At 41.8% G+C, this 143,319-nt stretch overlaps 7 protein-coding genes across 15 annotated transcripts in view; 2 read left to right on the top strand and 5 right to left on the bottom strand.

The window, feature by feature from the left end:
- tiam2a (TIAM Rac1 associated GEF 2a) overlaps window positions 1–13,634 on the bottom strand; it is a 93,037-nt gene extending 79,403 nt beyond the window's left edge. The window contains exon 1 of the mRNA XM_051390746.1: window positions 13,616–13,634. The gene's annotated coding sequence lies outside the window, so the exon portion shown is untranslated. The remainder of the gene's footprint in view (window positions 1–13,615) is intronic.
- Window positions 12,242–37,207, bottom strand: scaf8 (SR-related CTD-associated factor 8). 3 transcript variants are annotated; one of them, XM_051390780.1, is made up of 20 exons: window positions 37,058–37,207; window positions 36,002–36,085; window positions 21,723–21,767; window positions 21,239–21,400; window positions 20,763–20,919; window positions 20,511–20,638; window positions 20,169–20,345; window positions 20,001–20,080; window positions 19,755–19,875; window positions 19,226–19,357; window positions 18,951–19,060; window positions 18,118–18,311; window positions 17,908–18,008; window positions 17,449–17,562; window positions 17,101–17,257; window positions 16,651–16,781; window positions 16,224–16,365; window positions 16,090–16,137; window positions 15,736–15,960; window positions 12,242–15,644 (listed from the first exon to the last, which is right to left on the bottom strand). In XM_051390780.1, exons 1-20 carry the CDS (start codon window positions 37,085–37,087, stop codon window positions 13,630–13,632), a joined length of 4,353 nt encoding a protein of 1,450 aa, XP_051246740.1. In that variant the 5' UTR covers window positions 37,088–37,207; the 3' UTR covers window positions 12,242–13,629. The 3 variants fall into 3 exon arrangements, with proteins under 3 accessions (XP_051246740.1, XP_051246751.1, XP_051246760.1); XM_051390791.1 differs by having other exon boundaries at window positions 15,769–15,960; XM_051390800.1 differs by lacking the exon at window positions 37,058–37,207 and adding an exon at window positions 33,445–33,538.
- A 190-nt stretch (window positions 37,208–37,397) lies between these two features.
- LOC127358029 (interactor protein for cytohesin exchange factors 1) lies at window positions 37,398–47,318 on the bottom strand. 5 transcript variants are annotated; one of them, XM_051390880.1, is made up of 11 exons: window positions 47,177–47,318; window positions 45,175–45,228; window positions 44,620–44,659; window positions 43,927–44,096; window positions 40,858–40,931; window positions 40,482–40,553; window positions 40,297–40,361; window positions 40,058–40,182; window positions 39,542–39,893; window positions 38,974–39,164; window positions 37,398–38,827 (listed from the first exon to the last, which is right to left on the bottom strand). In XM_051390880.1, the coding sequence occupies exons 1-11, from the start codon at window positions 47,249–47,251 to the stop codon at window positions 38,627–38,629; spliced, it is 1,419 nt and encodes a 472-aa protein (XP_051246840.1). In that variant the 5' UTR covers window positions 47,252–47,318; the 3' UTR covers window positions 37,398–38,626. The 5 variants fall into 5 exon arrangements, with proteins under 5 accessions (XP_051246840.1, XP_051246849.1, XP_051246859.1 ...); XM_051390889.1 differs by lacking the exon at window positions 47,177–47,318 and adding an exon at window positions 46,200–46,353; XM_051390899.1 differs by lacking the exon at window positions 47,177–47,318 and adding an exon at window positions 46,050–46,189.
- Window positions 47,319–53,379: 6,061 nt separating this feature from the next.
- Window positions 53,380–84,781, bottom strand: LOC127358026 (connector enhancer of kinase suppressor of ras 3). The gene is made up of 13 exons (XM_051390865.1): window positions 84,553–84,781; window positions 69,200–69,363; window positions 65,015–65,217; window positions 63,730–63,817; window positions 59,991–60,032; window positions 58,907–59,026; window positions 58,667–58,726; window positions 57,824–57,892; window positions 57,574–57,720; window positions 56,100–56,221; window positions 55,258–55,445; window positions 55,077–55,163; window positions 53,380–54,683 (listed from the first exon to the last, which is right to left on the bottom strand). Exons 1-13 carry the CDS (start codon window positions 84,602–84,604, stop codon window positions 54,394–54,396), a joined length of 1,632 nt encoding a protein of 543 aa, XP_051246825.1. The 5' UTR covers window positions 84,605–84,781; the 3' UTR covers window positions 53,380–54,393.
- Window positions 84,782–87,223: 2,442 nt separating this feature from the next.
- On the bottom strand, window positions 87,224–95,288 carry qpct (glutaminyl-peptide cyclotransferase). 2 transcript variants are annotated; one of them, XM_051390961.1, is made up of 8 exons: window positions 95,125–95,283; window positions 93,152–93,306; window positions 92,888–93,034; window positions 92,351–92,632; window positions 90,288–90,455; window positions 89,528–89,627; window positions 88,602–88,718; window positions 87,224–88,514 (listed from the first exon to the last, which is right to left on the bottom strand). In XM_051390961.1, exons 3-8 carry the CDS (start codon window positions 92,960–92,962, stop codon window positions 88,333–88,335), a joined length of 924 nt encoding a protein of 307 aa, XP_051246921.1. In that variant the 5' UTR covers window positions 92,963–93,034; window positions 93,152–93,306; window positions 95,125–95,283; the 3' UTR covers window positions 87,224–88,332. The 2 variants fall into 2 exon arrangements, with proteins under 2 accessions (XP_051246921.1, XP_051246912.1); XM_051390952.1 differs by lacking the exon at window positions 93,152–93,306 and having other exon boundaries at window positions 95,125–95,288.
- A 472-nt stretch (window positions 95,289–95,760) lies between these two features.
- mocs3 (molybdenum cofactor synthesis 3) lies at window positions 95,761–102,268 on the top strand. The gene is made up of 13 exons (XM_051390929.1): window positions 95,761–96,001; window positions 96,846–96,978; window positions 97,088–97,180; window positions 98,052–98,172; window positions 99,007–99,081; window positions 99,268–99,385; window positions 99,471–99,579; window positions 99,681–99,743; window positions 100,241–100,404; window positions 100,579–100,626; window positions 101,203–101,299; window positions 101,422–101,529; window positions 102,065–102,268. Exons 1-13 carry the CDS (start codon window positions 95,909–95,911, stop codon window positions 102,220–102,222), a joined length of 1,380 nt encoding a protein of 459 aa, XP_051246889.1. The 5' UTR covers window positions 95,761–95,908; the 3' UTR covers window positions 102,223–102,268.
- Window positions 102,269–102,959: 691 nt separating this feature from the next.
- Window positions 102,960–138,911, top strand: prkd3 (protein kinase D3). Of its 2 annotated transcripts, none has more exons than XM_051390851.1 (19): window positions 102,960–103,319; window positions 104,241–104,869; window positions 121,710–121,848; window positions 125,482–125,613; window positions 126,220–126,377; window positions 127,292–127,481; window positions 127,583–127,660; window positions 127,749–127,935; window positions 128,453–128,576; window positions 128,807–128,884; window positions 131,732–132,008; window positions 133,258–133,310; window positions 133,733–133,805; window positions 133,902–134,008; window positions 134,205–134,366; window positions 135,236–135,334; window positions 135,425–135,692; window positions 136,172–136,257; window positions 137,263–138,911. In XM_051390851.1, the coding sequence occupies exons 2-19, from the start codon at window positions 104,609–104,611 to the stop codon at window positions 137,434–137,436; spliced, it is 2,646 nt and encodes an 881-aa protein (XP_051246811.1). In that variant the 5' UTR covers window positions 102,960–103,319; window positions 104,241–104,608; the 3' UTR covers window positions 137,437–138,911. The 2 variants fall into 2 exon arrangements, with proteins under 2 accessions (XP_051246811.1, XP_051246801.1); XM_051390841.1 differs by having other exon boundaries at window positions 102,961–103,319; window positions 127,289–127,481.
- The last annotated feature ends 4,408 nt before the right edge of the window (window positions 138,912–143,319 follow it).

Genomic DNA, 143,319 nt, shown 5'->3' with positions numbered 1-143,319 from the left:
AGAAAGAGAGAAAACACACTGATATGAAGGCAGTTATCTGGTTACAATAATGTGATGGTATTAACATATTACATGTACTGTAACAAGCATCAGATTCTTGTCCTTAGTTTTGTACTACAGTTCTAAATTTAATCACACAGTAGTTCTGGTTTCTGTGTTATTTCATATAAAAACTATACAAATTACACACAGAGTGGGAGGAATGGGGGGTTTACGGGGGCCCAACAGCTCATTATTTTGCCTTGAGGACCCCTAGCAGGTTAACAGCACTCTTTTTTTCTTGTTAAGACTCAAGCCCTGGCCTACCTTTGTTCAGAACTAATAATAATTCTAATTATTCTCAAGCACAGAGTTCCATTTTTTTTCAATTCATTTATTCCTGTTTGACTTGTGTCAGTGGATCTTTTTTAGCAGTTCAGCCGAAGGTTAACTGACCAGTCAAATTATACGTTTCTAAGACTCCAGTGCTCCATGTTAACACTGTGTCAGTTGAATGTGCCTAAGAGGATTCATGAAATAATAAGAATTTCTAACCGCTCTGATACGAAAAGGAAATATTAAAAAATTCCATGCTGACAAATCTGGTAGTTTTGTGTAGATGCAAATAATGTAGCTTTTGGAACAATCTATGTCCTGTTTTAGCAGACGAGTTTAGTTACTCAGCTGTACCAGTTCCAAATATAAACACTGGCTACATCAGCTATATTAGGCTAACGTCAAATTTTAAAAACGTATGAATCCACATCCCACACAGTATAAACCACAAAGCATTCATTAAAACGCGATTGTCAGACCTCTTTTACAGCTGACACACACCACTAATTGGTACATTGCTTCCTTTGAGTAGCTGATCTTGTAATTACAATGATAAAAGTTGTTTCATATGAAATGTTTCTCATATTAAGTCCACTTCCTGTGTTTTAGATTTATACCCGCTCCTACCTGCTCACTGTTGGCCTGGCACAAAAACTAAAATAAGATCCAAGTTGTAATAAAGTGGAATTATCCTTTAACTGGTGCTTATGAAAGTCAGTTCATCAGATCTACCACTTCTTCTGCCCTCTCCCACTTGTTTCCCCTTCCCCCTCCTCTGTCCACTGTCTCCATCACTTTACCCCCCCCATCCTGGCTCAGAATGGTCTGGTCTGACCAGGTTTCTTCCCTAACCCAGTAACTCTTACACTCAAAATGAGTGCCAAGTTCATGTTTCTCATTTTCTCCCTGGTGTCCCATGTGACACTCAGGGCGTGGGGGGAAGCAATAAGATGGGGGAGTAAGAAAAGACCGAGAAAGGGTGGAGGCCAAACGGGTTGGCAGAGGAGCTGACAGTCTGCTAACTAAATCTCCCTCCTATACCCTGTCAAGTGTCAAACCCTCTGCACCGATGTCCTGACCCTCCTCTCTTTTCCCCACCGAGATCATTACTGGCTCTGAATTTAGCTTCCATTTCAAGTTTCTGAATCAGAATCAGAATCAGAATCAGAATCAGGTAGTTTTCACATACGAGGAGTTTGCTGGTACACTGGTGCATGAGAATCACAATCAAGCGTAGAAAAATATAAATATATAAAAAGATAAAAAATAGAGGCAATAAAAAGGAGCCACTACATACAAGTATAAAGAGTGCGAGAATATGTACAAAATTTGATTCGCAATGATTAAATGAATAATGAACTCAAACCGAACAGAAACAGCTTCACAGAGGTAGCGTTCGTTGCAGGGATGTTGTTCTGAATTATCATTATCTGACATCCGTGCAGACTCCAGACGAATGTTTCTCTGATATATTGTTACCTCTGGCATTCTCGTTCTCTTTAGCATACACTGTGCTGAAAAAGCAGTAAGTAAGTAAGAAGACGGACATTTTAGCAGCAAAAGGATATTTTGTGTAATTTTTAATACAGATTCAATTAAATGTAATTAAAACGCAATTTTGTATATGCATTAGGGTTGCAAGGGTATCTCAGATGCAACCACACATTTAGAAGTAGTCCCAATATGTTAGCAGATTTTCTACACAAAACGGATAAAATGACTGAGATTTTTCTTTACAGGTACCAAAGCTTCTGTTTGTCACTTTTCGACTTTTTACACATGACATAGAAAATGTAGAAAGTGCTACGAGTTGTTTAAACCAAGGACTATAAGTTCTCATCTTAACACAGCTAAAAGGAACAGCTAACTGGTGATTTCCCTCTAAAATGATGAATTTGTTTAAGGTGTGTTCCCTCCAGTTAGACGGGTAATTTAGTGCTCTTTAGCCTCTATGCACATGATGGAAATTAGACCCAAAAATAACCTTCAAGCTTTTTTTTTTTTTTTTTTTTAAATCAACCAGATCGTTAGTTTAGTTCCATGAACCAGGCTGTAGCTCCCAATGAGAGGCTCAGTTAACAGGGAATGTGAGCAGACTGCGACACGCCTCGCTGGGGAGTTAAAAAAAAACAAACGAGGAGAGGGCGGAGAACAAGAGATAGAGGAGAGGAGAGGTGTGAGGCGAATGGTCAGAGGAATAAGAGAGGATAAGGGGAGGAAGCAGAGCGGAAGAATAATGAGGGGAAAGCATGGGGAAGGGGGAAAGTCCAATCACGGAGAGACGGAGGGAAGGGAGAATAGATGTAGAGTCAGATGGGACGATGTCAGGAGTGCAGCATCAGCGCTCCTCTGCTCATCACTCATTTGTCATTTAATTTGCAGTGGCTGCGGGGCAAAGCATGTAGTTTTTATATCACATCAAAAGAGGACAAATGGTCCCTGACTGTGGAGGGGAAAAGGGGGACGAAGGAGGAAAAGCAAAAGGTTGGAAAGATCTGATTTTATAATAATATTTATTAGATGATCAGCTATTGTTGGTCATGTTTACCCACCTGCTTATTTACCACTACATCAGCACAGGAAAGGAGACTAATGAAAAGAGAGACAGGAAGGAAGTGAGAGCATTTCCTCAACATCTTCTCTGGGTCATGGACTTCTCAACCCTGACACAAACACACACACACACTCTCTCCCTCTCTCACATACACACACTGTGATGTGACATCTGGTGTGAATAGGCCCTGTCACACTGCAGTCTCTGCTGGGGCCGGCCGTCACAGATGTTCCCAGCGAGGTTCTCAGTCCATCCCTCTACCCCTGGGAGAGTTCAGAACGGAGAGACATGGAGACAGGAAATCTGTTCCTTTTCTATTTAACTGGCCGGTGGATCCATAGTACACACACGGATACGCACACAAACACTTCAGGCCGTACTACCGAATTAATCAACAGGAAGACAGACAAGAGAGATTTATTCAGGAGTGTGTTTTCTTCCCGAGTGTGCGCCAGAGAGTGTGTAGGTGTACGAGATCAAAAGAGAGAGTGTGTCTGCGAATCTGATATGTGTGGGTGGGATAATAGGAAGAGGCTGTGTGAGAGTGAGAAGGAGAGGAAGATTGCGTAGGTGTACGAGAGAAAGTGCAAATGTGTGTGGTTGAAAAAAGAACGTTTGTATTTGCTTATATCTGTGTGTGTGTGTGTGTGTGTGTGTGTGTGTGTGTGTGTGTGTGTGTGTGTGTGTGGCCCGGAGATCCCTGATGCCTGCTGGTCATTAATAAACATGATCATGAATGTTTAATCCCCATCAGCGGGGTGGCAGGGGAACCCTCATGGGTGATATTGACAAAGTCTCACACACACACACACACACACACACACAGTCGACAGATTGGAGGAGCGGCGGGAGGGAGGTTTGAAGCGCTCAACACGTGGTTAACCACTCGTGAGCACGACATTGGCTCTGTTCTCTCAGTGTTAAGATGAGATTTTTTTCTCTACAAATTGTTTTTTACACACAAACTTTTCAAACTCGATATAAAGGACTTCCTGTGTGTCTAAATAAAGTACCGTCCAACTATATCCAACTATAAAGAACCAATTCATAACAAAAAAAAGAACGTTAAACAATCAAATTTAGCCACTGGGGCTCTTTTTTTGATGAGGAAACAAGAATACAGTGTGTAAATGGGCCTGGGGGTGGAAAAAAAGTTTCCCTGTACTTCAGGAATATTCTTGAAACAAGACGGAATAAAGTAGATCTCTGAATATGAATTCAGAAAATTGTTGAAGAAACATTATGAAACGAGTTGATTTGTATTGGAAACACGCTGCATTAATCTCAATCCATTCTTTTGTTGTTTTTTTTCTATTGAAAGAAAATCAGATTTCTGGTCCTCAATAGTAAGTGACTTATTAAGATAAAGATGTTTGCCAGTGCAGTTATTTTATCTTAAATTACGGGATTAAAGCTCTGAAGGCTCACAAAATATAAATTTTCTAGCATTTGTATTTTAAAACGTTGCTATTAGCCACTGATATAATGGAGGTTTCTGCATGAATTGTGTTTTCTTGAATGAGGAAACAAAAGTTTGATGATGCCTCCCTTCTGTAAGTTGACGCATGGCCTCTTGAGATAAGAACCAACAGGAAGAAAAAAGGTAAAACAAAAAAATAACAATGATGTACTGTGCTTTACCCTTACACAAAATCAATACATTTCAGTTCTCAGGATCAAAACCGGCATGTCTTTAGAAAGGGCTCTTCAAAAAGTTGTTGTTTCAACTCCTGAAACTACAGCACTGTGGCAAGATGCCACTCTTTTTGTGTTGGTTTCACTATTATACATTTAAAGGGTGATTTAATATAAAAACACAATAAAAAGTATTTTATTTTTATTCAAACAGGTGAATGGTATGATATGGGAGAATTAGTGAACACAGCAAAAAAAGGTCCTGGTTAATGTGATTAAAGCTATTTCTTTAGTCAATTCTGCTCCAGGGGCTTTTGAATTATGCAGACTAATATTTTGGGCTCTTTTGCCTTATTTATTTCTCATTTCCCGTTAAATAGTCTAAGAAAACTATGTCAGTGTGTTCTGTGGATAACCCCAAATAAATTGGACGTAGATGGATGCCGTTGAATTTTCTAAGAGTCATTTTTCTGAGTCTATTTCAAACATCTGATTCCATTTGGATGTATGTGATAAACACGGTTCAAGAACATCAGTAGTAAAACTCCGCCACCAGGTTTGATCGCAGTACCTTGATCCTTACAAATCTGTCGACTCCCTCCCACCCTCCACCTCCCCTGCACGATTCTGGTGAGTCAGGAATTTCCTATCTTTTTAAGATTTGACACCGTCTGCTCAGTCTCCTGTGCACACTTCTGAGTGACGCCTCCGACTCTCAGGAGGGAATCTGCTCCTAACCATCGTAAACAAACAGCAGACAACGAGGAGGGCTTCAGGCCTAATTACCAGATAGCTGCAGTGCCTTGCTAACAAACAGCTCTAACAGGGGTTCACATGTGTGGGCAGGTAGACGCACAACTCACACACACACACAAACACACACACACACACACACACACACACACACACACACACACACACACACACACACTCACTGCTACTTAATGGAAACAATGAGGCCTGTTTTGCCGGTTGATGAACCAGGTGTCACATCTGCAGGAAGAAGCTGAGTCAGCCTTTAATAACACACTTTTATAAGGTCTTCTTTCCGATCGATGACAGACGTGTGAATGGAGGCGACAGCACGAAGTGAATATAAAATGTCTGTGACGTATTAAGGTTGTGTGAATGTGTGTGTTTTATTATCACACACACTCCGTAGCTGCAGTGTGCAAGAATGAGAGGCTACATAATCAGAAAATTGATGTAAGCGCTGTGGTGTAATGACAATGTATGACTGCAATATGTGCATGCGCCCACTCTAATGAGAGCAGTGCTGATGTAAGACTGACTGCGGGGGAGGGGGGGGCATACCTGCCTGTCTTTACTGATACACTTCATGTTTCCACATTCACCCCCATTTCCGCGCACAATGTGCTGCGCTGTCAATCGCTCCCACAGCTTGCTCAGCATCTCAGCACACTTCTCTCTCCCTGCGTACCTCCCCCCTTCTCCCCATAACACACGCACATACCTCGTTTGTGTTGGCAGATTTAATAAGCTCCCCTGTCACCCAGATCACACACAAACACGCAACACTCCGCCTGCTGTGAATCATGACTGGATCCTCTCTGAGAATCAAGAAAGGTGTTGCTCATCGTTGTCTCCCTGACAACCCTCTCCTGCATTTTTTCCCAGACCCCTCCCCGGGTCTACATCTGACCTTTAACCTCCTATGACCCCACCCCCACCCCACAATAAGACAGTTTGAGATGAGAAGCAGAAGCGCTAACGGAGCTTTTCTAATTAGACTGAGACAGACACTTTGGGAAAACAGACATTTTTGGGCAGATTAGTCACATGTAAACAGAAGATGCATGTTTACTGATATTTGTGTTTTGAAATGGGGCCACGAACAGGAAAGATTAGGGACTAACAATGTTAACAGAGACAAGAGTTGTACACATCAATCCTAAAATGCGAACGCGCTGTCACTGCCTGTGTAAACTATGTCTGCACTAATGGCTTTAATTCCAGTTGCATTGTGGCATCGCTGACACACACAGTTAGTTATGTGTGTAGGAAAAGGTATTCAGTGACAGGCATGTACACCACTGATAACACACACACACACACACACACACACACACACACACACACACACACACACACACACAGAGCTCAGTATGCAAATACACACTGACTTGGCAAAGCCCGGCTTTCTCTCCTCCTGCTCCTGGCATGGCGTAAAAAAGAAAACACTTGCCATCCAATTTTTCTTTTCCCCCCCAAGAGAGGATGGAATGAAATATGCTCATGAAAGTTGAGGGAAAAATGAGACAAGTTGCTACCTTCAAAAAAACGAAAGTGGAGCAACACTCAACAGTATTATCTAGAAATGAGTCTGGATTTGATGAACCTTTCTGCCTGTCACTGGGGGGCACCTCAGAAAGAAACATCTACACTAGTCTAAACAAGACTAGACTACTACAAGAGTCTGCAGCCACGCTAGCGGAATGCTGTAATGCTCATTGTAGAGAAATATAGAGTTGAGGTTCCAAATGTGTTTTTTTTTTAAAGTTTTTTTCTTAGATTTTGCATATTGTGAGCAAAAGATGAGCTACATAGAAACACTTTTTAATTTCGGCGAGCATGATGTCTCTAAGCATGGTGATATCAGTCTTTCAGTCAGTCGGTGTCCACCACTTTGGTACATCACAACAACTATCTGATAGATCAGCATGAAACGTGTATGTTTGAAACATGACATTAATGGTCCCCAGAGGATGAATCCTAAAGACTTTGTTGATGCCTTGACTCTTTATTTCCTTTCTGGTCAAAGTTTTCATTTGTCCAGTGAAATATCTAAATATCCACTGGATGGATTGGCCCAACATTTAGTACAGACATTCATGGTTCTCAGACAGTGTATTCTAATGACTCTCCCTGTAGCTCTGCTGTAAGGCTCACACATTTGTGTTGCTGTCAAGATGAATTATAATCGCTTTAGCACCACCACCAGGTCAACTATTTAATTTGTTCAAGACTTTGTTTTGTGACTAAATCCTCGCATAACTGATGACATTCCCATGAGTCCCAGCTGTACTTCGTGTTTAGTGCTTAATAGCAAATGTTACCATGCTAAGATGCTAAAATAAGATGGTGTTCATGGAATAACATCAGGATGTTAGTATTGAGCTTGAAGTCCCGCTGTGCAGCCTCACAGTCACTAGCATGGCTGCAGACAGTTTCTGAACATCTAGGCATGAGCTATATATAGTATATATGGTACAACTTCTCATTTCTGTACAAAATCATCAGCGCAAAGTAGTACTAAACACTGAGTATTGTTAAGACCGAAGGGAATGTAATAAAGTTTTGAATGCCTGCACCCAAATTGCATAGTAATCCAGCCAGCATTTTTTGAGACAGTTCACTGAAATCCAAAAATGTCGACCATCATGGAGATGCTAGAGGAAACGTCAGGGGATCACAGCCACTAGAATTCATCCTCTGAGCACCACAGATACCTTTACCAAACTGTATGGCAATCCTTCCAACAGATGTTAAAAAGGCGTGTAGACCAAACATGTGGACTGACTGACGGACAGACCACTAGTCTGCTTCAAGAGAGCTTACATCACCAGTATAAACAGGGTTGGGTAGTAACAGATTAACAGACTAATTACATTAGGAGAGTAAGAAAATGTCAATACACTTGAGTATTCCAGTATTTTGTTATAATACACTGTATTGATTTATGTGTATAAAGTGATGATGTTGGATCTTACAAAGACTGTGATGAATACAAATGAAGATCCGACTGTTCTGGTTGCATAAAAAAAGAAACTTTATAAGCATATGGTGGTGTGTTCTTTATACTATAAGACTGAATTACTGCCTTGCTTACAGTATCGCAGTAGATTTAATGGTAACCCCATGTATCCTGACACCCAGGGTGCGAACTACACGGGAGCCAGGAGGAGCTGGGCTCTTAATAAGACATGAGCCCCACCTGCACCCGAAAAGATGATTCATAAAACTTTGGGGGATTGAGTCTCTAAAATATTGCATACATACAAAAAACACATACATGCATTTCTATTTTTCTGTATCTTTATCATCATGGATTATGTGTATACTATTGATTTATGATTTGTGCATGAGGGTGATTCATCACTTATTCACTTTAATAAAGATACTGCTGTTCTTGCCATCACCATTGAAGCGTGGCAGAACAATATCATTAACTTCAGATAGGAAATATACATAAAATAAACGTTCCTGGTCCCAGACTGTCTGCGAGCCGAATCGCCATTATTCATTCCTCTGTTTTGTAGTCAGCATACTGTGCGTCACGGTCAGTCCAGTCTCCCCCCCCAAAGCAGTAGAAAAAGGGAGCTCCCTCGAAAGCCATGGTATATATTTCTACACTGGTGATACTTATCAAATTGCCAGATTCTCGCCAATACGCAGCCCTAATTCCCATGTAATTTGTTTTAGTAGTAACTTACTACATTTCAAAGTAATCTGACTCAACCCCAATTATAGAGTTAGTGTATTAGAGTTACAAAATCCATCTTACAGTAGAAAACTGTAAAAAAAAAAAAAAAAAAAAAAAATATATATATATATAGGCTTCTCTACCAAGAAAACAGCATTACAAATACCAAACAAGAACACTGAATAATCATTCAATACATCTAACTGACTGAATGACACCCATTAATATTCATTTCCTGTGTTTTGTATCTCTTTTAAGTGATGAAGGCCATCATCAGCTTTATATTTTTCTGCAGGGAGAGTGTTGTGCCATTTTCTTCTCTTATTTTAAAAAGTAAGAAATAAACTCCCTCTGGCTGCATGAATTCAAACTCCTAGCAGAACTTAAAAGGAGCAGCAAGTGAGAACCAAACTTGTGTTTAAGCCTGAGTGTTGGCAAGTACACACCCTGCCTCAAGTGCCCTCGAGCAAGCCACTGAACCCCGCCCCCCCCACAGACGACCCGCTACTCTAACTTACAACACTCACACTTCCCTGTTGTGTGTGTGTGTGTGGGGGGGGGGCAACTCTGTGACCTTCCTGCCTCTCTCGGGCCAATTTGCAGCAGGGTGCGGCCCGCAGCGGGGGTGAACTCATGACAAGGCTGAGTTCCTGGGTGAAGGGAAGTTTGGACACCACGGCCCAGTCTGGAAGAAATCTGCAGGCTCTGATAAAGGGGGAGCCGGGCAGGCAGCGGCTTCTTGAAGGCAGAGAAAACTTTGCACACACACTCCCGCAGTGGTGAGTAATTACTGTGGCTGCCGAGTGTGAGCCGAGATAGGGGATTCCTCTCCTGCATAGCTAGGTGGACGGGAGATAAATGGCTCTGTGTTTTTTTGCTCTAAGTCAATCTCTCATTTATTTGTGTGAGCGGCCACACCAACACAGATGCCAGTCCCTCTCCACTTGGCACAGACTCCACCATTTGCGAATATGATATCTGGGTATCTGGCCACGGCAGATAGAGGCTGACTTTAGTCTGGAGGCTTTGGGAGGCCTAATCAATAGCTTTAATCAATTAAGAATGCAGCAACTGAAAAGCTGCAGAAAGGGGGCCAAGTCTCACACTAAAAGGACCTCATTCCATTTATCACAGCACTCCTGCATCGATCTGAAAAAGGTATAGAAAGAGGTATCTGATGAATTCATTTCAGCAAGGCGGCAGTGTGAAGATTCTGCATGGCAGCAATTTTCTATGCCCTCATCTTTCCGCTGAGCCTGTTGTTGTTTTAAAGGAGGTAGGTATACCTTGCCGTGGCACTGGTGGGCTTTCATTTGTCTCGGTGAGAGTGAAGCACAGATGGTAAGAGAGGTGAGCACTGCAGATTCTGAGGTGTCGCACCCTCCAAGAAACCGAGACTGCCATAATGATGAAAGCTGCAGTACCACACTGACCTCAAATGGTCAGACATGGTACTGGCACTACATAGACACAGACTGTGGTCCTTTTAATGGCAACAGGAGAATCGTATCTGTAGTGGAAATGAACCACTAGTCTTAAATATAACCAAAAATAATTTAAAAATGATGCCTTATAGAGTAAATTATGCTTTTAAGTTAATCTTTTAGTCCATATCAGACTAGGAGATTTATGATATCCCCACATTCACAGGCTGAATCGTAACCCCCATCACTCTAATTGACTTCCTATCAGCAGGGAGCGTTCGTCTCTGACCTACAGTAAAAACCACACATTAGCACTACCACCTGGGCACGAACTAGCAGTGCGTTATTATTCCATTCCATTATGGTTAACGTCCTCTAATTAGTTGGCCATCCTTGGGTAATCCTAAATTAAAGGTCAGGGCCACTTGGTTCCCATGAGTTTGGGTAAAGGGTTTATATGGAGTATAACATGGCAATGATGTGCAGAGTCAGGACCGTGCCTGTGGGTTATACTGGCTTTAATGTAAGGCTTGCAGAGAAAGAAATGCACCAAATCAGACCCTAATCCATCCCTGAGTGCAACCTGAAAGCCAGATCCAAATGTAGATAGTTCATTTTATCATGATTCCTAACATCATTCCAACAAACATGGCCTTTATCCTGCTACAGATAGATAAGTGAAGGGTGCTGGCCCTCCGTGGAGTGAGGATTTATTTTTATTGCCGTCCAAGGGAGAGCTAGCCAACTGCTGTGTACATGTACGTCTGTTTCAGGGCAGATAGTGGTTGATTCAAAGTCTCAGCCTGTCAAATCTTTCTGTGGGGAGGTCAGCAGGAGGCTGGACCTGGCTGACTGCCCGAGTCTTTGGAAGCCAGGTGGGAGCTAGAAATTTACAGTCACACTAGGAGACGTACAACTGGGGAATTTTCAGATCGGCTTTACCCCCTAACAGGTCACTAGATGCTAAATCCAGAGCCAAACTGTAGTTTTTTTTCTGTGTATTAATGTTTGGATTAGCAGTCGAAGCTCAGATGTAATTGAAGGCATTATTGAGCACACCGGGCTGCCCATTGTTTTTCCTCTATAAAAATAAAAAGCGCTGAAACGGCACGAGTAGACACCATAATATAAATGCCTGTTTAAATAAATCCTCCAGCTTGTGTTTTCTGACACTAGCTGGGCTATAAATGAGTATAGCTCTGTGCTAGTGCGTGCTGAGTAAGCACTACCTCCAGCTGTAGCAGCCGGGTCTCTGGCAGTGCGGGGGGGGTAAAGCGGTGGCCAGCATCCTCTACTACTTCCTCCACACCTCCATCATTTGTATAATCCCTCCTTACCCCTTTGTTCTGTTGAAGTAGTGCCAGATGGCTGCTTTTTATATATATAGGAACTGTCCCATGAGAATTGTGTCCTTTGCTTGGATTCAGCAAATTATTTACTTTAGTGGGAGGGCATTTGGTAAATATCTACACCTTTATTGCTAGGTGTGACATACAGTATATTGCAGTGTTTGACAGTGTGGAATTGACCTTTGTTCAGCATCTCAGGTCTCATGGGAGTTTTCATCTGGATATAAGTATGTCATGGCCTCTACGCCTGAAACTAAAAAAAGTATCTAAGAAAGTCAGTGTCTACAGATTACAGTTATTTTTCTTCTTAAAAAGCAAGGATATGTGATACTCTCAATATAGAACCTAGTATAGTAGATAGTTATGTCTCAGTCTTTTTACATTTGAATTGGTTTAAACTACTAACGTGTCTGGTTAAAGTATTGAAGTTATCTCAGTTTGAAGCAGCAGTGATGAGGTGTGTGCAAGAGTTCATCTGATCGGCCTGAGTCAGGATTCACGACAGTAAGAGTGGTAAAAATCTGATGCACCTTCAACTTTTATTCAACATCACAACTCCTGTAGTAGACATTTGGTCTGAGAGAACAGCAAACTATGGATTTCTAGTACGTCTCAACAGAAAAGCACTACAAGTATGAATTGAACAAGAGAGACAGTAAGGTTAAAACATGGCTACAGGCCTGCATGCACAGAACGATGGAGTATATAGACTTGTTCTAGGTGAGTGCTGTACAAACTGCCCAGCTACCATTCAAACGGTAGGCCGGTCAATTCTGTGCAGGTAGCATTGTGTTCATAGAGCTGTCTGAAACTGAGTTGCACGCACAGTCTGGTGTACATCACGCAGTAGTGTTGGGTAGCATCATGAACGACAAATCCATTCAAAAAAGGCACAATCCCATCCTCAACAGTCACCCAGCAAAAGCTTAGGGAAACATACAGGCTGAAGTCATCAGAAACTAAAAACTACAAGTCCCACGGTTGCATCCAACAAAGTGCTCTGTGGATGGATGTTATAGCAGCAACTTGAGTTACGAGAACATCAAATCGACTGATGTGACAGCACACAATGTGTACGAGTCTGTAAAGCAGTCTTAGTTTCCACTGGTCCTGGGTCAGAAAACAGTCCTAAAGCATGTGTTTTAAACAGACAAAGCATGTTTATTTCAAACTAAAACAATATGTACCCAACATCAGAACATCCCTGTTTTTTTCTTCCCCCTGGCATGTAATTTTCTGTTTGTGTTCACTGTATAATTGGAAACAAATTACAGACATTTATTTTGGGGATACAACATTTTCATGTTTTCATATTAAAAATGTTCATTTTTCCCAATTATAAGCAGCTGTACTGGTCTCACTGTATGCAGGCTATTTGTTCTGCTTAGAAACAGAAAGCATTGTAGGACACCACAAAAGCATTCATTGAAAACTTTGCAGCAGCATTTTAAAAGAAGAGGAGACAGAAATGGAGCCAGCAACTGCTGTTTTCAAGTATTGTGTGTAACTGTATTCAATCCTTTGTCGAACAGACAGGATTTCTTACTCTCTTCCATAGGAAGGTCAAAGCTCATTTCCCCCATATACAATTGAAACATTTTGGTAGGCAATTCAATAAAATCCGCCAAGCTTAGATTAATTAAAATGGGTGGGTTGGCATTACAACTTAAAAAAGGAAAAAGGAAATAAAACACAAACAAAATTGTCTATCAATATATCAGCTAACGAGCCTTCTATTTAAGTACACTGGTATTTGTGAGAGATAAAATCATTTGTTGTTGGTTATCAGACAATAACTGATGTGAGTCAGTATTCGCCATGTCCCGTGTGGTGGTGGTGGTTTGCTGACATGAGTACAGAGAAGAAGAGACAACTTTACAAAATGATCTTTTACCTACTGAGTGATGATTATGTCCCCTCAGTGTCTGTGACAGTGTCTACCACTGGCTGACTCGCAGCTTCCTCCATGGGCTCACTCTGTTCATTGTCTACGTCCTTAGGAGAGGCAAGCTCCTCCTGCTGCTGCTCCGGTTCACTTTCAGGGAGCACAGAACTGGGGGAGGGTTCTTGAGAGGGCTCAGGAGAGGGCTCTGAGGAGGGCTCAGGGGAGGGCTCAAGGGAAGGCTCAGGGGAGGGCTCAGGGGAAGGCTCAGGGGAAGGCTCAGGGGAAGGCTCAGGGGAAGGCTCAGGGGAGGCTTCAGGGCAGGGCTCAGGAGAGGCCTCAGGTGTGGGTTCAGCCCCAGTGCTATTGTCCATCCCAGGTCCATTGACCCACTGGGGTTGGGGTGAGGAGGCTCGCTCTTGTGACTCCTCCTCATCCTTCTGTGGGCTTTCCTGCTCCTCCAGAGAGTGAGTTGTCTCTTCAGGGGGGCTGGCAGCTTGTGTAAAGGCCACAGGTGAGTCCTGGGATGAGGCGTCAACCAGCGGTGAGGCTTGGCTTGGGGTGTCACTGTCTGGGGAAACAGTCGTTCTGGAGGGGGATTGAGCTATGGGCTGGGATGGCGATTCTGTTTGTGGTGATGACTCTGCCTCGGTGGGAGCCTCAGTCAATGGGCTCTGACCCTTGCTGTCAGATGAGGGGTCGGGAGATTGGGCTGAGGGTGGTGACTGTGCCTGAGGAGTTGAGGATTCTGACTGGGGTTCAGGCACAGCTGCTTGGCTCTGTGATGGAGGTGGAGACTTAATCTGAACCTGAGGCAGCGGCTGACCCAGGAGAGAGGGCTTGGACTGAGCTTGAGGCAGGAGTGGGGACTGGAATCGTGGCTGAATCTGAGGGTTCAATTTGAGTGGTGAAAGGAGTTTACCTTGGTTCAGGGTCAGGTTGGGATTAAGAGGTGGAGTTGGAAGTAGAGGTGTAGGTAGAGGGAGAAGAGGTGTCCAGCCCCCACGTTCACGTTCCCGCTCACGGTCTCTCTCTTTGTCGCGTTCTCGGTCACGTTCATGCTCTCTGGTGCGGTCTCGGCCTCGCTCCCTGTCTCTATCCCTCTCACGTTCCCTCTCTCTCTCACGGCTGTGGCGGTTACCGTTCATCTCCCTCCTGAAGTCAAAATCTCTTTCATCTCTGTCTCTCTGCCTGTCCCACGGACGTCTTCGCTCATCTAGGTCTTGATGCAGTTCACTGTCAAAAGGTGCTGTGGAACCACCACTACGGTTCCAGGCCTGTGGCCCCCCAACAGCTCCAGCATTTCCTGAAACTCCACTTGCTCCTCCTGTTGTCCCAGGACGGCTGTCAAAGCGGGTGGGGAAGTTCTGCCCTGGAGTGGGGCGCTCCTCCTGGAAGCCTTTTGGACCGACTGGGGCCTGTAGGCCTCCTCGCATGCCATCTCGTTCATCAAAGTCCCCTCTGGTCTGGTTCCAGCGGCTATCAGGAGTGAAGCCTGCAAGAGCCTGTAGACGTCCCACTAGGCTGGTTCTGGCTGGCTGAGTCCCTGGGGTCTGGAGCAAAGGAGGCCTGCCTCCTCCACCACCTCCTGCTCCACCACCTCCAAGTGGCTCCCTATGCTCTAGTGGAGGGGTTCGCAGCAGGCCTGTGCTCTGCTTTTCCATTGGAGGGAAGCGGTAGTCCTGGTCTTTGCCCTCATCAGCGCCAGAGGAAGACTCGTCTTCTGTCTTGGAAACATTTTCATTGGTAAGATTGGCGGCCCTGTTGAAGGGGTCCAGCTGAGAGAAGGGAGCCCTGGCACGGGCTTGAGCCTGGAGGGCACTGTCGAGGAGGCCAGCAGCCTGCTGTGCAGGGCTCTGCTGCATGAGGAGTGGGAAGCGGGCAGCAGCCCCCGGTTGGAGGAGGTTAGGTCGCACATCAAGAGGCAGCAGTCCAGGCATCCTCTGTCCAGCCAGACCAGACTGATGCAGCGGGTGGGTGAGGGAGGCTGTGGGGTGCATACCAAGGAGACCCATCCCACTGCGGACTGCATTCTGCATGCCTGGGGACAAAACACAATGACAGAAATAAATTGAAATTCTTCCAAATACAAGTTACTTTACTAAACACAAAACACGTTAGCAGTGCTTCACCTTGCAGTGTAAGCTCTGCAGCAGCATCCATACCCTCTGCAGACTGTGCTGCTTTCTCGTTGGTGGCTTGCTGAGTTTGGACTCCCACTGGGTTGAACATACCAGCTCCAGGGATGGCTGAAGCCATGAAGCTGCCAGGGATAGTGCTGGTTGGAGGGATCATTGCGCCGAATGGTGAATCTTTAACAGCTTCTTGGCTGGTTGCCACCGAAGGCTGCACTAGAGCTAAAGGTGGGTACAGGAGAAACAACATATTTAATCTAAGGTGATAAATTGCAACTAAATGCCTTGAAAGGACAAATCACTTTCAAAACTATACGCATGTATTATAAGGGTAGTGTGTCAAATACTCACAAGAAGTTACTGAGGCCATGCCTGCTGTCTGTGCTGCCTGCATAAAACCTGCACAACAGAAAATAATTTTGTGTAAGCTTGTAAATTTCTGTATATTTTTAGTTTTATTTATATTAACAATTTGCATCAATTACCTGGCGGAGGCTGTGACGTATTAAAACCAGCTCTTATGAAGGGTGGTGGCGGCCCGTAGCCTGGTGGGGGTATGCCCATGCTGACAGGGAAGGTAGGAGGCACTAAACCTACTGCACTGGGAACAGCCTGGGCCACTGGCAGCTGGATGAGAGAGATATGAGAGAACACATTTAAAATATGGCTAAGTTAATAGTGCAATGGTACACAAGTTCCAGACCATGTCCCAGTGGCTTCTATCAAAGTCTTTGCAAAAACCAGCTAGTCTCTGGATCTTTGATGAGATAGTTCTACTTATTGAAAACAAAGATGCACTGTCACCACTGTCATCAAGAAAACAAGGGTTAAATATGTTAAACCCTTTAGCTCCTGCAAATATACACGGTCTTTACATTATATCCAAAGATCGAGACAGACCCTCTTCAATACCTGTACAGGCATCATGGTGACCTGCTGGTTGTACGTCTCAGTCTGGGTGTTAGATGCTGCTGTAGTCTCAACGCTTACTGGCTGACTTGTAACTTCCTTGGCTGGCTCGGCATTCTTGGCTGCTTCCCACTCTGCAGAAACAGACAAAAATATGAAAACAAAGTTATAAACTTATCCAATTCTTTGTTTGGATTTGGGAGTTTAGCAGGGGCGGTGGGGGGGTTCACGATGGGATTTCTAAAAGGATTTTGGGTATTACCACCGCAAAACAAACAACTGAAAGAATGAGGTAGAAAACAAATCCAATTGGATGATCACAGTGCAAGAAGCGCCTGTGTTTGGATATCTGCGTTATGTTTTAATCATGTGTGTACAAACTGGCTTGCGTGCCCTACTTAAACAAGTAATGCTACTGATTTAAAAGAAAGAAGTTAATGTGTTTCTTTTCACCATCGTTAACGGTCTCCTGGTCAATGATTCCTCCTTCAGCAAAACCATCCAAGTCATCCAGCTTCACCTTCTCCCAAGGTATGTAGGTGACACCTAGGTCCACATCCCAAAACTGCTTGTACTCCTGCTTTACTCCCTTGTTCAGAGCCCATGCAATCTGCATCAGATACACACACAGCCAAGGTCAAGAAACAGACATTTTCAAAGTAATTTCTGGGTGCATACATGGATCTGTGTGCCTAGAAAGCTTGTCTCTGAGATTTCACCAATGGAGGTCAATGAAAAATTACATTAGAAGAAACCACAAGGAGAATGGGAACACAATCAAATTATAAAGGTTATGCGTACCTTGATTATTTTGGAGCCAATCTTAAAGGAGCCGGTACTGAGTTTCTGGCGGGCGCGGTATGCATCCTGTCTATGGACCATACAAATGTAGGCACAGCCTCTGGGAGGGATCATCTGCAGAGACACATGCACAGAGACACATTTACATTATATTACACAAGACATCCACCATACAGTGGACAATAACAAGAGACTTAGATGAGACAAGAGATGTGTGTTTGATGAGAAATTTGGAAAAGAGAAAAGGTGAGAGTGTGAATGTATAGCATAGAGGAATGAAAAAGAAAAAAAGGTGGGGACTGTAATAGAAATGTGGCATTTAGTTAATGGCAGCTTTAGGTCACTATATCATAATGACAAACTGAAGTTCATATGACAGATATTTTTCAAATTTTGGATATCAAAGAACTGGCTAACATGCTGTAATTACAGGGTTAGTAGGGGGAGAGGTCTACTTACGTTGATGGACTCAATCTGGCCAAACTCTTCAAATAAGTTGGTGAGGTCTTGCTGAGTGGCCTTTTTGTCCACCTGGCCCACCCACAGAGTTGTGCTGCAAACTAGGTAAAGGTAGAGGGAAAGGCAATGATTACTCAGCAGAAAAGCATTGACAGCAATCAGCTATGAAATTATTCTGAAACAAAGACTTTCACAATGACGTCCACTTACCACTTAGAGTCTTGGATCGTATGGGAGGCAGTCCTTTCTTCTGTCGCTCCTTCTCACGCTCTCGTGCGCGTCTTTCACTCGAGTAAGACCGCGATGACTTCCTCTTGCGATCTCTGGAGCGTGAACGTGAACGCTTGCGATGTTTACGTTTCCGTGAGCCAGAGCGGGATCTGGACCTTCTCCTCTTGGGAGACCTACAGAGAGAAAACATCAAAACATTTGGAAATTCTTTCGAGACTGGCTTTTTGTGATACGTTTACTGTAATATCACAGACCTACTCCTTTTGAGCATCAACAACTGTTCGTTATTGCACTGAACATTTATCCACTTGCAAGTGCAACACTGTAAGCCAGTACTTAGTGTTTGATATTAAAGGACTACAGCAACCTCATATTACAAGCTTGTATAAGCAATTAATTACTTCTTAATCCAGATTTGGTACACATATTGCTGATATAAATGTGATGAATAAAAACAATCCATTCTAATGCGAGAGAAAGTAGTTCTACAAATGTAACGGTCTCCCTCAGAAGAGATTTCAATCTCAAGGGACTTCCTGGTTAAATAAAGGTTAAATACAAAAATATACACAGTAAGCTAGAAAGAGACATAAGGTGTATATTTTATTATCCTTTATACATAAACATCTTACAGTCAGAACCACTTCCATGCAGATATCTTGTCAAAGTACTGCATCAGGGCACAGTCAGCAATTTTCTAGCAAGGTTAAAAGATCAAAGCTTCTTCACTCAAGAGACAATTCAGCAGTATACCAGGCACATTTATAAAACTCTGGCATAAAGACGAGATTTTAGAAATAAGCGGGACTGACCTAGAGCGTGACCTTGACCGTGTTCTGGAGCGTGTGCTGACAATCTTCTTCTCCTCTGCTTCAAAGATCTCCTCCTCCATACCATCGGGACCCTCATCCAGATCCATATCCTAAAAGAACAGAGGATCATTTCAACACATCTCTACACAGAAATAAAGTCATATAGTCACATAGAATACAGCAGTAATTACTATCTGATCTAGGCCTACGGGTAAATAAATAAAACCAAGGTCAATGACTATGATTTCTGGTACTGGCCCACTGTCCAGGCATACCTGCTGTTGGTTGTCTATGGTGTCATCCAACTTGTTATCTGGTTCAGGAAGCTGTGCCTGGCTGCTGCTCTGTGCAGTTGCAACGGAGTTCTCTTGGCCAAAGATTGAGTCCTGCCCTTCTATGCTCATTGCCTGAAGAAAAAATTTGTCTTTTAATAACAATGCATCTAAGCAGGTAAGTCTAAGCATGTTTACCATGACCGAGATGAGAACATAACCATTTCATTTTCTTTGAAACAATGTGTGAGGGACATTCATAGTGTGGTGTCTGGGGATGAAGAGTTGTTACTTATAGGTCAATGGATGCTGGGGTATATGTGTGCAGTCCCTCTGGGCGAGTACCAGAGACTACTGAATTCAGTTAGCATTTCTAAAGCAACTTAAGGCTATTTACTATACAATATGGCTAACATAAAGCAACTTGGGAAGGAAAATTATTTATCTGTTAAACCAAAGCAAGCTTGAGCAAACAGTCATAAAAAAAAACAGTGGTAACAGTGATCTGTGTGTTTACAGTGTGTCTACCTACCTTCTGTTGGTGCTGCTGGTGCTCCAAAAGCTGCTTCTGAAACTGCTCCAAGTTCTGCTGTTGTAGCTGCTCAGCCAGCTGATGGAAGAGGGAGCTGTTGATGGGCTCCGACACCATGGGCCTGAAAGTGGTCAGCAGCTCGGTTAGATCAGTGGAGGTGGTTAACACATTAAAAGGACTCCGGGTCACTATTAAGTTAGTTTTAGTTAGAAATAACAGTCAGACCATGAAACACAAAAAACTCACAGTTGAGATGATGAGCTGTCCTTTTTAGATTCTTCACCACGTTCAGAATCATTCCCAAAATCAAAAGGACCCAGAAGCTTCTGCAAGTAACAAACAGCATACTTACATTAGGAGGAATCAGATGAAGCAAGTAATAAGAAACTTTCAGTTTGCAGATTGCATCATCACCTTATTAAAAGAGGAGACCCTCTGCTCCAGGGGATTGAGACTGTTGGCAGTAGCAGCGGCAGTGAGTTGAGCTGTCAGAGCTTGCAACTGCACCACCAGGCCAGCATCCAAGGCCTGCAGCAGGGACGGCTGGGGCTTCTGCTGCTGCATCTGTAGACTCTGTACCAGCTGCTGCAACTGCAACAGGGAATAATATAGGGCATTTGACACATTTCTAACAGCAACAGCTACACAAACTGCAGACCCTACTCATGCAAAAGGACACAGTATTGTTTTATTGGAGATAAAGGATTATTATTTACCTATAACCAAACATTTCAGTTTAATTGAGTGTTTTCTAACCTGTTGTCCTTGGGGACTCTGTAGGATCTGTGCCACAGCAGCCACAGTGTCTGTGTTGGTAATCTGGGAAGCCCAGTCAGGCAGACCCTGGACAATGTTGGCTGGGGTGGCCGGGGTAGCTGGGGTGCCTGGACACACAGAGACAGAGGTGTTGTAATATGAACCATGAAGTGATTGATTCAACAGTAGTGTCAAACACGTTATCTGACCGCAGTTATCAGAGTGTATGGCTATCTACTTGTGTGTACTGACCAGGTGTAGTGTTATTGACTGGGGCAGCACTGCTGGGCATGACTGGTGTGACACTGGGAGGGGGAATCCCTGCTGCCATGTCCAACAGAGGCTGGATGATGTCACTCTTGAAGACCGCATTCTTCTGCCACAGGTTCAGGACTCGCACTATCTTACTCTGGAGACAACAATAAAGACGAAATCTGTGACATAACGGCAAAAAGAAACGTTTTGGGACAGGTGCAGCCTAAAAGTTTATGATAAAAGAAAACTGTCAAGGCCAAAAACAAGGGCATGATGCTTCAGACACCCGATTTCTTTTATTATTTCCTTTTCACTAGTTTATTAACAGTTCCTCATACATCCATGATGATATGGGACAAAAACAATCGTGAGTGAGCCGCACATCAAGGGGTTTAACATCAACTCATGAAACCATGACGAGAAAAATTAAAAACCACATCTAGAAACACAAAGCCTATTAAAAACTGTCTGACCTTATCATCTGAAGGGCAGCGGTAGAGGTGCTGGAACGTTGGAATGATATTCTTGCTGAAGCGTGGGGCAAAAACATCCTTCTCCGTCCCAAACTGGTGTCGCGACTGTCTGACAATTGAGTCGATGACGTACAGCCCTGGAACTTTGTATTCTGGTTTGCACTGTTAATACAGGAACAAAGCTGGTGTTAGGATATTTTAATAACAGTGAAACAGTCTATGTTACTGTCTGGGTGCTTTTATGCATTTTTAAGCGATGAATGTATGTAGTTCCAGTGCTATAATACAATTCAATAGATCACAAACCATTTTTTTTAATTGTTAAGAGAACACACTAAGATTGTTGCATTTATGCTGGAAATATAAACTATTAGGATCATCTTTCATGTCCTTAGTGGCCGAATTAATTAGTAAATCAGTATGGTTTTACTCTCAACATTTTATTACGCTTAGCTGATAATCCTCTTTTTAAAATATGACTCACCTTTTGTATGAACTTCTCCACACTCTGGACAACATGTTTGTAGAACTGAAAGAGAAGCAAAGGAAAGGAAAGATTTTGAGTAATTTTGAACAGCAGTATTTTAGAGCAGATAAAACTAAACCAGCAGGAGCTTTGGTCAATTTATTTAAAACCTGAAAAAGGAACCGAAAATACATGACTGGGGTGAACGGTCATTCTTTTTTTAAAACTCCAGTTGCTCCACCCACCCCTCTTAACACCACCGCCACCCAATACTGACGATAAAGACACGGGGGTTAAGTGATGACAACTGCAGTTTTGGCTGCAATGTAATATTTACTGTAATATCATTTCATCTTCCATGTTCTATCCTCGTTTAGAGAGGCTTGCAAAGGACAAGTCATTATTGCTAAAAAGTAATTTATCAATTCTGGAGGGTATAACAGAAAGATGCAAAGAATTTCAGTCCAATTTAGAAAAACCAATAACTTTTCAAATAAGTTGTATAGTAGATATTTATCTACACATATATAAGAATATATTTTTTATTATTATTTAAATATTTGGAATCTACATTGGACACTAACATGGGTAACATTGGGCTTAGTAGGGGGCTTCTGCAGCTTTCAGAAAAACGTTAAAGAATGAGAACCAAGAAGAAAACATTACTAAAAAATATCCAGTAGCCAGTTGCAAAAGAAACAAAGTTTGCTTAGTGAGCTTTACTTACACAAGACCATTCTGACCATTGTGAATTAATATGGCTGAACAATACAAATCATTATGCATCACAATTTTAACTAATTTATTCACTGAAGAACCTATTAAGAGATAATGTGACATTTGTTGGGGTCTGTACCAAAAAAATGTTTTTGTTAAATCTGGAGAACAAGATCGGAAGGACAGGGCATCTCTGCACCACTACAGTACTATTCTGACACACATTTTACCTTTATTAAAAACGGCATCTGTGATTTGAATATTGCACTTGGCAATATTGTGATTTTGAATAATTGTGCAACTCTACTAATTAAAAAACAAACAAACACTCACCTGTATTTATGTAAGCTAACTGAACGACCAAAAATAACCAATAAACTTGGATGCATAATTCATGAGTAGTCATTAGGATTGGGCGGATTTATATATTTTCCCAACCGGCCTATTCAAGCATGCGTGTGCTGTGCCAGCGCCTCTGGCGACGGCCGACCAATTGCCCAACCGTAGCAGTCATACTCAAAAAGATTTAAGTTGTGTGCAGTAACGAAGGGTTAAAGTTTCATTATGTTGTTCAGTCTACAGTCTTGCAAGATTCAGTCCACATACTCTTTAGTCAAACAGGGCACTTATCAAGCTGTTTTTGCCAAATCATGTTTCCTTGTAGGGCTGGAAACCTCTACTTTAATCTATACATGTGTACAATCTGCTGTACTTGTTGAGTATGTTTGTGCTGAAATTCAGAATAAATAAATCGAAGGGATAATACACATTTATGTACTTCAAAGTGAGGCTTACTTAGAAGTGATAAGTGACTACTATACTAAAACTCCATTGTTGCACCTTTTTTTACTACCAACACCTATGATGGATCTCAAAGACGAGGCTTGATGTATCTCCACCTTAGAGTGTTTACTTATAAAAAACTCATATCTTGTGCGTGTGGAGGAAACCTGTTACTGATGTAGCATATCGATATGATCGAAACTAACGTGGTCCCGAAAGCAGGTGCATTCACTGTCTTAACATATTCACCGTATACTATAATATTCTTAGCGCAATACCAGAGAATGTCCCTAGCGATTGTCAGTAGACAGTAAAGGAGGGGGAGAGTTAATTGATCGGAAAAATATAAACTAAATAGCTGCTGAGGTCTCTGCACTCACACCTTTTTCCTGAGTTCACAAATGTACTAATTGTATGTAATGTAATTAATTAAATGAATTTAGCGTCAATGGTAGATGAGAAAAGTCTTTGCTGAAGCTTCATACATAAATACATAAGCACTGAGACAACTGAAAGATTAGACATTTACCCTTTTCATTAATACAACAAAAACTAATGGTTGTGCAGCCTTCTTTTAAAATCCATATCTGATACCTAGAAGAACTTTGACCAAAATGGCTGACACTATGTATTTAGATTTAAGCAAATTCAATGATAATCACACCAATTTATGTGGACTGGTGTGGAACAAATCGAGTTCTACAATCAGCCAGTAGATGGAGTCAAAGTACAGGAGATTGAGCAGCTAGACTTCATGGATCATCACAGGGACCAAATAGAGGTAAATGGTAATTTCAGTTAAATACATTTAAAAAGCGAGAGATGAAACGTCTGTCAACCAACTGTAGGCATGCTCACAATATATTGTGTAAGCCCATATAAGGCAATGAGGTGTTAGTAATAATAACCTTGAACTAACATGGATAACAGATGAGCTTGACCTAGATCATGACAAATGTTCAGGAAACCCAACACTGGTGGCAGAATACAACCGCAAAAATAGACCACTGAATCAAATATAAAGTGTACAAACAATGAAAGCATTGCCATAAACTGCGTGTGTATGTTTGTGTGTGTATATAGTAAGGCTTGTAGTGGATTAAAATGAACAGTGTTAAATTGATTTATGTCAAGACCCTATTTGCAATATAACATTGGGAATAAAAGGGGTCCACTGGACCCGCAAACTTGCCAGTAAGAAGTAGTCCTGAGAAGAGATTAATAACTCAAGAAAAGACAGATGCCTTTTTTAAAGAACCTAACTCAAAGACAACATAAGCAACATGTGCCTCAAATAAGTAGGAAGTAAACCCATCTAAACACAAAGGAGACAAAGGTAAATAGGATTGAAGACTATCAGTAGTCCCAGTTAGCCTATTACGATTCAATATTCAACAATGACCAATATTTACAGGCAAAACATGTCAGCATGACAATGAAAACTGGGGTTTGAAATGTTGTGACACGTGTTAACCATCTAAAACAAGCAAATCAAACACACACACACACACACACACACACACACACACACACAGTTAGAATGTATAGCTTCTTTCAGCTAAATAAAAGGAGAGATAAGCTGCTGCGACTGTGTATTATAATTATTTACAGGCAGGGCGCATGAAATTGGCTGAGAGGTAAAGAGGCGGTGACTAGTGACAACAGCACTGTCATGAAAAGTCCACATTGTGAAACAAACTGTGAAATAAATGAATGACAAAATGCCATTATGAAATAAAAACAGACTTTTGAAAGGGAGTATTTTAGTAGAAGAAATTTGGTGACATCAAAATAAACCAAAATATTAACGAATATAGTTTAAAAAATAATTTACCTAAACCAATCAAAATACTGATGAGGAAAGAACTTGTTGAAAGAGGAGTTGGTCTAGGATTGATGAAACTGGCACTGACTTTTTTTTTTAGTAAGCTAGCTTTGTTTCAAATAAAATCCAATTGTGAGATTGCAGACCTTAAACATACAGTAACCTTACTGAGGACAGGCACACCTACCTCACACAAGAAAAAACACATGCTCATGCACTTGCTGCTGCAGTGTGAACCTGTCGCTAGGCAACTGATGTGGCATACTGCAGAGCCTGATTGAGTGTGCAAGAGATAAGAACAACTTTGCAACATTTACTGTGAAAGATTTTTTAAATATATTTGACAAATAACTAGATAGATTCCCATTCAGCAGTGCTTTCAGCCTTTTGACCCATATATCTATAAGCTACCTTATATGAACTTATGGTTAAGTACATTTAAGTGACTTATGGCCAACTGGAAAGGGAAAAAGCCCATAGAAGGAAAAAGCGAGGCAGAGAAAAGCTCACATTACAGGCCAAACTACATCACAGGGTTCGTGGGATCCCTCCTCAACCAAACAACTGAGCATCTCCCTCATCTGAAGACTGGGCTCATTTGTGAAGTCTACCCACGGCACCGCTATTAGTTTAAATAACTGGGAATTTTAAAACTGATATTTGGTTTAAACCAGTTGGCAAACATTATTTGTAGGAGTGTGTGCCTCAGTTTTGGGGTCACTGCTCAGTACGTTTTTTGGGACAGCAGGGAACACAAAATAATGTAGAAAATAACTTTTGTCATTTGTTTAAAAAAAAGTAACTTTTACCAGTAACTTATTATGTCTGTTCAACATTCAAATATTGGCATATTGTAAATTGAAAAATTGTAACAGAAAAATGTATAAGAAGAAGAATAAGAATATGAAGGGCACAGTGTAGTGGGACGAGTATGTCTGCATATCCACAGCGATAAACCCTTGATAGCATTAGTTGTTACTTTGACATGGTTTGCGTCTTTAGTGAGAGGTTGCCAGTCTGTTTTTGTCATCATCAAGCATCTCGGGTGATGTAGTTGTAAATGATGTGTTTGAAGTGTTTCCACAGACACACCCGACTTAAGGTGAACAATGTTGGCATACAGTTTGACACTAATCGCTGCCCATTGAGCTTTACTAACCTGGCTAGCTGAAGACAACAACTAGTGCACTGCCAAAACCTCCCAGGTAAAACTCGCACTCTAGAAATTCTGTTTAGCTTGTGCAAGTAGTAGATATAAATAGGCTATTTTGACAGTAATTGTCTCAGTCACAGGGCAACCCAACACAGGGCAGTGACAAACCGAAAACAAACGGTTTTGGACAAATAAACATACCATTAACCCTTAGTTCTTCGACATAACTAGCTGGTCAGTCTGGCAGATATATTATTATACAATAATCGATACATCATTTGTAAAAAAAACTAAAAAAACTTTACATCTAGGAGTGGTGTGTTGAACAAAGAGAGAAATTGAGAATGCTAAACATTTAACAGAACATCAAATGCAATAAGCAGCATTTTCGTTTGAATGCTTGATTTCATTCTCAATTTGAGTTCTGAGCTATATGCACAGCAGCCCCAACAGTTCTTCATCTCTGAATGCTAAAGGAAACATGTTTCTTATTGGGGGATACCAATCCATACAAATGAGTCTTGTTGGTTATAGTACTCTTGGCATTCATTTTGACTATGTATCTGTAAGAGTATTAGGGCTGTAATGGTTCTGAAACCAAGAACGGATCCGAGAGACAGAACCGCAACACACTCGCTCCCTGGACTGTTGAGCTCTCGTTAAGACAGTGTAACTCCAGTGGTGGCGGCGGCCCGTGGGGTGGTAGCGGTGTACGCCTATATCGTATTTGTATTGACAGTAGGTTATTCTAGGTCATTTTCCACATTATTTTTGTGTTTATTTACTACTTCAATCTGCTCCCTATCTCTTCTCCCCACACTCACACACAGCACACACACCTAGCCTGGACCTCTGGTCACTCACGGCAAACACGCCCGCTTGCTCCGCCTCTTTCTGTCTCTCTCTCCCTGTGTGTGTCTCTGCTGACTTTCTCCATCTGCAGTACGTTTCATAAACTCACCCGTGATTCAGTTTTCAAGTGCGCCGCATGTGGGTCCAAACCGAAACTAACGTTAGTGAGTGACATCTGCAGTGGTGCATTCACTGACGCTCCATAATGTAAGATTTCTGCCGTGTCCGCTTAATGTAATATCAGATAAAAAATAAAACGGGGAAAACCGTGGTATGAACCGAACCGTGGCTCAAAAATCGGAGGTCTGAACCGAACCGTGGATTTGGTGAATTGTTAGACCCCTAAAGAGTATGCAACTATTTGTAGTTGATCACAAAGAAAACCATATGAAACCTTATAATTGTCAGCAGATTGAGAAACAAATCAGCACACCGATACCTTATTGCCAATTTAGTCAACAAATTACTCAACTGAATTCCGCATGGCGCATTTGTATTTTATTCGGAGACACTGATGACTATTAGGGTGCCCCCTGATAACTCAACTGAACCCTTAGTCAATGGGAGGATCTTAGTTGGCCCACTTTTTATTAGTCGGATAGTTGCAGAAAGTAAAACTCTGTTTGGGAGCGGCGCATTCTCACCAGGACTGTGTGTGCATGTGCTAACTGTATTAGCTGCCAGCAGCTACTTAGCAGTCCCATTAGCTGTCTCTGAGCACAAAGGACGGAGGTGATTTGTTTACACTATGAGCATAGGACCCAGCATGGCACTGTTATGCATCATCCACCGTGTTTATAACTCTACAAGTATTTGCTTTTTGTTAAGTTGGAAGTTATATAAGTGATAAAAGTGCTCTGGATTTGTTGAAATAAATTAACAGAATGTTCAGTGCTCTTACTGGTTGATACATATTCAGAATCATTACTGCGTTTTCCAGAGCATTGTAGCAGTTCAAATATAGATATATGTATTTAAATAATGAAATTAATATCATAAACATGCAACTAGACAACTAGTCTACTACTAATTAACCTGGAAAATCTTTAGTTGGGGTCAGAGCTAATTTCTATGTTGTTGGTATAAACTGAAAATCTAAGAGGCCATAAAAATGCATGATGATTTATATGATGTGATGATATTGTTTTTTAACGGACTGGTATTGCTATATTGAGCTATATTGAGCAGTTCCGAACAAATTTAAAAAAGCAGCTTTGATGCAGGTCTTTGTTTCTTGATGCATTGCTTTAATAATGTACTTGAAGTGTGCACTGTGCAACTGTATTAGGAAAATTCAACTACCGGATCAGGACTCGGTATCAGCAAATATATTAAATGACTTTGATAAAATAGGGGGCAAAAGAAAAAAACAAAAACAAAACTTGATCTCAATCAAGCAGCTGCAGGTACATGCATGGGTAGCAGTCTAATCAGGAATAGTAAGTGAAAACACCTACGTGACTGTGCTATAGGTGAGGGCCACACATTTTTATATATTTTTTTTTATTAGTCAGACAGGCTTTAAGGACTAGGCCAAGGAACCCTGCTATATTGTGGGGAGGGATAGGTGGATAGATAGATATTTCTACTGGAAAACAGAAATTACATTTTTCAAAACCATGTCTAATTTAAAAATTATTATTTGCAACTAACCCTAACACTTTCTGCACCCCCCCACAGGTGCTTTAAATTAATCTGGCTGATTAGGCCTCTGCTCAGGCTGAAGGTGGGTGGTAGCCAGACATCATGCACTAGTAAGAATAATAAGCTGAGCCATCATACAAACAGACATTTTGACTTGTCATAGTATGAAAAGCACAGGCATAACATTAACAATGGCTTTGTTCTATTTAAGTTTTTCACTGTCTGGAAAGGCTCTCACAGTCCATCAGACATGGTCTGATCAACCTAAATAAGTGAGAACACCTGTGTGGGTGTACGATGGGTTTGCAGCGCCTTTAAGTTCCTGTTATAGCTTTTTTTCATGGATATGGGAATTCATTGACATTTATGTTATGGCACAAAACTACTACAAAAAAAGATCTACAAAGTTCCAGGGGAAAATATTAAAAATGATGCAGTATGTTTGCTTTTATTTATTCATTAACTTATTTACTTTTAAGGACTCTGTTTATAATCAGGTTCACAAAACATCAACTGTTGCCAATGTGATCAATTTCCAACTCTGTATTCAAATGCTGTTTTTTTAAAAGGCTGATCCCACAGTATTTCCCACACAAACCTTACTTCCACGGCACACAATATTTTACTAGGACGGACCAAAATATGAGGTAACATATTCAGCACAAAGTTGATCTTGATCGTTTCAATAGGCTACATCGTTAACAACAAGCCTCTTCCACACGCAGCTCACTTGCTGTTGTGAAAACAGAATCACAGGTGACTTACTCCGCTACTTTATAAAACATAAAACTAAAGGCAGGCAGGGAGAGAAACAAAACCAGAAAGAGGCGTGGTGGGGCGTCATTGTGTGTGCAGCCTCAGAGCTGTGCAGACACACACAGAGGTGTAGCTATGTGCGTGTGTATGAGGGAAAGAGGAGCGGCAGACTGAGCAGATTAAGGCAGTCTGTGAGTAAACACTAGCAAAAAGCTTGCTTTGGATTCCTAGCTCATCAACCCCTTTTCCACGCTGTCTTAAACAAGCATGAGACACTACTTTTGGATGCAAGGGAACATCAAATTCTCAGCCTCTATTTGAGTGCGTCTTAAGAGCTACATTTAATAGATTACCACAGAGAGAGCTAGTAATAGTCAATCATCAATAATTGCTCTCACAAATATGGACAACACAAGCCATGTGGCTTTTAAAGTTTTGCCAAATGGCATAAGAAAAAGGGACAGATGTCCCTTAACCCTGCTGACAGCTTCTGCAGTAATACTGCTGCTGGTACTGTTCATTACCCTTTATTAATCCGGTAGCAAATCAAGTATATTCAATTCAATTTCTTTTGTAGAGCGTGAAATCATAACAGAAGTTATCTCAGGACACCTTTCAAACAAAGCAGGTCTAGATCGTACTTTCTTAGAATATTATTTCTCCTCATATCTGGAAATTAACCAACTGCTTATTTTAAAAGAAATGGGTGCTTCTCATGTACATTGAACCTACATTTAGGTTACATTCATCTTATTTTACACTGTTTACATATAGCTCTACATAATATTGGTTGTTACCAAAGAGACTTAGTCCCAAAATATGATTAAACATACTAGTAATACAGAGGAAATTAGAAATCAAGGGCTCTAATAAAAATCTTCTGTCTTTAATTGAGCTTGTATGAATGTTTCTTGTAAATTAAACAAAGGTTACTGTATAGAGTTTGATGGATGCATATGATGCAGTTATCAAGTGTCAAGCAGAGGAGTGGTTATCTTGGAATCACTGACCAAGTCCCTTTAATCATATCTACAATTATGAAAAAGAGAGAACTGATTCTAGATTAGCTCTCATACTGTGACACTTCCTACTACACATCCTAGTCACTGTGTGCCACAGTTGTCTTACTATTGATAAAGACTGAATGTCCTTTAAATTCCACTAAGTGGATCTTAGTTATTCTAACAATATGGAATTATTAGTATAAATCCTAATTTATCACATTTTACTTTGCAAATTCACACTATAAAGCCATTAAGTGGAAAAAATGGTGTCTGTAAAGTCCCTTATTGTAGTTTAATATTTAGACATCCTTCTGTAATCATCTATTTTAGTGTAAATCAAAGGGACATTTGGGAGTGTAGGTTAAATTATTTCATAAAACTGCATACTATTTAACATTTTCTCATTTGTGTTGTCTTGCTAGCTCAACTCTTATTTGGGGCATTTGATACCCTAATAAACATGTAGTCTGACACATTTCACAACTATCCATCAAAAAATAAATAAATAAAATACAGCACTGAGAGGTACTGCTGTAAAATTACCCATGAGATTTCAGAGTACCGTTTACAAGACTGTTATCAAACCCCTGCTTTGTCAGTTTATGAAAAAGAAGGAAGATGCTAGAGTTGCTCAATTATGGCAAAAATCATAACTACGATTATTTTGGTCAATATTGAGATCACAATTATTTAACACGATTACTTACTGGCTTTGGAAACATCATGCATTTACTGTGTCTTTTTCACCGTGGATTTTCTAACTAATTCTTACTAATTAACTTTAAATATAATTTAACTGAAAAATCCAAAACTCCCAATATAAGTTCACTGTATATATGTATGTGTGTGCCATGGGATATCTTCAGTGTTGGTCGAGTGGGAGAGAGAGCGATGGTAGCGGAAAAGCAATCAGAGAAATTGTTATTTTCTAATCGTTTAACATCAGCTACACACCCACACAAGGAGTTTAGGTGGGAGGGGTGACAAGCTACCGCTGTGAAGGAAAGAGGTGGGAAATTTAATGCGGAAATAATAATTCTGACAAAAGTCTTGATTATGTTATTTTCATAATCGTTGGAAGCCAAAATTCTAATTGAATTCTTATTATTTTGCCTTGCCCTAGAAGACGCATACAATATAGAGAACGGACCAGACACAAAACACGCAAAAAGAAAAGGCCGTCACCTTCAGCTGAAAAGCTGTTAATAGGCTCTGCAACTGTGGCCAAACCAACTAGTTTACTGGAGTCAGTCGCAGTGTACTCGGGCTCACTCACTTTTATTCGAAAATTAAAAGTTCTTTTGAACACGGTTAGTTTTTTTTTAAGTGTAATGGCCTGATTCAAATTCAAAATTTACAGTCCATTAGCGCAACAGACCATTTGAACCAGTTTGCACTCCACTATCAGCTTGACCTACGGCTTACCTGTCAGTAAACCAAGCTAGCAATGTTTGGTTGTTTAATACAAAAATGGAGGACACTAGCATGCAAAGCCTGGAGCAAAGCAGTCCTGACCAGACAATCGCAACACCAAATGCTCTGAGAAGCAGTGTGCTTCTGTCGACTCTGTACAAAGCAGCTGCCTAACTCTATAACGACAACAAAGCGGCATATTTATTTTTTAATGTTAAGTTTGCCAACCAGGGGATGCAGTGGAGCAGGCAACGTCAAACGTACAACCTCTGACTGTTACTATTCGTAACACCATTACCATTATACCACTATCTTACACCATTACAGGTACGATAGCAAGATTTATATGCAAGGAAATGCAGATGTGTGGCCACTCAAATGTCCTGTCCTATAGTATAGATGTTACGTTATGTTTTCACATGCGTTGTCATACATTTGTACTTTGTGTTTTGAGATTTCTTTCAATTCATTTGAATGTCATTGCAGATTTGTTCAAGCTTATTTTTTTTAAGTGAGAGTCTTACTGTGTACAGATGTCAGCCTAGGAGAGTTAATCTAATAGCTGTAGGATAATTAAGTAACAATTATTACTATTGCAGTGAACACAAATCTAAGGTCATCTGTTAACTTGTGTCTCAGGTGAGGCAGTGGAGGCAAAGCAATTTAAAGGGAACCACATCAATTGTATAATATATTTTAGGATTTAAAAATAGGACTTACATGTTAGTTCTTATTCATTCAAACTCAAAAAGTGAGAGCCCTAATTTGTTGTTAAAATCAAAACTTCAATAGTGTCTTAAAAAGACCGGATCAACAGCTTAGACATCTTCAGCTATTTTTATACCATATGTGACAAAATCAAAAAAACAGTCACACTGTGTGCAGAAGACATGAATCGCTGCTCCTTTTTCAAAACAAACATTGAGGGTTACTGCACTGAGAAATAGACAACTCTCAGGGATGAATGAAATTACCATGTCAATGAATACTGTCAAATTACTGTGACACTGATAGTAGCTTACTCTATAAGATTCTGCAAAAGGTGTGTTTTATGAACACCACTTACAAGTAATTTCCCTATTGGACTACTCCGCCCTCACCAGCTTATGAAAATACAGTGTATTTAAGTGATGTCTGTTATCTTGAAGATGAATACTGAATTACTCAAACTGTGTGTTCAAGCAGCAATTTCAATCCAACCCAGAGGTCAGCATTTTATAAAATCAATCACCAGTGGCAACTCCTGAATTTAAACCCTCACACCAACTAATGACTGCTCAAGCTGCATCAATATGCAGTAGGAAGAGAAACAGAAAATGTTCTGATTTGACAAACAAGAAAGAAAGGTGCACGAACTATACCACAACATGAATATTGTCATCAGACAATTCAAGAAGAAAATGAACTAAATTGCACCTTCAACTGCCAACACAATCAAGAGCTCAAAGCCAAATCGACAACCAGAGGGGGGGAGTACAGCCCATAACAGTGGCAACAGCAAAATCCCCGCCTCTCTGGGTGTGTGGGAGCAAATTAAGTTTAAAGGATTTTAGTCTTCTTCCATCTTCCTTGTGAAACAACCCATACTCCTACCTAAGCTGGTTAGGGATTCTCTTATCTCTTTGTAACTCTCTCCACCCCATCCTCCTGCTTCACTTTCAGTGCTTTGGGGGAGCTGGGAGAGCTGCTGAGGGAAGGGGAAACGGGTGTTATTCACAAGCAACATAAGGCACAGCAACACCAAAACAACAGCAGTTCCTTTAGAGTACAAACAGGACAAGGAAACACATTATCAGAAGACTTATCATTAAGGACTGGTTCCCTGGACCTTAATCTTCAATTACACATATTGTAGGAGTAATAACAATAATAAGAATAAGATTTTTGGAAGAAAAAAATATATTCACTCCCTGGCCTGTATCTCTTTAGCATCTCAGAGAAAAGTGATGAGCAGTTTTGCATTTTAGGTGAACTATAACCACAGAGGTTCATAGGGACTTTGTTGATCAGCCTTTTCCCCTGAGAGGCTTTTAATAGGCCCAGGAAAACAGTCTTTAGTGTAATGTAAGCATAGGAGACAAACTACAAAAAGGGTCTTTATGGCAAAATAAAGACAAATTCTAATATTGCACTCACTGCCAAGCCAGGGTTTCACTAAAATGTTTTTATTGCAGGTGAGCACAATATCAGAAGCCCAAAACAAAACAGATCTTATGAGGTGGGCCTGTAATAAAATCACTTTGACCTTCCTTTTAAAACACACCCTATTTATATCACTGCTTAAAAGAACTTGTGGCAAACAATGTTGTGCATTAAAAAGTTTCTAGGTGCCTACAAATTATCTGGTTATGGCTCATATATTGTGAGCTGATGGTGGGGTTTCCTCTGTTTGTTGTTCGTGTTTAAAGTTCAAATGATGGATGCTGTAAGGTCAGGCCGTTGAACAGGATGTCGACAAAAAATGCATTTCAGAAGCGTTTTTCAGTCCTCTGTGTAACAGCTGTCTGGCGGAACAGATAGGCTTCTATTTTAATCAATACAGCTGTCTACACAGACCAACCAATGGCGCACATTTCACTCGATCGCAACCCCAATCATTTCTTTTTAGGCTTCAAGTCTTTTTTCTACTAGTTTACGAACGTGACTGCAGACTGTGGCTGTTAAGTGTAGACTAAAGCCGCTGCTGTGTAGACACTGTTAAAATACTTGCAAATGAACTGTGTTAAGTCAACTATTTATAACACGTAGTCTCACTCGCATGTACAAACAATTCCACTATTGTTTTTATGTCTGTGTAGATAGATTGCATCAACCGGCTGTAACGTAACACTGAGCCTGTCATATGGCTTCCAATAAAAGCATAAGAGACGTCAAACTCTATTAACTCATTAATGTTATAGAAACATCTGTACTTTCCATACAATGAAAAAAAAGGCCTATTACTATAACTAAAGCTAATGACTTTGTACTTTTGCAAAATGTTATTTGCAATGATCGAAAATACAAAGCTTTTTTATTAAAAGGTCCAAAGTGTAGGATTTAATGGCATCTAGCAGTGTATTTGACGACCTGGGAATGAGAACAGGCTGTGAAGTGTGTAGGACAAACTATGGTGGCTGTGAAACTCGTGAAAAACGTGAAATGCACCATTTACTGCCAGTGTTTGGTCTGTCCATTCTGGGCTACTGTAGAAACATGCGGGTTCAACATGACGGACTGCGTGAAGGTGACTCGTGGCATAGATGAAAACGTCTCATTCTAAGGTAACGAAAACACAACGATTCTTATTTCCAATACTTCCTAAAATCCGCGCCTGTGTTATTATTAGCCCCGAAACAAAATGGATAAAAACCGATACACATTAGTCTCACTTTAAAATACTGAATGTCAACACCCCTAGATGTTTTTGTCCTTAACCATCCACTCCATAGTCAATATGGAGTCCCAAAGGCTCTCAATAGTGTTGCAGCCCTCTACCTCATGCTGTCAACACATATTAACAAACAACATTAATTAGTTAATTAATTATTGTTGATGTGCTCTGCTCAAGGGTGTCACCATGTGGAAATTCCTTATCAGCAAAAAAGTGCAGTACACAGGCTCATATGCATCGTGCTTCTTAGGTACACACTTTTTAAGGTATTTGTGAAAGGATATAGTCTCCAAGAGAGCTTATACATGTCCTTCACAGTCTTATACAAGACTACATAACAGAATAATTTACTTCAGTCCAGAATCTACATTTGCACTTTTCATTTTTGAGAATTCGTCTTTGCTCCTACGTCAGCTGATTTTGGTCTTTTGGATTTTATTAACTGCCTTTATGTAACAAAATAGTATTTAGATGTTCTGTTTTGCATTAAACAAGTGAGTTTGTGGCTGAAACAGACAAATCTTTTATCATCCTTGTAAAAACCTGTAAACCTTTCATTTTATGGGGCCTTAAATCGTAACATTTTATATATTAAAAAATGGAAGTAGACCTACCCCCTCAAGAGTAATTTTACCCATATTTATACATAAAAATGTGAAAACCCATGCTCATAGCTGGGTGGGTATGCATTGATTTAACATAAGAATTGGAGCGCATTTCCCTCACATTTCATTAACCCCCCATTACCTGCCTCATCCTCTAACACTACATACTTACTTTTATAGCCTTGATTCCAGACTTGGTGATCTGGGTCATCTTGGCCTTGGAGATGGGCGGCTTGTACTCGTTCAATGAGTACAACTGGAAATTAAAATGAGACAACAGAGAACATCTTTTGTCATATAATGCAAATACTAAAACATAACGTTAATAGTCATTCAAGGCCTATATGAACAAGCATCACCCCTTCTTTACTGCAATCTTTGTTCAGCACCCTGTAAAAACCTTCAACTGGGGTATGTTTTATGGTCAGAGAGCCACCGATTTCATAATGAGACGGTGGGCTTGTCTCTGACTCAGGTGATTTGTTTTGATACTAACATTAAAAAAAATAAATAAAAAAAACATCCAACAACTAAATTGATGTCAACAGTAAAATCCAATTGGTATTAGTAGTTAATTGTGAGTGGTTGGAGAGGTTAGCATTTACACTGATTATTCCAAAGGACAGACTGACTTTAGTGTCAATGCAGACAAATGGTTGCGCTACTAGTTAGCTTTGATAGCTAGCGGGTAACCTAGCTGTCTAAATGTGCTGGGTTACCTCAAGTCATTTCTATCCTGTGGGATTATATACCAGTATGCTAACGCTACTTGGGTCAGAATCACATTGCAATAATTATCTGACCAAGGGGCAGCGAGTGCGAGGTATTTTTCCCCACGTCCATATTAGTTAGTTAGCTAACCAAGTTATCACGCAACTGATGCGGTTTTGCTAACTTGCAGCTAGCTAACGTTAGCTAGTTAACGTTAGCATCGGTGTGTGGAAAATGTTTGCTCATAGACTTAATCTCAACCTTACACGGTGTGTGTGTGTTAGGTTGAGGAAACACATTCTCCTCGCAGCTACCGTCTGGACAGATAACGTGAATTACACACTAAATGACTTCACGTTATCGCTGTATTGTTGTGCACAGACAGCGGCCTTGTGTGAGACTGCCCTCCTCTCTGCTACTTGATGCTAACGTTAGCCAACCAGCCACCGCAAATATAGACTACACAACATTTTCTACTCTCAATGTGTTCAGAATTGTGCAAGGGATTCAAACAAACCTCATTGTTAAAGGCTTTGACGGCCTCCATAGTGTTGTATTTCGGCTCGCAGGTGACTGTGAATATTTACAGATATCTCCTCAATAACCGGTTTGAGACATGCATGCTCGACGTTTGGTGAGATGGAGGAGACTGCCAATATGGCGCATAACCTCAATGGAAATCTGCAGAGACCGGCGACTCCTAGCGTCAACTTCGGGTCACTACAAGTTGTGTTAAACATTCCCACCACCACCCCCCCGCCCCCGCTTTTTTTGTTTCAAAAAATACAAAGACGCATTCATCTATGGTTACATTGACCACATAAATCAAAATAAAGCCACAGTGAAATGTTCAAGCCTACTGTGATAATACTTTATTTCCCTGTATACAAACAAGCGCTCTGACTCCAGATCAAATATAATTAACATCACACATCCATGTACAATATTTACACTGAGTTAATATTTAACACATACACAACAGATGAAATGTAAGTCAGAAAAAATGCCTCTTTGTGACTGGGGCTTGGTTGGTTACCAGTAGGTGTTGTCACCAAGTCAGAGGCCCTTGCTTGGCCTGAGTTGACTAAATCTGGGTCTCTCTGGGTCTGTGTACAGGATTAGGGTCTGCTGGACTTGTTTGTAAGGGCCAAGGTGGAGGTCTGTCTTTTTTCCTGAGAATTATCCACCAAGCATCCTGCGTTTGAATGCCAATGCAAACTGGTACATCCTGTCTTTAAGCCCAACAGACTGTATCATTGATACTGGCTAGTAATAAAGTCTTTATCACATTTAAGCTGGAATTCTTCATTTAAAAATAGCTTGTTTTTGTTTAGTAGAATAAACATACATATCATTTTCTACAAAAAAACAAGGTGATTTCTTATATCTTGGCTCTAAATTACATCGTTATAACAATGATTTGACACTGAATCTAAAAAAATTAATCTGAAATTATCATGATTTGTGACCAACATTTTATTCTGTTAGTGCTGGCCCCGGTGTTCAGTTTTCATGATAAGTATGACAATATCATTTTTAGGGAGAACAAAACACCAATCATTCAAAATAGTTGCTGTAAAACACATGTGTAACAGGCAGCGCTGGTGCATGGCACCAATAATTGACTGACCAACAGTTCAAAATTTGTTCACTACTGATGAATCCAAAGTAGATCAAACATACTGTAAAAACAAGTGTTTCCATGCAAAGAATAATGGATCATCATCATTTCAATGTACTCCATCATTCCAAATATTAAAAACAATGCATACGTTCACAGAATTACAACATAAAAACAATCCTCTGCAAAATTAGCTGAACTAATCTTACAAATCTAACAGTAAAAGTAATACTACAACACATTTCACATTTTAATGTGACCTGCTAATCATATAATGCCTGCTCCATCTCTATTTAGGAGCTAAAAACACTCTTCTTCATTGATCCAGTTACTTGTTGAACAGTACATAAAGTCAACTTATATGGAACAGTAGTCTTAACCGAACAGCAGTGTGTGTGTGTGTTTGTGTGTCTTAAGTATGTGAGTGTTAAGTCCAGACACAGTAAAACCAGTCATGAGGAGTCTTTATAAACTGGTCTCGACCACTGGAGCAGCAATGACTGATGCTGCAGCTTTTGTGGCCTCTGATGCCACCTGCTGGACCGGTTTCACACAAATCTCCTGCACCAAGGGTGCATGGGCCTCCTTCCACTCTCTGAACTTGTTTGAGGTGAGCTTCGGGTCCGACAGCACCTGCTCTATTGCCTGTAGGTCTGTCTCTTTCGACTGCGTCAGGAAAGAAGAGAGAAAAGAAAATGGGGAAATTAAAAAAATAGCACAAAGCTCTCCAGATTCTACAAAACATTTCTTTTGCAATTCACACACTAGCTGCACTGTGATGGAAAAACAGACTAGGAAATAGAAAAAAATACCTTTAATGTGCTGTTGAGAGTCCGGATAAGATGAAGTCTGTCATTGACAGTCTGGTTTTTACAGCGTTTTATGAAGGAGGCCCTGAATTCCCTTTTTGTGGATGGTTTGCGATCTCCTATTGGCGAGAGGCTGGCCTCTTTCAGATGAATATACAGCTTCTCCATCTCATCTGAGCTATTCCCATGAACCCCTGCAACAAGATAAGGTTATATTACATCATCAACATACATGTCACAAAGATTGACAATGACTAACTGCAGGTTCCCTAAGTCACAGTGACTTGACATTACCAGTAAACTTAAGGTAGAAAATATATTAAAAAATCTGAAACCGAAGGAAAATGAGCCAGCATATCAATCAACTAACAACAACAAGTAATCTTTCTTTGCGCGAAGATGTTAAATAGTGTTGTGAGAAACAGGAAATCGTCTCTTACAGCTGGAAATGACACAGCAGAAATCGACTTAAAATAGAGCCAACTGACTCACAAATGTCCAAACATTTAAAGACAACACAGGCAAGTCACAAATACACAACAAATGGAAAACGAGTAAAATAAAGTCTCACCTTCTTCTTTAGCACCACATGCGACTCTCTGTGCCTCCCCCTCCGCAGCAGGGCTTTCCTTATTAGACCCCGTTTCCAGAGAGTCCTGCTGAGACGAGCCCTCCAACACCTGGGAGTCATCCTCCTCTTCCGTCTCCTCTTCCGGAGGTTGATACGAGTGTACCTGAACCGAGCACACCACAGCCGTTTCCCCGGTGGGAGGAGACGCCTGCGAGACGAGGTCCAACCAGGACTGCCGGTGCTTGGCGAGCGAGGAGGTGGAGCTCTGTGATGTCATTGTACTGACGGGGGACGAGAGTGAACCGTTGGCTTCGCTGGGGACTGCGGAGGAGTAAGGGGGAGGCAGGGTACCCTGAAAGACAAATACACCACGGTCAGATGTCTTTATCTAGCATGAATTAAAAATAATTTTAAAACAAAATTACCAGCTTAACCAGAGTAAACATACTATCACAAATTAATTAACTACACTATTGAGTGAATGGCAACCTCCTGTATAGATGTGACATTACTGACCTGATGTGTGCTACCAGGTGGACCGGATGCATCCACGGAGTCTCGCAGGGTTTGTTCAGAGTATGGTGGAGGGGGAATCTCTGTGCTTTCAGCTTCTTCATGGTCACTGGCTTCACTGTAACACTCTGCATGAGAGACAGAAGAAATAATTCAACTTCTAACTAAATAATGATTAAGATTTTCTTATAAGAACAGTAATATGTAACAGAAATACACGTCTGATTGTTATGGGTGCTCACCGGCTGTAGGGTTTCGTTCTGCTGGCTCATACTGAATGGAGGCTAGCCCAAGCTTATTCAACCATCTAATAAAAGAATAAAAAAATTTTACTCAATAACAATTGACGAATCAAGACAGTGTACATTAAAAAAAAAAAAACACCCATAGAGAAATATATACAATGTTGTGCTTTTATGTGACTTACAAGTTCATCTCCTCGTGGCTCTCCGCAGCAAAATAAAACATCATGACTTGTGGGTGGCAAGCCTTGAACGCACTGCATGAGGAAAAGTCAATGGAGAGCAGTTCAGACAGGAGCAACACAAAAAGAGCAGTGTGAAAAGAAGTTTTTACTGGAATCTATAAAAACTGAGTTTATTCTACTTCCCTGATCATTTTCAAATTGTTCAAGACTTTGCACTTCCTATCACAGTGTGTGGGATGACTTTCTATGTCATTCAGGTCCCAAAATAAATACAGATATAGTTCCTGTTTAATTCAAACCACCGGTGGTGGGTGGTTACACGGTAAAATCTGATTCAGATAAACCAGAAACTGAGGGAGTGTAACTTTGAGCTTACTGCTTCTTCTTGCACTCTATGGCTCTGTCAATCATGAAGTTGGTGAGGTCAATGTAGCCTTCAGCCTTCTCTGCCTGCAACACACAAGATTGAACAACAATGAGCGTTAGAACAACCTGATGACTTCATACCACTTCCTGACAATGACACCTGCAGTTAAATTGCAGGAGGCTACTTCTTCTATTTTCTCCTGTCATATGATGGCGACATACAGTAGATCTGCGTCAAGTCAAAATGCCAGTAAATCAAACACGTCAGTTACGTATGCTTGTTTATCTGACAAGGGCCATTGCTCACAACATCTCATTCAGGAAGCACAACCTAGCAGTTCCCGCAGTGACAGGCTGGCAGAGAGACAGCTGTGGCAGAAACAAGTATGACTCATCTGCACCGCATCTGTGACTCATTAAGTCTTAAATGTGTGATGTGTTAAGGATTCATGCTGCGAGAGTCGTTTTATTTGGTTTTTGCTCTAGTTTGCAAAAACTATTACAATGGATGGAATTGGGGGCGCAGCTTCTTTTTTTTCCAACCAAATTCAATCACTGCAGAACTTCAAACATATGTCATTATAATGCACTACGACAAACTGCGTGCTGATTCATTTATAATATGATGGGTATTGTATTTTCTTTCCATCTTTCATCCCAGTGTTGAAGTTTTTTATATTTTCAAAAATTACAGACAATATTTAACTGTTTGTTCTGGGGATGTCGCGATCAACTTTTCAGCCCCCGATCCCCGAAGTAATTCAATATTGATTATCTGCCTGTACCAAGTCTCAATCCGATCCTTGTTTATTTTAGATAAAACAGTGCACACTTCAACTACATTACAGTTATTAAAATCAATCCAATGTATAGGCTTGACAATTAAAGAGCTCTGCGTGGCATTAAGAAACAAAATGCCCTCATTGAAGCTGTTCCGTTTCTAGATCTTTTGCACAGATTACATTCATTAATTACTCCTACTGGCTCTTTATTCGCAGGGCTTTTGTTGCACTTGCAGTGGCGGACGAGTGTGGCTGTGTTTGGCTTGAGTGCACAAAAGTGTAATTTTTTTTTTTTTTCAAGTTAGACACATTTTAACATTGTTTAAACCAATGTTTTAAGTCTTCTTACACACAAAGAATTATGATTTCAGCTAACAATATGTAAGTTTGGTGAAGTTTAGTGTTCGTTGTTCAGGAGGTTTTCACCGGGAGCTGAATTATCCACAGAGGTCTCCTACTCTCCAAAACAAACGAACCTGGTGATTAAAATCAGTAAAAACACAAGCTAAAGTAGTTTCATATTAAAAATATGTGTTCGGCGGATAAAGAACATCCCAGAGGTCCTGCCAGCCGAGCTGCTGCTGCCATCATTAGCTCAGCTTGTTTCTCTGATAACTTAAGACCCATACCTTCGCTGACTAAAATCCTTAATCCAGTTAGAATATAATGTTGAAAACAACCAAGATCTAAAAAGGGCTTAAAACTGGATAAAAAGTCAATTTATGGTCGCTTCTGGCGGACAACCACAACATAAAGAGGATATGACGCCATTGACAGGCGACTGTTAATAAAATTATAGATGTCTCTGGGTTTGAACGTTGTTGGAAACATTTGGGATAATGTAAGTATACAACTCAATAAACTATATAACACAGGTCTAGTGTTTATAGACATTTTAATGTGAAAATGTTACATTACCTTTAAGGGGCAGGCCTATGAGTGGTTTATGAGGTATAAGGACTAGATACCTTTTTAAGATTTTAAATTATACTTTTGTCGTGGCATAAATATAACAGAAACAGTTATTGTTCCAAGCAGACTATTTGAATTGTGTCTTAATAAATGTCAGGAGGGGATTTTAAATATATAAACCTTTTTTTTGTTTTTTGGCATTTTGCTCAGGGGCTGCCTGGCCCGACCACCCAATCATTGTTTTGTTTTTCAGTACAAATGAAGGGGATAAACATTCCTCCCACCCCGCACCCGACATTCCCAGACCCTTCCCAATAGCACCAAAAACAGTATATAAAACTGACAATAATGTCGAACAGGCAAAACAAAGTAGCAGTACCAAAACAGATATACCAAAAACAAGGGATTAGGATAAATAAAATATACATACATTTTTTTTAAATAGTGTACACTTTTAGTACTCGAATTGCCATTCTTGTCTCAGGTGATGCTTACATGTATCACTTTTAAAATATATAAACTTTTACAGCTTAAAAGGAAAGTCCAGTTATATTCAAAAAATTTTATATTGTCCAAAGATCCCATAAAAAAACCCCAAACCAACAATTAATTGATCCTACTAACAGGTTGTGTAGCCAAAGCCTGTTACAGCTTTTTTCCTACACAATGTACCTCCATTCTTTTTATTATAAAACACACAGATGAGACACACTGTTACAGTGGGTGACAAGTTCATCCATTACAATAAACAGGGGGCATTGTAGTTTAATATGAGCCAATCCCACATACGCCACCCTGCTGTAATACTCACCAGAGCAGCAAACAGGTACGTATCTGCTGGTGAGAACAGTCCCCTACAAACGCACTTATTCATGTTTTAGTAGTGTTTGCTTGAAATCGTCCCTGTACTTGTTTTCTATTTCCTTCTGATTCTCACCATTGCATTCAGTTGTGACCCTCTATTTTACCTCATCATATAATCTTTTAATTATTTGTTTAAGGGAAAAAGAAAACATTTTTCTTTCATTACAGTATACTACATACCTAGTAATATGAAAACCACCGATTCCCCTCTTATTATGAATGATTATATCTGCTTATAGTCATACCAATACAGCAAATTTTAATTTGAGAGAGGCAGAGAGTTTGAGAGTGTGCAAAAGTGAGCAAATCATAAGAGAGAAACAGATGTTTAGCAGTATTTGGTAGTTATTTTGAGTAATTCTGTGCAGCTCAAGCTTTGCGGAGTGACAGCTGTAGGCTGGAGTGCACAGTGATGAGCTGTGATAAGCAGGCTGCTGTCACAGCTCTGCTATCAGGACTCAGACACCATTTGAACACGTGTACACATCATAAATAGGCCCATGAAAGTTTGTTTTACTCACCAGTTGATTGGTGTACCAGTAGAGAGACGTCTTCTTCAGAGCAAACCAGTACTTCTTCCATTTGATACCCAGGAAGCCTTTGCTCTCTTTTTTCCTGTACAGCCAGCCCTGGTGGTCTGGCTGCCCCAGCTCTTTGACCGAGATGCGTCTCCTGCTCATTGTACCATTGCCTGTGCACAGAGAACACATGCACATGAATGCACTGAGACCTCCTCTCCTTTGTCCACAGAGAAGCAACGCCACAGTTTGGCATTAGAGGAAGCAATACATTGCAGAGACTAAAATCCAAACGGGCAAAACATTTCCATTCAAATGCAAATAGGTCACTGGGTTTGGGTCAATAATCAAATGAATTCTAAAAATAACACCACAACAACAAAGCCACACAGCATCCAGAGACCAGTCAATTCAAAAGTGCTGTGCTGCATTCAGCCTACCTGTTCCTGTGATGAATCAGACAGCAATAAGAACAACACAGAAAGTCTGAATTTCAATGAGCTTTACAGATCCAAGATGCTGATAAAGAGCAGTTCAAATATAGAGGAACTGAAGTGAAACTAACCGAGCGTTGTCTAAAAGCCCTCTGTACACACCAATTGCCCTGCCACTTAACACACGCCCACATGGGGTCCAAATTACAGTCGCGGGCACACACAGAGACAAAGTGATGAGAGCTCAAGGCTGACAGCTTACCTCCTCGGGTCTTCTTCTTGGATTTGTGTCGGAGGGAGACCTTTCGGGGAGGAGAGCAGAGGAGGAAAGGGCTCAGGTCAGACAGTCAGGAGGAGGAGACGAGAAGAAACACACTGACAGTCTCAGACCCTGCAGCTGAGACGAAGACTGAGTCTGGAACATCCTGTTTCTCACCCCGAGTGTCACATGAATTCGCTCTCTGCTGTTCTCTCTATCTCTACTCCACACACACATTAACACAACTCCCCCTCCTCCTCTCTAACATCCTCATCTGTGAGAAGACTTTCTGTCTTGTGCTTTTTTTTTTTTTCCTTCTTCTTCTTTTAAATTGAACTAAAACACTAAGAGAAACCAAGCTAGACAATGACCAGCTAACAACCCAGTGGAGCATAAGCTAGTATAAATATTCATTCATCATAGTCATCATAAAATAGGAGAAGCAGAAGTACTTCCACCATTAAAAAGGAGAGCAGGTTTTCAGTTTCATCATAGCGAGAAACAAGGCAACCTGAGCTTGAGTAAATGTCATACACGAAAAAAGGAATTAATACTTACGGGGTTATAGTCATCGGCAGCCATAGAAGGGGATACAGATATGGGGAAGGCAGCCTGTCGGAAAAAAACGAAAAGACACACCTTAGATACAGATGCGTAGGTCGACAATATTACTACCCACAGGTAAATGGGCAAAAAATGAGCAGTTTTTTTTTTCTTTGCTCCCCAACGTGACTGCAGGAAGTGACGTCATGGGCAGGCAGCACAGTTAATGTTGCTCAATTAGTGTCTCTCCCCCCCCTCTTTTCTTGTTTAGCAGAGCGAAGTAAAAAAAACAACAAACATAAATGTGAATTGAAAGTGAGGAGAAAAAGCAGAATCCTTCTGAGGAAATGGAAGCCGAGTCAGAAAAATGGTTGAAAAGTTAAATCTCATGAACAGCACTGACTCACAGCTGAAATAGTCACTGTCAGCCTGTGACACATACTCACACTAACTACATTAACGTATCGCAGATTGTAAAGGCCCCTTTACAGTGTCAAACATCAAAAAAGGGCTTTCCAGCAGTGTCAAGCACAGACATGAAAAAAGTACATTTGGAAATGTATCAACCTAAATGAACAGAAACATGAAAGGTGTTGAGAAATCTATGTTGCCATTATTGACTAACTTCCTCTGCGTGCTTAAGTTCCTTTTTTGTGACAAAGCTGCCCGAGAGAGACACGCACAATACCACACATGAACAACTTTCCTCTCTAAGAGACAATACAAAAAAATACAAAAACAGCAAAAATCTGGGTAGGATCTGACACAAATTAGGAATCCCAACCACCCATTACACTTTGTAGATCTAAAACATCTCCCTGTGAGTCCATCTGTTATATAACCTTGACGTAACACCTTTCTAGACTGAGCGCTACACAAGAGCAACCAACCTTGATGTCAGGAAATGTAAAAGCACAGGTTGCAATGAGGTCAAAGGGTCCTGAGCTGAAGCCCTGCCGCAGTTGTTCGCGTTCAATCACTCACCACAAACTACAAATCTACAAATGACCCCAGTGAGAAGAAGAGAGGAAGACTCATACCTGGTACTCTACAACTTCACAAAAAGTCCAAAAAAGCCTTAGCTTAGTATCAGTATCCTGTGCTCTAAAAGCTCACACAATGACAGCACTTATCTCAACTAAACCTCTGTGCATCAGTGAATGTGTGTGTGTCTTTTTTCTTGCACAACACACGCATCACATCTTGTTTTCCGGGTGTTTGAGGCAACCGTCTGCCTGTGGGAGCTAGATGATGATCACCACATAAACCACAGCACAAGCGTGACTGTGAGGGTGTATATGTGTGTGTTCAGTAACTAAGTTCCTGTGGCATTTTATTTATTTTTTTTCTTTCACATTTGAAAGGTCGAGCGTAACTTTAGTTCTGAGATTCATGTTCAACAAATGTATCAGTAGATGTACAGGTAACCCTTTACTGGAGGGAGCATAACAAGAGATCAGTAAAGCAATGATATATCTTTCTAGCTTCAATCAGTTCAGCTGGCAACTATCTGCCAACCACATACTATCTGTTTTTAAATCTTTAAAGACACAATGAAAAAAGCTTTTTTTTTTTTCTCCACCTTGGTTGAATGTGATTTTTAGGCCAAGTAAAAATGTGAAATACGTCTTGGAATCGATACAAAAACATGCAGTCGGTAACAGTCAAAATATTAAGTACAAATGCAATTTCACAAACTTGGAAGTGTGTGGAAAAGTTGTGTTTTAACAGCTTGGGCATTAATAAATCCACACTGCACTGGAAATTCATTTTAAATAGATTTTGAAAACCTAAAACACGTAGCTAAATGTTAGCTAAACCACACAGACTGCACTTTAAACAACATGTCACCAACATTCAAACACAGCCGTGTAGTTTGGTCTGTAATGTCAAGTCCCTGAAGGCAGCATGTTCCTGTTCTAGTGGCCAAACATTAGCTAAACAAGCCAAAAAACGACGCCATTTATCAGTTCCACACAGTTTTAACAATATATATATACATGTAATGTTACTGTACCTGCCAGCATGACCCCAACGAACGGAGTTTGGCCCAAAAGCTCTGCTCAAAGTCTGACCAAACCTTGGCGAGCATGTCGGAAAAAGACAAAGAAGAAATTCAAAGAGAGCCCGGTGGGTTTCAGGTGAGTTCAGGTCCTCTTTGGGTGTTACCCTCTCCACTCCAAAGAGGGTAACACCCAAACTCAAACTGAAGCGACAAAAACTGTGAGGGCACCTTTTGTTTTAATGCAGCAACGACTTTCCATCTATTGTTGCATTGTTGTTGTATTATACTCAGGTGAAATTAATAGTTTATCTCGGGAGGTCCTCGCATTTCCCGCTCATGGCCGCTAGGTGTCGCCAAGTTACCGCTATGTAAGCCTTATGAGCCGCACAAAAATGTAGGGGACACACAGACACAGCAGATGAATTGGAAAAAAAGAGTATACATGTATGTTTATGTCACTTATAAACAGTTTATTTGTTATATTTAACGTCATTTTAGTCCAGTCTAAATTTTATGTGTTACATGTCCACTTCAAATACCTGGATTCACACACAGTAAATCACAGATTAACTCACAACACTAATTATGGTGAATTTCACATATGACTCATGTGAAAGGAGTGTTGAGGCCAGGACCTGGCTGAATGACTGCTACCAAAACACAAATTCACAAAATACACTGTGGTTTTCTCCAGAAAGAAAGAGAAAAATAAGTGTTTCATGTTACAGAGTCTACTTGTGGCCCTGAGAGGCTGCGGCCTGGCTATCAACACTCTCCGCCGTCTCTGTGGGGAGCTGGGTTTGTAGCCACAACATCACTGCCCGAGCTGTATCTGTGCAGAAGCTTCGGATGTTCTGTCCTATGTTTGCCTGTGCTGGGATGGCGGTAAACCAGCAGACACATTCCTGAGTCCTGCGTTATTATAGTCTCCATTTCATTTCTGCTTAAATAGACAGGGGCCTCTTCCCTCTTTCCACTTGCTATTGTACTGCAGTAAAGGGAATGAAGTGACTATGAAGAGTCCCCCCCTCCCTTTATATCTCTCGCATTCTCACACTGTAGCTTCCCCTCCCATTTGTCACCCTATCTGTCGCATCCGTATCAAGTAACTTCCTTGTGTTACCCCTGAACCCCCCAAAAGCTCCCCTTTGACATTTCAATTAAATGTGTTGGGTTATATAAAAGATTTCAACACAATTCACACTCTTCTCATTTCTGTGATGAGGGAAAAAGTCTCAGCACGCCACTTTAGGGTGATTTAAAGAGGCATTTCGCTGAAGCTGTGTTTGGGTGGAAGTGAGGTAATCTTGCCTGCGACTCATGTCAAAGGCCCGCAGGAATCACGGGAATGCAGATTGGTCACACCATTGTAGCACTCAATCTCCCATCACGATCCATGCTGAGAATTGTCACGGCACTTAGCTAATGCCCCCCCTCCTCCCACCCAGAAACTGTGTGTGTGTGTGTGTGTGCGCGTATGAGGGAGAGAAATGAGAGAGGAGGGTCAAACAGAGTGGCTATTATTCAGCAGGGGAATCTCACACAGTGTAAAAGGGGGGAAGGGTGCAGGGCTGGAAATGATATCAAATTCTAGCTTGCTCAGTTCGATGCCCCCCCCCAACCCCAACCCGCTTGCTGTTGGTAGTAACTGCAGAGTTGCCCTGGCACTGGTCACAACCTCCGTTTAGATCTTGCTGCATGTGCTCACTCATTTTAGCCCAAAATGTATTGACTGACAGCTAATGAGGATTTAGTTTGGAACTGAATCTCTTCTGTGCAGCAGATGCGTTCGTTCAGGTATACACACACACACATTACCCGAAGCAACAAAAGCAGTAAAATAGTTGATTCGTCCCTGTATTTCCCCGTCTATCCTATATAGCCGGTGACACTAGGGTCAAGGTTTTCTTGTTTTGGTGCAACAACAAGTTGCCATTGCACCATAAATCTGTACAGACGTGATTTGTACACATGTCGCTACTGACTATGTGCCTAATCCATCTGACCCCTGTGGAGGTGTGTGAGTGGTATGTGCCACTAAGGGATTGACAGTAATGGTACTGTGGTATATATGGCCTGTGTGTGTGTGTGTATGTGTGTGTGTGTGTGTGTGTGTGTGTGTGTGTGTCGCACAGACAGCAAAGCGATCGAATTTACCCTTGTGGTCACTTCATTTCCACATCTGCCACAGCCAATAGATGCTGCATCAATTTCCATGTGTAGTGCATCCAATGAGGAACAGGAACAAAGGAGCCCACAGCCATGCTAGCAGCTCTGTGAGGCAGGGCTTTGAGCTAAATGCTAATGTCAGCATGCTAACACAGTGACAATAGGTATTGTGTGTACCATCAGCAAATTAGCACAAAACACACACATTGCAGCTAATGCTTTTTAGTTTTATAGGTATTTAGGCGTAAAAAGGAATTCCTGGCACTAGATTAAAACGTGTGCACCAAATGGAAACCCAACCAATAGTCATAGAGAGATTGCCCCCAAACCCCAAATGTGAACGTGGCACTAGGGGAAAAGTCAGAGGATCACCACAGTCATTAGGCTTTATCTCCCAAGGACCATGTTCAAAAGTGCATGGCAATCCATCCAACACATTTCATTTTCCAATCAGTTACATGCTGTGGACTGACAGAGACATAGTCCTCAGTCAAGACCTTTCACGTGTTCATCCATACGTCGTATTGCTGCATACCGCTGGTGTGTGGGTTTGTGTTTGATAGTGAGCGCAAGAGAAACTGCGTATGCTGTCTTATCTGTGTGTGAAATGTAACGGGCCTGTAATTGAGGCTTTCAGTTTCACCTCCTCCTGCCGAGGCTGAGCCCAGTGGCATATCTCACATTGCACAGTGGACCCAGTCAGTCACTCACGCAGATGTATGAGATTGCACACGCATACTGTATGGCCACATACACCAACATCATTCTTTACATACATCAGTGTGATTGATAGTGGTTGCGTATAGACAGACAGACAGAGCCAGGACAATATACTTACTGCTTGAGAGAAGGACCAGGATCGTATTTGTGGTTGATTATACCTGTAAGAGACAATGAAAGTCATCACTTCATGGCTTGAAACAGACCACTGAAACTGATGTCAAGCAGTACTTTACAGTAAAGCTGTCTTGTACAGCAAGAAGCTCTATCTAACCATCAAACTTCCAACACATACTTATTGCATCTCAGCTCGTTCATAACCACTCATTATCTTTATCTATGTTCTCATCCAGCTTACTTTGATACGGCCTGAACAAAACAGATCCTGTGGAGACTGTTTAAGGGTTGGCATTTAAGTTGGTGTGCCAGTGGTTCTGATAATATATCTGGCAACCAGCCACAGCAGCATGGGCAGACAAGAAACTTGTTCCCAATGTGCAAAATGCTCGATTTACCTCAGACAGGCCTCACCCTGCAATTTCAAGGGTATGAAATTGTCTCCGGCTCATTTTTTTTCTTCCATTTCGATTGCTGACATTTTCGGTGCTCTCCTCCTCCTGTCATCCATAAATTTTCAAGTCTTTGTCTCTTAGTTTTCCTGGTGTTACAAACTTCAAATACTTCTGTAGACTCTGCCCACCCACCCAGAAATGCCCACACTCTATTTTTTGAATCAATCATCATGAATCAAATTGATGGTTTTAACAAATGGCATTGAGATAAAACTGATGCAGCACCATCACATTTTAATTCTTTGTCATGAGGTTTGTCTTTACGGACTACCAAGTCAAAATTAATATGACACTTGATTAACTCCGCCGTCAATCAAATCCAATTGCCTGCATCAGTGTCACATGTTCATAAACCTCCACCAACGATGAGCCAACTGCTTATCTGCAAGATTTACTATAGCATCTCTCTATATATTCTAAATCTGAGTAATGTGTTTTGATCGAGCGTGCAACAAGCCGGATGCATGCTTGTGTGCGGCTCTTAGAATAGAACTGCTGGGGAGGGCGGGGGGGTATTGTGTGAGGCGTTTACTCATCGATCACGGTGTTAATGTGGGGAGTCACACCTCCTCAGGCCCTGCATCCAAGACCAGAGGAAGCACAGGGGCCACCGATGAGTAGACGGAGGAACAACAATCCTCGGATGTCGTCATGTTTCGCAGTGAGATGGGGGTTATATATAGTTGGAGAGTGCAGAAGGATCAGGATTTGTCATAACAGTGACATTTCTAAAGATTTCTCCGGCATTCGGAGGTGTCTTGGGGGTGGATGGCGAAGGATGGACACGTTGGTGCGTGGGACATGTTGGAACGTCTTGGATAGTAGAGGTCCTGAGAGATAACAATGTCTCAAAGGACACAGAAATGTATCTAGCCATGCTAATAATAAGCTCTATATTGATTCAGCATTCACATGAGTGAAAAGGTTTGTACTGCTCCAACAAAATTACCACAAGTTATCTGCAAGGGTTTGATAAGGCTGAGATTTCTCAATTTTAATCCTTCATGCCTGGAAATCTTATGGATGGAAATCAAGTGGGGAAAAAAGATTGTTTCTTTTTTATTGTCAGGCTGAAGCAGAGTAGTGATACTGATAAAATGTGTGTAGGAGGAGAGCCAAAGCCTAACATTAAACAACTGATATACTGTCACACTCGGATAGTAACTCTGTAGCTTTTAGCCTACAGCTGTCACCATCTGTTTGTCTCTCTCTCTCTCTCTCTCTCTCTCTATGCCCTGTATGAGCCTCAGCCTGGTTGTCTGTGGCATACTTTCCCTGATCATAAAAAAGTAGCCCACCCACTGACCCACTGTTTTAAAAAAGATTCCACAGCCTGCTGACTGTCACTCCCTGTAGGAAAAGTAGACGCCACCCTGTTCTTATGTTTCTCATTTGACTATGTTGTGTGTATATACGTGCATGTGGGAGAGAGCGAGGAACTCACCGGTTGAGGAAGTCACTGCTAGAGTGCCAGTCGGATCCCTGCGATACATAAAGATTCATGTGTTAACCCATGTTGGAGATGGAGTCAACTATTGTGATATAGTTGCTCTGAAAGCCTCAGTTCGATTGAGATCCACTAACATATCCTCAGAGCTACTGTTGATCAGAACTCATTTTAAGATTAATGTGGTGTTTTTGCTTGTAGTCAGCATCCTACATATGAATTATTGTTGTAAACTTGCAGCATTACCCATTACATTTAATAGCATGTGGCCTTGAATCTCAATTACAAGGGATTTCTTTAGCTTATTCTGTGTTGTGGCAAAATGGAACTCCAGGATAGGGAAACAAAAAGAAACTGAGAACAAAACATTCATCACATTCATGTCTGTGATTTGTGATCGGTTAACAAATCCATATTCCACATGCACAAACTACCAATAATTCATTCCCATGTAACCATTTGTGTTGTGCAGGCATAACATGTTAGTGGTTAGCAAACTTAGCAGTGGGTTAAACAGAGTGCAGGTAGTATTTAGGCAGACCACAGGTTTTCAAAAAGTGCAAATTAGTGAGGGCTGCAGGCGACGCTAGCTTGGCAAGCTCGGGCAAAGAAACACGGGGAAGAAGAAGAAGAAGAAGAAGTGGAGGACAGATAATAAAGCATCTCGATCGGTATATTCATGCACAAAGAAACACAGGCAGAGGGGAAAAAGGTGAGAGTGGTGGGTCATTCTTGACAGAGCTTCGGTTTCCACGATGAAAGGCGAGGATCCTTCGCAGGAAAACACTTCTCCCAATCAATGGAAATGGCAAAAAGCTGTCAGGCAAAGTAATCCTAACCTGGCGTTTAAATGTTTAAAAGGCAACATATGTGCAGGAATAAGATCCCCTGATGGAAAACCTGCTCTGACCATATGTTCCCCCAGCTGGAATTTAAAGTTCATCAAAAGAGGGAAGCAGTTACATAAGCATCACCATCTGAGACGCAGAGAAAAGGGTAACTTGACATTAGCTATCCCGTTTCACCGCACGCTTAAAAAAACAGAAGCAGGATTCACCTCAAAGGTCAAAGCAGGTTAGAAAGCCAGCCGGCTCAAGAGGGGGAAGTTACTAATGACCAAAGCTGCCCTTCACTGACAGATTGTTTTCAATATATAAAACGTAGAATTTTTCAGTATGTAAACTGATATTAGAACATAGTTCAGTGATGTAATATTCAGAAAATTATATCATCCCACATGCTACATTACAGTTACACTTTAAGCAGTAATTCCACACCCAATGGTAAAATAAAGACAATACAAAAGATCACTGACATGAACTGCAGTTTTTAATAAAACGCTATTCAAAACTTACAAAAGGCAGATAAAGCAACAATAGACACTTCTTCCCTGTATTTCTTAAATAATACTGTCATTCTGTCTGTGTGGTCTTTCCACAGCATGAGCTAATAGAAGACTTATGACCTGTGTGTCCTTAAAGATTGGTTCAAAACACTGGCTTGAAAAGCCCATTTATTACTGTCAACCAGCTGTATGTATAGGCCCTTTAAGAGGGGGATTGCAGAGTAAACTGAAACACAGGATATAAAAGTTTACTGAATGGAGTGCATAGCTTTAAAACCAGCACAAATATTTGCTAGTGACAAGATATAAACACCCTTTTACCAACCAATGCAGCATCGTCAACTAAAGTGACCATAAAAATCTTTTTGAATTATATGCATAGCTTACAAGAGGCAACCAGTGGCAGAGGGTAATGGAACTAACTGATCACAAAAGTGTAATTTGAAAAAGAAAAGAACATTTATAGTTAAAGCACAGTTTCACTAACAAAATATGCCGTTTGTTTCACTTAGTTTTATTTATAACTTATTTATGCAAATAAAATTAAAATAAGCAAATAGCTGAAATGATATCAGGCATGTTTTCTGAAGTATTAAATAATTAGCATTCCAACTGAAACATGACATAACGTAATATGTACAGAGGAGTCCATAGACAGTACACAAGGCCAAAGTGTCCTAAACCTGAACAAACTGTATCTTCTTGAGGCAGAGATGGGACTTGTAGTCAGAGACGAAGAGGGTTGTGGGCGGTGTTAAAGGGGTGATGATGTAATGTAGTGAGTACTACAAAAGCAAGTTTGGTTGAGGAGTAGTAGTTGGTAGTAGTAGTAACACCAGGGAAATATGGAGGTTGGGGAGAGGAGGAGTGTGAGAAAGCCCGAAGCTGCCAAAAAAAAGCAGCTGGACGTTAAATATCAAAAGGCACTGAGGAAGGACAAGACAGGAACAGGAAGCCCCGGACAGGAAGCGCATCATCAGTGAGTCAATAGCTTAAGCCGCGTGATCCAACTGACCAGTAGTGAGCGTTCTGCCGTTGTGCGTTTGGAGACGGGGGCTACGGGTGCCTTTCTCGTGTCCTCCTGGTACGGGATGGTGGCGCTGTTGTGGAGGTCTGAGTTGGAGTAGTAGCGGCTGCCCCTGATGTGGTCCACCCTGACCAGGTGACGTTCCCCCGCGGGCCTGTAGGGCGGAGACACTGAGGGGACCTCCTCTGCAATGGTGGGGATCCTCTCATTGCTCAGGTATCTGTACAGGAGGTCTTCACCTAGAGCAGAAAGACAATGAGAAGTACGCTCAAAGAATGTATGCTTTTAGAATTGAAGCACATTTTAAACAAGATCTTTCATCAGATCAGGTAATGTCCAGAAATCTGCTGTGAAAAAATCATAGGTTTTTTTGTTTTGTTTTTTAGATGTACCATTATTGGCAGTGAATATGTAATAAACTTGATTCTATCTTATTTTGTTTATGGTATGATATATAGGATAGGATACTGACAGCTTTAATGTTCTCAAATGTCACTTGTAGGACAACTGATGACAGTGTAGTGTGCTGTGCTTCTCTGATTTGTTGCTTTGTTGCTCATCATTTTTTATGAACTATGAGTATGAAAAGTGTCCTTGTCACCACCTCAGAGTTAAAGTATGCTTGGACATACCTTTCCTTCCTTGTGTCCACGGCTTAGCGTAGGGATCTACCACTCCAACACTGGTGTCCGCTGGCATGGAGAGGGGCCGAGGCTTCCCTAGAGGCAAGAGTTTAAGATTAATCAGGATCATATTTTGTCAATATCCAGCGGTGGAATGTTTATAAGTTTCCCTGAATGAGAAAATGCTTACCACGCGAGGGCTTGTGCTCCCTCATTCTGGGCTGTATCACGTTGGCCTCGATGGGGCAGCCAACGCTTAGCTTGTCATAATCCGCGATGGTGCAGCGTCTTCTGGTCTCCTGGTCCAGATAGGAGTTGGGTGACTCGGAGCCCTTTGGTCTTTTACTAATGCTGGAGAAGGTTTCTGTTCTCGCCTCTCTGCGTGGAAAAACAAATGCTCATTCATTTATTGCAACGCAACATGCCACTCCACAGTTTTAAGTGTAAAGCAGTATACCACGCTAATTTGTAAGTAAAAGAAACAGACAAAAAAAGTTTCTAGCATTTTTAAGTGAATGTGATCCCGTTCTGTCATCTTCCTGGAGGAGGAAGATGAAACAGCCGTTGCATAAGGACTATGGTGGGACTGGTGGGAGCAGAGTGGGCTGAAAACTCGCAGAACAGAATGTGCAGTAGGAGGGGAGGGAGGTAAAGCGGTCACGGGTCCGGGACACACTCATTATCCACCTGCCTCAAAGGCCTGCATGAGGAAATGCTGCAAAGGTTGACTAGGGGTGACTGGATTGCTCACTGCAGGGTGGCAGTTTCTCTCTCTCTCTCTCTCTCTCTCTCTCTCTCTCTCTCTCTCTCTCTCTCTCTCTCTCTCTCTCTCTCTCTCTCTCTCTCTCTCTCTCTCTCTCTCTCTCTCTCTCTCTCTCTCTCTCTCTCTCTCTCTCTCTCTCTCTCTCTCTCTCTCTCTCTTGCTGCTAGTTCTTTGAGTTGTATCATGGCTTGTGTTTTATGCTCCAACTTTTAGAACTTTTAGAAACCTCATGAATTAGTAAGCTTGGCAGATGAAATGCGACAGCTCACCGTGGGGTGTATGGCATTGGAGGAGGAGGGGGGATGTACAAGTCCAGGATGGCAGGCTTCTCCTTTTTGGTTGATCCGTTAGCTGAGCCACAGGGAGACTGTGCTCTGATCAAGGAATTGTTCTGAAAAATTACAGCACAATAATAAAGTCAATACCATTAGCGCCACATATATTTACATATATAATACATCGCTGTACTGTCAACAACAAAATTATGTCATTGCTTACTGTTTCTGCCAAATCCCAAATAAACTAAATATGACTTGCTGGCAACAGGGAGGAGTTTACCACATGTGGTGAGACATTTAAGTGCTTGTGTGCGTCTCCCCGAGTACAAACCTTCTTGTTTGAGGTACGGAAAGATTGTAAGTGAAGTCCAAAATAACCCACGAGACATGTACTTAAAACTGTACTCATTTACCACAGTTATGTTTCCCAACACTCAACAACATTGTGCCCATGACTAAATGTACGACGACTCTTCATTTTCACTCCCGTTCTCATCAGACCTAAATGACATGTCTGATGATACAGTGTAGTACATGTGATAGATTAATGACAAACTAAACATCCGATTTGGGATGTCATGAATCATTGCCCCCCCCTTTTCCTTCTCCAAATAGCTCCCATTTGTACAAATTATACAGTATTACAAAGCCAGTGTCATTCATTCCTGAATCAGGATGTATGATTTGTCTGTTTTGCCTTCTGGAGCCTTATTATCACAGATAAACTGAGATGGCTAACTCAGATATGCTTGACTACTTGTTAAAACAAGACACTGGTGAACATGTTGACATGGGCCCCCTTTATGTTGCGATTATTTGTAGTTTTGAAAAACCTACTCTTATCTGATATCGTCTCATCTTGCCTTCTCAGGCTATAAAACAGGCTATGCATGAGGAGACAATGCAAGAGCCTGAAATTGGGTAGTCTTGGTTTACAACAGGCTTATTGTTTCTCTGTCTGTTAAAAGGGGACTCAGGTGCAGAGATGTGGTTAAAAGCTAAGTTAAGCCTAATGTGTTCACATGAGGGAGAGCAGCAAATTGGATTACAGTCACATAACCTTATTAGCACAATATTTGTCAGCCACCTCTGACCTTTCTTTGAACAATAGCATAAATAACATAAATCTATTGTCTTCTTTTGATGACAACATCTGGGCTATGGGTTTCTAATAAACCAGATAGAATCTAAGCAACACCACAGCCTGGCAGTTTATCTGCTACACTGAATGACATCATGGGACTTTGTTTGTTTGCCTCTGAATTTACGCATGAAGAAAAACTCAATGTTGTATTCAGTTCAGCTGGCAGCACTTTCAGGGTGGCTCTGTGACACTTGTCTGAACTTGCTGTTTTGGAACCAACTCCCTAAAAAGCTGATAATTGGTTGACAATGACTAGATGCACAGGCTTTTGTTGATCTTCCATAATGAAAGGATGAAGTGTGGGAGCTTGTGTTCATTTACCTGCGGTACTGGGGGCTTCCAGCGCATGTTTTTGAGTGGGGCGGGGGTGAAACCTGTGGTGCCCGTGGGCCTCTTCTTAAGGAGTAGAACTACACCTTTGGGGTCCTCCCTCAGTTTGACAACCAGGTTTTTCAGCTGCCAGCCGACCTGGTTAACAGGAAACACACACTCCATTAATATGTCACCAAAATGTATAGTGTGTACTGAAATTGACAATGTGTGTGGTCAAATATGTAGATTCTGTTCTTACCACTGTCTGCTGGTTAACTTGGATCACCTCATCACCAGCATGGATCTTCCTGGTCAGGTCTGCAGGTGACTAAAGAACAAACAAAGTAAAAGGGCAAAGCCTGATAAACCACTTTCAAAAGACACAAGGCAGACTTACTGCTAACACACACCTTACTAGTCACAAAACCTTGTTGGACCTGCCTAATTTCAACTGTGTCTGCCTTTGAAAATCTCTACTGAAGAAGCAAATATCTTGATGAACAAACACTCAAAGTTCAAAACGTATGAAAAAAACAAACAGTCTGTGTGTATGAATATCAGTTGAATTGTTTTTCATGTCACACAGATGTCAAACGGGATTGACTAGTCATTATTGGTGATGATTCAGTTCCTGATTCACAATAAGGAACTGGAGGCGTGAGGATCTGACCGAGGCAGTGATGCTGGCGTATTAGTCACTGACTGGTTGTTTCAGTGTGGGGAAAAGGTAGGACTTCTTTTTTGTGGAGGCTGTTAGTGATATTTACTGGTTACTGGCATGCAGAAACAAACAATTGTCTTTAGAGATGAGAAGTTCTTAACTCCTTCAGATAACTGTGTGCCCTCTGTAGAGGAGGAGGAGAAAGAGGAGGAGGATGAGAGTGAGGTGTGTTTTCAACCAACATCAGAAGCCTTTTCTTACAAGTAAGGTGCAAAAGAACTGCTATAATAAAGGGATTTCTAAGTAAGTTGATCATGTACATATGATGGGCAGCAATGCAAATTGCCAGTCCTTCACTCTGGACTACAACCAGAAACTCTGAAGGTATTTTCAACGGTTACAATAGTTCCAGGATGAAAAGGGGCATATAGTCATACTTACATGCTCTGTGGTTCCTGTGATGACATGTAACCCATCGTAGGTAGACTTTATATACATCCCCTGGGGTAAAAAAACAAAACAAAATAAAAGCTTATTTATGGTTTCAGTAAAAACGCAATATTCCCAGAGGGAGACTAATGTATGACAGAGATGTGAGGGTCACAATTTGACACACATTGCAAGCATTCCTGGTCTGCAAACCCATAAGCGAGACATCGGGTCAAAAAAAGCATTCCTTACCAGACCCTCTCCTGGCTTGATATTGGTCAGTTGGACTTCTTCCAAGCAGGCCGACTGGCTCATCAGGGGGTCAGAGGTGGTTCTCACAGTCTGATCACAGATGCTGTTCAAAATCTTAGACTGCAGGGGAAAAGGCAAAACAAAATGCAGCAATGAATTAAATCATAAGAAACTTCTCACAGTGATTATAAGCAGTGTGCTAAAGCTTCTAATGGTGTATTGTCCCTTTAATAACCGGTGGAGGTACCGTGTGTTGTACAGGTTAGAACAAGTCAGGTTACGCTACTACTTGTGACACCCAGGACACAAAGACCTTATCCTTCATCAGTTAGTTGTCTTACTTCCTGTGTACATGTGTGTGTTCATGTTTACTACAAGGCTTAATGGGCTAAAAAGGGACCATTAGTGTGCTGTTAACTGGACATACCAGTGCACACAACACTGAAATCAGTCCTTTGTACACCACCGTTGTTTCTGCTTAGTCCCTTGCTTGTTTCAGGACAAAAACTGTAATTTGTCATCATTAGAAGGGTCACTTCTTAGGCACATGCCTTTTGTTTTGAACGCATCGTGTACACTTTATGTAGAGCTGAGCAAATGGTGAAAGAAGACAAAACAGAAATCAGAGAAAGACAGAAAATTGAGGAAATAAACCCAAGCAGAATAAGCACACAAAAAAAAGGCGACAAAGCTGGGAACAAAAGATGAGAACAACTTGTATTAAACAAAGAGATAGACAAAGAGAAACTCAGCACTAATGTGGACTTTACTTGGGTTGTCTTCGAAAGAGACCGAGTGCTAGAGGAAACCCAGCATTAGCCCAAGGGGTCTGGAGAGCGTCAGCAACAGGAAACACTGATTGATGGCCGGGGCGTATTAGAGCGGCCCCCTCTGCTGGCAATCCTATAGACCCGTCTGCTCTATTCACTCAGAAAATTGACCTTGCTGCTGAGAGCATGTCACACAATCTCTACGTAAAATTTACCCAAACGATAAACCAGACCTTTTCCCTCCAAATAGGACCTTCAAGGTCTTACTTAGTTTACATTATGGGAATCAAAGAGAAGAAATTCAATATACTTACAACTTCCAGGATCTTCTCTTCCATCTCGTAAACACTGCAGTCCTGTTACACAGAATACAGTGATGACAGATTAGGCTTGTGAGCAGTAAACAACAGAGAAGAGGAAGAGGTTATTCAATGGCTAGAGAGAGAAAGTATAGGGGTTGGGTATATACGATATAATCAGCATTCCAGATATAGAACTGAGAAAATGGAGAACTGCCACAAATAAACAGCTTTTAGATTCAAATGACCTCTCTGACTAAATTCTGGGGAAGCCATAATTGCATAATGCCCTGTGTGGTTCAGTAAAATATAATGGAACACAAATACCATACTAACACTCATATAGTAACAATGTGCAGATAACATGGCGGGGTACAATTGGGGAAAACATGTAATGATGTTCACAAAGCCCCATCCAAATAGTGCTTTGGTTTTCTGCGAATGTTTGGATGCATCACTGCTTTCCACAGTTGAAAGTGGGTGGGCTAGTGGAAGAAGGGGTTTCTGGGAAGTAAAACAAGACACAGTAGCTGTGATCTTGGTCGTTTGGGGCAAAGGAACCAACAATAAAATCTGCAAAGTCAGCCGGGAGACTGATCAGCATCCCCTCCAAGAGCCCCTACACAGCACTCATAGACTGCAGCTGGACTGGACACAGCTGAGGCAACAGCCTCCCCTGACAACTGTGTTGTTGGTGGTGAAAGGGCCCCTGGTTAGGCAGGGAATGGGTTCACAGTGGATGTGTGTATGGGGGGCCCTGTTTATGGAACTGGCCCCCAGGGAAAGCCATCCATCAAAACACAGAAATGCTTCTGTCAAAACTACGAGGCACAGAAAATCTACTTCAACAAAGTCTCTTATTTCTTGAGAGCCCTCACAAACCACAAGCCTTTGTCAATGTAAAAGAAAGGCAAAAACGGTGTTGTGGCCCTCACAGTATTAGTGACATGCATGGGCATGTGCCATGTACAAAGCCAGCTCTGTTGCTCTTTGTAAACCCATTGTGTAGACAGCGAATGGGGGTCGAGCAAGTTTTTCCATATTTCCATAGCTTGCACATTCCACTGGGCTAAAGGGAGGCGTCTGTTTTTAAATGCACTTGCCTTGTCACACTGTTGGTTTGTTTGCATTGACGAGATTTGTATGAACTGTCTGTTGCTGTGAGCATGGCTTCACATCAAAGCAGAGTTTATCCTATGCTCCCTAATAAAAATATTATTTTCGATCTGTGTTTGTGTGCCTGTTTGAAGGACTAAGCTCTTATGGTAGAGTAACATACATGTGACTTTGCCACGTTTCTCTTACTGGGGGGGGTAAAATGAAAAGCCAATATAAACATTAAGCAGGAAAAACAAAATCATAATAGGTTTCATTTGATGTGCATTGGTCTCAAAATCATGTTTCCATACAATATATTTCCTAAAATCAGCCAAGAACATATGGTGGTTTCAGAAGGAATTTGGCTATGCTTGCATAAACATGAGTTGCATATTTCTTTTAGAGACTGACCCATGTTTGGATGACTACAGTGTTGACTGAGCCAAGAGGGATGAGCTAAAAATACATATTTTGATGTTTAGAGGACGTGAAACAAAACAGTATCATTATGTGCTGCAGACATGGCTTGGCACATCTCCCACCAAGCTCAAGATTTATGGAGCATTTCTCTTGTTTCATAGAAGCATCAAATCATGTGAATACAATACCACAGTTAATCCCTCTAAGATCTCCAAGATTTCAAAATTAATCCCATATCTCTGTCAAAACCAGTCCTACTGGTAGACAGGAGCAAGATCATAACTAAGCACTAAGAGGGCTGAGGGACAATTCCCTGGGTCTACTGATCCCTCACGTTATGGACTTGATCCCACAGCCGGTGTGGATCAGATGACTCTCTGTGTGCTGCTCTGGGCCTTTGATCTGCCACCAGAGCGGATTTGCATGGTCGAGCAATGTAGTGGTCGAGAGAGAAGAGTGGTGGCTTGGTGCAGAAACCTGGAGTGTAGCTGCCTTTTCACTAGAGTGATATAAAGTCCATGGACTGCAAAACTTTAGACCTACCCTTCTGATATCCTGTTATTCAAATTGTATCTATATGTGATGGATAGGTCTGCTAAAGAGTAGTGTCTGGCCTACATAATGGAAAAAAAAGAGAAAAAGAAACTCCATATATGATCCAACAATTCAGTGGTGAAGCACAGATAAAAAGACACAGGGGATTGATGAAAAATGCCTCCTTTGAAAGACAATGACCTCCACACTGACGGGTCAGCCAAGATGTGTGATGCGTTCACAGTTTTATGGCCATGTCCCATTGTGTGTGTACACACAGGCTTCATTCAGGCAGAACACATAAATTGTGTGATTTCAAAAGCCCTGATTCTTGGCTGAAGTTCATGAACGAGATGGGCAAACCTCACGCCGTCCTCCCCCATCATAAAACTAATCACTGTGGCAGTCTCCTGGGCAACCTATATTATTAACCGCTGGCTCATACTTTGGCCTGCACCCAACAAAGCGAGTCTAAATCATATAAAGAAATAAGAAGGAAAATCAAGGGTCTTATAACTGTGTACAATTTGTGTGCATGCTTAGATACTTAAATGATGAGTTGGGAATACGGTACATCAGTGTTTCCAGTTACATAGTTTTATATCAGCTCATAACAACCTAACAGAGGACCAAACTGTATCTCTCCTCCACTTGTTGGAGGAGACTAATCTCTGCAGACTTACAAAACTCTTTCAGCACCTATCAGGAGTTTATTCTACACCATAACATCTCCACTTCACATGGCAGTGTGGGAAATGTATACCCCCACTTCTCCTGGATGACCATGACCGAGACACCCACAGTAAATCACCGGAGGCGCTGAAATACCAGACTCTGGCGAGGAAATAGGCACTCTGGGAAAGGAATTTATTTTGATGCAACAATCCTCTAAAAATGACACCTGCAGTCTCAGCAGCCACTTTCACTGGCAGTGTAAAATGAGTTGCTTACATGGCTATGCTTAAATCAAACCCTTTAGGGAGAACAAACTGTACATAGAAGCTAATGGCTTTGATACTGAAGAAAAGGCCACTTGCTAGCGCCCTTTGTTTAAGATGTAAGTATGACCAACCATGACTGGTTGTAAGAAACTGACAGAAGTAGACACCCAATTGTACCATGATGCAATGCAAGAGCAAGTCTCTGCAGAAAGTTCTGAAATATAGTGTATGTATCCTGATGCTCTGTTTTAACAGTTAGCCATCTATCTGGCAGTCAGATGGACTACCTCCTCATCCCCGCTTTAAACCTACACACAGGAAGTGCTTTCAGACAGTTTGGTCTCCCACTGCGAGCATCTTGGAGGAGCAAAAACAGGAACCACATGGCTGAAGGAGTACGGCAGCCTGGGGAATGTTGGCAGCCACCTTTAAAAGTGCGCCAGTGGGTTTTACGAAACTGGAAACACAAAAGCAACGTTTACCATTAAACGTCCCCGCACTAAGGGGGTCGCCTCATTAGCCAGCACGAGGGGGAAAAGATCCCAAGAAAAACATCAGCATTTGCAGTGATATGCTCAGACTGCTGGCTTCAGGCTTATGTCATGGCTGCCAGACCACATTTCCCATAACTCTGTTCTCCTACACTTTATCCTGCATGTCTGTACCCCCGAGCTGGTATGTGCTCAGTGGAAAAAGCTATTGTGTATATGTTTCCCAGGGGCTAGCTACACGTGTGCTGTTGAGCTAACTAGCGTGCAGACCTGTTGAACTGTGGTGGTGAGCTCCAGGCACAGCTGAATGATCTTGTTCTTGGTGGCTGTGAAGTCACTGATCCCTGTCAGAGGCGTCCTGCAAGCAAACAAAGATGGAAAGGGAGAACATTAGGAACCAGTGATGGACTGTAGAGTTGGGTTGATTTGCATGATCGCATAATTTTAAAACTGAAGCATATGACAACAATGTCTGATATTATTATAACGGTCACTGGATATCCACTCAGTGGCTACTTTATTACTTTATTTATACTTGTAAAATCTAATCCAATACAATACAACCACTCAGCTATTGAGAGATTTATGATATTTACAAAATAGGGGATAAGAATATTAGCAACACATCTTAATATAATGCATTCCTGTACAACACCACCAATACCTGTGACTTCAGTCATAAACATGTGCTTTTGTACTGGACTGTATAAGATTGTACATGTCTACCTAATAAAGTGGCCTGGGAGAGTAGGTTTAGTGTGATTTACTGAGGTGAAGTCAGATATGAGCTGCTAACACGATTCTTTATAATAGAGTCAGTGAACCTTGCTCTCATTACTGTGTTTGGGTGACTGGCCACAGACAGACTTGGTTGTAACTCAAGAATGTCACTGTTCTGGTGCCATTTCATCTCCTCTTCTGTCTGACTCCTTCTGAAAACATATGCTTATGTACTCCAAAATCAGCCCCCAACCCTCCGTTCAGTACTTCAAATATGTCAGTGTGGTTTATCATGTCAAATTATGTCTTTAAAAAACCTTTAGAAAAACATATAATCTAAATCTTTTTTTTTTTCTTAATAAAAACATGCATAAATGTGAACTTCACCGATGTAACTGAACATTTATCACAGCACATATTTTTTTTAAAGAGCGTTACATTGCACTCATCTCGACATCCCAACTACCGTTTATATCATGACGTCACAGTACCCGCTTTAGCCAAGCCTGCCACAAAAAGAGAAGCTTAATTTCAGCCAGCTAACACTTAATCCTGGCAACCTGCTTAATATGGTCTGCTTTCATGGCGTAATGCATTTTGGAGCAGGTCACCAGGAGAGCAAAGGGGACTTTGTAGTGTTAACTTGGCCAACAGCATGAATATGTGCAATGGCTGCTGCCAACCTTTAGAAAATCTTTATGCAAAAGATGAATGCGTGTATGTGCTAGTAATGTAGTAACTATGACAGAGAAGAGTGGTCTTATGGCAGGCCTTCTGATATCTGATCTGATTCAGAAGGCACAGGTAGGTGGTGATTATAAAAAAATGTTATTACCTGTCGAGCCAAGCCAGGAGGCTCTTTGCAGCACCAATCAGCTCCACCACAGAGGTAAGGAAGTCATTGGGTGGCTTGCGTGAGGTGCTGCCATCATACGCGGGGCTTTTCCTGCGGTCAGACGTGGCCATGTGTAGACTGTTGGTGGCAGCTCTCATCCTCACAACCAGATTCTTCAAGTTGTCGGTCTCTACTCCATAGTTCTGAAACGATAAATTAATACACAATTTAAACTAGGTCAAACAAAAGCAGAAATCATACATTTAAAAAAAAAAAAAAAAAAAGTCAAGATCAAAGCAAACAACCCTTCTAGACCTGGGAGGTACTTTAACAGTGGAGTCCCATTCCCAGGAAAACATGTTGTTTCCTGTATAATGAGGGGCTGTTATCATTTCTTCGACAGTTATGATTTACATGCACTTGTCTGTGAGGACAGCCCAGTCATGAAATTTCCCCTTCAGTCTTCAGGTTTGTTGAAGGGCGTGCAGGGAGGGTGAGCACATGCCATCACCTGATTCCTATCAACCAGAGCAAAGTTTGCATTCTTGAGCCTGGGTTGTTTCCTGCTTGTGCATTCCTCTGATTTATAGGTTATTCACAAGCACAAAACAGCCGAGCTTTGTGTCTTCAAGGGTCGCTAAGTACAGTACAAACCGGCAATGAACTGAACTACTGCAGGGTAGTGAGCCGCAACAAGCATGCACATTTTTTTTTCCTTCAAGGGTAAAGTGTGTGTCTGAGACTGAGCATAATCACTTGTCAAATATTTTAAAGAGCTTGTTTTAAAGTACGTGCAATGTTTTGATTGAATAAATGGGTTTGGATTAATGTGTTGGTTAAAGGAAAGCAGAGAAAGGGTAGCCTGTGTCCTGTAAATATCCGCTTACATGGTGTTGCATCGCTGCCAGCAATGCTCGCTGCATGTGTGATGTGCCAGTAGCTAAATATGCTTTGCGAGGAGTAAAACAGCATGTGTTTGGAAAACAATGAAGGAGATCTGCAAGTGGTTACAGTCTACTTTTATTCCACTGCCTCTATCCAGCCCGAGCTCAAAAAAATAACATACAAATCATTTCACTCATGTCAGCCCCAAAGGAATCACTGGAATAATTGAAGTAGTCAAACAGTAGCTGAAGGCAGCCTCACTCGTGCTACACATGACATGAAATGGATTGTTGAAACATCAAAGATAAGCAAACATACGGAGAAAGGGAGAGACATTCACACAGTGAAAGTGGAACTGTAGCACAGAGGCAGTGTGAGCATGTTCCAGATCAAACGTTTCTCCTGGCTTTTTCATTAGCAGGCTAATCACACAGTCACAGCAGTTCTAACTGGCCCACAGATGTCCTGCGAGCCTTTGTCCCACACTGCCAGTTGAGCTAAAAAACACATCTGAGCAAAATCTGTAGTTCTAGTCAAGTGCAATTTTTCTTTCTTCTAACAGCATTTCAAGTTAAATTTACGTCCTTTCAGTGCCTTTTTAAAGACGTTCACTTAATCTAGAATCAAGATGGCAGCTTTGTTTTTTGTGTAGGCTCGAGTTGGGGCTCTTTGAAGGGACTATATACTGGGTATAAGTGTCCTCGGGAGTAATGGAGAACGGCTATCACAACACAGCGCTTCCTGCCCTCGCCACAGGCATTACATGGATCTGACTTGACTATAAAAGAAAGATACAAATGTCTGTAGGCTACACAGAGAGTGTGTGTCTATTGCTATAATGTGCCATCTAAGGTTAAGTGTTACATTATACCTTAGGACATATTCACCCCTAGGCAATGGTAAAACACATTTACAGCAGCTCTGCGGCTCATGATGAGGTCAGATGATCTGTCATATACTGTATGTCCAATGGCTACTGGAGAAAGCTAGTGTGTGTGAATATCGTGGTATTGGTCTTTTGAGTGGGTCACCAGGGTTCGAGAATAAATAAAGAAGTGTTGGGTTTCAACAGTGACTCTGCAGAAGACATCATGGCTGCGAAAATCCCGTAAAATTAATTGAACTGTTCTTTCTTTGTCCCTAGACAGCAATTTGCTCTTGATAGCTTTTGGGTGGAAGAGAAGCATGAATATGAATGTTTCCTAAAGGGCTGTATGTTAAGCTATCAGTCACCATGACTTAGGTAACAGGACAGCTCAGCTCCCTGATATATGAAAGGTACTACGATAAGGCGAAATCTTTATTACATGTGCACATGCTGAAACATTTAAAACTCAAGAGCAAAGCCTCGTAGCAAAGTGTCAAAAAGATGAATGTGACTGCATCAACAGGAAGTGTCTGACCTAACAGTAAACAAAAAGAGAGAAAGTGGGGGGAGAGTGTGAGTGTGTGTGGGGGTATCGGGTGCTAGTGGCCTAGTGTTCCTGTTGGTAGCAGTGACCTTGCCTCAGTTAAAGCTAATTGAATTGGGGGCCTCACTTCCTCCCATGGGACCTGTGGAAGGCCAAGGCCTCATTCTTAATAAGGAAACCAGTAACGGACAAAAAACATTTAGCCGGACTGTTTCAGTCATCGGTGAGCGGTCGCTGAGAGTCCTGCATTCCTGGTCTAAATTGTCTTACTAAATTACTTAAGAATACACAGTGACTGCAAACTAACATCACATTTTGAAGGCAGAATAAAGTTCAAATGCAAGGAAAAGGGTTCACTTAGAAGTAGCTTGAGAGGGAAACGAGTTGAGAATAAGCTGCCATGATGTGGAGGTTTTAGGGGTGAACAGAAATCTGGGCCTGATTGCTGTGATAGTAAAAGAGGTTCTCTCTCTCTCTCTCTCTCTCTCTCTCTCTCTCTCTCTCTCTCTCTCTCTCTCTCTCTCTCTCTCTCTCTCTCTCTCTCTCTCTCTCTCTCTCTCTCTCTCTCTCTCTCTCTCTCTCTCTCATATATACTTGGATAGGCTGAGTTGCTTATCTTAGCTTTCTGCAGAATGGGAAACAATGTTCATTAATGGGGTACAAGTTGGGTCAAGGGGGTGTCCCTGTCCCAGACAAACCTGCATACAGTCTGGTTTGACCTTGGTCATCAAAAGATATCCCAGCATCATACTAGCTTAAGTGACCACTAACACAAAGAGGAGCCACAAAATGGAGATGCAAGCTAAGTGATGGGCGGTTGCTAACCTTACACTAAATCACACATGTGCCTGCTTTTCACAGGATGCCAGAAAACCCATCCATAGCTTCAGTGTGCTAAGGTGATGGATCGGGGACAAAGAAATCACATCTTTTTGAGCCATAAACTGTATTGATCCAAACCTTTTTGACCTACAGCTTTCAGAGCAGCATCAATGCAAGACACAGCCTCATGTAGGAGAGGGGTTTGAACTTTCTTCAGGGTAAAAATAACCATGTTCCAAACGATTAATGTACAGCATTTTAAGAGAACATAAAGACAGAAATGCTGACAGTGATCAAATGCAGGGACCACAATCTGGGACTTTTATGGCACAGGAAGTGATAAAACTCCAAATCGATCCCATCTGCTGGAAAACCTGGTTCTCTTTCAGTTGGAGCATGGACGGTTTTCATCGCTCTTTGCATGCTCACGAGTTGAAGGCACTGGCAGAGACATTTTTGCTGGCAGTTCTTCTGGGAGCTGTGATGATGGACAGAGGGGCAGCTGGTTCGCTCCTAGAGAGACTTATAAGGGGGGGGATCTATAATTGAACCAAGCGTGATGGCTCAGGTGAGTAGATGGCAGCACTAGGAAGAATAACCTGCCTGGCATTTCTGTTTAAGATAACAGAGACCAAAAAACAAATATTATAAAGTTTGTATGTATTTTGTGTGACTTTACATGTAAGGGAGAGTGGAAAGAGGGCTCACATGTTATCTATCAAACTGTCACTCGCCGCTGCATGATTACCATTAACTAATAATCTCAGCTTTTCGAGCTCAAGGCCCCTCTCCTCGTCTCTGAGTGACACTGCTGTTCTCCCTTGTCCTCAGGCTGCTTCATGTGTTATGGTGCCTCCACACCCCGCTGAGCTGTGTGGGAAGGGATGAGCCTTTCTGCACCGCTGGTTCCTTTAACCGTCCAACCAGAAACTACAAGCCCCTGCTTTGTTACAAATTCTTCCTGGAGACACGGTCACGTCCCACGATTATGCTTTTACCTGTCATATCCCTTCTGTCATATTTGGATCAAATTAGCCACACACACTCGCGGCGCAGATTTACTGACCAGAGCGCAGAGTAGATCGACAGCCTCCAGCACCAGTTCCTGGTGTCCAATCCTGGCCACGCCAAGCTCCTCCAGGTCCTGATGTGTGATCTTCAGTAGCTGCTCCCCACTGATCTTCTCCCGCTCAAAGTTGCTCACATACTGCTGCAGGCTGTCATCTAGACCTGAACACACAAGATGAAAAAGTCAAATATAGGTACTTGTTAGACAAACATTAAGAATACGGATCAGTTTGCTATAGTTCAACTGTCATTTACAAGAGCGCTTTGATACAATGTCACAAAAATAAAAAGACCGTATCTGTCTCTCTTTCTTTTTTAGCATGTGTCCTAGTGTGTGTGTGTGTGTGTGTGTGTGTGTATATACAGTGCAGATAAGGAACAGGTGTGACTGCTATCTTTGCTAGACAAACACACTATAAAAAGAGTAACGGTTGAGACCTATAAGTCTGTTGGGCTGGTTAAACAATGGATGGCTATATGTAGTGTGTGTGTGTGTGTGGATGTGTGCGTGTGTGGGTGTTTCAATAAACGTGCCAGTGTCCCCTTGCTACTATTTGGAGCACCAAAAACAAATGAGATGGACGGTTACACTACCAACTGCTCTGGTAATTGAAAAAGGGTGCAACTCAAATGAGGTGTACTACACTGGAACAGGCTCTTTTGATACTGTAAAGTGAGCTATGTACAGTACTTTGCCATGAACAAACTCACAAATGTGCCCTCCCTATGCACGCAATGTGTCTTTCAGTGGATCTTCAAGTAGTGTTGAGACAACATAGTGAAGAACAAGCCTTTTGTGTGCATGTGTAGCTGTGGTCTGTAGAAGTAAACACCATCTTTCTCCCCATCAAAGAGTGCACAGAGAGGGGGCAGCTGCAGATACATGGCTCTGCGCCCTGCTTTTCTGAAAGACCTGTCAGCTGTAAGACACACTCCCTCACTTCAATCACACACACACACACACACACACACGCACGGAGATATGAGGTTCCATTCACAAAAATGGCTCAGTGACCACAGAACACACCCAGTGTGGCTCTTAACTTGTAACTACATGCCCTACATTTCATATGGATGCTGTTATCTGCTGTTAAGTTACGTGTTCCTAAAAAAAGTAAATCTTTTTGTGACTCAAAATGGATCTGCCAAATCCTGTCTCATACTGAATGTGTGTGTGTGTGTGTGTGTGTGTGTGTGTGTGTGTGTGTGTGTGTGTTGGTAGTTATGAACAGCAGACAAAACCAGATTAGACTGCATTTATCAGAGCATACATTATACTTATGTACTGCCTCGATGATATTATAGAGAAATGCCTAATACTTAAAGACACGATTTCAGACGATGTCAGTATTCAAGGATAGCTCAAACACTCATGTAGCAGCTTCACAGTAAAAACCTATTTCATCAGACTTGCAGGACAGTAGGGCTTTTACTGTGAAGCAGCTGCAGACACCCTATGTTTACAGAAATGTTCAGCTAAGCAGGAATGTAACGGTAGTGGTATTTGATAAAAGTAATTCTTTAGTTGGTGGATCAAACTGAAATATTCCACAGGATGAACAGTACAGTGCTGACAAAGCTGAACAAATAAAGAGCAGGAGCCAAGTTACTTCAATTCCTTGACATACCAGTATTGCAGCTCTTTGAGATAGGTATTGTAGAAACTGTCATAATACTACATATCAGAATATGCTGAATTGTGCAGCTCTCAGGCTCACGCCACCTACACAGGACTCGCTTCAAGGCCATTAAAATTCCATTATGGCATCAAAGTTCACTTTCAGAAAATATCTGTGAGAGCTCAAGTCATCTCCGCTGAATCAAAAGGAAATTCCATCATGACTTGTTAACCATTAGCCTTCACACAAGTCAAGTCCAGTTAGTCTCATTAGATTTTTCTCATTCCCTGGCATGCTAATTCAGCGGCAAGAGAATTTCAAGCTTAACCCCTGACTGGCCAGCAGTCTGCAAGGGAATCCACTTCACACTGTAAGACTTAAGGGACTGAGTACTAGCCTGAACCCACAACAGCACAAACACAAGCCAAACACAAACACTGGGCCAGTCACTTTTAATGCCATTAAATGAGAAAAAAAGACTTGGATCCAGAGGGTGCAATGTTTCTCCTTCCTGCTGTGTTAAAAAGGCATTTCCTGTGGAATGGTGCCACTCTCCATCACAAACCAGAAGAAGAAAGGGCACTTGTGGTTCAGCTTACAATAACACTTGCTGAGGCTTACACTGTGTTTTTTCTTTAGCTTGGTTTTTCTAAAACCACACAATATCATCCAGGCAGACTAGATATGGGAAACAGTCTGGAAAGAAAATGGTGGGAGGAATGAATCTGCATCCGCTAATTGATGAATGAAGGGCCTTTCCCCTGCTCTCTGCCGATTTTCCATTTCCATTCATTCATTCATTGGGAGTGTTCCTGCAAGTGTTTTCTCGCCACATGTCCTATCCCTGATCCTAGAAGTCAGACTTCAGAGAGTTTAGAAATTCCAGGTCACTCAAGGGGCCAAACTGATCTGCATGAGCTTTGAAAAAAGACCTCCAACTTGAATGGCACTAGTGATTGAGAATAGGGGGAAATGTGCACTACAGAGAAAATGTATTACTCTCCCACTGAATTCAGGGGCTGTAAGAAGAAGGTAACACAGCAATCTCCCTCCGGACTCAACCATTGACACCTTCTGAATAAGTGAGGGGTGTCCTTACAGTGTGGCTTATAAAACATTTATTGGGCTTCGATCAATGGCTGCTGAGGTGTGTGTATGTGTGTGAGACTATCAATTTTCATTAAAGCTAGAGTAACCAGTAAAGGAGATAGAGTGTCACGTTATTGTGAATTGAGCGAGGGGAGGGGGGCTCACAAGGGAGGACTGTGTGAATTCTTTTCAAAAGCCTGTGAGGAGAGAAACGCTTTTGAGTTTTATGGCCTCTGTGAACCACTTGGCAAATGTCCTCAAACCAGAGCAAGTGGGTGTAACTGTGTCGCAGAGACACAGACACACAGCACCAACGTCAAATGCAATCACATTGCCAAAAACATACATTGGCCCCAAATGTTTATTGTGATAAGTTGACTGAATGGATTCTGGCAATACTCGTGACAAATTATAGTGATAATACTACATATGAAAGCCTGCTGCAATGTTTAAATGAACACAATAAACCAATTCTCCTGATAAAGAGTTCATTTACAACTTGAGTTTGAGTTTGACATGTCAGTTTCTTTAATGATTTTAGGGTGGTATTTTTATTATCATCATCTCAATGTACTGTTTTCTTTTAATAGTAGAAAATATGATTTATTAAGCACAAATGCAAACTTTTTCTTATTCCAGCTTCTAATTTGTGACCATTTGTTGTTAATGTTCTAACTTTCTATCAAATTTCACAGAAATCTGCCAAAACAATTATGATATCCTGCTTACTAACACAAAAACACAAACAGGAGTCATTCAAACATTAACAATCTCCCTACACTTGAACATTATACTGTCAATGATTAAGACTGAGTTCACAGTAGTACTGTAAATGACATATTTCTGCAATTTAATGCAATCAAATTGATATTAGAACCCAAAATGGTTAAAAAAGACCTTCTCTGTAGGAGGACGAAGAGGGTATCTGAATGAAATCTGTCAAAGTCTGTGACAAATAAACAAACACAGAAGAGGAGGTGAGTAGCAAATGCCAGTCTCTGTAGTATGGCACCTGCTGTTCACTGTGGGGTCTTTCTTGCCACCCACCATCACCCATTCAGTAAACATGAATTATGTGTACAACAGGTTATGAACACAACAGTTCCAGTGTATAGATGCACACACACACACACACACACACACACACGCACACACGCACACACGCACACACGCAGGCATATTTCTGGACAGCTGGGAAAGCAAGAACCCCAGATACTCCAGTCTGGATGTAACAAGTGGAACCAGACCCTGTTGGAGGCCTTGGAGCTCTGCAGCCTACTTAAAGGCTGTGTAAGCACACATTTCTGGCAACGTAAACAACAGAACCCTTCCGTTTGCAAATGGCTGGGCTATTCTTGTCATAATCTCAGCATTCTCCAGCCGTACAGAAGCACGAAAACAGCAGATTGTGTTTAAAGTGGCCAAGTACATGACAGCCCAGGACCCACTGTGTTTGTATTGAAGAAAAAGTCATTAGAACAGCAAACAGGTTTTCGCAAGACATCTTACACAAGTTCAATGCTGTCTTCAGAAAAATGTTGATCACTTTTAATCAACAAGGCTTTCAATGCAGGTTGCCAACTTTTCGTTCTCAGGGGTTTGATTACACCAAAAAGAGCGAATAGTCTTTCACCTCCTACAGAAAGAACGAAACAAGCTCCCTCCTCTTCACCTCCCCCATCTTTCAACCCCTCCCTGTGCTCCCAGTGGGAGCTGTAGCCGCCCTGTAACACACACACAAACAGGGACACACACAAACATGCACACACAAACCCAAACCAATATCCCCACTGGGGTGGCCAGTGGGAAAGCTACTGGGTGTAGAATAGCAAAGCCACTGTAACTCTGCTGTCTTTATTTGTCAGCCCAGCCTCTGAACCTGCGGGGAACGGTCAGGAATTTGACTCATTGTTCTCCGCTGAGCAGCTCCATTGTGGGAATTCACAGCACTCTGGCACAATGGTCTCTGGCCGGACCAGGCCACTGCTGTAATTAGAAAGAAAGAAAAAGCTCCTCTCGGCGACTGCTAAGCTATCCTAATGCATGACTTCACAGAACAACAACAAAGCCTGTACACACACATTGGGTTCCAATGGGAACTGGGGATAGGAGTTACACAATGGTGCTCTACATCTCTCCATCAAGCATGTTGTGTCCTCATCTGAGAACAGTATAAAATGTAATAGCTGTCTGTGGGACTCTTCACTGATAGGGGGGCAAAGATCTGCTTTATTTTGCTATGTTTTAAGATACTGTCAGATACTGGAGATAGGTTTGGATACTGAGAATGAATATCAGATAAAAAGAGTTAGAATTTTTGGCATGGCTGAAAACATACCGGCTATCCCATGGACAACATTTTCTATTTTCTTAGTTCTATCACACTCTGACAGCTTAACTGCGTATGACCCTGTGTGACCCACATTTTAATCTTATCATTGGTTCCTCCAGCTAACAAAGAGTGTTTCACTTCATGTACCCTAATCTTAAACACAGACAACTACAAAATGGCAGTGACATGTCCTGAGTGGGCTTCCTAAGTGAGAAAAAGCAGCTGAGGCTAGTCCGTCCACAGGCAGACAAAAGCAGCTCTGTCTCTTACAGGCTGATGGACGATGACTGATGACGGAAGAGGGGGTCAAAGTTTGCGGGCCTGTCGTGGTTGAAGCACATCAGCAACCATGAACGCCAGCCCCTGGGCTCAGTTAATCCTTTACCTCTAGCAGCACACAATCCCTGCGGCATTGCTGGTACCTTGTCAGAGATATCCAGGTTTGAAGTTTCGGGGAATGGATGGCTCAGTTAATATTGAGCGGCGCGAGGTGAGAGATGGCGTCTGGAGGCGTTGCAGGTCAGAGCACAGGAGGTTATGAGAGGTGTATTTGGCTCTTGCGTGACCTGATACATGATGACTTCTGGTCACAAGGAGATCAGAGGATAGAGGGAAAACAAGATGGAGCAAGAGAGACACTAGAGAAAGATAAAGCAGACTGCTGCAGGCACATTAGTGAGTGTCTCTGCTAACCTGCATCAACCGAGTTGTGCTTAAGCTAAGGGCGTCTGGGTCACTGAGTTTGCACCTGATAGATGATTTAGTTTTCTCTTGTCAGACTTCCCATATATAATATTCACATATAATTTCAGTTTAACATGCAGTTCTTCCACAGGGCCTAATATTGAGGAGTCTCCAGTAGTCTGAGTAAGCCATACATATATAAATCCATCAACCTATGGCAGACATTTTAACTTGTCATAGTAGGGAAAGTACAAGTAAAATTAATAACAAAGCAAAAGTCCAACATTTGGAGAAATACTCTTAATTGCTTTCTGGGGGACAGTTAGCTGAGAAGATCAATACCACTCTCATATCTGTCCGTTAAATATAAAAGCTACAGCCAGCAGCCAATTAGTTTAGCACAAACACTTTCCAGCTATCCTGGATCTGTCAAATGGTAACAAAATGGTAACTATTTCTTGGCTCTGAGCACTTGCCAGGCAACCAGCTGAGACTCCAGGAAGTTACTGGTCGCAGCCAAGAAATAATGGGACACATAACCCCTCGTAAAATGACGAACTGTCGTTAGTTTTTGCATGGATTAAGCAAATAAGATATAACATGTTATTTAGTAAACTTAAGAGGTGCTGGTAGGCAGATTTTTAGTGCTTCTAGAGTTATTGATAGCAGGATTGGTAGTACATGTAGTTGTAACTCACAGCCATTAATACATGGTGACACCAGTAGAGGGATATTCAAGAACAGGTTTGTAAAGCTGCATGTAAACAGCTTATCATTCCTGCAAAAGCCAGTGTGTCAGCAGCGGTATGTGCAGGTAAGTGTAGCCCACGTTTGTGTGTTTGACAGGGACAGGAGCAGGAGTGGGAGCAATAACCTCTCAGGCCAACATAAACACCCATCACTCTCCAGCCAGTCGGCCGCCCGGCCATGCTGTAGCTCGTTACCACTAGCATAAACACCCACTAAAGAAAACAACAAAGACCTCAAAAATGTCTCAGACTCCCCCCTCCTCCGTCTCCTCTCAGCCCCGTTCCTGCCTCTCCACCCACCGCAATCTTTCGTCTTTCCTGGTCCCTCCAACGTTCATATTGTTGTGGTTCCGCCTGTTGACAAGCATCCCAAGATAGTCTTTGAAAGTGCACAATATAATAGATACTGTCACTTCTGGAATTTGGGAATGGTCAAGTGTTTTCCAGTTTCAGTTTTTCCAGGTGTTAGAAAGCAATAACGAAAGCAATAAGAACAACTCTACTGAAGATGGAAAGTTGCGTAACAGATAGCACTGTTTCTTTGTCAACAGGACTTCTAAAACACTCACTTTGCTACAACCTATACATCATTCCTGTCAGACAAAACTATAATTAAGACCCACGACTCTTCGCAAAGAGAGAAACAGAGATGGAGGGAAAGAGGTAAGCAGTAGGGGAACAGAAGGCAGAGACAGAAAAAGACAAGGAAAGACAAAAAACTAAATCACCACTTTTAAGAGGTGACATCCCCCATCAAACTTAACTATGAGTTCAAAGTCATAACCACTGAGACACAAACAGGTCATAGAAAAAACACACACAGGGAACTCTGTTTAGTGCTTTCATCCCATCACATGTATGGTGTATGATCAGGGTGGCCCTGCATACTGATTACAGAGCAATTTACCAGCACCATAATAGCTGCCTATGGAAACCACAATAAAGATGAACAAGGTTTGGGGGGAGGAAATGTGCTCCGCTCGTTTAGTTTGCCATGGGAAAAGTGTGCTAGCAGTCAGACTAACGCTGCATGTGGGAATATTCTCTTGCAGAGCCAAACGTGACTGCATCCATTGAGCTATTATGTTATGATAATGCCTTTATTGGGCTTTTATGAGAGAGAAAGATATGACACACAGAAACAAGCCTTTAATTAAACTAAAGATAGCACCATATTGCCCCTGTGGCTCATATGGTTGAGTGTAGTACTCGCTCCATTCCGTTCCTAATGTGGATCCCCATAAGCATCTTTGGATAAGAACCTGCTAATTGCCATAAATCTCCCAGAGGGTAAATCCCCCCTTTAAATCTTGTTAAAAAGTCTGGCTAAAAAAGTAGAAAGAAAGATTCCACTGCCAAGCTAAGCAGAGGATTTACTCGATCAAAACCGACAGCGGGTCCATCGCTGACCCTGGCACGGTAGAGGTCCGTTCCTCAGCCTGGCCTGGCCACACGCAAATCTGAGCTTGCTGCCTGCTTTCTACCCAGGCTAAACCCAGCAGGAGCACTTTGCTGTGACTTCTAAGTGCCACTAGTGGTTACCTATTCTGTAGCAATGGCTACCAACAAAGAGCTGAAACATTTGCTGGAACTGTAAATAAAATTAAGGTTACTATAGTGACAGGGGAAGTGGGAAGAGGTTGGAGGGTCGGTTGGGGGGAGCGGAGGTTTGGGGAACTTGGAGGAGGCTGAAGTGGAGAGAGGGAGAGGAGGAAGAGGAGAGGAGAGTGTGACCACAATCCAATGATTTACAGCTGGCTTGCGTCCAGGTCATCGGAGGAGGACACAGGGGTCAAAAAGATTGAGAGCGTCATTAGTACATCTATTCATTCTGCAGAGGACCAGTAAAAACAACAAAAAATAAAAAGACACATTTCATTCAAAACAGAAATCAACAAGCCATTGGCTTTCCCCAAGAACTCTTAAAACAACAGAGAGGAGCCAATATAACACTTGAATTAATTATGCCATGTAAGTGATCACTAGGCAGCCTACAGGCTGTGGGATCCCGATCTCCCAGCTGCGAGGGTTGCATGTGGGGGAGGGTGAGTCATCTCCAATGAAAGGTAGTCGTGAGTGGCAGTGTGTCACACGCAGGCCAGGACAGGTCACCTATGACGCAGCGATTCAGAAAAGACATCCAAACATTGCGTGTGGTGCTGTGGTTACTCTACTGACTCTTTGGTGTATAAAAAGATGTGTCCCTTCATTTTTGTTTTAATGCTCTAAACCACACATTCCCTCACCACAAAAAACACACTCCGCCCATTTCCAGGTGAGGTTTGTTTGTACTCTAACCGGCAGCTGTTGTGGGTCTCCCTCATAGCCGTGACAGATTAAGAAAGAGACGGCCATGTTCCTTTAAATGATAAATGTGTTGTTGAATGGAAAGGGAGCCACGTACAAACACAGATGAGGGGCAGGTGAGAGGCTTCTCCCCGGTGTCTGCACCAATGGAAACAATAGGAAGGATCTCCCATGATTGTTTCTTCAGGTCCAGAATTTTCTCAAACAGGAGTCACCACTCCCTGCGTAAACAAATTCAAAACCCACATTTTGCTCTAACATCCTTTGTACAACCTACTCAACTGAGATCAAGGGAACAAACGTGTTTTGTTTGAAACCTACTAAAGCTTTCAGCCTTGGATCAAGATTCGCAGAGATACGACATGAGACTTGTCAAGTTCCAGCCTCTGGCAAAAACTAAGATGAGAGATTTCACAATAAATTCTAAAAAAGACAAAGCACGTCAGGGTGGATCTGTCACGTCTGACCTGTATTCAGATAAGTTACCTGCAAGTTAGATGCTTTGACTGTTGGGAGAGAATAAGGAAATAAGAAACAAATGGGTGTTTTTTTCTTGAAGGCAGGGCCCTGTGATGGGGAAGTCCAGAGGAAGATGGACAATATGCAAACAAGATCCCCTGAAGAGGCACAGTACGAATGACTTCACTGCTCTATGCTCGTGGACTTTTTTTGGGACTCCCTAGGTGACTTCCAACCATAACCAAATAAAAACAGAAGCTTGGCAGTTGTGTGGCCTTATCAGCTTCATAACCTTTCGATAATAGAATAGAATGCGCCTTTGTGTTGTGTTGACCTGCATGGAAAACCACACATAGAAATAACCACAAAGAAAGTATGATGCTTCCCTTTAATCTTCCAGGTGGTTTTTTGTTTCTGGATTAAGACAAACACTTTCATCCATCCATCTAATCAGACTACATGGCGCCATGCTGATAGTGGGCCCCAGGGCTCATCAATGCACCGTCAATGCTGTGAAAACATAGACTAACCCATTACAGCTGCTTTATCCATCAGCACTCTCTAATGTAACAAGTCAACAAGAGAGTTGACAGACTCAGACACACGTCACAGCAGGCACAAGCATGAGACCTACAAACAATAACAGCCTCCATATAATACTAATTTAATACCAACACCAATACTTAATTAGGCAAGTAAACAGAATGGATTGCAAAACGAAAGTCAGTAGATTCTCTTACTGTTTAACTATAAGATTGTACTCCTTGTAGGGATGGCAATTTTAAACTGTGTGAATAGCTATACAGGAATTCAGTGAGTCTCTATGGAGGACGGTGAGAATATGGACTAGTCTGAACATGTTCTGAACAGGCTCTGATCTGGCATCTGCCCAAGTGCCCAGCTAAACCCAAAAGTGGCTAACAGTTCATAAAACTACAGATCACTGCATAATCATAATGACATTACACTCCATTACAGTGTAAGCTGGTGGCAGGATGACAGAGCTTCGTGTGTATTTGGTCAGCGAGGGGGACCATCAACTCGACCGAGTTCAGCATTTTAAATCCGTTAAAAGCAACTGGTGGCCCCAGATGCAACAAAGGACATGTGTGACCTGTTTTGACTGCTCATTTGCAGAGCCGCTGGTTTGGTCTGGTAGGAAAAAACCTGGAGTTGACTGCATTCCTCTCATGTTCTGTGGTTATTTGAGCATAAAAGCATAAGCAGTGCTTTGACAGCAATACCAACACAGCCATTCACTTCCCTTTTCCTTCTCTGCATAAATCAGAATCACCATACAAGCACAGATCTGGTGCGGTAGCAATTTGTGACATTAATATATTCAAAAACCTTCAATTACATGACTGTGAGAGTGAGCCTTAAGGCACAATCATGGCACGCAATAAACCAGTGAGTGGGGGCAGGCGCACACACTTGACATCACCGCACGAGAGGTCAGTGAGCATGTGACCCGTATTTGCACTCGCACCCGCTGTGCCACCTCAGGTTGCAGCTTTTATTCGCATGGCTTAGGCATGGCACCTCACAGGCCAATGCTCTTAGGGCAGAGCAGGGCCAAATAGCTTGCAGGTCCTGCTAAGCTGAGATCATCTGGGAGATTTGCAATGCACATTTTAGATTTGAATGCAAAGCAAACTGGTCTAGCCCAGGTTGGCAGGCATATGTGCTGACCCTTAGTCTCCTCTCCTGGCACTGAGAGAAGAACTGTTGGATATATATGCAAATGCAAACTGATTCTGGATTACTGATAAAAACCTCCACCCCTATAAAGCGCTGCACACACATTACTGTGTACTGTCACAACACAACATCAAAAGGTGAAGTGAATGGCAACTTTCAATCACTATGGGAAGACCTTTAAATTGATAAAACTTGGAATCTAGTTTTGTCTTTGTCTTATCATCGCTAGATTAGAACAGTGACATTAAGTATTGACGATTTCTCCCCATATGTTAAACCTCCTGAGGGTGAGACAGCGGGCTGTGTGAGAAACAGGCCGCAGAGGGGCCGCCAGGAACGAAACCACAGCAATCCCTTTCAGTCACCTCTCCCCAGGGGGAATCCTCTTACAGCACATCCCCTGAACCCTAAAGGCCATTTTCTATGGAAAGGTAACATGGTTATCTGCCCATCAATGGAACACAATAGGTCAATTTTAAAAGCTGAATGGCTGGAAACTGGTAACTGACAAAGACGGGTTTTAACTTCAGGGCATGTCAAAGGAAGATTGACTTTCAATTGAATAAATTATTTCACTTTGTTACTTCCTTGTATATGCGAGGCCACTACAAGGAGCATACAGATTTCCGCTGTTCTTACAGCCTATGTTTAGATTAATTTAACACCTGTCCCCCCTGATGCATATACACAGAGCCTACAGTGTAAGGGTTGCTAAAATGGATTAATGATGCCGGTGGTGGCTATCCAAACATAGAACTCAACTTGTACGACAGAGCCGGCACTAAAACAGAGGCAGTCGATGCCTTAATAAGGGTGAGGTGTCTGCGTAATGTCTGTCCACACTCCAGTTTAGGAAGTCTCTGTTTGAGCCGGACAAGGATCATGGGCCATCATTGCCCACACCTCACTATCATCCCTAAAGATAAGGCTGCTGACGGTACCCATCAGTGGAGGCATTTAGCATGTGCAGTTTTAGACCCAATGCTGTTATTTTTCCAAGCACACACTTGGTCAAAGACTATAGCACATTCAGTGCATGTTTGCCACCTCTCTGACAAGATAATTGCCTTCTTGGCACTGTGGTGCTATCTGAGAGGCAGGATACAGTCTCTCTCACACACACACACACACACACACACACACACACACACACACACACACACACACACACACACACACACACACACGACATCAAGCAAACCTGCTTTATGACTTAGGGAAGAACACGTGTTCTACATCTGACCATTCAGACTTCTGGTTGTGGGTAATGTTCACAGACATCTAAAACTGTAGCGCGATAGACGTCACCAATAAGCTAATAGCGCCAGGCCTTGTATAGATGCGTGCCAAAAAGGGCTGTTTAGTCTGATAGGGGTATGAGATGCAGGCCACTAGATCAGCAGGACTTTATTAATGACCTATTGCTTAAAATAAACCCCATCACTGAAATTCACGTGCCTAATCCATTTCAAGATACAGGGCTTTGACATTTGATTAGCCGGTATTCAAGTATAGAAAATGCTGGAGGGTGTCCAGGGTGTCTGGATGAAGGCCACTCACTCAGACAGTAGTTGTGCAGGTTTGAATGTTTGGGATTCCTTGTTAAAAATTGGCAGGCTTACTCCCAGTAACTATGTGGTAGACATGTGAGGAGGGAAAAAGAGGAGGTATGTTTGGTAAATGAGAAACTATTCAGCTGAGTTGGAACTAAACATTCCCTGAACAGTGCCAGCGCTTCTCAGCTGATGCACTGCCCATGTGGGTTCAGGACTATATTTGGAAAATGACTAGCAGCATATGACTTAAAGTTTCGACTTTGTGAACGCGGGTATGCAGGTCACTGGATATAGTTCTTCACATCTAACCATAGTTTAATTTTTGAAAGTGTCAAAACATATCCAAACTTGAATTCAGTCACTGATCAAACTGAACTGTGCTGTGACATCTACATTGTCATTAGATAAGTGCCTATCTCCCCCAGGGTAAGTAGTCCCACACATGACATATGGGATACCAATCACATGACACCACAGGTCCAGCTGGAAGATCAGAGCTTGTGGTGAAGTAAATGTGCTTCAGGGTTTCTCCAGTCCCCAAACAAAAAACAACAGTGTTTAAAATGAACGTCCTTTCACTGGCAATAAACATCCACCAACCACTGCTTGATCTCCTTGAACAATGCAAGTGATTAACAACAGCCTCAATACACAAAAACAGTCCCTGTCCTGGTGAGGAAAACAACCTGAGGCAAATGAGAGCAAAGGTCTTCAACACAGTGCTGCTTTCTGAGGGTTTTAATTTGACTTCTTTCAACAACTCTGGAAACACCCGTGTTTGCCATTTGTGTGAACAGATCAACACAAGGCCACGACCCGGCTCTTGACATGGGTTTTACTTCGGTTTTGATGCTGCCTGTCTTTGGTATGGAAGGATTACACAAGTTGTCCTTCAGCCAAACAGCATCAGCGGTTACATGCTATTTTGTGGCTGTGTACTGTACAGCAGTCACTGAGGACAACACAAGGTCTTTTGTTTTTCATGGAGGCAGTTGGCGGCTTCTGGCTCTCTCTTGGCCACATACTTTGCTGCTCTTGGACAGGAAGGTGTTAAACATGTATGCGGAGCACGAGCTGCTGCGCTAACTTTTCGAAGATTTACCTAATAAAGAAAATATACCATGTTAAAAACAAAAGTTAATTTTATGTTTAAGTTGTTTAAGTACTTGAGCTCAATTTTCACCTGTGGAGCGGTTTAAATGACGACAACAAGCCGGGCCGCATTTTGAATTTTAGTTGTTTTGTTTATTTGTTTTGTGGGTCTGACTGCTTAAGGCAGATCCAGTTTCTCACAGAGTAATTGTAGTCTACACTCAATGACAACGCCTCTCACCAAAGCAAATGGCTATTTAGCTTTGCTAGACCACAGTGAGGAAAGTTAAGTTTCGGGGATGACTTTGCAAGGCTACATCATCTGCTTTGTTAAACTCTTGAGTGTTAAGACAATCACTTTCCATAAAGTTAAATTTATTACAAGAGGACTGCCTAATATGAACAATCAAATGTAAGTTGATGCTCACGTTCATGTACAGGGACCGTATGTAAAATGCTAAATATTCCCATGAATGTTCTGCTGTCAGCTCAGTTCACTTCTACCATATTTGAGAGAACCGCTGAGTCAGATTAGCAGGAGACTGACAGCAATGGGACCTGTGTAGACAACTAATCCTCCATCCATGCGTGCCCTGGCCGAGCTCTTTTCACTGGACATATTGAAACTAACCCCTCCACAATCCCCTTTAGCTCCTAACTATGTCTGAACACTGGCAGGCGTGCCTCAATCAGCAGCTACAGCGCTACAACGGTGTCATGGTTGCAAATAATGACAAAACAACTCACCCTGAGATTAAAAAGGAAGTCATCTGTGATTTGTTTTGGGGATTTTCCACATATCTTTGACAGTGAAGCGAAGGACTAAACAGCTTAGTCCCACTGCTGGCTATATAAACAGCCCATTACTCCTTTTCCTTTATAATATACACACGCACTTCACTTTTTTATGCGTTTGGAACGATAAAACTATTTCCATCCATACTTCAAATACCATTTGGTGTCCCTCACCAGACATACCTATGCTGTGACTGAACTTCAAAACCTACTGATGTCATTCATAGCAGGCATTCCTCTCAGTGCCTGGAACAGGTAGGGGTTTTTTTTATAGAGTACAGATCCTAAAAAGCTCTAAAACAGAGGTCTGACTATAAAATGATTGAGAGCCAATCATTTAGACTTACTCACCACACCAGAGCAGTGATTTCAAAACAGAGGACAACACTTAAATGAGTACTGGTTACACATCAGTATTACTCATTAAAAACAATAATTACAGTGAGTGAGTGTCACTGTCATTCCTCACTAGTTGAGTTAGGTAACAAAACTGGTTTAGATTGGAGACCCTGAGGCAAAAGGTCTGTGGACTAAAGTGTTACTGACATTTTTAAAAAAGTGTATTAGGGACTGACTGAAACATTTCTTTACCTACAGTGTAGTGCTGAAATCAACTAATGCTTGTCACTCAAAAAAGTATCCAAACGTTGTAATGAGCAGCAATTTAACAGCTATCTCAAAGGACGGATCATAGCTAACACCAAGTGAACCCGCTTAACGTTGCTAACATCAGTAAGTGAGAGTAAAGAAACTGCAGTCCCATTGTGAAACGCTTCAGTGGAGGTATGCTGACACACAGGAGTAACGTTAGTATCAACGAAACTACGTTAGCTAGAGATAACCGAGGAGCGAACCAGGAGTTGAGATAGAAAAGCTTTTTAAAGAGCAGTACTGTCGTTAATGGGCTTTTGTTTTCTTTAAAAAAAAAAAAAAAAAAGGGAATTAACATTAAAGTGCTCCAGACTTACCTTTCATCCAGTCGACAACTTGCTTTGGCGTCCACTTCGTTATCGGCTCCATGGCTTCTTTAATACCAGAGGCAAAAAAAAAAAAGATGTGCCAAAGTTTGGCGACGTGGTTCTATAATTGAAATAAAGGAGATAATTTGCTGTCACATTGTTCGCAAAGGGTCGGTGCTGTTCGTCTGTTTGTGTTCACCCTCTCTATCACTCTGTGCACGCGGGACTAGAGGTTGGACTGAAATACGTTTGGGATCAGTGCTGCGTTCACTGGCTGCCGGGAATACTGGGGGAAAATCACAACTTGTGCGCAAAAGCAAACCGTAAAATGAAGTTATTTCCTCTGGCTCCGATAAAAGTGAATGACCACATAGCTTATGTTATTTTCCATTTTATTAATATTTAATTTGTATAGTTATGAACACAAATGTGCATGGTTATAGAAACTAATGTATACCATGATGCATTTCCCCTTTTATTTTCTGTTAAAGTAAGTATTTTTCGATTGATTTTATAACAGGCAATTGTACTTTTCTGTACAATTACATAATAATTTAAACAGTTTACCGTATTTATTTACCACTTCGGGAAATGTAATTAGAGGGTTACAGAGAGCACGTGAATGCAGCGTATGATGTTGGTAGTTTCTGTGTTCACCGCCCTCATTTAAACTGGATGTGTGTTATATTGAACTATGTACTGCCCAGTATATGATTTGTTGCTCCTAAAAATAAAAAGATATACAAGAACACACAGATATGTAAACATAATGTAAATGGTGGGTCACAGTTAAATATCAGTGCATAATTATTTACAATGTGTATTAAAACATTAATACAGTTTTTTATATTTATGGGCCATAGCTCACTGGTGTATTACTAACATGATATTGAGCCATTACTGTGATATTACCATAATGTGTTCAATCATATATAATATCATGTAAGAGAAACATCAGAAGGGACTTAAACTGAATGTGACTCACTGCTGCTCTCTGTTGGTACCTTCCCTTTTTGCAGGCTGTCTCAATCCTACACCCATGCAAACAGTAATGATTTACATTGTTTACAATCACAGTAATTTAGAAAAGAAACCCAATCCAATAATATAATGAAAATGGATTGTAGGCTATAAAGGAGTCCACAGCCACCTGAGATACCCATTTGGATGTAAAAAGAGGGATTTCTTTTGGTGTATTTGAACATCAAAGAACATTTTGGATTGTGATTTTCTCCTGACAGTGACAATATGTAACCATAAAGAATGAATTTGACCAGAAATCATCTTATTACCTTGCTCTTGGCTTATATGCTGTCATAAACTATATGCAACATGATATAGACCAGGCTTGGTGAGGTCAAATGTAGATGTTTATTGTGTGGCAACAGCTAGTTACTACACAAGATAATAGAAAGCAGGAAAAGAACATCAAGCGGAGTTAGAATTGGGGAATATCAAAATTAAAAAAGGACCTTCTTCAAGTCTCGTTTATTGAATAGTGATTTCACAAATTGTAAGTGTTGCAACCTCAGCATTTATTTTCCCTTTCAATAAGAGTTTTTGTAAAGAGTTTAAGTAGTTTTACTGTTATGGTTTTTGACATTAAGTGACCTTAACAATCTGAAACACACCTTGCATGGGAGAGTCCTGGCCCTTCCCATCACTCCCTTATTGTACAGCTGGAAGCTGTTGTTCACTCTGCACTGTAATCAGCTGCAGATTAAAGCTATACTGTTGTTAAACCTGGGCACATCAGTTTGCTGTCAGGCAAAACATCAATGGAAGTGGAATAGAGTTCTATACAACAATTTGTTCTGCTTCTCCTCTTTTTCCTTGTTCCAACATGCTGGTTTCCTTGCTGGTTGGCTTGAACCAAGTTGTATTTTGAATAACAGTCCTTCCTTTAGATTAAAGTTAATTAAAGATATTTTATCTCAACCAAGTAATTATGGTGATGATTGACATGCAGAATGCCCGAGGTAATATAAAACCTAATGCCAAGCTGACAGAAATAAGAAAGAAAGAAGGGAGGGTGAGCGTGAGACAAGGTGACAGTATAAAAAAGTATCTGTATAAAGAACTGCAGATCTCTTATGTCAGAGAAAGCATTAAAACACACAGATTTCTCAACTTTCTGGAGTTTGGGTGGAAACTATACATCACTTTGCAGTCTTAGGTGACTAATGACCCTTGAAGCATTTTTAACCTCCTTCAAGACCAGATACGGTATGTTGGTGTACATTGTTGCCAAGCATCACAAACATTTCTGAATGCAGTGAACGGGAGGGTCTGAGCCACACTTAGTTCTCATGAGAGTGTGCTGGATTGAAGGGGATTTGGGTGCTGAGGAATTCAGGGGAGGTCTTCCCTGATAGGATTAAGTGAATCATGGGATTGTTGTCGAGGTGAGATGGAATGGGTGTTTGGTCTGTTAAGTACGAGAGGGCCCGAGCTTTAAGGCTGAGAGACGGATCACCAGATGTAAAACTGGAAGAACGGTATTGGTTCTTCTTGCTGTCTGAGGTCAGAATTACAAAGGGAGGGTTAAGAAAAACTTAACCCTACATACAAAAGATCACCTCAGATTATTAAAATGACCTAGCATCTGAGCAAAACTAACTTCTTCATCCACACTAAAACAAAGACTTGTAAAGATAAGCAAACTCTGCATAAGCTCCCATGTATTCTGAATCAACATTTATTTCACCCTCAAAAGACAGGAAGTCCAGTTTTGGCACTGTATATTATTCTGGGATCTACATTAAAAATCAGGCATCTAATGTCATATAAACAAAGGCAGGCACATGAAACATCAGCACAGGAAGTTATCCACTTCACTATCTAATATGACAGGATATGAAGGGCTAAAGATGTTGTTATAATAGAAATAAACCCACTTCCTGCCACTTGCAGGTTTACTCTGTTAACGCTGAACAGATTTATCGCAGAGGAAATGTCACATACACGGTAGCTAAAACACAGTGTGACACTGTCTCACATGTGTCATGTGGGTGGCTATATTGTATATATATCACACAATATAACAGATCAGGGATTCAGCATATTATTTCATGATTATAATAATATGTTTTCAGGCAACCCCAAAGCAACTAATAATGAAATTATTAACAACTTTGGACTTGCAATGCATTCATGTAGTTCAATGTTGCCAGGGGAATTTGTAAAATAAAGGGTATCATATCATTTTAACTGCTCACAGTTATTATTGTTACCTCTGCACTATACTCTTTTTGCTCCTCTTTGAGGCACAAGATCCTAGACATTAGCACTGACATTAAAATGTCTCTTCACAGTGTAAAGGAGGGGTTTAGGTTGATATAAAGAAAGCAGTGTAGTAAAAAAACACACAGAAGATCCTGTGTGCTGATCTTGTTGCTGGGGATTTTGGCCTTAAAGGGAGGACGAAGCTTCAGACTCTTGAAGTCTCTTATGAACCCATTTGGGAAGAAAATACATGTCCCAATAACATCAGCCAAAATATGTTTATACAAAGATTTTCAAAATAAAAATGCAAAATGCACTTGTCCGTGTATGACATTATATATCTCCCTAAACTCTATGCAAAATCTTTTGTGAATTTGTGATGTGTAAGGTTGAGTTTCAACCTCACATCTCAGTTATAAGGTCAAGGAGTACACATTGGTGTTCAAACAGAAATAAATATAGTCTTTTCTCTCAGTCTCACTATAGAATAACAACTGAAGATCTTAACAGTGAAACATCAAAAGAAAGAAAGAAAGCTGTTGAACAATATGCTTGCATTTCTTTTTACGGGGCATTCTGTGGGGTTGAAGGGATGGTGGGTCTGGCGTTGAGGTACTCCAGAACAAAAATCTGCAGGATCTTGTTGAGGTTCTGAATGGTGGAGCGATCCAGGTTCTGCTCGTTGTCATCAAACGTGTGCCACACGGACGGGAAGGGGGTGGGGATGAGGTGGAGGATACGTACACCTGATAGGAGGGCACAGTATGAGGATGACAGAGCTACACAATAAATGTAATAATATTTGCAGTACTTGTGTCACTTGGTGTGCATACCTCTGTTTAGGAATGGTATATGATCATCTTGTATGTGTCCGACAGGTCGATCTGGCCAGAAATATTGCACGTTGTTAGGATGATCCACGAGCTGGTCCATGGAGTGTAAACGCTTTTCTAAGGATATATGAGGGAGGACAAAGAAAGAAAAAGTGCATATGTTAGTTTAGGTTACAGAAAAAAATATTAGTTATTAATAGTGCAATAAATCAACAATTCAAGAATGAGCTGATTTGGACCGTGTGGGTGTGGTTTGATCCATTTGGGTTGACAGTGCTTGCAACAGAAGCAAACAACCCCACACCTGATCACATTTTGAATAAAATGTAAATCCTGATTGGTGCACGGAAGTATATGACATCACCTTTTTCAAACAAAGCCCCACCCACTTTAAAACAAGTAAAAAGCACAGACATAAAGGGCCAGAAAATAGTATATTAATGTAGCACAGCATCACACTTAGAACAAAGCTGATTGAGACCTTGAGTTGCTTTAATGTTCAAATAGCAATTTAAACGTACAACAAGTTGTTTTCCACTGGATATAAAAAGTTTAAAATGTAATACTGATGCCTCTATTTGACCTGCATAAGCACACAAGACCATCAGTGAGAGGATTGGCTATTCTATGTAGTTATTCCTAATGCTTAGTCCAGATTTCCTTTAAAATCAATTAAACGAGGCAGTGGAAACACTTCCAGCTTGTTGCTGCTGTTTCCACAGTAAAGGCATAACAACATAAGGATGGCAAAGAAGAGAAAGATACAGTGTGACAGATATGCAGCACAGTTGCCACATTGGCCTTGATACAATGATGATTAATGTATTAATGACTAGTGATTAATGTGACTCATATTTGTGCCGCATCTTCAACAAGGTAAAAAGACCTATGTAGTGTACAATAATGTAAAACATTTGATTACTCACCAATGCTCTGCAGCCTGGAGAGCCAGTGCATTGTGCTGGGGAACTGGTTGCCGAAGCGTGGACTAGAAGCCCCGATCAGGTCCAACAACACAAACAGATCCTGGAGGAGATGAAACAGGGGTGAACAGGGTGTCATGAGAAACTCCCTACACATCCTGAAGTCCCCATTACACCTAATCACACCTCAGAGCCCCGACTTTGAGTGTGGTGTGGTGGTGCAACACATCAGTGCTTCACGTTATCTCTGCAGCAGACAAAACACAGTTGTCTGGCTGTCTACAGGAGCACACACACACACACACCCACACACACACACACACACACACACACACACACACACACACACACACACACACACACGCACTTGGTTCTTTAAGATATAGTCTGCTTTATCTCTGTGCCCACAGGAATGTCTACATTTGTTGATACATAGTTACACTATCTCTTCACAGCTAGGATACAGAAACATACACCAATTAATGTGACATCTTGTTATCATAGACTGTGTAATAAATTATGTTTGATAATCTCTCAGATGATAAAATGGGCTGCTTTGGGATTTCTATGGAATTTCTATGTCCCCCTGCACCTCCCTTGCTAGGGTGTCTGTGTGGGCTGTGTGTGTAAGAGGAGATCAGGGCTAAGCAGATTGTACTGAAATTGATGTGGGCTAACAAAGGGATGATCTCCAGAGTGATTAAATGATTATGTTAATCGCAGGTGATTTGGGTAGAGAATGGTAAGCAGAACTGTGAGCTACTATGCCGTGTAGTTGGTTGGTGTCTGTGGCTCCGGCGGGGTGTGGGGTAGTCTCCATCTTCTGGGCAAGGTGGCGAGAGCCATACAGGGAGTCTGTAGACGTCCACTGGAAAAGAGCCTCCTCTCCGTCAAAGAAGACCAACTGCAAGGTCAGGTTGGGACTGGAAATCTACATCGGAGGTAAAAATAAGACAGTTATGTGTTACACCTGTTTGCATCCACAGAGCTTTGCTGCCCCCTTGTGGTCTTGGGATTACAGTGACACATAAATTGCCCAACGTTTTGTCCTTAAAAATATACTCCTGTAATAGTATGTTTACAGTTTCCTCTATCTATCATTTAACAGCTATCATATTGATTATGTGTCCACCTCCACAGCAGCGAATGTATTTGTATTCATTGTGATTCCTATTCCCACAGTGACCTTTGTGACAGACAGCTGAATCTGATAAACATGTCCCTTGGCTGATCTCTCCCTGTCACAGGCCCTGTCAGTGTCCGCCCAGTAGACAGGGGTCTGAGCTCAACTGTGAAACAGGAAAAGGGCAGAGGAGCAAGCTGCATGAATACAAAGTGTTTTTCCTTATGAATCACTTGTTTGTGGAGCAATCCAAAATTGTTGATGGCAGATTTGTGTTAATTCTTATAAAACAGAACCAGTAATTATAGATTTTGTACTTAAAATGTTGCTGTTGCCAATGATGATGTGTTGGAGCAGAGGTTTGTTCATCCATAGACGTTTATGGGTATTAAACCTACTATAATAGAACATTTAGATTTAGGCCTTTGCTTACAAAGTGATACACACATTTTACTTCTAGTGAGCTGAACCATCCAACTCTTAGTGACTGACTCAATGAGATTGCTTAATGTTGCATTCACATGGATTCAGGCAGACAGTAGAAGGCAGACAGACAGCACCTTCCTCATAGCACGGGAAAAACAAATGGAGAGAATGGCAGGACAGAAAAACGAAACATGCATGACAAAATGTTGCTATGGTGTGTATGGTTTTTTTACTACACTGCTTTCTTTATATCAACCTAAACCCCTCCTTTACACTGTGAAGAGACATTTTAATGTCAGTGCTAATGTCTAGGATCTTGTGCCTCAAAGAGGAGCAAAAAGAGTATAGTGCAGAGGTAACAATAATAACTGTGAGCAGTTAAAATGATATGATACCCTTTATTTTACAAATTCCCCTGGCAACATTGAACTACATGAATGCATTGCAAGTCCAAAGTTGTTAATAATTTCATTATTAGTTGCTTTGGGGTTGCCTGAAAACATATTATTATAATCATGAAATAATATGCTGAATCCCTGATCTGTTATATTGTGTGATATATATACAATATAGCCACCCACATGACACATGTGAGACAGTGTCACACTGTGTTTTAGCTACCGTGTATGTGTCATTTACAAAAAATTTAATTAAATATATTAGATAAAATAACTTCTGGTAAATTATTTTATGTAATTTATTCATTATTAGCGTCTCATTTTCCAGATTGCCCACGTTATCTCCTTGTGTAAGGGACCCATGTAACATCCGGTTTTCCATTGGGGAGTACAGAAAAAGAAATATTTTAACTTTGGACGGCAAACTGTTGCTGCCGTTCTCTGCTGGCCTCATCTGATATCCTGCTCTTATCCATAAACATGGCGTCCAGTTTGCCATATACGCTTTGCCTGAATCCATGTGAATGCAGCACAAAGGCTTTTTATAGAACATAGATAGATAATATCAGCCTTATCCTTTATCTATTTTGAAGTGATACAATTTCTTATGTTTGAGCGAAATGGAGAAACTCACCCAATGTTCCTAGAACTGGTCTTGTCTGTGACATGTTTAGCCTTGTTTTTCCTAGAACTTACTGCCATTGTTGCTGTTGTATGACTTGCCTGTGATTCATGGCCACAACTCGTCAGTGCTGTAAGTCAGTAAGTACTACAAAAACTAATACAAACCCCTAAATGGCCTGAATAACTATTTCATGCACATGACAGGCAGATAGACCAGTAATGTATAGCTTTAAGTTACATGCTTAAGGTCACCACCTTCTGAGCTTTCAGTTCTTCATCCAGGGCTCGGGCCAGCTCCAACATCATGGCACAGGGAACGGCAGAATCAGTGGCACCTTGGAACTCCCTCTCGTGCCACTGTGGTGGGTAGTACTTGGAGTCGTAGTGACAGGCCAGGACCAGGCGGCGCTTGGCTGATGGGTTGAGGGTGGCAATTAGGTTGGTGAAAGGCAGGGGGCCATAGGGTGTTTGTGACACAAACTTATCCTCTGTCACTTCCCAGCCAGCTCCGAGGGAACGGATGGTTGTTTTGATATGCTGTAACCACACAACGATTACTTGTTAGCAATGAGCATTCAGTACATACCTCACTTTATCACCACCCCACTATGTAGTGTTTTACATGAGGTAAAAGTAACAGATTTTAACATGTTTCTTTGCATTTATTAAAATAGGTGTATATCATCAGTGAATGTTTCATGTTCAACGCATTGCTTGTGGGTGGTAGTGGGGAAGTTATATGTTTGTCAGTACAAGTGTCTGTGTATTTGAAAGTGGTCCAAATAAACTCACCTCCTGTACAGCCTGGCTGCCTGCAGAGCCTGGGTACCTGGTAACCAGCAGCGGCCTCAGGTCCCTCACCCACATCTGCGACAGGTCAGTGTGAGACAGGGCAGTACTGACCTCATCTTGTGTTAGAGTGAGAGCTCGGTGATGGAGCTGAACCCAACCAGAGGAAAGAAACAAGATAATATAAAATGGATGAGAAACAGCATTGGGTACAGTTAATAATTAGGAAGCAAAGAAGTGTGTTCAGAAAGACCAAGAAATGCTTACTCAGTTTTAGTTCAACATTTTCCTGATATAACTGCAAGGGCGTCTTCTTATGATGCGTTTTAATTGAGCAACAGTGTGGATGACACAGCTTGCAGAACAACTAATTGTAGTGTGTCACAACATTCTTTCACGTCACTGGAAAATGTTCACTCGGTCTGCCAACAGTGGAATTTTCAATTATAAAGTTGCTAGGGACATCTGAAGAGAAAATCCATCATATAGGAGAGATTTTTCCTACATGACAATGTCGAAAAAATCATACAGTATGTGAAAATTAAAAAACAACATTGTGATCATGTTATTGTGTCAAACAGTGTTTTAGATGAGCTGTGAAGCTCACTCTAACACTTCCCCAGAGAGAGACACAAGAGCCACTTAGACCAGTGTGAATAGACACTGATTGAATTGCTTCGAATGCACACGCAAGCTACTTTGGAAAAGCAGGGATCTATTGAATAGAGAGGCAGGACAGTGAAGGGTGCTTGTCAACATGTTATTGCTCTCTCGTGGTCTGGGAAATAGAAGTGATTGTAAAAGAGAAGAATCAATCTGTTTGGGCAGTTTAAGGAATCATATGGATTGGGAGCTGAATGGGTCGATTCAATGCATGATAAATTACAGTCATGGGTTAAAAAAAACATATTGATCCTCCAATCCCATGGCTCCTTTTCATTTGGTCTCAAAGTTCACCTGCTGAGAACCATGGTTGTCGTGGTAACAAACTGAAGGACAGGGAGCAAGAGGGAAAGAGCTGATGGTGAATAGTCTGTTTGTACACTGCTCCAGCCTCCAATAACAGACCCTCTGTAGTCCTTAATTGACAATGGGATGGAAATTAGAAGCATATTATTTAGTTCTGATAATTATTTTAAATATCAAGTATTTTTTTTATTTTTTTTTATCAGTCACTTGATGTCAATTGAAAATAAATCGCATCACATAAACCCAAAGCCAAGGGCGACATTTTTTTATGTTAGCCCAACAGTCCAAAACCCAGAACAACAAAAAGCTAGAACCAGGAAATTTTTTTGCTTAATATGTACTGTAAGTCTTCAGACTGAACATTTTCACATTTGTTGTTCCTCCTAATTTAGTTTCACTTTACTGTCTCAGACAATAGGGGAGGGCACATTCCTTAACTCTGTTCATTACTACTTAATGTTTATGCTCAACTGAAGCATAAACATTAACTTACAAAACCTTTTCACAGCATGAGCTCGGTCCATACTGACTAGGACTCATACATCAGTCCTGTAATCACAGAGTGGCATACAATGCAAAAAGTATAATTATGTGGTCACACAGACTGAATATAGTTATGCGAAGAGCTGAGGCGCACTGGGCTCAGAGAGGGTTAAAAGGGGGTCCACTTAAGGTCTATAAATACCAAGACCTGCAATTGGAGGATCAATGATGATGACTGTGCTGCCATAGCAACTAGGCAAAGAGGAGAGGAGAAGAAGAACATAAATGAAGAACATGAATGGCCAGGCATACCCAGGTGAATCTCTGGAGAATTACACAACTGTGCCAGAAAACAATATCATGAATAAATATATTCATATATTATGTATATCAAAACTGAAACTGGGAACTTTCCATAATAACAGTCTACGTACTAATCTCCATCTTAAAAGGAAAAGCATACACTACCAACCAATATAAACTAATATATATACAATAATAATATATAATAACAACTACCACACCAATATAAACAGAAGTGAATTATTTCAAATTCAAATGTTTTTTCTAACAAAACACTTCAAGATATTGAATTCATTTGTTTTTAAATTACAAAAAGATAAATCAGATAAGTCAAAAGTAGGCTACATAATAATACAATTGTAAAAACACAGCATGTGGCAAGTTTTTAAAAATGATTTCACTCCTGGAGACGGGTTTCTGTATTATGAATGTCTGGCAAAATGTTAAGACCACAGAATGTGAACAAATCCTCTAAATGTATTTACCTTTTCTTGTGTCCAGGGAATTCCATTGGTGCAGTGGATGAATGTCACCCAGATGGACACAGTGTAAAATAAACGCATTATGGCGGGACCGTGGCTTGTTGACGCTCCTCTCCACATTCCTGTCTCTCCTCTGTGAAAGCTTACAGATCATGTGAAAAGCAGGAGGGAGGACCCGAGGCTCTCTAAACCACAGCACGTCACATACTGTTGTGTACGTGTGTGTGTGTGTGTGTGTGTGTGTGCGTCTTACACGCTCAGGAACCTCATGGGTGTTTGTGACATACGGCAGTGACCCCATATCTTCCTTTGATAATTGCTCATTTTCAACAACAGAACTACACATTTACAGTTTACCTATATTAGCCTGGAGGTCACAGACACAGTCTAAGTGTACCCATTATGTCTGGTCAACGTTTAAACGGGAGCTTTATATTAAAGACTATTTAGGAATTATACAGGACCTCGTGTGGTGCTTTGTGTACGGAAGCTTGAATAACTTTTTATATATACTTTTTTAAAATTTTTTTAGAGTGAATCGTAGCTTTAAATATTAATTTAACCTACTTATTTATGTGTAAAAAAAAAAAAGTAAGACCAGCGCTTGGTACGTCATCTATCACGTGGTCGCACTGTCACGTGGTCAAACCCGGAAGTTTGTGCCGTGCGGATTTCATATGTCAACATGTTCTTGTCTCGGAGTCACACTGTAGCGATATCAGAATTGTAGCGGTTTTCTTTTAGACACATCTTTGTAAGTGCGGCTGTTTCCTTTGTGCCAGCAGTAATGGCCGAAGAGGTGTGCTGCTTGAAGGCAGAGCTCCAGGAGAAAGAGAAAGAGATAAATGCTCTGAAGAACAAACTGGCACAACTGGAAAAGGTACCAAAGTCTTACTGGATGCTAAGCTCAAACTATTGCTTATCCAAATATGTAGTCAGCGCCAGTATCATTTTGTTTTTATGTCTCTTTGCCTCGTTTTCTGTCTAGCAGCTTAGCATAATGTCACTATACCATATATATATGTTAGCGGACATTGTTTATAGTCTGTCATGGAACCCCAGTAACTTCTGGACAACATCTGGACACTTGATCTACACATCTAACTTACTTTGTTAGCTTGCTAGCTGGTTAGCTGATGTTTAGCTGAGGAAAGAACATACACAGTACATACAGACATTGAATAAACATCAACATCTGTGGACATATATATGAACAAATGAATCAGTAAATGGGAGATCACACAATACTCGTGTGAATATCACATCATCATTGCATTAAAATACAGCATCACATGCATAAACACTTGTACAATTGTACAAACAAGAATGCAGTGCTGTATTCATAGATCCAGATGTTTTTTAGTTAATAAATAAGTCCATGGCCAATATGCTAAAAAAAAAGGCAGAAGACCTGCAAACCTGGTTGGCATTTAAAAGGGTCCAAAATAAATCTGGATATTTCAAACTAGCACACTAAACTAATTCAATCTTAAATGCAAAATAAGCACACCACAAGCCACTTAAATCCCTTCCTATAAAGAGTGCTTCCCAAATAGCTCCTTATGTCAGGCAGATGGGCTGTAGACGTATGTACAGAGAGATATAATTGTAGCTCATTATACTATAGAGGCAGACTGTTAATGGCTGTAAATGATGCCACATTGCTCAAAGCTCCTGTTGGTTAAACCTGTTTCTTATATCTTGTGTAATAATTCCACCCTCAGAGCCATACATCAGTACTGGAGCTGTATGACAAAGTCACACTACTAACCCCCCTGAAAGCCAAACCAGCCCTCAGCAATGAGGACATCATGCGGTACAGCAGACAGCTCCTTCTGCCCGAGCTGGGTGTACAAGGTACGGATGGCTACAGACACTGTTGTTCTCATATACAGTACAGGAAGCATTCTGTCAAGTGAGATTTTATGGCATGACTGAACACAGAGTGAGTCTTGATTGTCCACAGGTCAGCTACACCTATCCAAGACCTCAGTGCTGATTGTGGGCTGTGGAGGACTGGGCTGCCCCCTGGCGCAGTATCTGGCAGCAGCAGGCATCGGTAGGTAATGGAGTTGATAAATGCTCAGTGTGACCTTGTGCCGAATCAAATCATTAACCCATCTGTTGTTGTCCTCGAAATAACTGGACTGTATGGGTTTGAGTAATTGTCGAGCTCTCAACGTCTTTCTCTTTTCGGGGAAAGACGATCTGGTAAAGTAAATAATTTTACCTGTGGGGGAGAGGTTTGCAACCAGAATTATTCATTTACGTTTCCTAAAGAAATATATCACACTACCTATTTTTAGTGCTGTTAAGTAAATAAAATCAAGTACACTGAGCAAGCTTAGGTAAGGAGACAAGAGTATATTAACAACTGGTAATTGAAGACTCACTTATTATGTGAATATATATATATTTTTAAAGTATTATTTAGGCTTTTATTGCTTTTGTTAGTGACAGCTGAAGAGTGACAGTAAGGGGGGGGTGACAGGCAGCAAAGGGCCACAGGTCAGAATCAAACCAATAGCCGCTGCAGCAAGGACTCAGCCTTGGTATTTGGGACGCTAGCTCTACCAGGTGAGCCATCAGGACGCCCCAATATGTTTTTCTTTTACGATCAAAATTATACTATCTGTTGCCTCCGGTGAAGTTTCAACTGCGCTTTGGCTAAAGGAAAGGGATGTAGAAGTTTGTGTAGAGTTTGTGTAACATTAGCTTTCTGTTTAGGGGCTGAGTCGCTGACTGTGGTCAGTGGTTAGCACAAACAACATTTGAGAAATGGCAGTAAACACAAGCTATAGATAAAAAGTGTGGTTACATTTGTACCCTGGTTATAAAGTTGAATCTACATGGTTTGCCACTGTCATCGGGGGTATGACATTTATTCAAAAGCCTTTCTGACTGGCTTGTTTTTCTTTGTGTCTCTGCAGGGCGCCTGGGCCTGCTGGACTATGACGAGGTGGAGCTCAGTAACCTGCACAGACAGGTGCTTCATGGGGAGGAGAACCAGGGCCAGGCCAAGGCTCTATCTGCTGCCAATGCAGTTAAAAGGTACTGACTGACAGTACATGGAGGTCAAAAGCACCTTAATACCAGTATCATCTAGTAGAACAAAAGCGTGTTAGAGCATTTGAGAAATGTATTCCTGCACAAACGGACCTGAAACAGAGAAGCTAGTATTTTGATATTATTAGTAAATGTTCTGCTCTTAACTATGATAATTGGTGTACTTCTATATTTTTTCGTGACCCTTCGGTTGCTGTATAATGGATGCTGGCGCTTTCCAGTCTCACCACAGGTTATATTTGGTTGTGTATTTCTCCCCAGTCTGCAAATATTGTGTAAACATGTTATTTTAGAGACAGCTGTTTTTGGTGCCTTTCGCCCTCACAGTAGGCCTACTGTGGTTAGCATACACATTGTATAGCCATGACCACATGAGGGCGCCATTTCTCTGGCTAACTTGTACAGTGTTTTGATGCTTTGTCCCAAAAACACCCTCTCACATTTATTGTTCATTAAAGATTATTAATTAAATGCATAATTCAACTTACAATATAAGAGTCTTGAGTGATAATGTCTGTTTTTAAGATTATTTATTTGTCTTTGCACATTTTTCATAGTTGAGACAAACAGTAACGATTAGGAGGGAGAGCAAAGCAGGGGGGCAGACATGTGACTAAGGTCCCATGTCAGATTCAAAACTCACATGCTGCTGTTTTGGTTTGTTCTTGGTTTAACTGAACCACCAATATGGCTCTGATATTCATTTTAAAGAGGGTGACCAAAATACTAATCTGTTTTTATTAAAGCTGCCAATTATGGTGGACTAAAGACATCTTAGTAAATAAACTGATATTTTTGAATGTGTCTTTATGTCTGCAGGTTGAACTCAACAGTTGAGTGTATTCCCTACCACCTGCAGCTCTCTCCGGAGAACGCCTTGCAACTCATTCAACAGTATCCTGCTACAAAGCCCTCAACCAACATCTGTTACACAGACCTGGCAGTCTCATTCAGGCCTAGGATTGCTTATAGTGCATAAAGAGAATTTTAGATATTCTGTTGAGAAATGTGTATTCAATATGTGACTAACCAACTATATGAACTCTGTTAGTGATGACACCTTGACTCTGCTGACCTCATATATGACATTGTGGCTGATTGTTCAGACAATGTCCCCACTCGTTTTCTGGTGAATGACGCTTGTGTGCTCAGTGGCAAGCCTCTGGTGTCAGCAAGTGCCCTGAGAATGGAGGGGCAGGTAAGGTAGAAATCTTACATCAGCTCCTCTAGATTTGTAATGTTACTTTACTTTATCTTGCTTTATCTTGTGTGTGTGTGTGTAGCTGACCGTATATAACTACCAAGGAGGCCCCTGCTACAGATGTCTGTACCCAGTACCCCCACCCCCAGAGACAGTGACCAACTGTTCTGACGGAGGGGTGTTAGGAGTGGGTGAGTCTTGTCCCCTTGCTTGCCCAGGAAACATTAACTTTGCACAGAGCACAGTCTGTGTAAATGATAGTTGTTGGTAAAGTGTTCCACTTTTCTTTAAGTACCAGGGATAATGGGCTGCTTCCAAGCACTGGAAGTCCTCAAGATTGCCTCTGGGCAAGGCTGTATCCTTTTAACTCCTACATTACATACAGTACCTTCTTTGGCCATTTTGTTGCTTTATATCAGGATTTTCTGCCTAGTCATCTGGATGAATCAACAAAGAACTGCTGAAAGGGTTTTCATTGTAGCAATGTTAGGGATGAGAAGGGTTTCTTTGTGCCTGTCTGATAAAATAAAGTAAAAACATTCTCTGGACTCCTGCTGACTATTCATTTGCCGTTCCTATGAGAACTCTTATGAAGCTGCTGCGGTTACAGTGTTCTCATGCTAATATCAAGACTCACATCAGAGAATAGTCGTGCCTTAACCTGCCTCCTGTCTTACACTGTAATACCCATACTAACACCTGGCCCCTAATGCGTCAGCCAGGGAAGTTTTGCAACCAAAACCTCAAAATTGTTTTATGATGTTTGTACACAAATGGGAGACGTGGCAGCCGAATTCTCTGAATACTGATGCTTTTTCACAAACTGGCCTTTTCCTTAACGCCGCGTGGCAGCTTCCTGCGGCCAGCAGCTAGTAATGTTTGACGCTCAAGACGCCAGATTCAGGTCCATCAAGTTGCGGCCCAAGCAGGCCGGCTGTGCGGTGTGTGGCGAGAACCCCAGTGTAACGCAGCTGGTGGACTACGAGGCTTTCTGTGGGTCTGCTGCCACAGATAAGGTTGGTCATAAGAGATGAAGCTGAGGGGGCAACTCATATAACGGGGTAATGCTCATTTTCATAGGAATGTTGCTTTTTGATGTGATAAAAAAGTGTTTCTGGGATTTACAATGACACACAAGTATTCTCTGATCATAGGAAAAATCTCTCATTGCCTGATTTCCTCTGTTTCAGTGCCGCAAACTCAACCTCCTTTCCAGAGATCAGAGGATCACAGTACAGGTAGGGAACGTACACCACAGCACAGTTGCCCGTTGCGTGACTCCCTGTATTTAGTGCTGTTCATTGTATGATTACTCACAATTTTCTCGGTTTTTATTTGCATTCATAAACTGATTACATCTCAGCGCTGACCCAGCCCCAAATGGGAAATGACTTAAAATGTGCCCGTAGATTTTCTATGGGAAAGAATAATATGTTCTGTTTGGCACTGGGAGCAGTGGTAGTGGATTGCATCTGTTTATGTTTCTGCAGAATTGGCACTTTCAAACCCACTGAGTCATTAAGCGCAGAGATGGGGATCATGATTGATTGGGCTGTAATCGAGATTGTGCAAGGGGCTCCAGTTAGAAGCAGTTTTGTTTCCTGTGATTTAAGGAAAAGCAGTTAAAATGTTCATATTACTCCACAAATACAAATCCCAGAAACATTTCAACATTTGCTGTGAGTAGTTTGGTTTTCCCTGTTTAACTATAGATATCAATCAATGTCTTTTTTCCAAAAGATAAAGCCACACTTCTCTCTAATAACTAAGTTATTAGTCTTTATGCATTAATGAATGTTTTAATGTAATTCCAGGATTATAAATTGATAATAGATAATGCAGAGCCCCATCTCTTGTTGGATGTGCGCCCCCTTGTGGAGGTGGACATTTGCCACTTACCTTTCTCCCTCAGTATCCTTTTTAGCGGCGGGGGGCACAAACATCAGTCTCACTTTGTCACACTGCTGTATTGCCTGTTCCTATTTGTCCTATTTCCTGTTTCCGTGTGATTATTGTCCTTATACTGCTGCCAGACATTCCCCTCTCAAGTTTAGAGGAGAGGAAGAGTGAACATATCCGATTACTACAGGAGAGAATCAGCCAATTGAAACAGCAGATGGCAGGTGACTGCCGGCCTCCAGGTAACATGTCAAAACACCATTTAGGCTCCGTACATGTTGTTTGAAATGAACAGGCAAGCAGAGACACTAGTGCATATTCACAGCCCACTGTGTAGTCTCATACTGCCGGGCTGGAGGCTTATTTTGGACAGCTAGTAGCAGGTTGTAATGGGGTTGCTAGGTGACCCCTTTTCCAAAACAAGTACGGGCAACCTGAGCAGCTGGCCTGCTTTAGAGAAATTAATATTCAAAATGTTATTTTGGTGATGTTCTGGATATTCACTGTGTGGAGCTTTCTTTATCAATGAGCTAAATTTAGCCTTAAGGAGTTTTAGCTTAGCATTTAATACAGTCTTGGTTGTTTATTATATGGTCAGTTTTTGCATAATCAACTCTGGGAGATTTTAAACACTCTTGTGTGCAGATTTGTGTCCCCTGTAGTGTCTCTCTTTGGTCTTTCATTATATGAAATAGCTAAGGTGTTAATAAGCAATATGATGAAGTCTTTCAGATCCAAACGTATCTCTCTGTGTTATCTCTTCTGTGCTTCCTCCAGTGTATGTGATCTGTAAGCTGGGTAACGACTCTCAGAAGGCGGTGCAGGCTGTGGAGAAGATGAGTGGATCGGAAGTGGACCGTGTCACAGTCAAAGACATCTGTGGAGGCCTCATGGCATGGGCAAAGAGAATAGACCCCACGTTTCCACAGTATTAATGCATTTGAAAGGCTTTTATATTAATAAACTACAATCTGTTTGTCATCTTTGTTGATTTGTTTTCTTATTTGTATATATATTGAACATTTCAGGTAAGGTGCCATTATTGAATTGCCCACAGACTGTACATACCAAGTGTAACAATGGTACACTTCCTAAAATGCATTGTGTAATCTACTGTGTATCAGTTCATCAAAAACATGAGCTGGCAGTCTGAAAACACGTAAGCATCCTTGCAAAATCAAGTCCCTCTTCCTGTTTTTTTATGTCAAATCGTTAGAAGTTCACTTAATTTAACAGTTTGAGTCCCCATATCTAATAAAGTAAACCTACATTTCCTATGTCAGTCCTAAGGCAGACACAATAGTCCACATGCCCCTATTTTAGGCTGTCCTTATGCTGAGAGACAGCACAGTAAAGTCTGAAGCTATGATCAGAGAACTCAAACTTCTACTTTCTTTGTTGATTTCCTAAAGCAGACTGAACTCAATCCACTCTTCATTTTGCTGGGGACATAAGAACCCCTTCCAGCCCCTGTGAGAACTCCTGGACCCCACTTTGGGACCCACAGTGTATTACAAACCGATCCGGCTCGTGTAGAATAAAGTTTTTTTTTTCTTTGCATGACTAAGTTGAAATAACGGAAAAGAAAGGCACATGCGCATTGGTCTGAGCTCCATCGGAGGCGCCATTGCTTCACAGGGACTGTAGTTCAAGTTTTCCTCCCCACACATGGAAAGTCAGTTATGCGGAGATAATAAAAAGACTCCAAGCCCCAGCCACGGCTGCTGCTCTTTTTTTTTTCTCGTCTAGCGGGGGGAGTAGTCACAGCTGGAAGGATAATAAGATGCGCATGAATTTACAATCTGAACTAAAAAGATAAGAGAAAATAAATGGACGACTCGATTAGTTTTAGCGCGCCTGTGTGAACAACTTATGTCGGTATTTGCTGTGTGTAGGCTACGACGCTGCGCTTTGACTTCCAGAAAGTGCAGAATTATAAACTTCGGTCTCCGCTTCCCTCGGTTGATGGAGTTGCAAAGTTTCTTCAGTCCACTCACAATGGAAAGAAAAGCTCCCTTCGCTGACTGTGAAGGTAAAGTATCATTTCAGACATAGTTAAGGCGACGTTTTAAACGAGCTTTACGTGGAGGTACAGCCCGACTGTGACAAAGTGTCCCCTGAATGTGTAAATTCGGGTCTTGTATAACTTGTTTTGCTGGCATTCTCGACTCGGGTTGTGTTCTGCCAGCGAGCCAATCGAAAGTGGGAGGGGTGCAGATGTTCAGAAGCCTTGGTTCCAGATGTTTGTGGAGGTTGAATTCTTGTAAACACACAAATGATACGCTTTATCGACTTTTACGTGTCTTTTAGGTTGTTGTCTGTGTTTTGGCGCACGAGCTTAAAGGCCCGTTGCGATAATAAGTTTGTTAAATAAACCAAAAGTAAAAAAAAAAAGGTTCGAAGTTAAAAGTAATGATATCATACACAAACGTTTAATTTATGTCTCCTTTAGCGCGGTCCATGTCCCAAAAAGGCAATATGAGATAGCTTAAAGCCAACTCTGGGAAGTTCTTGCAATCAAAACAATGCTAACCAACAGCAACACAACACAGGTAGTGATCCAATTGATAGGCAGGGAGAAGTAAAGTGTTCCAGTTTAAAGAGACAGTTCTAGCACAGGTAAATACTGATGAAGGTTTTGGGGTCTTGATTTAAAATAAGTATGTGCCTGTTTGGAAAGTGGGTGGTGAAATCCGTTTCTGTGTGTGTTGTATTTAAGAAGGCAGATTGGCTGAAACATGTTTTTCTAAATGAATTGAACTAAAAAGTGTTCACAGTGGGAAGAAAAGTAGCTCTTTCATTCATACAGCGAGGCTGCTTTGCCTTACAGCAGAATGAGAGCCTAATGTGCACCAGTCCTTTGCTTTCTCTACTGTATTCAGATAGGTGAATACTTTTGTCATTATAAAAAAAGTTTGTGTGTGTGTGTGTGTGTGTGTGTGTGTGGTGACAGGCTTCCTGTGGTCAGAGTGGATTACTGACCTCAGTAAGGAGAAGGAGCACCACTCCAGGATATGAAGGTTGTTGCAGTGATTTTACTGCACAAGTCTGCGGATCGATAGAGACTTTTCCTCCATCACCTGCCCCGTCTAGTGAATGAGTGTGTGCTGCGTGAGCTCAGGTGGGCGGATCGGCTATTACCCTCTTAAAAACAATGTTGCTTTGATAAAAACATACAGTGATGACTCACTACGACTGATGAGGACCAAAGATCCCCCCTACCAAGAGTCTGTCCACGGAGATCCAACCCTGCTTTTTTCTGCCAGCCCTCACTAAAACCTCTACTATTCAGCATTTCACGTTGCCATTGGAAGAAACCCAATGTCTGCCTCCTCTCCCCCATCCTTACCTCGAGCCTTTCTCCACTCTCTCCATCCATCATCGAGCCCGCCCGGACCGATCTACACGCGGCTGTCCAACGGCAGTCACAGTGTCCCCAGCCCCACCAACTCCCGCAGTTCCTTCCATGGGGTGTCCTTCCTGCTGCAGATAGGACTGACCAGAGAGACGGTGAACCTGGAAGCCAATGACCTGTCGCTGTCCTCTGTCAAGGACCTGGTGTGCTCCATAGTGGACCAGAAGGTAAGGGTCTTGTCTCATTTGAGCACCTTTTCATATGACTGACACACGTTTCCAGTTAGAAAGGACGTCTCTTATCAAACATCTTTTTCTCCAATGTCCTCCGAAGTGTAAGCACATGCAAACCTATTACAGTTTGCGGTAATACCAAAGGCAGTGGAGGGCCAACATGATGCCCCAACATGTGTTTTGCCATCTTCTACCATATTCATCTGTTTAGGTTTTGTTTTCCAAAGCAGACATCTGGGCCTCGTGCCCCAAAATGAGTCAAGCACAGCAGAAGCATGGACACAACAGCACTGATGCTCCTCCAGTTACAGGACACAGTCTAGTAGCGCCAGTTATTTACATTGTAGTATAATGTTACTGCACTTACATGATGCAAGTGCACGCTTGAAGCTCGTACACAGAACTACTCAGTGGTTTCGCTCTGCCTGTGTGATGTTGGACCTACTTTATTTTCCATGACATTGTCAATGTGTAATGACACTGGAGTGTAGCCTCTGCATAAGAAGGGGCTTTAAACACCAGTATAAGCTGCGTCAGTTCAACATCATTTGCCTTTTCATATTTACTCGCATGAGAATATCCTGAGTTGCAAATCAATGGCACCAGCTTTAATTTGCCTGTTCTTGTTCGTTTGTGCTGAAAGGGGTAGCCCTGATCTCATGGTTTGTGTATACCAGTGTGTGTTTGTGCCTGTTTATAATGTGCAAAGTAACAATGAGGGTAAAACATTTAAATTTTTGTTTCTAATTCAAAGTGGCCCCATATAATAATAAGCATCATAAAACTGGAACACCACAGATGTTATGCCTTTTATGTGAAGTGGTTTTCTCTGTCAGAAAAATATGTTCATTGCCTTACTACAAAACCAAATAAGATCAAAAAAGTATTTGACATAAACTGGAGCGTGAAACCAGCAGTACATTTGTACAGTAAGTATTACAGTACGTGTTGCAAATTAAAATAGGCATTTGATAACATCTGTTATTATTTATTTACTAAATATACCCTGTTTGTACACACATGTAGGTGCTCTAAACCTCTTACTCAGTAATTGTCTTCTTTGAGCCCACGTATGTGTACTTCATTGTAGGATTAATGGTGTGCAAAGCCCGCTGGAATAATGAAATGGCTCCTGTGTGCATTCACACGTTGCTGTTTTTTAACCTCTTGTGTATAATGATGATTACTCTATGTGTGTCTGTAATTATCATTGACTGAATAAAAAGAGGGTGATTAAACAAAGCACTTTCATCAGCCACCACAATCTGAACATTTAGGTCAGTCAGAGCTATATTTGTACTTAAGATGATGATGATGATGATGATGATGGTGATGATGATGGAAAATGGATGAGGAGCAAACTTGTGTTGGAACAACAAGGGGAAGCTAGTGAAGAAGCTATCTGTATTGAGTCTGTGTCCTTTGGTTTCATGTTGTCCAAGTTGACATTCCAGAGGAGCACGGTAATGTTGTTGTTCTTTACGAGGTCTGCTGATTCTCACTAGCTAGTTATGAACAGTTCTGGTTCACAGAGCAGAAAATCTCATCACTGCGCATATTGACATGGATCCTGTAACATATTGGCATAGTTGCAAGAATCTGCAACAGGAAAAGGGTGGGAAATACGATGCTTTGAAGACAGTCCATAAAGAAAATCAGTGTAGTGTGGTGAGTGGGTGCTGATAATCTGCCACGATTAGATCATGATCATCTATTGTCTATGTACACTTCACTATCACTGTTTATCACTTCATATCATATGCATTAATCTAGTGCCACGCACTGTTATAAGATATGGCAGGAAACTGTCTAATTTATGGCCAAGAGTCATGGGAACTTTGAAAAGGCTTTATATACAATACACATCTGAATATACTGTTCATCCTTTAATATCATAATATACTGTACATCATCCCCGCAGAACATATCCAGTCCTTTCTTCAACATTATTGTGCATTTCTTCTATTAAACACTGCCAAATGCAGTGTACGGCCTCAACTATTTCATGAAATCCAGCCATATGGCTTTGATATCAATGGAAAATGTGACTGTAGGCCCTCTGCACTCTCCAGTCCATCCCTGCCTCGCTTCTTGTTCTAAAATATGCATGGCAATGCTGAGCCTTTTTACAAAGTCTGCTCATCCTGGCCAACTTTTCCAGCTGAAGATCTCCCTAGTTCAGCCGTTGACAGTCATCCCAGGATGTCTCCAGTCAGCAGAACCTCAGGTGTCTGTCAGCAGAGGTGAGACAGGAAAAAGCTTTAGACTTCATGTGGTAATATCTGTATGGAGATAGAGTCTGGATGGAAGTGCATTCCCGCCTTAGGGCTGCTGTTTCCTCCACTGAGAGCTGGCCTGCTTCACAAAGTGACTCACCACTCAGCCATGCAACAAACAGGGATGCTTATCCCAACTTAAATCTGTCCATTCAGTGTCAAGTTTTCTGCTGTGTCAGCTGCTGTGAACTTTCAGAGGGGGATTTAGTTGTATGTAAACTGTGATATCAACCATGTGGTAGCCTTCATCCTGAGCAATTTGTCCATCTTCGCGCTGATTATCTGGGTCTGGGTCACTGTGCCAGCAGGGTAAGAACAGCAACCTAGATTTTCTTAGTAGTTCTTTTCACAGCCTCTCACTGTGCTTTCAAGCATGCTGGAAGATGTAGTTCCTCCACTGTGTCCTATCTCAGCCCTGGGTTTTTCCCAGTACGAATCCAAACTACCTCAACTCCTTCCCCTCATTGACCCTTTGGAACAGTAAAGCTGGATTTATAGTCAACTTTGTACTTGAGCGTCAGATTTCACTAGCTGATATCACCACTGCATTGCTAGACGCATGTATTGTATTTAATTAGCCTGTATTCCCTGCAGTAAGTGTGTTTACATTCTATCATTTACTTTGTGATACAGAGAGATGCTGGCCTACACATACACAATTATGAAACTGGAGTTCAAGGACATCAAGGTAACTTGTAACATTATTTTGCCTTGTCTCGTTACTGAATAGGAGACTAAGCCCTTGCAATTGCTGTGTTTACATCAATTCAGCCATATAGAGTGGCATGGTGCTCCCAGTGAACAGAAGGTCTGCAGTGTAATGGCTTTGCTAGATGTGTGTCTTCAACTGCCCTAATGTTGTCTCCTCCTACATCACAAAACACAAGCAGATCAATCACTTGTAGACTCCATGTGGTAGCTCAGTCGCTAAAGTAGCCCCAAAGTGTAGTTAGGTATATCAGGAGGAAAATGTCAGCTATAGTGTAACCTCCTACACATGTAACCCTTTAACGCAAAAGTATAACTCCAGCTTAACATTCATACTTTTTGTTGCAGACAGTGGGCCCAGCCATTCTACACAGAACCCTCATTTAGGCTGCCATCTTATTCTTTCACTTACTGTTCTCAAAGCTTGTGACCATAGCTTAAGGATAGAAACTTGGTTTTCTGGTGAAGTGAGTGCTTTACTTTCTTGCACTTTTGCTGTTGCTAATACTAGACAGCAACATCATGACAAACTAGCTCATGTCCAAATTTCAATGAGCCTTTTTTCAATAAAGATGCTTGATGTTTGCTGAGAAAGCTCACTACAAACCATGGATACAAGCCTGTATGCTATAGCAGATGCAGTTGGACAGCTGTAAGATTAACAGATGTTTGCATGTGGTCTCTTTTACTGTGTATAATGTGTTATGGCTTAGAGGTTGACATTTCATGTCTTTCCTGAAGCCTTTAGTTTTTAATCAGTCTCATTGTTTGACGGGGAGTCATGCAGCCTGTTATACATAGCGGTGTATTGTATAGATTTTGTACGGCTCATTCCTCTTCCTGCTAAAGACTCAACCACATGACTTGGCCAGCGTCCACAGTATAGATTTACTTTCTGTCTGTTCTCTGTGCTGATCTGAAGTTGTTTTTGATAGTAGTGGTTTGGACCACATTCACCAACTTCAGTGGTTAAGGTCAACTTCAGTCCGAGGAAAACCTGATCTTGATATTGTTCAGTCTCAGTCTCTTATAGCAGCTATTGTGGTTCCTGCTCCTGCAATCTACTGAATACTCTAAAGTATGACGATTTTAGCGTCACAGCTTGGCACAAAGGTATCAATACTGAGCCAGGCTCCTTGAGGACTGTGAGAAAAGATGAAGGGAGCCAGCCAGTGGGTGGTGGAGACCCTCCCAGTCGGGTACCATCCAGGCCATATTTGACCCGTGACACGCATTGACAGCCCCCCAGCGGCTACATGCAACTCCCAGTCGGGACAGTCTTGTTTCACTGGTCGGGTCCCGACTTCTCTGTCTGGTTCTTTGGCTTGATGAATGCCGCGAGATAAACATCCATAGCTTCCACTTGTTGAGCGCTTCCTGTTTGGTGTCGCCCAAGTCCTCTCGTGCAGCCAGCAAGGGAGCAGTGGCGGGACAAAAGTTCACGACTCCCTGAGAATGACTCCCAGTTAGCCAGCTGGTCAGCCTGGATAGCCAGCCAGCTACAGAACATTCCTCTTCACCCAGGCATTTTTGGAGGATGATGTGATGTTCGGGATGGGTGGGATTAGACTGCTAGGAAACTGAAATATTTGAAGCTAAACACTTACTTTAGAAGTACTGAACATCTGACAAATTTTGATGGATGCTGTAATGGCAATTCGCACGATCAACACAGTTTAGTTTTCATTCTTTATGGGACTGGGACTGTATTTAATATCCTACAAAGACACAATTGAATTTTCTGGTGAATATTGGCAGCAAATATGTTTCATATAAACAGAGAATTTACAGTGTTTGTGCCAGAGTTTGGCATCAGTTAAAGGTTTTTCTTGCTATCAAAGGGGATGATAAAGCTTAGCAGGAGGAAGGAAATTTGAAGTTCTTTTGGCATAGGTAATGGAAAAAAACATTAAACCTTTGCCTCAAATGTTGGTTTTATGAATACTTTAATTTTAGCGCTTGTCCTTAGGATGTTGCTACGATTTCACTCCAGCTGGAAATGCTGTGAAAGGCAGCTGCCCCAGCCGCAGGTTTCCCTACTGGTTTTGTCAGAGCTGTAACTCCCAGTCTCTGGTTGAGGTCTGTACAGCTGCCTCTGTAATTAGCGAGACAAAGGCCTTTTTGAGTCAGAAACAGGCTACATTGGACAATGTACAGTAAAATAGCAGAGTCTTATAAAAACAGAAGGATTTGGATTGTTCTAAACCTTTGAGTAATATCACTTGCATGATACAAGGTAACACTTGGCAGGGAAAACAAGATCGGCTCAACATTCCTTTTTCAAGATTAATTAGATTGAGTTGCAACAGTGGAGACGGCATTCTTCGGTTAGCATTTGTATGCTTTGGTGATTGCTCTGTTTAGCAGAGGTTTTTGTGTCTAAATGTGATCAGAAGATTAAGTTTTAGAATACACAATCAATTCATGACTGTAATCTCACCAGCTCTTTCATGTAAGATCTTTATGTTTCGTTAAGGTTTGTCATGAAGAGGGACATGGTCTGGGTAAAGAGGAGATTAAATGAGAAGAGAAAATAGCAAGAAAGAAGGGTGCAGATGGAAAATGGAGAGACTGCAGTTCACATCGACCAAAACTAACTGAAACACACGGGAAATAAATCACCACCATCTCCCTCCCTCCCTTCGACAGTATATAAGCCCACATCTGCATGTTCCTATGGAGCTGGCGGCCATATTTCACCCCAGAGGACGTCCCAACAGCGCAGGGCTTTATGTGTGATATACATGAGGCCAGACGTTTCCTGGAAAGCACATTCAGCTCCTTCTCAAGAAAAAACAGGTCACACATGAGTCAAAATATTCTCTGTTGGTATTGGTTCTGAATGCACACTGTTATGGCCATAGCCTTTTTTTTCCCAACTTTGATGGTTTTCAGTGTTCATCTGCAGGATTACTGATATATTCCAAAGCCTTAGAGTTGACTAAATTGATATCGCAATTGGGATTTCTGAAAAAAAAAAAAAAAAAGAAACTCAAAAGCCTATTCTTGCACCAGGAATCTATCAATTTCCCCAGTCTTGGAGTAATTTGTGGAAAAGGGAGAGAGAGAAGAAAAAGGAAAAAAATATCTCTGAAGTTAAGTGAGCTAAGTAATTTCTACCATCTGTAGTGCACATTTCTGCCGCATTGCTCTCCTCTGAATGTAAAGTGGCAAGGCAGAACACAGGGCCCGGCCACAAGACTCAGAGAATGACAGAGTGGTCCTCTCCAGGGAAAGGGGGCCTGGGAGGCTGGGGCAGCCCTGTTGGCAGGCCTTGCATGGGGCACAGAGGAGGGGTTGCGCCCATCATATGACTGATGTCCTGCCATTCAGTCGGTGCCAGAACCATCAATAGAAGGCCGCTCCTGCCACCAAGTGTGGCTTTGCTTTGGATTTTCTGCACTACTAGGTTGCTCAAACGCCCTTCACCATACTTGACTTTTGCCAGTGGCGGGAGATAATCTTGCATCACTCCAATCTCCGTTAATGCTGGCTGAATGGGCTTTTCAGTTGTGATTATATTGCAGTGGTAGGCAGCAGTGATGTTGAACCATTTTAATACTCTTAGGGTTCTCAGGTAGTGACTTTGTGAAGCCAACCACATGTAGTTATTTAAGGGGTACTTCCTAGTACTACAGTACTAGTTACCATTCATATATTTGTAACTGCAACATAACACAGTTTGCTGAAAGAGGATATGTCATTTCCCTTATTAATTTACTCATTACCGGCTTGAGTTTCTCTGCTCCTTAGACTGTAGTTCCTCCTTCACTGCACTTGCTGACAACCTCAGCACACTTAGAGGACTTCAACCGTGACAAATGCTGAAGACGAGGGGGGTCCAATGACATGGAAACTGCCCTCTTCAAGATATTAACCCTTGATTATTAGACCTGGTTAATCACTGGTGTCACTTTTCTGAACTGACGACCTTCTCAGCTCAAAAGGCTAGTACAAAACAGATGTTATAATCCAGATCTTAGCAGATGTGTTTACATGCCAAAAATATTTTCAGTGTCCTGCAATGGAGACCACATGGTGTAGCTAAACAGTCATATCAGCATGGTGTTATTGATCCCTGCAGCAGGAGCAGGTTGCAGAATGTCTTATTATGTGTTGTTTTCTCAGTACTGTTTGCCTTTCCTGTCTTTCAGTGTAGAGAGTGATGTGTCAAACTGATAGGAGGGTGGCGAGGGAAGTGCAATTACGCATTGATACAAGAATACAACAAGCAACCTACTGTGTTATGAAGGGAAAAGGTCTCAAGAATTTAATAAGCAACATCTGCCCTAACGAAAAGTGCCACAGGCCAAACAGAAAGACAAGTCGTTTTATTACAATTCCACTTTTGTTTGATTGGTTTGTTTGAGCATTTGTAAACCCAAGGGAAACAGTCAGCCACTCAGCATGACTCGTTTTTTTTCGTCACTGTGTTTCTGTCTCCAGTCGTACTCGCTGTTCAGTTGGTTCCCCTCAGAGCCGCTCCCTGTTTCCATATTCTCTTTGCTCCTGCTCTCCAATCTGCTGTGGTCGGCGGAGCAGCACAGCCTGTTCAGTCTGTGTGCCTGCGTTGAAATGGCTTTTCTCTACACTGCACTTGCTATTATTCTTGTCTGTGTATTTAAATGTTCTGAGAAATTGCCCTTTGGTGTCTATGTTTTGAAGAAGGTGACAGCCTGAGTGTTAGAATTTGGCTCGACTGTGTGCTTAGTTTTGTTGAGTTTAGTTCTTTTTACATAGGTACAATTGTATTTCCCTGACACTGCTAATTCAACCAAAGAACGTCTGTAAAGGTTACGCCTCGTTATTAATCATAAGAAGAGAGAAAACCTCAAGCAGCCAATGCCTGCCCACTTTCTGTAACACAGAACCCACAGCAATTATTAATGTTTCTGTTGAGTAACAGCAGCATGTTTCTACATCCTGCTATTACTGCGTACCTTATGACCTCCCGCTCTACCAGAACAAGAGAAAGTGCAGTCGCCATCAATCACACAAAATTCCCCTCAGGTTCACCTGTTTATTTGCCCCGTGTGGAGGTGAATCTGGCGGCTGTCCCCTGATACTCCAAGCGAGAGAAGGGGAGATGGAGTGTGTACTGCAGTATATCTCTGAGGCGGAGGCGCTGGCAGAGGATCGCAGCGGGGCTATAACTCATCAGCAGTGTGCGGGGGCCTGGCCAAGCATGTCTTAGATCACACTGCTCTCTTCCTGAGAGGCCTTAGATCCTGTGACTCAGCCTTCCTCTTCTCTGCTTGGCCTCTGGACACTGTTAATGCATGCAGTACTCATGCACACACAAACACACACACACACACACACACACACACACACACACACACACACACACACACTCATACATACACAGATGCATGCAGGCAAACACCAACACATGTGCAGAACATCATCACTGAAGAGGGATGAGGCCGTTTCTGTCATGTATGTAAAGAACTGGTGCTATTAAGCCAAAAGCCACCTGGCTCTCATCTGGGATATAGTGGCTACTAACCAAAAAGTGACCTCATCACCATTATCTCCCTTTCACTCCACTGCTTTTGTACTTTAGGTCAAATTGCCACAGAAGAGTATTGTTTCTCTGGATTCAAATAATCAAAAGCCAGGCAAAATAATTGGAGGATTTACTTTGGAGAGCAACAACCAGGAAGAGATTTGGCCGGAAACCATCAGCTATTGTGGTTGATGTAAATTGGGTAAGCGGTATAGCTTTGTTAGAGTCTCCTGATGATTGAAAGAGGTCTAGGATGACAGGTGTAGAGTCTCTTACTACGCTGTGGTCTGAATGAGGCCCTGGACCTAGGCTCAGTGGTTAGATTTGTGATTCCACCTTGTCTGCGCCAGAAATGTAGGCAGACACTCATGTTCCCATAGTCTGCAATCACACACACACACACACACACACACACACACACACACACACACACACACACACACACACACCGCTCGCAGCTTACGGTAAGAGTGAAACCAGGAGTGAATTAATTGCATATGAACACATGGCACTTTTTCAAACCCCTTGCGTTTCTCATCTTACGAGCCAGCTACGCCGGAGCCAGGCTGCAGTGTTCACACTTCTCTGAAACATGCAGGGCAAAGACAAGAAGTGAGAACTGGTCCAGGGCTCTCAGATGTTGGTCAGACAATGAGTTGCTTTGTCAACATGCTGCCTCTTGTCTGCACAATGCAGCTGCATAAAGCGGTGATAGTTACAGCTGAGTGGCTGTGGAGTTTCTCAGCTTGTGTAGTGTGTGTTACAGTTCTTAAATAGTATTGCCACGGTGTCATGCACTTTGAAACAGACTATTACGGCAGATGTATTCCAAGTAAAGCTTTATTCCACACTTGACTGAAACTTTGAGCGCAGAGAAGCGTCAGACGTCATCAGACTGGGATCTGTTGTTTTGAAGAACATGCTGCTGCGTTCCGCGATGATACAGCCTCATGCATTAAACGCTATGAATGAACTATGAGCCATATTGCACCACATGGAAGGAAACAAGTTAGTCAGCCCGTAGAGTGAGAAAGTCACAGCTTCTCTTGCCGCTCTCCCACCAAATGAGTTTCCTTTCCGCTACATGTGGCTGCTTCAGTTGGTTACACTTAGTGGAGTCTTCCTTTTGCAGCGGAAAAAAGAAGCTGACTCGACTTCAGGAGGAGCTCATATTATGAATGTGTGTATGTTGTGGAGTGTGTTGGGATGAGTTTGTGTGATCCTGCAAGTGTACAAAGATGCCTGCTTGAATATAAACCATATGAGGGTAGTGCTTTGTCAGTCAGCGCCCCCCTTTTTTGCTCTTACTGCCTCCAGCTGTAGTGTGTTTTCCTTGGCCTGTGCCTGCAAACGGAGGAGCAAATAGTTTTATGTAATGTACCATTGAAATGAAGCACGCATCTTGTGGCCTTTCTTTTCATGCACCGGCTGCAGAGTAGAAAGGAAGGACATTCGATGCAATTACTGTACTTATTTCATCATGGACTGTGGCCAGTAGAGCTACAGTATATTGAAACACCCTGCATTATGTGTTATGGATATGTTCTTTTTTGCTCGTGGGCAATCATTTTTCATTTGTAACGGTCACAACAGGTTACGTAGCAATGTGTTAGGTAGTTCATGTGCACTGTTATGGTTATGGTAGGACTTCAACACAGTTTTCTGCTCACTGTTGATTCCAGTCACCTCATTAAGCTCGGAACATTCCCTCCACTAAATACAAAAAAAATGAATGTCTTTAAAAAATGTAATTGGTTGCTAAGACTAAGTAGAATGTATGTTTTTATTGAATTTGCTTCATACCTACAGTGCCATGATGACATCTGCACCATCAAAGTGAATTATTTAGAAAATGTTGCAGCCAAATTATATGGAAACTGTTAATGGAGGACCAAAAACACTTAATGTTGAAAAAGACAGTGGAAAAGCAGAGTGTTCCCAGTGTGCTCCCTTTTGATGCCTCACTCCAAGTGACAAATGAATTATGTTGATGCCCACATCTAGTAATTGTACAATTTGCTGCACATGTGTTTCTTGTACCATGCTGTGTGGAAAACTTTTGCTTGGTACTACATTAATAATATATAATGAAAACAAATACAATCCCACTGTTGACTTTAATAGATTAACACAGTTTTCCACACTGTATTTGATGTGACTTGAACAAAGTAATTACACAGTTTTACCCCAAGGTTCGCGTGAGCACATAATTGGATTTTCCAGTACATTCGTTTGACGAGTTATTGAAGTATACTTTCCTCTGTTGTGGGCATTAACATACACCTCAAAGTCAAACAATGGTTTCCACATTGTTTTGACATAAAAACATGTTTTCCTATTTGTGAAACCCTCACTAGGGCTCAGTGGAACTTATGGTTTCATAACTTACTGTGGAGCATGCCGATTCAGCACGTCTGCTGTACATCAAAACTCATTAAGCTGCAGTTATTTACCAAGTTTGAGTATATATGCCATTTGATCCAGCTCTTGTTATTTTTCTCCGTTTAAGGTCTAATTTGGGGCTCTCTTCACATATAAAACAGAAACAAATAGAAATCAAAATCTTGTGTCTTCTGGTGGTCTCAAGGACTGTGTGGTCTGTGTCATGGCACTTTTAAATAATCGCAAGTTTATCAGTCAGTGGACTTATTTATCTGGTGAGAAAAAGCACCTTTTACACTGATCTTGTGACAGTCTTTATCTTACCACCTCAAGCTAAATGAACAACCACCTTCTACCTCCTGACTCTAGTTAAATGTTTCACAAGAACCCAGTACCTTAATGAACATATTTAGGTTTTGTCCTCTGCAGGGAGGTTACATAGCCATCTACCCTCTACTGTTATAATGATATAGCTTATCCGTAATATAATATAATATAATAATATAGCAAAGACCATCCGTTGACTTTTGCACATTGTGACCAGTACAACACCAGTCTTTAGCCTGGGGCTAAGTACGAAGGGCACCTCAGATGTAGTTGTGGAGTGAGAGACATTATTCACCTTCAGCACAGTTTCCCAGCTGGACTTTGGTCTATTGTTTTCCACCCACTCTAGCGTTTTATCTATTTTTTTATTTATTCGTTTTTATTTGTTTATTTCTCCACGTGCCTATAATTCACATATGTTTGTTGTTTGCAGTTCAGTAATCCCACATAGTAAGACTAAGAATTTAACTTGTTTTTTTAATGTCCGCAGACCACCTTAAGGTTCATACAATGTCTGGCTGTGTCAGATTTGTTATTCACAGAGTAAAAATTAAGAATGACACAGGTCAGCAAGTCATAATTATCAAAAACAAATCACATGACAGTGTGATGCCAGAGATCACATGACAATCTTACAGAATTACAAAACTGGCATTTTCAAATGCATCCACTTTGAAGAGTGTTTGTGAAAAGACCCATTGTTGGTGGTCTAAAACACTGTGTTAGTGTGGATGAAAGGCTGACTTTCATAACTTTCAAAACTGCAAAGAAAAAAATTAAAGTGCATCAGTATAGAAACAAAATATTTTGTCAATTTATCAATTAGTCAATCCACAGAAAAACAACCAGAAACTAGTTTTATAATCTGTTAATTTATTTATTAAATAAAACTCAAATGTGAGAATTGTTTGATTTTCCTCATCTAATGTGATCACTGAATTTCTTGGTTGGTCGGACAAAGAAGCTATTTGATGACATAATTTTGAGCTCCATGAAACTGTGGTAGAATTGTTCCTACAATTTCCTGACATTTTATAGACCAAATGATTAAAGTATTAATTGGAAAAAGTCACATCTAACATTGTTAGCTGCAGTTCTACATTAGTGTGGACGAGACCTGAAACAGCTTTTGCACTTCTTATCTAAAAAGGATTACACGTATCAGCCATTTTGCTAGTCTATTATATATATTATTATAGCTTTAATACTCCTTCACAGAGCAGCACTCTAGCTGGATGCTGTTGTTAATAGCATTGCATGCCTAACTACATATGAATGTGCAACTTCTAGCTCATGCAGACTGATCCTAAACAGGACGTTTTTCTGTCCTCATCCCACATCTGTCTGGCCTGCTGCCAGACTAATAAAGGTGTGAGGCAGCCTGAGGTCAAGCAGCATACTTTTCCTTACTGTAATCACATGGCCATCTGTCAGAGCCTGTGCAACGCTCTCAACACTGCTTCCCTTTTGCCACCCACCTCTACCACACATCACACATACACAGAAACACTAACCACGCAATCATGTGGAGCGCTATTCTGTTTCGACAAAACCCCTTATTGTCCTCTGTGACTGAGTTCCTTCACACATTGCTTTTGTGTTATTTTAGCATTTTTTCTGTTTAAATTTCACATTCATCATTGCACGTACATTTTTAGTTTTAACTCGTCATTTGCCTAATTTATCATTTTGAACTTTACAGTGCAACTGATAGCTATTCAACAGAAAGCATCAATATTCTTCTTTGCCAAACACTCCGTTATTCAAACCAGATTGTTTTTTCATGGCTGTCTTGAGGTAATTTGTTTTTGGCTGCCAATGAAATAGGACCATATTTCAGATGTGTCCCGCTCCCTGGCCCTCTCCCACCATCATCTCCCCTCTTCCTTCTTCTCTCTTGCCTCTAACTCTCTTTCCTTATAACAGGATTTAGCATATCAATGGCGGATTAGTTCGTTTAACAAAAGCTTACTACTGCAAAGCCCCTTTCCACTCGTCTTTCCAGCCTGACTTGTGGACCTCACACACAGCTCCTCTGCGCCGGGGTCTTTGGTGTGCGTGTGTGGTCGCGGCTGCTCGGCTGAATGGATTTGCGTTTGAAGATGACAAAAGACATGCTTAGTCACTATGGGCTTCAGAGATGTATGCAGTAGCATGTGTGGGTGTTGTTGTGTGAGGGTGCATAAGTGTGCAGGAGCACGGTGGAGGTTTATTTTTACATGCATGTACGCTGGGAGCTGAAAACGTGTGTGGATAGAGTGATTTCTGTTTTATGCATGCATGCACCCACAGGTTAGCCATCAATTATGACTTTATCTGTACGATCTGAACAACATACTGTTAAAATGTGTCCTAAACCTGCCAATCTATTGTTCTTGTACCTCTGACTTCCTCTTGCTTTAATAGGGCATGGAAAAAAGTAGTGTCCTCTGCCCTCGCAGCTATTGCGTGCTGGCCTGCAGATGCTCCTGCTCTGGAATGGGACCCGTTCTGTACAGTGGAAAGTGTTGCACATGGTGCCAAGAGGGGGTGACTCCAGCTGGCTAGGTTTGGGCCTCGAACTGCACTTTGCGTGTGCGGGGTACGGGGGCAGCCGAGTGGAGGAAAACCCCACTGTGACACTGCAGCCGGCTCAGGAAGGATGCCCCTGCTGCCTGTGGTGGTTTGAGCCACATAGTATTAATCACCTCACAGGGTGACAGGGTTTAGGATTTAAGTATGTCAGAAGGAGGACGTGAGTTGGAAATGTTCCATTATACAGGCACGTGCCTTGTGTTACACAGAATTTTCTCTTCACAAACTGTTTCCGTATAACTATTAGCTTCTCATGTTTGTGTTTGCAATAGTTTTGACGCAGTGAAAATCTTCTTCACACAAGGATTGGACGATGGTAGACTCCTGTGTAACATATGGAAGGATCAGGGTGTCAATATACAATGAACTGCTGTCCCAAAATATCCAACACTCAAACACACCACAGGCCCACAGTTTGTGAAGGCTTACTTCTAGTCTGCACCACCATTATCCATTATCAACTCCAGTCAAAGCAGTATCATGGTGGTAAGGTGTCTCTGTGATTGTGTGTGTATGTCAGAACATTTTGTCTTAATTTATCATTTTAACATTAAAACACATCCCTCCTTGTTGGAAAAAAAGTTAGTTCTGATGTGACTTGCACTATAGAAGGCCATCTAGAGCTGGACCTATCCTTCCCGGACTTCCCAGGCGTGGGAGTTGGTAGCTTTTCCCAGCATTCACAGCACTGTGACCGACCTGCATGCATTTCTTTTGACTGAGAGATAAAAGTGAAACAGCTGGGGAAAACTCACAGGAATATGGAGAGAGCATTGAGACTGTTACCACATATACTGTAGAAAGGCCAGTACCCAGGACCTTTTTGCTCTGAGGGGTTTGTACTGGTGTAATTAACGAAACCTCACACAACCTCAGTGCCTCCATTTGGGAATGACTACTCTCGCAATTATTGAGGTAATTTTGAGTTGGAAATAATACAGTTATTCAACCCTCTCATTCACTTAAAATGGCATTATTTATTTAAAAGGTCGTTTGACCCAAATCACATAAAAAAAATATTTTCAGTATTTTTAGTTTTGGTTTTGAGATATATGCCAGTGAGTTATTTACCTCCAGCCCAACACATTAGAGGTGAATGGAATATCTTTCCAGAAACAATATCCTGGTTCCAATGTGCCTTACATTGCATTCTTTCCACTGCAATTGTTGCATAATATCTACAAAGAGGAAAAGTGATGCTTCAACTACATGTTGTTTATTCCTAGAATAAATCTATAGACAGTCTAGAGTGCTTAGCACCCAGTGCTTGGTGGGAAAAACTCATTGCTGTACAAGAATTGATGTTTTGTGTTATGATGCTGTACTTTACTGATCCCTGAAGGGAAATTGCTCCACTGGGAGAACACTGTTGGGTGGGGGCAGGGGGACCAGGTCCTTTGTTGGACTGCCTCACTGTCCAACCACTAGTCCACTCTGCTGCCTGACAGACCAGAGCAGGCCTTAATAGTCATCAGTGTCTGTGCCGATGCCGAATTAAATGTTTGCCTTCTGATGGTTCATTCTTCTGGCTTTGTTGACACGAGTCATCTGATACACCCATGTTTTCCTGAGCACATCAATCTGTCTCGCAGTCTCTGTATCTGTGTTTCTTGGCAATTGAAAGGCTCCAGGTGTCTTGTGTGTCCCGTGCCCAGACGCTTTGCCAATCCTAGTGCTCATGGGCCGTAATGGCATTGTTCTAAGTGGCCCATTGTGGGTGACCCTGTTTCAGCGGGAAACAGCTGGTGGATCCTCCAGTACCATCCCGCTTGGCACAGAGGCTGGTCTAAAACCTTGGTATGAAATTACTGCGCCACAATTCCCACTTTGATACAAACCATGCAGAACAGCTCTGAATGTTCATCTTCTGTTGATGGGCTTTTTCCACACTGTCAGGCTTTCACAGTGATTTTATGCTGTGCAGGGCAAGAGAGCACCCCCCCCGGGTCTCAAAACAGGAATGCAAGCTTCAGTTTTAAGTTAGATTACCATGTGTACATAGATATTACCATCCCCTGTTATTTCTTTGTATTTGTTCAATTTAAGATAAGATAAGAGGTTTTATTTTGGTTGTAACCCTCTCCTTGTGTCAAGAACATCACTCTCTAAGAGGCTATGGGCTGCCCTCAGTACAGGAAGTGACTCAGTATTGACTGGCGCTGCACTTCCTGTTGAGCTGATTCTCCTCTACTCCTCTCAGGATGTTTACCTCCTCTTCCTCCTCCTCCTCCTCCTCCTCCTCCTCCTCCTCCTCCCCTGTCTCCCTCTCCCACCCTTCTCTCCACCCCCTTCCTTGATCACGTGACTTTACGTCGGTGCACTCAGCTCCAGGGTCAGACCTGGCTTGTCTAGGTTTAGTTTGGTCCCAGACACCGGCAGTGACGGTGGCTGCTGAGTTGGGGAAATCCAGCATGGTCATTGTGTATACTTATACTCTACCCAATACAAAACTTAAGTACCTCATTTTCTGAGTAATTAATTATAATTATTTCATGTTTGCATTAAGCTATTAAAGTCGGGCGCCCGGATAGCTCAGTGGGTAGAGCTGGCCACCCATGTACCGAGGCTGAGTCCTTGCTGCAGCGACCCAGGGTTCAAATCCGACCTGCGGCCCTTTGCTGCGTGTCATCCCCTCTCTCTCTGCCCCCCCTTCCTGGCTGTCTTCAGCTGTCAACTATAGTAAAGGCAATAAAAGCCCAAAAAATATACTTTAAAAAAAATAAAAAAGTGAACTATACCTGTAGACCTGGTTTACAGGGACCTGAGTTCTGAGCAGCAGCTTTTAAAATGGTGTAAAATGAGCGTGTGTGCTTGTGTGTACTGTAAAGATCGTATACAAGTCAGAATAAAAGGGTCAATCTGTATCCCTCTCTCATTCTTTGTCTCCTAGTTGCTGTATGAGACGTGGACCCACCACAGTGCAGCAACCATTAATGTCCAGACATTCTGCTTACACATTGCCTCTGTCATTATTTATCAGGCTTAGAACTTCACTAACAGCTTTACTTTACTTTACTTTACTTTACTCATATCTTCACTCATATCTCCACCTCTCCAGTTCCCGGAGTGCGGCTTCTTTGGGATGTACGACAAGATCCTGCTGTTCCGCCACAACTTGAATGATGAGAACATCCTGCAGAGGTTGACCTCAGCAGAAGACATCCACGAAGGAGACCTCATTGAGGTGGTGCTGTCTGGTATGTAAGCTGCAGTAACACTATGAATTGATGCACTGGTGTCCTACCTTGAAGGTGTTGAATGATCTTGGCACACGGATGTCCTCCAGCATTTCACTATTAGTTCAAACATGAACAAAGTTGTACAAAAATGAATCGCTACTTAGCGTCTTTGTGAGGGCAAAACAAAACATTGACTCAACAGACCTTTGTGAACTGTTGTTCTTGGCAAATTCAAAAGTACAGAATGAACAAGAGGTTTTAATCATCCAGCCACAGAGTTAATACCTGTATATGTGAGTATCTTAGAGTTTTTAAATTTCAGTGAGATATCCAAAGAACTTTTTGACCTGTATCATGGAAGCTTACGGTCAGAGTCAAGAGGGGATATTGGCTTGAAAGCAGCTGCTTTTATTGAATTATGGGACAGAAAGCCAGCAGGAGACTTTTTGCACACGTGACCCATGTATTTAGAAAAGTGGAAAAGCAATGGTATAGAAGTTGAGATAACAGAAATTTGTCACTCTAACATATTTTTATATCTTCATATGTTCACGTCAGTTGAAATACCAGTAGAAATACCAAGATTGTATACAAATGATCCAAAGAAACAGACTGAAGGTCTTGCCTCTTTAGACTTCCAAAACAGGAGAATTTCACCAAGCAATGTAAACCAAGTGTTTTAAAGCCCAAACAATGGTCTAAAACTAATAAACTTGAGGAAGCTTCATGTGTTCCATTTTTTTGTGCCCTGTCATAGTTGACACTCCTTCCAGTAAACACAGCCTGTAGTGTCTTGCACAAGGTCACGTACTATACTGACTTACACTTTGCAGCCCAAATGAAATATTCTCACACAATTTTACGACGCCGATTAAGTGAGAAGAAAGAGAACCACTCAACACTCCGCTCGCTCGCTCACCTGCTTTTTTATGATAAATTTGGCTTCTTTCTAGCAGCTACACAGGTGTTTGGTTTTTCTTTGTCATTTCCTGCATTGAATGAATTCGCTTCCTGTGCGGCACTGAGACCAACAAATGGCTCAGAGTATCTGTTCTGCTCTAATCTGTTCTCCTGCTCCATCTGTCTCCACTGGGAAGCACCTGACACCACCTGTGCTGAATATCTCCCCCTCTCTCCTGGGCTAGGAGCATTGTTTGCAAGGATTTAGATGGGGGATGATTGTATAAGTTCAGGATCTGAGGATACTTCAGGCATCAGGGCTGAGGAATGTAGACTAAAGACTGGAGAACTTCCTTCTTTTTGTTTCTGACTGTCTGTGTTTGTCTTGTGCTCTCTTTTGTGTCAGTCTTTGTAGCTCTCTTTCCCGCTTTGCTTTCTCTCATTCTAATCCCTCCTACCTTAACAAATCCATCTCCAGGTGTGCGACAGTTTATAGCCAGAGACATACCCAATGAAAACTATCGTAGAAGAGTTGGATTTCTGATTTGCTACACATGCAACACACGCAGTTTTTTTTAAGTTTCATCTAATACTCAATAAACTTGGCCTTCATCGTGAGAGGGGCTTTGCATGTCAAACACTTGATCTTTGTGTGAGAAACATGAGCTGAGAGATCCACGTTCCCAAGCCTTTCATTTGGTTCAGAGAAAATGTGAACCTTTTTCCGCCCTACAATTTGTTTCCTGTCATCTTCCGTTCAGTTTTCCTTAACCAACCTGTTGTTGGATTCCGCGGCTGTGGGAGAGAGATGGTCTGAATATGTCTCTTGCTGCGAGAGGGAGGCAGAAGTGGCTTTTTCTTGGCCGCGGACTCAAAGAAGAGGGCTTGTTTTTCCTGCAGTAAGTGATTGTAGTAGGCCCGTGGAGTGTAAACACACTCTGATGTGCGGGGCGGCCCTGGACACAGCGGACACTGCGCAGGCCATCTCGGCCCATGAGGTTTGAGGTTTGGCTTGACCAATTGTCCCTTTGTTCTGTTTTTCACTGCCTTAAATTCCCACCCGCCTTCACAAGCTCCTTATTCACTACTGCCAGTGTGAAATTGATATTTTACAATACCTTCTGTTTGTCATAAATATGACAAACTTGTTTTTGTCAGATGGAAACTTGTGGCCTCCAAATGGAAACTCAAGGCAAACAGATAGTGCATTCATGTAGGCCTCTCCGCTTGTGAGAAGTGCTGCAAAAAAACAACGCGTCGGGTTTATGTTTGCTGTTGTTTGACGTGTAATAGCACGGCGAGCGTTACATAACAGTGCGACTGCTAAGAAGTGGCCAATTGTTTTGCCGACGTGTGTGAAAAAGCTCATGAATGCCGCCTTTTATGTGCCTGTGCCAGGGAGCTGTGTTCATGTGACCTGCTTGAGTTCTTTCTTCTCTTTCAAATCAAACCCAAACTGTGAAAATCAACCCACCAGCCATCGTAGTTCTCTGAAATGGAAGAATAATGTGTGAGTGTGTGTATTTAGGGTGTGCAAAAATATGAATATGAATATGAGTTTCTTTATTTTTGTCGACCCTATAATTGACCCTTGACCTGTCCTGCCTGTGGAAAACATTGCACTCTTTTGTCAAACAGATAAGATTGATTCAGTGTGAGTGTTTTGTATTGCCAGTTTTGTTGTGCCTCGCTTAAAGGATCTTTTCTCTTTTTCCTTATATGAAGCATGTGCAGGTTTTTAGCAAAGGAAATGTTTTTTGTTAGTGGCCACATGTCATATTTGTTGTTCAGGACTGCATCTCATCACAGCAAGAACAGCTGAGAATGTCCTCAGTTGTCCAAGACAAAATGTGCTTGATTGAATCACCTCAAAGGAAATGAACACACACACACACACACACACACACCATGACATCAACGTTGCCACCGCACAGATTTTGCAGCTTAACCCAAGAGTGTAAAGATTAACCCACTCTCTTGTCGGTCACTGCGGCCGCAGACATAAATGATTGCACAGGAACAGCAAGGAATACTTGGCTAACGCAGGCTCTGAGAGACGAGAAGCTTCAGTCCCGAAAAGGCAGCAGTCACCTCCGCGTCTTACTCATCCTCACATCTTTGATGATTCACAGCCATGATTAACCAACTCTTGCTTCCAACAATGAGCTCAGTGTGTCTGTTTGATTCAAAACAACAGGGACATGAAGGAGAAATAAGAGAAACAGGAAGAGAGTATCCACGGCTCTTTTGGGTTTTAATATTATGTTCACAATAACAAAGATGGACTGATATAACAGGATCATTCTGCATTTCTCTGGTGTCTTATGGGTGTGCCCTATCACTTTGATACATGGAATGATGAAATTCTGTCTTTGCAGATGTGGCACCCTCTACTGCAGCAGTGTAGATATAGCACTTGCTTTAAGTCACACATTTATTAGTATGTACCAGAGCAGCTGTGGAGAAAATGTCAGCTCTATTAAATTACTTTTTTCTAATTTACATACACCCATGCAGTGAAACTGTCTATATTTTCTTCAATATTGATTTTATATGAAAAACTGTGTAAAATAGTTGTCGAATACATGTGATAAATTGCTGCTCTTTTCTTGTCTTTTTGATTCTTTTTGTCACATCTTATCATGATTTTATTTCTTCCAATTCTTCAGTTTTCTTTTAATACAAACTGTTTTCCAAATTTATTTTTCTTTTGCTACGTTTTGGTTATACCATCTGTGTACTGTTTTGTAGCTCAAGCCACAGTTGAAGACTTCCAGATCCGACCCCATGCCCTTTATGTCCACTCCTACAAGGCCCCAACCTTCTGCGACTACTGTGGGGAGATGCTATGGGGTCTCGTCCGGCAGGGGCTGAAATGTGAAGGTTAGAGACACACACGCAAACATCTTGCTGAATAATACAGGACCCTGCTGTGTCATTGCCAAGACTTTGAGCAGACCTACACCAAGACCATTTACTGTATTTTAGGGAGAAAATCAAGCCTCTTTCCTGCTGTATCCACGCACACTCACACACAGACACACAGACACACAAACACACCATGTCTGACCTCAACAGTGTATCAGGGAGATACACAAGCAAACAAGAAAGATTTGGTCCGGTCATTGTAGCCAGTGAAATGCTTGACATTTAGATCCCAGTGGAATTATGGCACGTCAGCTCGCCTTCCATTTTCTGTCCTTGTTGGATCAGATTTGAATTATACTCTTTCATTTTCATGTCATTAGGCTGCATTTGAAGTCCTCTTTGACTATGAATTAAATTTAAGTAGTTGATTTATTTACCAGTGAAACATTCATAGTCATAAATTCTCCTTTTTCAAACCTATTCATCAGTGTGGCCATCATGTGGCTGATTTGGGGAATAAAAAATATTTTCATCCCTTTTTTACCTCACAGATTGATGTGTTGTAGTCCTGTACATTTATACTTTTTGTGACTGATGTCATTTGTGTTTTCTTGTTTGAAGGATGTGGGCTAAACTACCACAAGCGCTGCGCCTTTAAGATCCCAAATAACTGTACTGGTGTCAGGAAGAGGCGATTGTCCAATGTCTCACTGCCTGGACCATCCCTCTCTGTCCCTCGACCGGCACCTGCCGAAAATGCCGTGGTCGTCCTGGAGGAGGTGAGCCCTGATTGGTGGATGCTTAAACAAATATGCTTGGATAGAAATGAAAAACCCAAAACTATGCAAAGAGCACTGTAAAAAGTTGGAATCCGTATCTGCTGATGTCTGATCTGATGTAATGATTTTTTTATCCCCACGCATAAAATGAGCTGGCTGGAGTTTAGATATCATCCTAAATCAAACTGGAAGCCAGGTGAATTGGCCAAGAATGTGAGGCAGTCAATCCGCATGCTGCTCACAAGCTTTGTCTCAACTGTTAAACGTGTCTAAACTTATCAAATTTGGCTCTTTTCCATGAGCCAATCTCCTGGGCCCTGTTGTAGAATACCACTGATGCAGAAAATTGAATTGAGCCGCACAGAGCTCTGTGGAGAGATCCTCAGCGAGGTCTTATAAAACAATTTTTGCATAAGCCGGCGCTAGAATATTCCCCTCTTGCCTGTGTCCCCGCAAAAGGTCATCAGGAAATGTAATTATGCTAATGACATTAAAAGTCCATAGAAGTCCAAGTTAACGTTTCTACTCACTTGTTGGCAAAAAAGAAAGCTTCCTTCCCATTTCTGTCAGGAGCTTCCAGACTTGTTTGAAATCAGTACTAAATGCTCATATGTGGTAAAACATGACAAATCTAATAACCGTGAGTAGACCACTTGGATTGTGTTGACTATGCAAAGTCATGCTAATTCAGTGTGACAGATTTCTTTTCCCCTTCTCCACTGATTTCTTTCTCTTGTTCTACTGCCATGTCATTATTCACTCTGTCTTTCCCTATCACTCAAATACTCCCTTTGAGGCCGTTCTCCCTCGATTATTCCCTTCACTTCCTTCCTGCATATGTTTTTTTAATACTTCCTAACGTCCCTGCGTCTTCTCTTTTTTTTTCTTCTCCATCCCTGTAACCCCTGCAGCAGAGGTCCCATCAGGAGGCGGGGAAGCGGATCCTGTCCTGGAGTGGCAGGCCTATCTGGATGGAGAAGATGGTGCTGGGACGGGTTAAGGTGCCACACACCTTCGCCATTCACACTTACACTCGTCCCACTATCTGCCAGTACTGCAAGCGTCTGCTCAAGGGTCTCTTTCGCCAGGGCATGCAGTGTAAAGGTAGGACTACATCTGAAGAGTCTCTTTCAAAGACATTGTGCTTCATTTTAGAACATTTTGGTTGATCTATTTCTTTTTTTTTTTTTTTTTTCATCTGCCAGATTGCAGATTCAACTGCCATAAGCGATGTGCTTCAAAGGTACCTCGAGACTGTTTGGGGGAGGTGGACTTCAATGGCGGTAAGTTCTACACCCAGTTTAACAGCGACATTGTTTTTTCTCTGATAGATATTTTTAAAACAATTGTATATTTAATGTACACGTTTAGAGCCAGCCAGCCCTGGCCCAGACTCCGACACTACCATGGATACTATGGAGGTGGACAGTGGCGACATGGATGGTGGCAGAGGACTGGACGACCCAGAGGAACCCTCGACCCCAGATGAGAGGATGTTCGACATGGATTCTCCCTTCTTGGACAGAGAGAAGGACGAAGAGCCCATCAAGACAATTAGGTATAAAGATGTTGATTTATTCACTTGGTGAAGTGTAGGTGGCACTGTTTACTTTGTTGTCTCAGTCATGATGGCTATCACTGCTCATATATATACATTTATATATAGTTTTTGCATAATTTTGCTTTATAACAACTCAGTAAAGAGTGACAAGAGTGAGAAGGGGAAGACATGCATGAAAGGTCACCAGCCTGATTTAAACCGGGGACTTTGTGGTTGGTTTTTAAACCACCAGGTCTAACTGCACAACTCCTGTGTTTATTCTACACCAGCAGCATGAGTTTTATGTTTCCAGTAGTGCTGCCACTGCTATAAACATAAAATGCATCACTTCTTGTGCAGGATTTGTGTCAGGAAAGACTTACCAGACACTGTGTAGTTAAAAAGAACAAATATAAAAGGTTTCCTGAGCTGGGTACAGGTCAATTTAACTGTAACCCCTTAGTGTTTCATTGTATTTACAGCATTTAGAATATAAAGATAAGTAATTGTCCTATTTTTTTGCATGTGTGTCTAGCCCTTCTACTAGCAGCAACATCCCTCTGATGCGGGTGGTCCAGTCCATTAAACACACCAAAAGGCGGAGCTCCACTGTGGTGAAGGAGGGCTGGATGGTTCATTATACGAGCAGGGACAACCTGGTAAGACTGATAACCCCAAAAGCCCAACAAAGGAGCCCAGTCTCAAATGGACTGTGCTTAGCCTGTATGCTGGGGAAAACTCCTTCTCCAAAGCTGTTCACATGTGTTGAATTCAGCACAGAAGGTATTTTCCTCATGAAACAAAATAATTTATAAGTCCTGTAATACCGGAAGGTCATGTGTGTTTTGCTGTTTGGATTAACTTGGTGTTCGTTTTCCCCTTTTAACAGCGGAAGAGACATTACTGGAGGCTGGACAGCAAGAGCCTGAGTCTCTTCCAGAACGACACCGGAGCCAAGTTCTACAAAGTAAGCATAAAGCTATCATCTCTGCCTTGTTCTCGGAAAATCCTGTCTTGTCCTCCACATCCAACACGCAGTAGCCTTTATTAAACTGTCAGAAAATGAAGCAGCTTAATGCAAGTTGATTCAGGGTCCAGTCCATGGTGAATAATATCTATAAAATCCCAATTACATTACAGCTCCTTAGTATTGAAAATACACCACTACACTTTTTTATTGTCAAAAAGTGTTGATGTTGAAGTCATATTGGCATCAATGTTATCACACTTATGAGAGGTATGTAAATAAAACCTTACCAGTGGTAGCTGTGTGACTCAGCCTGAGGGCTGTCGTGTTGCAACTGTAAACTACACTGGGGTCAGTTCAGTCTATTGAAATTCCCCCTGTGGTTTTTCACCCTGCAGCCCGGTCTCTTCCCTGCGTGAAGTGAAAGGATCGAGTCAGTCGCTGTCTTTCAGTGTTGTGTATCAGATCAGATAGATTAAAGGTTTGAAGAAAGAGGCAACATTTAGAGCCTTTAAAAAAGGTGTACTTAACATGGTTGAATTCTGAAAGTTAAATTCTGAGTTTTTAATGTAAGTTTTAATCTTTTTTTAATCCAAAAATCAAAGTAAGTGGTGGTTGTGATTGAAACGCTGCAAATACAATATGCAGAATCAGTCATGGAGAGTGTGTGACACTTTCCACTCAGTGCCAGCAGTGTAGTCAGTCATTACACTGCCGCAGGGGCTTAATAGCACAGTAATTACACAGTGAGGACCGAGGGAGGGAGCTACAGCCTGCAAGGTAAAGACTTCCACATGTGTGTTGGTGGTTGTGTGTGTGTGTGTGTGTGTGTAGGGTGGGGGATGTAATCATTTTATTGTTCATGTCACGTTGTGTGTTTTGAGACTTTGACACCTCCTTGAGCTGTGGTCAGAGTTGTGTTGCAGCGGGATGGTGTGTAGGATGCAGCAGAGTTTCCATTGTGAGAGCAAGCACATTCACTTTTGAGTGTGTGTGTGTGTGTGTGTGTGTGTGTGTGTGTGTGTGTGTGTGTGTGTGTGTGTGTGTGTCAAACAGGTGGTCTTACACGCAGCCGTAGCTATTCTCATACTTTGTTTTTCATTGTCGCTATCTCCCTCTTATGCCGGTTGTGAAACAAGAGACTTAATTCCTTCTTTCCTTCTCTCTCAATTAATTTTTCACATTCACATTCCCTGTCACTAAAGCCCTGGAGAGGAAACCTTAGCGGGGAGCGAATCCTCAGGGTGTGTTTACTGGCAGCTTTATGTGGTTCTTTATTATCAACTTGGCACTCAGCTACGTTTAAGACCTTCAGGAGGCTAATTGAAGGCTAGCTGTAAATGCCTTCTTTTAATGCTTCAAAGTTTGGTCTCATGCCTGTTGCTTCAGAGTAGCAGATTTTTAGCCATGATAGATAACAAGAGATGACTTCCTTGCACATATAGAAGAAAAAGGTTCTTTCAGGGGTTTCTTTTCCAAAACCACAGATTCTCCATATGCTCGGTCTGTATCTGGGAAACCGTCTGTCTTGGGCATTTTCCCTTCATTTCCCTAAAGTTTCTAGCCTGCTGCTCATCAGTGTGTGGCCACTGTCCTCCCCTCTCCTCTTTTCTTCATACCTCCAATCTGATTAGTGGTGGTCGAGTGGTGGCTTGCTTGCCAGGCATGGCAGCCATTTTCTCCATTTGGAAGCCATAACGGCTCTTCGTTTGAAGATGAGACCCCTGTACTTGTGGCTTTCTCTGAAGAACCTTTTATGGGGTGAGGGGGCTTCTCTCTGTCTCTGCCAGATTGAGTCCTGTCACACTCAAACGTTGCACCCACACACACACACACACACACACCCACTCGCACACTACTACCCTGTGGAGGAACGGTAGTTGCTGTGTCTCAGTGGCTAGCGGTAGCGCCAGCGCTCGTGCTCAGATGGGGCCTCTGGCTCGCCCTGCCTTGTAATCAGGGAACCAGAGCACTTCGGCCGCCGCAGGGCCCCGCTCACGTGACCCAGCCCCGCTAACCACAAGCACTTCATCTGATACTCTGTGGTGAGCCACGCGGAGGGGACAGCGTGTGCCTGTATGAGCCCCCATTGGCTGGAACTTCTCTGTGTTTTTTAATTTTTGAACCTCCCTCCTTTCTTTGATTTGACAGCAAGTTTGAAGGGGAAGGGGGTTTTAAAGTGTGCACCCGCTGCCTTTTCTGTACATGCTCATAAGAGAGAGAAGACTATAAGAGAAAGTTAGAGCTGGGACTATATAAGCAACACTGTGATTCCCCCCAGTGAGCGTGGAGACTTTTGGAGCGTGAGTGTTACTACCTGTATCAATGTTGTTCCTGTCATGTTATTGTTGAGGTGGTGCATTGTCCTTAGGTTAAGCATTTTTTTGCTTTCATAAGATTCTTTTCTGTTTTAATTTGTTTAAATGAGATAATTACCTTTGAAAAAGTGGCATTTTGTTTTTTTAAAGTTAAGATGGAAATTTTTATTATTTTATTATTGGATCATTTTTGCATATTTTTCATATTTCTTTTAATTTTTCTTACTTCTCCTCCCATGGTAATATGATGTGTATAATACACGTTGGTACTTATGAAGAAATGTGGTTAGGCATGTGTATGCTTTTGTCCCATCTGCTGTTTACATGAGTAAAGAGTGTTGGGTTTTTTTTAGGCATCAGGTGTGTTCATACATTGTGGAGACAAAAGCAAATAATAAAGAAAAAATTAGAAAGAAAGATAAAAAACAATTAAGCTCTCTCCTGATGAACATTTATATGGAATATAATATTTAGCATTTTGTTTGTTTTTGTTCTTAGTTGTAATCTCTGTCCCTCACCCATCCCACAGGAAATTCCTCTCTCTGAGATCCTCCAGGTGGAACAGTCGAGAGACTACAGTAATCTGGCCCAGGGAAGTAACCCACACTGCTTTGAGATCATCACAGCCACCATGGTCTATTATGTAGGGGAGAACAACTGCAGTCACTACCACAGCCCCGCTCTGGCCGCCTCAGGAGTCGGCATGGAGGTGGCTCAGGGTTGGGAGAAGGCCATCAGACAGGCCCTGATGCCCGTCACCCCTCAGCCCAGTGTGGCCAGTGCCGCTGGCCAGGGCAAGGATCATAGTAAGTGGAAGATTACTGCTCTTTTGTCCTAAAAACATTGGTTTTACGGAAGAAATGTTTATTTACGATGATTTTATATTTTGTAATATACATAGGTGAGGAATGTTGTTAGTTTGTGACTTTGTGCGTTGAATCAGACAAGAGTTTAGGTTTCCCATGTCAGTGATGACATGTAATATTACAGGGTTTTTCCTGAGCCAACACATAACTAACTACTAGAGCCACAACAAAAGAAAAGTTTTGCTTTCTATGGTTATGTATTTTGAAAAGTTTGAGGTTTGTCCAGATAGAAAGAAGGGAAGAAAACACTTAGATAGTCAGCCATAGCTTTCGATAGACAGGGAAAACCCTGCATTAGTGTCTAGGCTAAAGGAAGTGACAGTAGTGACAAACGAACTGATATGACTGTGCCGAAACTGCACAGTCACTCTCAGTAGTCAGGACAGAGGTGTTATTCTCTCAGGTCAACAAAGCTTGGTCCTTCATAACAAATGTTGAGTTACTATTATTTGCGTTAATATGGTTATAGTAGTTTTTGTAGATAAGAGAGCCACATGAGAGTCATGATTCTTATCAGCAAAGGATTATAAGCGTGGGCATGACATTAGAAAATGAGGCCGTCACAAAAGGCTGCCGACCTGAAACTGAGACTTATTATGTCACCCTCAAAACTACTTTCAGGACTTATAATAAGCTGTTTAAAACTGTCCTCGTCTGTCGATGTGGATTTATTTGTCCATTAAGTATGGGTAGATGAACTATTAAATAATATTGATATTTTATTTCCGCAATTATTGGTGTAATTTATGTGGTCCTTTCTCTTTCAAAATAAAAGCTTAATTACTAAAATTAAAACTACATTATTGTGTGTAACTTTAACTAAATGGTCACAACATTATGTTTTCTACTTGCTTTTATCTCTGGCTTTAGTATTCATTGGAATTAGCCCCTGCGGCTGTCTAAATTCCCAGTTATGAAATGCATTGCATACTTGCACCATTCAGTCACACATAGCTTCCCAGATCAATTTTATAGCCAATTTATTGTGTAATAAAATGCTTCATTATGTGGGGCTGTGACTTATTGCATGCAGCTGTAATATACTTGAAGGTTGTTAAAAAAATACAAGTATGTGAGCAATGCGCCTCTGACTACAATTACTTAAGGATTCACTGACTGCTTTATGCATGGGTGAAAGTGGCATTTTTCAGTTGTCGAATGTGGAAACATCATGTGTTTTCCTCTCCAGAAGAGCTGTCCATCAGCATATCTGTGTCCAACTGCCAGATCCAGGAGAATGTGGTGAGTGGGGCTTCTTTTTTTTTCTGAGAGACGCTGTTGCACAATTTCCCTGCACATGCATGCGTTCATATGCTATTAAAGTAGCTGTTGTGGTCAAATCTGAAATTGTATCTTACTGTTTCTTTACCAAAAGACCTTTAGTGGAAGCTTCAATGCACAAATGGGGAACTTCAGGCCCATTTTTTTTGTTACGGGATTTCATCTCAGTTCCACTTCTGTATTGAGTGAAAGTTATATATATATATATATATATATATAAATATTAGGCAATACCAGAAAACATTTTGGAGGAGAAACATTTTTTCCGGGGCTTTTGATGATGTAACCTTTAGCCATTGCCAATGTCAGCATGGAAAATTGAGCAAATATTACAGCAGTAAAAGTAAAACACAACAGTAACAGTCCAAATGATCTCTGTGTAGGATATTGCCTCAGTGTACCAAATATTCTCTGATGAGGTGCTGGGATCAGGCCAGTTTGGCATCGTGTATGGAGGTATGTTTTACCTGTCATATGTTACAGCTTACATTTTATATATCTTTACTGTGAATTGTATTAAATTTGTATTAATTTCACCCCATTCTATTTTAGGCAAACACAGAAAGAGTGGCAGAGATGTAGCCATCAAGGTTATTGACAAGATGAGATTTCCTACCAAGCAGGAGAGCCAGCTAAGGAATGAGGTGGCCATATTACAGGTAATGACCAGAATCCATCAATGATAGCACAAAATGAAATCAAATCAAGCTTCAGAGGATAGCATGTACTGTAGTTCTTGGCTGGAGCCTTTCAATATGCAGTACATGCTGCAGACTCTTTCAGTGTCTTTCCTAAGTTGTTCCCTCACATTTCCTGAATCTTTGTACACTGAAAGACTTTTGTGCTTGTCTTCAGAATCTGCATCACCCAGGCATCGTCAACTTGGAGTGTATGTTTGAGACGCCAGAGCGAGTGTTTGTTGTCATGGAGAAGCTGCACGGTGACATGCTGGAGATGATTCTGTCCAGCGAGAAGAGCAAACTGCCCGAACGAATCACCAAGTTCCTCGTCACACAGGTTTGTGTTGCAGGAACATCCCTTCCCTCCATCCCTCTGTCTTTTTTTCTCACATTCTAAATTTAACTGGAATTCTATGTAGCCTTATGTTACTATATTCTCTCCAATAAACTGATAATCAAATAGATAGATTAGTCATAGCCTGTCCACACTTTGTTGGGTGTTTTATTTTGAATTGTAGCTCCCCTCTCTGTCCTCCCTTCTGTTTTTGGGGTATGTTGTGCATGATCTGCTCCAGATCCAGGGCCTGTTTATTCTTGTGGTGAGCTGATTTGGGGGGGGGGAATTGTTTACGGGATCGGTCTGCATGGCATCACAGCCTCCTCCCTGGCCATGGATTACAGCCTGCAGCGTGCTGGTGGCTTTGTGGCCTGATTAGAAGAGCAGCAGGCCCCTGGGCCTCCGTGGATCCCGGGTCCCAAACAGGAGCGGGGCCATTAACAACGGCTCCATTAGCTGCGGCAGGGTTGGCTCTGATGTGGCCAGGAGGACTTCTGTCAAAGTCAGGGTCAGGATAGGGGAGCCAGGCGCACTGTGGTTTTGGTACAGGGCCATAGGCAGACATGCGTGCAGTGCTAGCTTACGCCAGGCCTCGTGAATATAGATGGGATGATGAGATGAGATCATATGTCCTTATGTAAAGGTACTGGTCAGGATGGAAGTATTTAAGGGCATTTGTATGCTTATACTGCTGTTATTTTTCCATGTGGCAGCACCACAGACTCTACTGCTTAGATTATACAAACATTACCCTGTTTATACCATATGCTATATACATTTAAACATTTAGACGCTGACGTTTATATTATTATCATCTGGATTTTTGGAGCTGAAGCTTCTTTTTTTTTTTTTACTTTTGTTTGCAACAGATCCTGGTGGCTTTGAGACATCTGCACTTCAAAAACATTGTTCACTGTGACTTGAAGCCTGAGAATGTACTACTGGCCTCTGCAGAGCCCTTTCCTCAGGTAAATAAAGGAAAAAAAACACATGTATATGTGTTTGTGCAGCTGCACGTGTGTGGAAGCACTGACCAGTTTATTTTTGTCTTCTTATAGGTAAAGCTTTGTGACTTCGGCTTTGCCCGCATCATTGGCGAGAAGTCGTTCCGGCGGTCTGTAGTGGGCACTCCGGCTTACTTGGCTCCAGAGGTGCTGCGCAGCAAAGGCTACAACCGTTCCTTAGACATGTGGTCTGTGGGAGTCATTGTGTACGTCAGCTTGAGCGGGACATTCCCTTTCAATGAGGACGAGGACATCAACGACCAGATACAGAATGCTGCCTTCATGTACCCACCCACGCCTTGGAAGGACATCTCAGCAGAGGGTAAGAAGAACAGTGTTTGTTTGCAGCCTTCGTTGAAGTAAACATCTGAATATTCTATGTCCTTCAGTCCTCTTATGGCTGGTTACACCTGTAGCTCAATGTCAAACTGATACTCAGACATACAGCCTCAGAGCTGTCCTCCCCACCTACACGTCTGGGTCGTCTGAACTTTTCTCTGAATCTTCTTTGTCAGCGACTGAAATGAATCACTTTCAAATCTCCCCAGCTGCCCAAGCTGCCAGCAGCTCTTCCCACATACAGTGTGAATTTCATTACAAGGTGACACAACTGATGAAGGTTGTTACAAGTTGTTAACCCCTGTTCTTGTTAAACACTGCCCATCCTCATCTTTTTGCTGTGAACGCTTTAGAGAGTCTTGTCCCTTTGAAGGTCACATCCTTAAGCTGTAGGTGTGATTTTCTTATGTTCAGTTAACTGATACACATATTGATACTACATATTATTGATTCCTTTCACAGCCACAGATCTGATCAACAATCTTCTCCAAGTCAAGATGAGGAAGAGGTACAGCGTTGACAAGTGTCTCAGCCATCCCTGGTTACAGGTGACATATTTATTTTTATGTTTTATTTATAATTTTAATTTTATTCTTCAGATATGTTTTTTTTCATGACAGTATGAACAGCACAAATCACACGGAATCTGATCTTTTCTATTCTAAATTGGGCCACTTCCATATCATGGTCCAAATCAGATACAGGTTTTTACAATGTGACCTCAGTGTGAGCAGTCATATCAGAATTAATGTGACTTTTGTGTCACTCTAGATCTACGCTTGTCATGCAGGTCACTTCAGGACTGTCACCTGTTCACAACAGAATCTGTTATGGGCCAGATTTAACAAATAATGTCAACAGCCAAGCAAAAATAAATCTGATATGAGCAATAAATCAGAAATGAGTGCTAAGGCATACAGTGTGACTGTAACCTTAACACTCCCTCCCTCAGAGTGACTTACACTTTCAGAGGATATTGTCTTCAGTATCAACATTAATTCACTCATAGTTTAGTATTTAGTATTAGTATTTGAGTTAAGTTTAATTCATCAGTTGTTACAGTGGTATTAGGAACTGGTAATAGCTAATTTGACATTACTTTTTATTATGCATTGTGAAGCCTACTCACTCACTTCATGGCAAGATTCCTGCCTCCAACTCCATGGGAACTGAGTGAACAATAGTTCCAAAATTGAGAACATGATTATCATAAAAAGAATAATAAAAGGAGCTGTTTATGATTTGCACTATCAATACATGTTTTGATGTAACAACATAGTTCTTATATCTCTTGAACACTGACAAACTCTGTGGACATTTTGAATTAATTCAAATGTATTACCAAGTACCAACTGATGGCATTTCTGAGTAACCCAACTTGAAAATAATAACATATGGCATGTGTGACTAAGACATGTAGTGACTACAAAAAAGCCTGTAAATAAATGGAGTGACAACCAATCATAATAGCCTTGGGTTCACAGGAATTCAATCCCTTTATGTCACCAGCTCACTGAGGAGGATGTTGTACTGAATTACTCTCTTTCCCCCAGGACTATCAGACATGGCTGGACCTCAGGGAGTTCGAGACACGGCGAGGTGAGCGCTACATAACACACGAGAGCGACGACGCACGCTGGGAGGAGTACGCTGACGAGCACAGTCTTCTTTACCCCAAACACTTCATCATGGCTCCCAACCTGGATGACATGGAAGAGGACCCCTAGTGGCGAGGGGGACTTACTACAACACATGTATTAAGGACAAGGATTGTCACAGGGACTTTTTTCATGAAGCTTTGGGAGTGGCAGATTTCCCTTCCAGAACTGTTCGTTGTGGAAAAAGAGAGAAGCCGATCAGGTGGAGAATTACTCTCCATAGGCTTTATAAGTGGGGGAAAACCTGACTGAAAACCTGAATTTGTAGCACGATGCACTGCTACAAGCAGAACGCAGGTGGAGACGCATGCCACAGAAACGCATTAAGAAACTGTCAGGGGAGAATAGTGTTCATCTTCTTTTTGCACGATATCAAAACATTCCATGGATTTGCTCAAGTTTGGTTAATTTTTAAGAACAATCATAAACCAAAACACGCAACGTGAACTTAATAGTTTAGGTATTGTACACGCAATTTTGGATAACTTTGAGTAATAATATGACTCTGTTCTGTATGTGAGAAAAGAGATCAGAGAGAGCGCTTACCCCAGGAGTAAAGGGCACTTTTCACAAGGGATTTACAGTCCGAGAATTTAAAACACGTGAGTTTTATTCTCGTTTCCGAACTATTTGTGAGACTGTCCTTTGGCATGAAACTGGAACTATCACATATATTTGTATGTTTTTAATGTATTTCGTAATTGTGGTAGATTTTTGCACTATATTACCATTGAGCATAGCAGCTGAATAGAAACTCTATTCGCTGCTACAGAGAGCAAACAGTTTTCGAGTGTCCAGTCTAGGTGCAAAGTTTTAACCTGAAAGTCGATGCAACTCACACAGTATTGGCTGTCACCATTTATTTTAAACAAACCTCGACAGGTTTGTCAACCAACATGTCATCAGAGTATGATCTGTTAGTGGCAGCTAATAGTGTGCGAGTTTTATCAACTGGCAAGAAGACCCTGACCAAATATGTTAACAAAAACGATTCATTTCAGTGGTTCCAAACCTTTTCTAAATTAACATTGTGAATTTGTTCAAGACCATAACACTGAACTGTCCATAAATGCAATAATGGAGCCAATATTTTTTATGTTCAACGTGAGGGTAAAACAGCACGGACTCTATGTTAGAGTGTCATGTTTCTGTGTATCTTTTTCTGTACTTTCGCAGTATTCTTGAATGTGACTTTTTAAGCACTCCAATTCTGGAATATGTGTTTTATAGAGGCCGCCAACCTAGGTTTTACATAGAACAAAATATTGGTGTCAGTTTCCTTGTTTATTATGTTGTCTGGACCATTTCACCAGCCCTTTTGTCTAGACAGTGGATCGCAATTTGGTTCACATGGGAGTTTATAGCCCTACAGATTTGTAGTTTGCTCTGTTGGTGTGTTATGGGAGTACCTTCCTGTTTCCTGTTGTCCTCTTCCTGTCTTTGTTGCCGCTGGATTGGCAGGTGTCAGTGTTTTGTATATTTCAGTACATACCAATGGAATAAAAACCCAACTTCTTAACTGAGAATTAAAAAGTTGTCTTCAAGCTCTGACTGTCTTCATGCTCCTCTGACAATTGATTTTATATTTCAGTGCCTCAGCTTGCATGCACGCATAAACCGTGTGCTGGCATATAGTATTGTGTATGTTGCATCATGATGTGTGAGTGAGCGAGCGGTGTGTGTGTAGTGGTTTCACATGTCAGATCCCATTCTCAGCAGCTGGATGTGATTGTTGCACCACACCGAGCAGTTTGCAGAGCCAGTCGCTCACCACAAGGGAGTAATGACATAGTTAAAGAGGGTGGTGGTGATGTGGGGGTTTGTGGAAGACTTTGAAATCACTCATGATAAATGCTATCATGGAATCCCTTCAAGTATCAAACGTGTGCTCAGCTCTGCCCATATGAATAAAATGCCTCATTCCCGGACTGTACTTCAGAATGGGACTGGTGTTTGAAGGTACAGCCCTCCATAAACTACAGATAATAAACAGCTGTCATCAATTGACCTAAATCTTTGAAATCTTTGCTTCAGATACTGGCTGACCACTGTTAGCAATCATGGCTAGCATTATTGCAATTCTATTATGTAACAGCCACTGATGAGAAGTTGAACATACTCTTTTTTTTTTTTTTCTCTAAATGATGCTCCAAACTGGGCTCCTGTATCTGTTGGTCTGAATGTTTTCAAGATGTGGATCCTCTTTGCATGCCAGATGACCCCATTAACCTCTGTGGGGGAGACAGTTACAGGCTGAACAGGCTTTAACACAACAGCGCTGTTAGAGGTCACTGAGTTGATCCTCCTCACACATTCATCAGTGAACAAAAAAACCCAGATTACTCCCTCATAACATATCACGTATTTCAGTGTTGCTAGTGTTTAAGGATTCATTGTGGAAAGAGATCCAGCTCCAGCCATTTAGAAGAAGGGAGATTGGAGCATATCTACCAGGGAAATAAAGTGCAATGTCTCCCTCCTCTGGTTGGATGGAGGTGTCAAACCTTCTTATAAAGGCTCATGCTATGTAGATATGGACCCAGTGTCCACTGTATTAGGTATACCAGTAGAGTAAAATGCAATCCAACACAACAGCCTTGCCATAAAGTCTACCTTTATCTTAGTTAAGATGGATGTTGTGTTGTATTGGACTGTATTATATTGTCTAGGTGTGCCTAATAAAGGAGCCACTGAGTGTTTTTCCATTTAAAATGAAAACAATACTTCACTTTAGTGGGGAGACTGTTTTTAAAGTCCCCTACTTGACTCAAAAATGTGTTGTTATGGTGACCTCCCTTATATTTGACCTTTAGTTCACAGAATGATGCACAGTATGTGCAGACACTGTAAGACTGTAAGGCTATAAGTTGGAAAGTTTCTCTATGCTGACCTTGAATCTCAGTTTCAGACGTGTGCGTAAAAGCATGATTTTGTAATCTGTAAGTTACACGAGTGTGATGTGGAAAGCTGAAGCCTTCAGTGCATACACACTGAGGATGGACCTTTATGTGAAGTAGGAGACATTTTGTAGTCAATAGTCAAACTTTTGAAATGAGCAATATTGCATATTCACATATTCTGGATTTTTCATTGAAGAAAAAACATATCAGACACAAATTATTAATAATTTTAATTTAATTTAATTTTTAAAAATAAAAATGTGAACATAATGACAAGAAAATATTCAGGATCTGCAATATGTGAAATGTATAATTTATGATATTATGTGTCCAAATGATTAGAAAGGAAGCATAAGAGTGATAGAGGGGCCCATGTGCTAATAGTATCCATACAATGTCACATGGGGACAATGTATGTATCACTGTCCTTGGTCGGTATCCACTAAAAAGGCAGTTCCCTTTGCTGCCAGAAGGTGTCACTCTCTGTAGGTTAATCCAGTGAGTTTGTAATGGAAAAACCAAAGTCTTTGTGGAAAATTTGTGAAACAGGTTGTGTAGGGAACCATTTGGTTATCCTAAGATGGATACAGTTGAATTTGTATTTATTTTTTTACATATAGAGCATCAGCCATGTTAATGATGATGCACTGTTGTCTACAACATTTAGAAATGACAAATACCTTTACACATGAGTGTTTCACACATTACAAGTCGATACGACCAACAAAATCTCCTTTACAGTGAACTGTAAAACATATTTGAAAAGACCTAGAATTTACATAAATTACGACTGCACTGTCAGATTCGTGTCAGAAATAACATCTGTTGAAGGATCAGAGACAGCGATCTGTCTTTGTTGCCCTGATCCTGGGGTCTGTGTATATTTGTTAAGCAGCTTTGCCCGGTGGCTTCTCGGCAGGTCTCTCGTCACCTCAAGGGGAGGTCTGTGTGTCACATATCCTCACCCCCTCACTCCCATCTTGTCCCCACCTCTCTCCTCCTCTGCGTCCTCCGTTCCTATGCTTCTTCTCTTTACTTCATGCTGGGTATCCATGGGCTCCAGACCAAACAAGCAAACAAACAGAACAACAGAAAAACCCATCACCCAGACAAGGTTGGTCTGGGCTTGAGGGAGAGATGGGAAGAGATCTTGTTTGCTTTCTGGGCCAGTTCCATTTCACTGTGATGGCAGAGAAGGCCTCCCAGGACATGGTGACCCACGCTTCTGTTTGACTTCCAGGGTGATGAAGGTGGTCCTTGGCACTGACACATCATCTTCTGACCCAATACACAGCTGACTGCAGCCACAAGCCTGTAGCCTTTACCTTAGCTGGCCCTGTACTGTTTAGCTGTGGTCTTTGCCTTTATCTGAGGAACTTGTTGGTATGACATTTAGCTGGTGGCCTTTAATCGTCACAATACTGTCTTTCAGCCATGACCAGTAAATACAGTGATTCATTTGATGACTGTCTTTCCATGTATACAGCATGCTATTACATTTCATTGTCAGTAAACAGTGGCTGGAATAAACTAACTGTATAATCACTAAACCATTTTTTCAAGATACTATAAGTTTCCAACACTAAAGTAACAAAAACATTTACAGCTTGTATACTGTAGACTTAGGCTCTGTCCCCATATAATCAGTTCACTGCCCTCTGCCAGTAACTGACTATAACCCACACAGTAGCCAGACTTCTGCTTCCCATGTCCTTGGTGAAGGGCACAAGTCACAAGAAACACTCTATCTCCAATCTCTAATACAATCTCACAGAATGCCATGTATTTTCCCTATCTGTCCTTTCCACAAGACCTGAGAGACAAATGAATGCAACTGCACAGAGGGAATTTATACCGTAAGCATGTGTGTATTGGAAACAAAGGTGTCCAAAACATGGCAAGTGGTTGACAAAATCAACTTTCAATTCCCCTGCATGTTTACCTATTACCTAATGGCCCGAATAATGTGTGTCCATTTGCTGGGGATTTTGCGGGGACTTGTATGTTCATGAAAATATAGTATTGTTCTAGATATGAGATGTCTCTAAGTCGGAGTTTTAGACTGTGTATTGCAACAAATAAAGGTCAAATCTATGTGTGTGGTGGCTGCTGGGGACATCAAGACATTCTTTTGTTGTAAAATCAGTGGAGAGAGGAAATGAAAGTTGGAAATGGTTTCCTAGTCTGGGAAAATGCAGATGAGCTATATAGGTATGTTTGATTTGCTGACTCCAGCTGTGCCTGGAGAATTCCCCTGACCCATGCTATGGACCGGTTGCTGTGTGAGGCCACATGTACCCCTGTTGCAAAGCAGGCAGGCGCAATACGCAACCCCCATGAAAGGGCTGGCCATTGAACTCTCAGGCAAGTGGCAATATTTGCTCACCTGAAATACACACATCTTGCCAATTGGGGTCGGGGTGGGCTCAGGGACTGGGGAAGGACCCCTTGATGCAGCTGTGGCCCCGGAGAAAGACCAGACCAGGAAGTTTTGTGGCTGGAGCAGGGTGGGGGCTCTCTTGGCGGGGGGCTGTTTAGCGGTGGCGGCCCTATTGTGTCTTAAAGGAGGCAGAGACCGTATTTGTTCGAAGCTGCAGGAGGCTGATGAGGTGCTAATCTGTTGAGTGGCTGTGTCATTGGGCTCCTGTTCCCAATAGCCTGTTAGCTGTCAGGGCCTGTAAAAAAGGCACAATTTACGGGCCCCAGGCCAGGACTCAGCCATCGGTGTCCACGGGTAAGCAAACACAGATTGGACACTTATGTTGTTTCTCTGGTAGGGCAGGCTTTACCACCAGGCTCCTGGGGTGACACGTAGGCAGCCTCTTTTCAGCCCTCTTCATGAGTTGTCGGCCCCCTCTTTGCTCCTCTGTAAACACTACAAATTAGCCATCTGCATATGGATGGGCCCTCAGTCCATACAGGAAGGAGACAACTGCCTCGTAGAAGGGAGAAGATATAAGCTTTCCTCTAACGTAGACCAGATATACATTCTCCTCTATCAGCTTTTAATTTCTTTAATTTCTATCCTCATGCATACGAAACAAGGATAGCC

The sequence above is a fragment of the Dicentrarchus labrax genome, unplaced genomic scaffold (genome assembly GCF_905237075.1).
Source record: "Dicentrarchus labrax unplaced genomic scaffold, dlabrax2021, whole genome shotgun sequence".
NCBI lineage: Eukaryota > Metazoa > Chordata > Actinopteri > Moronidae > Dicentrarchus > Dicentrarchus labrax.
Note: the sequence above shows the minus strand (reverse complement) of the source record. Positions and strands in the feature narration are given on the sequence as shown.

Excerpts from the sequence above, each read along its gene's own strand:
- LOC127358026 (XM_051390865.1), bottom strand. The coding sequence starts at position 84,604 with ATGGAGCCGATAACGAAGTGGACGCCAAAGCAAGTTGTCGACTGGATG. Across the intron at positions 63,818-65,014 it reads CTCCTGGCTTGGCTCGACAG|GACGCCTCTGACAGGGATCA; the intron begins GTAATAACATTT and ends GTTTGCTTGCAG. Across the intron at positions 55,446-56,099 it reads CCAATGCCATACACCCCACG|AGAGGCGAGAACAGAAACCT; the intron begins GTGAGCTGTCGC and ends TTTTCCACGCAG.
- qpct (XM_051390952.1), bottom strand. The coding sequence starts at position 95,241 with ATGTGGAGAGGAGCGTCAACAAGCCACGGTCCCGCCATAATGCGTTTA. Across the intron at positions 92,633-92,887 it reads GCAGCCAGGCTGTACAGGAG|CATATCAAAACAACCATCCG; the intron begins GTGAGTTTATTT and ends GTGTGGTTACAG. Across the intron at positions 88,515-88,601 it reads TATACCATTCCTAAACAGAG|GTGTACGTATCCTCCACCTC; the intron begins GTATGCACACCA and ends CCCTCCTATCAG.
- LOC127358029 (XM_051390880.1), bottom strand. The coding sequence starts at position 47,251 with ATGCTCGCCAAGGTTTGGTCAGACTTTGAGCAGAGCTTTTGGGCCAAA. Across the intron at positions 44,660-45,174 it reads CTGCCGATGACTATAACCCC|GTCTCCCTCCGACACAAATC; the intron begins GTAAGTATTAAT and ends CCTCCCCGAAAG. Across the intron at positions 40,183-40,296 it reads AGAACGAAACCCTACAGCCG|AGTGTTACAGTGAAGCCAGT; the intron begins GTGAGCACCCAT and ends TCTCTCATGCAG.
- mocs3 (XM_051390929.1), top strand. The coding sequence starts at position 95,909 with ATGGCCGAAGAGGTGTGCTGCTTGAAGGCAGAGCTCCAGGAGAAAGAG. Across the intron at positions 98,173-99,006 it reads GCTGCCAATGCAGTTAAAAG|GTTGAACTCAACAGTTGAGT; the intron begins GTACTGACTGAC and ends TTATGTCTGCAG. Across the intron at positions 99,386-99,470 it reads CCCTGAGAATGGAGGGGCAG|CTGACCGTATATAACTACCA; the intron begins GTAAGGTAGAAA and ends GTGTGTGTGTAG.
- scaf8 (XM_051390780.1), bottom strand. The coding sequence starts at position 37,087 with ATGGAGGCCGTCAAAGCCTTTAACAATGAG. Across the intron at positions 20,346-20,510 it reads AGAGTCCCCAAGGACAACAG|TTGCAGCAGCTGGTACAGAG; the intron begins GTTAGAAAACAC and ends TCCCTGTTGCAG. Across the intron at positions 19,061-19,225 it reads CCATAGACAACCAACAGCAG|GATATGGATCTGGATGAGGG; the intron begins GTATGCCTGGAC and ends CTGTTCTTTTAG.
- prkd3 (XM_051390841.1), top strand. The coding sequence starts at position 104,609 with ATGTCTGCCTCCTCTCCCCCATCCTTACCTCGAGCCTTTCTCCACTCT. Across the intron at positions 127,661-127,748 it reads GGAGGTGGACTTCAATGGCG|AGCCAGCCAGCCCTGGCCCA; the intron begins GTAAGTTCTACA and ends GTACACGTTTAG. Across the intron at positions 133,806-133,901 it reads GTTTGGCATCGTGTATGGAG|GCAAACACAGAAAGAGTGGC; the intron begins GTATGTTTTACC and ends ATTCTATTTTAG.